The sequence below is a fragment of the Ambystoma mexicanum genome, chromosome 7q (assembly GCF_040938575.1).
Source record: "Ambystoma mexicanum isolate Mex_15411 chromosome 7q, UKY_AmexF1_1, whole genome shotgun sequence".
In the NCBI taxonomy this organism is placed as follows: Eukaryota; Metazoa; Chordata; class Amphibia; order Caudata; family Ambystomatidae; genus Ambystoma; species Ambystoma mexicanum.
In genome coordinates, this window is record NC_090941.1 from 424,001,955 (window position 1) to 424,146,133 (window position 144,179).

The following is a 144,179-nucleotide window of genomic DNA, read 5'->3' on the forward strand; positions in this document are numbered from 1 at the left end:
GTGGGAGACATGAGTGGGGGCCTGGTGGATGCTGCCCCTGCACTGCTGGGGGGTGGGGTGGTGGGAGACATGAGTGGGGGCCTGGTGGAGGCTGCCACTGGTGGCTGGGGGGTGGGGGTGGTGGTGGTGGGAGACATGGGTGGGGGCCTGGTGGGGGCTGCCCCTGGTGGCTGGGGGGTGGGGGTGGTGGGAGACATGAGTGGGGGCCTGGTGGGCGCTGCCCATGGTGGCAGGGGGGTGGGGGTGGTGGGAGACATGAGTGGGGGCCTGGTGGAGGCTGCCCCTGCACTGCTGGGGGGTGGGGGTGGTGGTAGACATGAGTGGGGGCCTGGTGGAGGCTGCCCATGGTGGCAGGGGGGTGGGGGTGGTGGGAGACATGAGTGGGGGCCTGGTGGGGGCTGCCCATGGTGGCAGGGGGGTGGGGGTGGTGGGAGACATGAGTGGGGGCCTGGTGGAGGCTGCCCATGGTGGTAGGGGGTTGGGGGTGGTGGGAGACATGAGTGGGGGCCTGGTGGAGGTTGCCCCTGAACTGCTGGGGGGTGGGGGTGGTGGGAGACATGAGTGGGGGCCTTGTGGAGGCTGCCCATGGTGGCAGGGTGGTGGGGGTGGTGGGGGACATGAGTGGGGGCCTGGTGGGGGCTGCCCATGGTGGCAGGGGGGTGGGGGTGGTGGGAGACATGAGTGGGGGCCTGGTGGAGGCTGCCCCTGCACTGCTGGGGGGTGGGGGTGGTGGGAGACATGAGTGGGGGCCTGGTGGAGGCTGCCCCTGGTGGCAGGGGGATGGGGGTGGTGGGGGACATGAGTGGGGGCCTGGTGGGGGCTGCCCATGGTGGCAGGGGGGTGGGGGTGGTGGGAGACATGAGTGGGGGCCTGGTGGAGGCTGCCCCTGCACTGCCGGGGGGTGGGGGTGGTGGGAGACATTAGTGGGGGCCTGGTGGAGGCTGCCCCTGCACTGCTGGGGGGTGGGGGTGGTGGGAGACATGAGTGGGGCCCGGTGGAGGATGCCCATGGTGGCAGGGGGGTGGGGGTGCAGGGGGACATGAGTGGGGGCCTGCTGGAGGCTGCCCCTGGTGGCTGGGGGGTGGGGGTGGTGGGAGACATGAGTGGGGGCCTGGTGGAGGCTGCCCCTGGTGGCTGGGGGGTGGGGGTGGTGGGTGACATGAGTGGGGGCCTGGTGGAGGTTGCCCCTGCACTGCTGGGGGTGGGGGTGGTGGGAGACATGAGAGGGGGCCTGGTGGAGGCTGCCCCTGCACTACTGTGGGGTGGGGGTGGTGGGAGACATGAGTGGGGGCCTGGTGGGGGCTGCCCATGGTGGCTGGGGGGTGGGGGTGGTGGGAGACATGAGTGGGGGCCTGGTGGGGGCTGCCCATGGTGGCAGGGGGGTGGGGGTGGTGGGAGACATGAGTGGGGGCCTGGTGGAGGCTGCCCATGGTGGCAGGGGGTTGGGGGTGGTGGGAGACATGAGTGGGGGCCTGGTGGAGGATGCCCCTGCACTGCTGGGGGGTGGGGGTGGTGGGAGACATGGGTGGGGGCCTGGTGGGGGCTGCCCCTGGTGGCTGGGGGGTGGGGGTGGTGGGAGACATGAGTGGGGGCCTGGTGGAGGTTGCCCCTGCACTGCTGGGGGGTGGGGGTGGTGGGAGACATGAGTGGGGGCCTGGTGGAGGCTGCCCCTGGTGGCTGGGGGGTGGGGGTGGTGGGAGACATGAGTGGGGGCCTAGTGGGGGCTGCCCCTGCACTGCTGGGGGGTGGGGGTGGTGGGAGACATGAGTGGGAGCCTGGTGGAGGCTGCCCCTGGTGGCTGGGGGGTGGGGGTGGTGGGAGACATGGGTGGGGGCCTGGTGGGGGCTGCCCCTGGTGGCTGGGGGGTGGGGGTGGTGGGAGACATGAGTGGGGGCCTGGTGGGGGCTGCCCATGGTGGCAGGGGGGTGGGGGTGGTGGGAGACATGAGTGGGGGCCTGGTGGAGGCTGCCCCTGCACTGCTGGGGGGTGGGGGTGGTGGTAGACATGAGTTGGGGCCTGGTGGAGGCTGCCCATGGTGGCAGGGGGGTGGGGGTGGTGGGAGACATGAGTGGGGGCCTGGTGGAGGATGCCCATGGTGGCAGGGGGGTGGGGGTGGTGGTAGACATGCATTGTTGATCAGTAGTGCAAGGTGACATGTGGGTTGGCTGGGGGGCATGCCCATGGTGGATGGGCTGCCTGCGGGACATGAGCATGGGTGCAGGGTAGTCCCCCGTGGTGTGGGCTGCCTGCAGCGTCCGTGGAGGTTGTGGAGCGTACACCTGGGAGGGCCCACACGGCCAATTCACGTGTGGTACTCCCCGAACCCCTGAAATACACATACCCTGCTGTATTCGTGTGTGGAACTTCCCGCGCACCCCTGAAATACACATACCTTGCTGAAATTGCGTGTGGAAATTCCCGCGCACCCCTGAAATACACGTACCCTGCTGAAATCACGTGTCGAACTTCCCGCGCACCCCTGAAATACACATACCTTGCTGAAATCGCGTGTGGAACTTCACGCGCACCCCTGAAATACACGTACCCTGCTGAAATCGCGTGTGGAACTTCCCGCGCACCCCTGAAATACACATACCTTGCTGAAATCGCGTGTGGAACTTCACACGCACCCCTGAAATACACGTACCCTGCTCGCACTGGGCCAATTGCGTGTGGAACTTCCCGCGCACCCCTGAAATACACATACCTTGCTGAAATCGCGTGTGGAAATTTCCGCGCACCCCTGAAATACACGTACCCTGCTCGCACTGGGCCAATCGCGTGTGGAACTTCCCGCGCACCCCTGAAATACACATACCTTGCTGAAATCGCGTGTGGAAATTTCCGCGCCCCCCTGTAATACACGTACCCTGCTCGCACTGGGCCAATTGCGTGTGGAACTTCCCGCGCACCCCTGAAATACACATTCCCTGCTGGTATCGCGTGTGAAACTTCCCGCGCACCCCTGAAATACACGTACCCTGCTCGCACTGGGACAATCGCGTGTGGAACTTCCCGCGCACCCCTGAAATACACGTACCCTGCTCGCACTGGGACTATCGCATGTGGAACTTCCCGCGCACCCCTGAAATACACGTACCCTGCTCGCACTGGGCCAATCGCGTGTGGAACTTCCCGCGCACCCCTGAAATACACGTACCCTGCTGAAATCGCGTGTGGAACTTCCCGCGCACCCCTGAAATCCACGTACCCGGCCAAATCGCGTGTGAGACTTCCCGCGCACCCCGGTATACACGCACACGTATTTTTTGTCTGTGGGTGTCCGTGTTTATGGGTACCCCTTTGCACGTCATTTGTCCTGGAGGGCCACAGTATAGGACATTCATCATGGCAGTATATAGGTGCTATTTGTTGGCGCACCTTTTGGCGCACATTTCTTACAGCCGCAGAGACGCTACCGCCTGCTTTCTTGTGGCGGTCGTGTTTGTGCCTGTGCGCTGGTTTGAGCGTGCGCTTTTTTGCCCTTTTCTATTCCATGAATACGTGTTGTAGGCGAGCGTGTGGGCGTTCCGCGCACTTGTGCCCTGTATTTCCCCCGTGACGCCCACGTTTTGGCAAGTTGTTCCCCATTCCGAGTGTTACGCCCGTGTTCCGCCTACTTTTGTTGCATGCAGCGCGCTATGTGCGAATTTCGCTGTGGCCTGTGCGATTTTCGCTGTGACCTGGCGCACGCTGTTAGATGGCCTGTGCGCCAACGTGCGCCGCGCACTTTTTTATCGCACATCCGCTGGTTTTCTCACGCACGGACTTCCATGAATCGATGTGCGCTGCTTTTCGTGCGATTTTCGCACTTGCACTGCGATTTTCGCTATTCCACTGCGATTCGCACGTTTTTGCCCACTTGCGCCGCGCTAATTATTCCATGAATCGGCCTCTTAGCCTTTCACCCATCGGAAGTAAATTGAGTAAAAAATAGTTGGGCAACAATTCAAATGATTAAATGCACACTTAAAAGTAGGAGGAGGCCAGCATTATTATTATTATTATTATTATTATTATTATTATTATTATTATTATTATTATTATTATTATTATTACTGCTATTTATTGAACACAGACAAAGTTTCAAGAAGCAACAGAGCGCTTTTCAGATGTATACAACAATATAGATAGCAACAGAGCACTGTACAGTGCTACACAACAGTACAGATGCATAACGGAGCATTTTTCCGAGGTAACAACAGAACAGATATACAGCGGGGATACAGAGGGGCACAGAGGAGGGGTACAGCTGTACAGGGTGGTGGGGAAGAGAGTAGTGGACAGCGTCTAGTGATTCGGGTGGTGCAGGGGCAACATGATGGATTAGCTGTTGAGGAGGAGAGACTCCTCGAAGAGGTGGGTGTTGAGATCTTTCCTGAATCGCAGGAGTGAGTCTGATGATGACAGGGAGAAGGTTGCATAGTTTTGGGGCCTAGGCAGAGAAGACTTGTTTTCGGTTCCTTTCCTTTTTGCAGCAGCAGATTTCAAGTCTGCGCATGTCTTGGCTTCTGGTTTTGTGCTTTCCGTCAGAGATTCTGAGTTTCTCCTCGAGGTAGCTGGGCGACTTGAGGGCAACTGACTTATAGATGATGCAGCAAGATTTGAAGGTGATTGGTGTGTGCAGTGGGAGCCAATGAAGGTTGATGAGGGCCGGGGTGATGTGGTCATATTTGCCCAGACCCTTGATGAGGTTTGTGGCCATGTGTAGGACACTTCTCAGGGGCCCAAGGGCAGATGATGTGAGACCTTCAGGGAGGGCATTGACCCATCCAGGTGAGATAAGACCAGTGCTTCAACGGTGGACCTAAATGTGGTCAGAAGGAAGATGGGCTTGACTTTCTGCAGGAGGGAGGGCTGATACCAGGTTGTCTGAATTTTTTTAGCTATGTGTTTCTTGACGGCGAGGTATTTGTCGATGCAGGACCCAAGGGACTTGGCGCAGGAGGTGAGCTTGGGTGTGAAGCCCTCAAGGTTCATGGTTGATAGCCAAGTCTGTATGCCTGGGTGTTGTTGGCAAGGAGAAGGAATTTGGTCTTGGAGGGGTTGAGCTTCAAGTATATACTGGACATCCAAGAATGTATCAGCGAGATGCAGGTTTTGAGCCTGTGGATGTCCTTGTTGGAGTAGTTTTTTATGTATAGCTGTATGTCGTTGGCGTATTGGTGGATGTTGTGTCTGGCTTGGATCTCTTCCAGCAGCTCCATATATAGATTCAATATCAATGGGGAGAGGATGGAACACTGTGGGACTTCACAATTGACAGGTAGCAGTGGCTCAAGAGGAGTCCATCTGAACAAACTGCTGGCGGTTGGCAAGGTAGGTTTTGAACCAGCGTAGGACAAGGTTGCTGCTCCCCATGTGCTGATGTAGGGTGTGCATGAGCTCCTGTTGGCGCACTGTGTCGAAAGCGGCTGAGAGGTCATTTAGAACCAGGAGACAAGGGTGGCCATCGTCAAGATGTCTCGGTTTTCCATCCACGTCTGAACCCAGATCAGTAGGTTTGGAGGAGTTTGTTGGTGTTGATGTGTTACTGCAGTTGCTTGGCTACCACTTTCTCGATGATCTTACCCAGGAAGGGAATATGGGTGATGGGGCAAAAGTTACCTAGGTTGTCGGGATCCAGAGTAGGATGCTTTAGAAGAGGGAAGATTTGCCCTGTCTTTAGGGTCGATGGGGAGGTGCCTTGAGTTAGGGAGCTGTTGATGATCTCCAGGTGAGAAAGGTGAGCTTCTGCAGGGAGGGTCTTGAGGAGGTATCAGGTAATATTATCCCCATAAATAATATGCCATATGTATGGTTGCCGGGAAACGGCATAGGCGACATTATTTATGGGGATAATGTATGGGGTAAATGGGAGTGAGGGTTGCAGAGTTCTCCCCGCTCCCTTTAAAGAAATACCGGGTTTGTAGGGGTTTCTCCACAGGATCCATGGGTTAATATAACTGCAAAAAAACAGGGCCATTTATGAAGGGATATTAACACATGGACCCCTTGAGGATGGATGCTGGGAGGATGTGGTCTGTATATGCTGTGGAGTTAAGGGTGGCCAGGGATTCTACAAGTTCCTCTACAGAGAGTGTATTGATGTTGTCCAGGGTGTGGAGATTTTGTGAGGAGTGATGTGAGTTGAGTCTGTGGATGCAGAGCTTGTGTCAAGATGCTTGCAAATCTTGTTTATGTTGTCAATGAAGAAGGTGCTGATGGCTGTGGATTTTTTTATGGAGTGTGGTATGGCTGGGATGGGTAGTGGGTTGACGTAGTGCTATACTGCTTTATAGAGGGCTCTGCTTTTGTTGTTGGCTTCTGCTATGGTGTTCTGATAGTAGGAGGCCTTGTTGATTAATTGGAGGGGTGTTTCTAGGCCTGGAAAAGATTCTGAGCCATGCTAATATCAGGAATGTTGGTACTCAGGGCTACATCGCACTTGAATCCTGAACAAAAGGACAGCCACCTTCAACAAAGCGGTAAAATGGTGTGAGCGCAGGGACAGCTTTATCATTGTTTAATTCATCAGCTCAACACATTTACATGTCTTCATTTCATTTTTGCAGAATTATTTTTCCCCCCTTAATTAAAGGCATGGGACTATAGCCTCCTCAGTCCCACCCGTAGCAACGCCTCTGATTAGTTGTCAGCGAGTTGCTCGGAGTTCCTTGAGGAGCACCAGGTCAGATGTGTTCCTTTAGACGTGCAGGTTTTCTCTTGTTCCCTGATGACCCTTTTGTTGAGGTTGAGTTCTTGTATGAACCAGGATGTTGACGTATCTGGTTTGCAGGTGCGTTGTTTCAAAGGTGCGTGTCAGTCTTTGGCGTCTGAGAGGGTGGCGTTGAGTGCTTTCAGTAGAGAGTCGCAGTTTGGTTGAGGGTGTATGGTCCATGTGGGATGGAGGTTGGCAAGGTCTTCCCTGAAGGCTTCCACCGGGAAGTCCTTGAAGGACCTGAAGGTTTGTCTGAAGGATGTCTGCTGTGAGTGCATGACTGGCATGGTGTGAAGGATGTAGAAAGGCACGGTGAGGTGGTCAGACCGGTCAAGCGGAAAAGTAGAGCTGTAGTGGAGGGAATGCACTAAATTATATGTTGGTGTTATTATAACTATCTTCAAATGTGTCTCACACTAATGAAGATTACTTTAGGTAATTTACACCTGTAAGTTTAGTATGTTTAGAACATATGAAGACATTACATGGCAAGATCTGGGAATACATGTAAAATGCAAAGTGTGATAAAAGAAACATAAATAAAAAGCCTTGCCAATCCAAAAGTAACTACGCTGATGTAGACATCAACTATTGAGTTAAGAGCATAAAACGACCTAATGTCTTTGCATATTCTTCATAAGCTTTAGGAGATGTGCGAACAGAAGTGAGAAGTTTGACAGCTGGTGACTTGGGCCCCAAAGAGAATTGACAATCCAGATAGCGGCCAATATAGTGTCTTGGATGATACAAATCTTTTCTTCAGCTGGCAATGTTACAGTCCTGTTGAGGACATGGCTGGCGTCTGCCTGTTGCACACAGAAGTTGAAAAACCAACACAGTTATCATTCGGCAGCTGCTGTAGCTTGGGTATTCCCAGTGCACGGATCTGATAATGTGCTGACTGTATGCATGGCATGATGGAAGGATACTTTGGGGACGTTACCATGGTTTTCGGCATGAAGGCACACATCAGGAAGAGGATACGCACCTTACGGGGTTGTTGAGTGGGACAGATGTCTCTCACATCTAAAGGAAGTCATGACTGACAAGAAAGAACGTTGCAGACATTAGATATGGAATGAGCTCTCAGGCGCAGCCAGAACTTTGCAGCTGAGCACTGAAGTTCTAAGCCTTTGTTATTGTAAGCATTACAAAGACTGCAAAGAATTGCAAGCATAGTGTGAGAGCACCTTAAGGTATTTCACATGGTTCATCGTTTGAAATGAATGTATCTATTGTATATATGTAGGATTATCTAATTGAGCATCTGTTCATCTATCTAGCAATCTGTCGAACACTGAGATATTAGATTGCTAATTAGATTAGATGTACAACACATTATTAATGGAATTAAAGACGTACTGCATTCTAGTCCCTTTACCCAAGGTAGCATGCCTTTCAAATAGCACATGGGATACGTTTGGCTGTGCCCATGTTTGCCTGGCTCCATATCATGCGGAAAGAGAGCATGTTCAGGCCAGACATTTTCTCCTTTGACATTTATCATCTGTGCGCTGCGCAGCTGTGTTCGATTGCTGTAGGCTTCAGATGGGCGCTTAGCTCTTTGCCCTTTCCGCATCTTGTTCCATATTTAATCGGCATTTCTCTTCTGTCTGAGTTTCAGTTCATTGGCTCAGCAGAGTTTAAATACCGGCGGTCTCTAATGTATAATTCTGAAATCATCAGGCATTATCACCAAACACAGCCTACTGGGTTTTGCACACCTGCGTACACTCTTGCCAAAATAGGAGCCTTCATCCCATCGGTGTACGTTCCTGCTGGCAATTTTTTTAGCAGAGGACGAAAAACATCAAATAACGAGTGCATGTTTTCTTTCGGATTTCATGTTTTGCTGCAAAGCATACAAGTAAATACGTTGATTGCATTGAATTTTATTTTTGCACAGGAATCATGATCAATAAAATTGAAAAACATACTTTTAGCCCTAAATATGTTTTCTAAATACTCGAATTGGAGCAGAATCCTATTATAAAAGCAGCCATGGTTATAGGCTTATGTGCTCCATTTTGTTACAGCAGTGCCCCGTTTAGATAACCTGACCGCAGGTGTGTCACAAGTGGCATGAGATTTACATGCAATAAGACATCGTATGGTTTCGGACTTGCTACTTACGACACAATCTATATGTGCCATTGAAAACACCTCATGTGCCTATTACTATGGAAGTGACCACCTTTCCCTCCCTGGTACGTACCCCTCCCTGTAACCTCTCTCTATCGGCTCTCTATTACCTTCCCGGCGTTCTCTTCTACCTTTCTAATCGCATCCATGCTATTGCAACCTTTCGCTGTATCCACCGGTATGACTCCATTACTTCGCAGCCCGGGTTGCACTATATGAAACCCTGCGAATACACACACAGCACACTTGCTGTTCGTACCTTTCATGCAGGCTATATTTGATTTGAATTAATTAATGGCAAAAAATACAAATGCACGGAGATATAATTGCTTAGTTTGGTTTAAAGCCTCAGAAATATGGCATGCATCATTGCTTTTACATGATCATATTATCAAGTAACAGTGCTGCATGCCACTAGGAATCTCATTTGAAAATGCAGATCAAATGAGGAGACATCTGTATACAATGCAGTGTGTTTTCATCCTTTGGGGGGATTTTCAATAATTTGGTCATCGAATCTTGTTTTCATGTCCTCAAAGACAAAGGATGTAAGCATGTGCCAAATTCGCGAAAGCACCCGCTAACGAAGGGATTGTGTAGCTAAAATTAATTCTGTGTTTTTTGTTGTGTTAAAATGTATTCAAAATCTGAGGTGGCTGGTGAATATTTTAAAGGGAGGGGCATAAATATGTCCCACAAATAAAACTTGCTGCAGCGACAGACCATAGTGAGGGGGAATAAATAAAGCAAGAGTATGAAGGGGGGTTCTCCCCCAAGAAAATGTATGAATAATGGGTTAAAATGGTGCATTCTACAGCACACTTGTTTGTGAAAAATTGGATAACATTAGTTGTATATCATAAACACATAGGAAAGATGCAGAAACAGTGCAGAGGAGCAGTTTCCAAAACATGTTCATAATGCATTTCCCTCAGAATGTAAACCATCATTAAAAACCTTTTCATGCTGGCTCTGCACATACATTTCTATGGTTTATTGGGTTGTTGATGGTACTTTTGTTCAGAGGAGAATTACCTAGCATTTCGGTGCTGGACTGCCCTTGCGGGTGGGACAATGACTGATATGCAAATGGGAATCTCTCCTCTGTGAAGTGTACAGTGAGCTAAAAAGTGGTTGTAGACCCTGCTGAGTGGAAGAAATTCCATAGAACAGGGTATTTGACCCTTGTTCATTCTTAATAGAGGGGCTCTCACATGACTCTCACATGACTTTCAAATTTTGCAACACTTCTGGTTTCACCTTAAGTAACCAAGGGTAATCTAGACATGGACCCTTTGCTCACTGTGCATTAGAGCGACTCTGCTTCACCTCACTGATGAGACACGACTAGGCCGAAACACGTGTCTGGGGTTGCTGATGGTTCTCTTGTTCAGAAGATAGTTGCCTAGAATTTTGGTGCTGGACTGCCCTTGTGGGTGGAACAAAGGCTGATATGCAAATGGGTTTTGCTCCAATGTGAAGGGTGCAGTGCAGACCCTCTTGAGTGCAAGAAATTACATAGAACAGGGTATTTGACCTGTGTGCATTCTCAGTTGAAGGGCTCCCACGCTCCTTTAAAATACATCTCAGAATTCCCTTTAGAACATACTCATATTTGCCTTATGCATAATGCCAGTGAAGCTAATGGTAAATGCAACTAAACTAATGAATAGTTGTCATTGCTGACAATATATTCCAGTATCCCTAAGAACATACTCCTACTGGCTTTGCCATTAAAAATGTCATGCCACTGAACTCTTACTCCCAAGAGCCCTTTAAAACGAGGAAGCAATACCCAGAGACAGATGGGGATGCAGACATTACTCAAACATCAATAATCAAAATGACTCAGGAAGTTGGAAAAGTGCTGTCTGTTTTAATATCAGTTATCTAAAACAGGGAGCACAATGGGCATCATCCGAAGCCGCACAGCTCGATCTCAATGCATTTCATAAAAAAACAGTTATTTTATAACAAAAATGTGCCATTGCAAACGTCATACTACGTGACAAGCTACAAAACATATGATAACTGTGGATGGCTCTCAGTGAATATCTAAGAATACATTCTATATAGCCACTGGTTATGATTGGGTACTTAAGTCAGGTGGCATCAGAACCCACCCCCAATAACTGGTCACTATTGTTGTCACTAAATAGACAATGATTAATTGGGTCTTCATACTATAAGGCTCTTCAGTATATCGCCCTCTATGATTGGTTTCGCACCCTTGCACCCCTCTGGAATATTCCTCACGCTAGCAGAATGCAGGTTACCATCCGAGATGCATGGAGGTTTGAGGTGGTCATGCCTCCCCTCCAATTAACCCACTATCTGTCAACACTCCTTCAGTTTGTCAGACAATTAGCTTTTGAACTTGGCCTTGTAGCTGTGGACTTCGTCTGGGAAACAAAGAGAGGATAGCTTCGCTGTGTCTTTTAGTTTCGGTACAGCCTGACTCAAGCTATTCTAATTTCACCTATGTGACTTGAAGACCACTCTTTTCGAGCCTTTTGCAGCTTTTACTCCTTTTAAATGATGAACTGTAGAAACCTTTAGTGTTTTTTCATGCTACTTCAAACAGGTGCATGTTCCTTTCTCACATTCATTGTAGCCTTCTTCACAAGCATCAGTTACACTGTGGTCTTTTTCCTTGGTTCTGGGCCATCCCCATTATCTATGAAACTTGGCACACCACCAGTCATTTCCAACTGTTCCATTCGTTTGGAAGTCGTTTTTTGTTCATGAATTTTCAGGCCTGCAAATGTGCATTTTTGGAACATCCAGATTATACGCATTCCTATGTATATACATTGGTGCATCGTCACAATCTAATTCACTATGTTGCTAGCCTAATTAATACTTTTCCCTACTTGCTTTTCCAGCAACTGATTTACATATTCTTCAGTGTTTCTGTAGCATGAGCATCTTCATCTCAAGCCCAGAATGTTGCTCATCTGTACCACCTGTTCCTCAGATCTTTAGCGAATACTGTTTATATGTTTTCTCTCCATCCAGCTTTCAGACACATCAACTCACTTTCATGTGACGTCATCATCATGTCTATGTTCAAATGCACATTTCTTCCAGTACTTCATCCAAAATAATACTGTGTCTCTGTGTATTTAGGTATGGTTTCCTTAATGGATATCTTGTCTTGAAGGTTCTCTGCAGTATTGGTACACTGACTGGAGCTGCACATGTCCTCATCTCTGGTTCCCAACATATAGGCAACATAGGGGCGGAGCTTGGAGTGAGGATGTCAGATGGTACCTCTACATTCCCCCACCTCTGGGCGATTCATCAACCACTTCTTTATCAATCTTTACATCTAGACATTGTTGTCTGAAAAATGGTTTCTTTGGCACCCAACTCTTCATGACTCCTTTAAAGCCTTCTGCTGATTCTATGTGCTCATCAACACTCTGGCTCAAAAGTGTGCAGTGTCCAGTAGGGCTACAGTAAATCCATCTTCCCACATACTTCTTCTGATGTCTGGGATACAAGAAGTTTGAACCTTCAGGTGTGTGTATGCTGGCTTTCACTTAATCTCTGATTTCTTCATCTGTTAGTTCCTTATTCATCCATCCTGATTCAACATCAATCACAATCTTCATTCCTACAGCTTTCTTTGCAGTCTTCTTACATTGTGAGATCATTATTCTGATCACACAGAATCCAAGCATGATATTCACCAACAGAGCTCCAAGAAACTTGAACATATCCACCATCCATTGTGGAACCCATGAGAAAACTGCTCCAAACCAACTGTCATCAGCAATGTCTTCTACTTCATCAATCATCTGGAGATGTAGGTCTGCCAACTTGGATATGGTTCTGTAAACGTGCCACTCTCATCATTGTGAGAAGGTAAAAATGTGCAACATGATATTCCAATTTTGGCACAAACACCTCCATCCAAAGCTGTAATCATATCCAAAACATATCTGTTCTGAAGAGTCATCAGTCCTATGGCTCTCAGCTCCTCCTTAATTGCATTGAATCATTTTATAGTAGTGTTGATCATTTGTAGGAGCTCCAATGTGGTTATCTGCAACCATTTAGTGTTTGCATCCATCTGGATCCTGGGCATGAAGAGTATTGTGAATATCAATGAGGTCTTGCTGAACAGTCTGTGTTTATATGGGATAGAAATAAAAGCTTCTATTGATTTTGCTGAGAAATAATTCTCCCTCTTCAGTCAGCTCAAAAGTTCTTCAGACTTCTTTTTATTTAGATGGGCATCTGCTTTCGGGAATTCACCAATGTCCGATCACTTTTTGGAATCACCAGTGTTGGAAAATGGACACTCATTATAGAACATAGTCCTCCCCAATCCTTAGGCTGTTTTATATAAGCTCTGGATCCAGAAGCCCAGTACTGATCCATTATCACTGCTGTCCCAACACTCATTCCTGCCACATCAAATATTCAACCACAGGGGCACTATCTACAAGGGCCCTCCTTTGCATTCAACCTAGGTCAGCAGTTTAGCAAGTCTTGGCCAAAAGGTGTGCATCCTTATTGTACAATATCGACAGTCAGTTTGTAACAACCAATAACTACCCACGCTCTACAGATTACCACACCTTCTTCCCAGCCTTTTGGAGAGAGTACTGACCCCCAGATCTGCATTTGGCCTCTTTCCTTCCATCATCAGATGTCTTCTTTAGTTTTTCCTGGGCTTTCCAGTTTCCGTTTCACTTCCCATCTGATTCCCACTCCTTTCACTCCAGGCTGTTCATACCTTATCACGTTATTCTTAGTGTGGGCTCTTGCTCTGGTCTTTGTGTCTTGCACATAGTCATCTTCATCTGGATCTGTCCATTAACTTGCCCATGCTAAATAAGCTGTTCCGCTCATAAGCTCGCCTTACAGAATTCAATGTGAGATAGGCAGTGTACTGTTTTGATGGCTATTAGGACCTTGGATTTCCCCATTCTAAAAGGCAGGCATGCACAAACATAGCACTCCTCCTCCAATGGCTCTTTCACACCTCTTTCATATGCTGATACCAAACATTGTTTCCTAAGTGTGCCGTGCTGTCTAGATAATTACTCAATTCATAATCATCCTCTGGTGCATATCTCTTAGGTCTCCTCCTTGCCACATGTGGCTCAATGAATATATCATGCATTATATCAGCATAACTCTTTCTTACTGGATGGATCATAGGAATATTAGTCAGTACAACTGGTGTCTTTACATGTACTACTGGTGTAGGGGTGGTTACAGAAGACTTCTTTTGTCTCATTCTAAGAATCTGTATCTGATGCTCAAAAATAATACCCCACACTTCCATTCCTGAATATGGATGCTTATTGACATTTGCCACAGAACCAGGTGCTTTCACATAAGCTACTGGAGTAGGAACAATCACATAAGCCCTAGTATCTCTTGCAATCTGAACTTCTACCTTACCTTCAGGAGTAGCGAGAATAAAAGGAACTCTCCCTTTTTTCAGATCCATAACATGTGCAGCATGTATTACCAGGATTAGAATAATAACAAAAAATATAAGGCAGGCATAGATCATACACCAGTAAAAGATGCCCCAACAACGTGAAGATGCTGATTGTCATCATCTCAATCTTTCTGGAATAGCTAGGTGGTTTATAGACCACATGATTTGCCTGTGATTAACTTTAAGGAAAGAAACATGCTTTATTCAGGCAATCTCACAACCATTCCGATAACTGCTTTATCTTTTCCACAAGTTCCACAAGCAACTGTCTGATTGCTGGATGGTTAATAGGGTTCCTGGTAAAAACAAACAGGTCCTCCTTTCGACAAACGAGCTAGGGATGTGCTTCAACTAGGTAATAGAAGATTAACACCACTAAATTATGGACACCTTCCTGTGACAACACCATTCACTAGTTCACGAAGAAACATCATAAAAACGATGAATCTTTTCCATTATATCTCGTAGCAATTGATTAAGGGCAAGCTGATTCTTTGGATCTCTCAGAAATTTATGAACATGAGTTTGCCTACCAAACAAGATGTGCACATTCTACAATCAGGAAATGGAAGACCATACTGCATAGTTTATGAGCATCATCATTAGACAGGATCATTGATTTGTTGACAAAGATACACTAAGTGATGAACAAGCTTGTTTGCAAAGTTCACGTGTCAGCCAATTTATTGCTGGTTGATTTCTGGGATCCCCACAAATACACAAGTGCTTGTGTGTCGTCCAACAAGATGAGGATGCTTGCAAATAAAAAGGTAAGGAATCAATCCAAGTAGTTTGTGAAAATCTTTATCAAGCAGAACCATCTGTATGTTCAAAGAAACATTCCGGCAACACTCTGGTTTGGTCTAGAATTGCTGCCAAAAGTTGTCTAATCGATGGACCATTCTTATCATCTTGGAAGAAAGTACACATTTCACCAGGGTAGCCAACAAGAGCAGGGTAAGCTCTGAGTATGAAAGTGAAGACAGCAAGAAGTAGTCTGTGCACATCCACATCAGTGTGGACCATATAATGCTTCAAAATAAAACTCTGCTTGGAAAGAGTCTGGGAACTGCTCCCTTTTCCAGTCATCAAACATGAAATCCAAGTCTGGCATTGCTCTACTCCTTCTTTTGCAGTTCAAAGTCAAATGTCACCACCTCTCTGTGGCTCAAGAACAATGATTGTTTCACTCTCCGCTGTAAAAAATGCAAAGAATGCTTTCCAGGAAACCATAGTCCAAAGTTTTCTTTGTCTATCCTTAGACAGTCTCTGCATCCTTCTTCCTCGTCATCAATCTTGTCTGCACATGTTGAACTGCTTCTTCTTGACTTGCTTCCGAATGGGGTGGGGGTGTGTGAGGCTCTAGACTGTAGATTTTCATGTCACCTTGATGAATCTGCACTCTTCTTCCTATAACTTTAATAGTTGACAGTGTAGTAGTTTCCACAATGTATGGGCCCTCCTCAAATCTAGGCTTGTTCCACTACCTAGTGAAATTGTGGATCAGTACCTGGTCTCCTGGAAAGACTTTTGGTACAGGAAGTTCTTGAACTCGAGTTGCTGAATGGTCTCCATATGTCTTCTGAGCATGACACCCAGTCAAGATAATTGTGGTCATGCATGCTAAATATTCTTGCATTCAGTTCCTAATAATTCTGCAGTTCTCTGGGCATCACTCCTAATCCTCGATGGAGGAGTTAAAGGTGTTCTCATTCACCTCACAGTGATTAGTTCACGGGATGTGAGGTGATGATCTGAGCCAGGTTGGTTTCTAAGCGCACATAACGCAAGGGGCAGGCAATGCAGCCACCACTTCTTCAGGATCAATTTGAGCTTGGCTATTCTTTCCTTTAATAGTCCATTGAGCCTCTCACAAATCCCATGGCCTTGCCGATGATAAACTGAAGAAAACGTATGTCTTATGTCTCGCAGTAAGCTGATTTATTCAAACACTTAATTAACAGAATGGGGCCATTTTTTGATCTCAGCACCTCACAAACTCCCCATCTAGGAAAGACTTCTCGAACAAAAAATCTCACAGCACAAGTGGCATCAGGATGTGTGCATGGACAAGCCTCAATCCATCTCGATAACAGGCACACTACCACTATCATATACCTTTAACCATTACAGATTTGCATCATATTCACATAATTTATGTATACATGATAAAAAGGACCATTTGGTCGAGAAATAACTCCTCTGACTGTTCACATTGTGTGCCCTGCAGTGAACTTTTGACATACGATGCAGTTTAATACATAAAATGCAATGTATTCTAACAGGTTTGGCACAAACCAATCCTCTGCAATGGTTGCTGCAAGGCTCACCCTAGTAACAGGCGCAGGGTAATGTATCTGTTCAAACGCAACCCTTAATAAGGCTAGAGTCATTACCGGTTTACCACTATCCTGTCGCCACAGTGCTTCGGTGGTTGATAAAGAACACCCCCTCCATAGCCATAGATCTTTTTCTTTCTGTGAAGCACTACCCTGTATTTCCATAATCTGTGATTTTGACAAATTATTAAAACTTTAATTCACAGTCATCATTACCACAAACTTCTCTTTCACATCAGGCGTATCAAAGGTCATTATATCCAATGAATATGCAACTCTTGTTGCCTCTTCTTCTGCAGCTTGATTTCCAGGCAAGATAAAGGGCCTCGTTACACACCGGTACTGGTAAACCCTTACCGCCTTACTACGAGGTCCCTTTACCAGCCGTTAAGGAATGGGCCCGCAAAGGGACCTTGGTGCTAATTACGGTACCGCAATTTGCGGTACCGTAATTAGCGCCTTCCCCATTCCCATTGAGCCCTATGGGGGCAAAAATGGGAATGGGGAAGTGCCTTGGTGAATGGGGAATTACCGCCCCCGCTCACCTTGGAGTAGGGCGGTAATTCCTCCATCCACCAAGGCGGACACGGTAAAATACCGGCGGCAAACATGGCACTAATAGCGCCATGGTTACCGCCTACCGTGTAATGAGGCACAAAGACTGTTCTCTTAGCATGTGCTGTGCATTTATTATTGCAATGGCTACTGAGATCTGTTGTGCTTTTATGAGCCTATCTAATAGGGCAGAGTGTTGCCGTCTGCTCGGAGGTAGCCCCTCCTTTTCCAATGTGCCATTCCTGCGTGCACGGTCGACGTAACATAGGTGGAGTCACTATACACTGTCACTTCCTGATCTATGTGGTTTTCGAGCCTGACAACAAGCTCCACCAATTCTGCAGCCTATGCTGAGAAATGTGATGGTAGTTTTGCAATTGTCATTACTTCAAACTCCCCATTAGCCTTATGCTTCACTATGGCAGCACCTGTATATCGTGGTCCATCAGTTTGTTCGATTCACGAAGAAAAGTCAATAAAAACAATTTCTCCTGTGGTGAGAGCATTTTCTTTCACTCTCTGAATATCATCATAGAACTCTTCAAAATTCAAACAATGATGTACTTGCTCGCCTTGTGCTAATGGTTCAGCAGCAAACATGGCAGGGTTCACCATTTTACATCTGACTATTTTAATAGTCGGATTTGATATTGCCACTTTGTAAGCAGAAGCTCTTTGAGATATTAAGGTACTCTTAGGTTTTTCCAGGACTGCAAACAGAGCATGCTCAACAAATAACGTCATGGAACATCCCATTACTATACTAGCAGACTTCTCAATAGTGAATGCGGCAGATGCCAGCGACTTTTTGCACAGGAAATGGCCTTTCATAACTGGGTCTAGAATCCCACTGTAATACGCCAGGGGCTTACACCCTAACGCAGTCTTTTGTGTAAGTAATGCTGTGATAACTGATCCATTCATATGCGAAAATAAAATGAATTCCTCTGCATAATTGGGAATTTCTGAAACTGGAGCCGTAAAAATTGTTTTCTTCAATTCATCAAAGCCTTTTTCCATTTCCTCAGCCAATTCAATCTTTCTCTATCTATGTTGTGCTTTTCTCAAGGCTTGCAGAAATGGCTTTGTATATGAACTGTAATCAAACACATGCTCTAACAAAGTTACAGAGTCCTAAAAACTGCTGCATTTGTTTTATTGTGTGCGGTATTGTTGTTTTCAAAATTACCTCAGCCCTTTCTCGTGTAACTTTCTTTCCTTCATGCAAGATTAACTGTCCTATGTACAATACTTCCTCTTGACAATATTGCAATTTCTCTATATCCACTTTAAATCCTTTCTTTGCAGGAATAATCATAAATTGAATCGAGTCACGTTTACACTTTACTTCAGTCGTGCTGCAAACTAAAATGTCATCTATGTACTGAAACACAACACTCAGCAAATCTATATTGCTTAAGTCCATCTGCTGGACTCTATTAAAGACTGATGGAGACTAGCAATACCCTTGGGGCAACCTCGTACTTTTCAATTTAGTCGACGGAACATGAATGACATCAAATCTTGAGAATCTTTGTGTAATGGGATTGTGAAAAACGCATTTTTCAAGTCAATCACCATGAAATATTGTGCTTCAACCGGGATATTACATAAGATTGTCACCGGGTTAGGAACTAAAGGAAATTCTGTCTCTACAATTTGGTTAATCGGGTGCATATCCTGAATTAAACGCCACAACCCACTTTACTTTTTTTAATAGGGTACATTGCAGTATTGCATGGTGACTCTGATGTCACTAGAATGCCTTGATCCAACATAGCTGATATAGGGCCTCATTGCACGGTAGGCGGTGGACCAAGGTGCTATTACCACATTGGTCCATGCCGGTAAAATACTGGCACCGCCTTGGAGGAAAGGGGAATTACCGCCCTATTCCAAGGTTGGCGGGGCGGTAATTCCCCCTTCCCCCATTGCCCTTCCCCATTCCCATTTCTGCCCCATAGGACATAATGGGAATGGGGAAGGTGGTAATTATGGTACTGCAAATTGTGGTACCGTAATTAGCACCCTGGTCCCTTTGCGGGTTGTTTTTTAACGCCTGATAAAAAGCAGGCAATAAAGTACCAACCCGCAAAGGGACCTCGTAGTAAGGCGGTAAGGGTTAACGGTCACCGGTACCATTACCGGTGACCGTTAACCCTTACCGCCTTCCGTGTAATGAGGCCCATAGTCTTAAAAATCCCCTCATATGATTCTCTTGACATAGGATATTGCCTTACACAGGGTACAATTGCTCCTGGTTTCAGCTTAATCTTCACCTCTCTTACTTCTTTCAGTAGTACTAAGTAACAAGGGCCTGTTGTCCATAAAGAAATGGGCACCTTTTCCTCATCAAAATATGTGGGACATTGTTGCATGATTGCCATTCGCTGTGGTATCTCTCTTCTTTCTGTTCTAATCCAATATGTGATGCTTATTTGAAACACCACTTCATCATCTGACAGGTCGTCTTTAAACAGATCCTCATCAGTGACGTCAGTTAATCTGAACCCTTCTTCAATAGCAATCACTGTCCTCCATTGCCTGCCCTCATCATCAAATGCTTCGAGCATGGCCAATTACCCTCGTACTATGACTGCTTGTAATTCTAGGTGGAATATATGCCCCCATGCTCATCCATGGGTATCTGTGGTCTGAATAAAAACTCATCAGGTATTCTCCTTACCTTGCCCACTAATCCAAGTAGCCATGTCAACAAGATGTGTACTCCATATCTACAGGGAGCTTCACGTTCTTTCAGCTTAATGGCGAAGTAAGTTCGATATTAACGGGGCCCCAAAGGTTTACTTAGATCAATAGGACTTTAACCATCACCTCTGCTACCAAGTGAACTCTTACTCCCAAGAGCCCTATAACACGAGGTAGGAATACTCAGAGGAGGATGGGGATGCAGAAGTTACTCAAACATCAATAATCAAAATGACTCAGGAAGTTGGCAAAGGGCTTTCTGTTTTAATATCAATTATCTAAATCAGGGAGTACAATGGGCATCACCCGATGCCGCACAGATCGATCTCAACACATTTCATAAAAAACAGTACTTTTATAAAAGAAAATTCACTGCAAACGTCATACTACGTGGCAAACCACTAAACTTATGAATACCTATGGTTGACTCTCAGTGAACATCTAAGTATACGTTCTATATAGCCAATGGTTATGATTCGGTACTGAAGTCAGGTGGGCATCAGAACCCACCCACAATAACTGGTTACTATTGTCGTCACTAAATACACGATTCATTGGGTCTTCATACTATAGGACTCTTCATTATATGGCCCACTATGATTGGTTTGGCACCTTGTACCCCTCTGAAATATTCCTCACGCTAGCACCATGCAGGCTGCCATCCAGGTGCATGAAAGCATGGCGTGATCAAGCCTCCCCTCCAATTGACCCAGTTTCTGTCAACACTCCTTCAGTTTGTTAGACAATTAGCTTTAGAAATTGGCCTTTTAGCCGTGGACTTCGTCTGGGAAATGAAGGGAGCATAGCTTCACTGTGGGCCTCATTATGAGGATGGCGGTCGCCGTGCCTGTAATACAGGCATGGCTGCCGCCTGTATTACATTTTTTCTGGTGCCCAGAAATGGGCAATTACCGGGTCATTATGGCCTTGCCAGACCCAGTATTTGCCCATTCCTGGGCGCCGGTGAAAATTCTTCCCCATTCCCATTGAGCCCCTGAGGGCTCAATGGGAATGGGGAAGCCGGATGCACTGGCACCGTTATGAACGGTCCCTGTGCATCCGACATACTGTGCTCGCGCGTGCTGCCCTAACCGCCAGGTCCGACCTGACAGGCAGAAAGTCAACCATGTGCACAACTCGTAGTTTGCCGGTCCATTAACTGCAGTACCATCAAGCTTACCGGTAGCGTAGTTCCTGGGCCGGCAAACTTACTATGATGCACTGTGTCTTTTAGTTTCAGTACAGCCTGACCAAAGCTATTCTGTTTTCACCCATGTGACTTGAAGACTACTCTTTTCAAGCCTTTTGCAGCATTTAATCCTTTTAAATGATGAACTGTAGAAACCTTTAGTGCTTTTTCATGCTACTTCAAATAAAAGCATTCCTTTCTCACATTCGTTGTAGCCTTCTTGACATGTATCAGTTACACTGTGGTCTTTTTCCTTGGTTCTGGGCCAACCCCATCATCTCTGAAACTTGCCATGCCATCAGTAATTTCCAACTGTACCATTCGTTTGGAAGTCGTTTTCTTGTTCATGAATTTTCAGGCCTGCTAAAGTACATTGTGGAACATTCAGTTTAGACGCATTCCTATGTATATACATTAGCGCATCACCACAATCTAATTCTCTACATACACAGCCTTATGAATACTTTTCCCTACTTGCGTTTCCAGCAACTGTACACGTGTAAACTGATTTACATATTCTTCAGTGTTTCTGTAGCATGAGCACCTTTATCCCGAGCCCAGAACGTTGCTAATTTGTACCACCTATTCCTCAGATCTTTAGAGACTACTGTTTATATTTCTTCTCTAAATCCAGCTTTCAGACGCCTCAACTCTCTTTCATGTGACATCATCAGGCTCCTTTCTGTGCTCCAATGCACATTTCTTCTGGTACTTCAGCCAAAAGAATACTGTGTCTCTGTGTATTTAGTTAGGTTTTCCTTAATGGATATCTTGTCTCGATGGTTCTCTGAGGTATTGGTGCACTGACAGGAATTGCACATGCCTTCATCTCTGGTTCCCAACATATAGGCAACATAGGGGTGGAGCTTGGACTGAGGATGTCTGACTGTACCTCTACACCACCATAAGAGAACTTGTCCAGACTGGATGCACCAATGTAGACCGGTGTGATGAATTGCCATTTGGCAAGGGTATGAACGCCCTATTTTTTAAATGTTTATTAAATAATACAATTATGTTGGTAATTCCATATTTGAAAGGGTAATCCGCTGTTCAGATACCCCTTGTACAATATGCTGTTAGCATGGAGCTTATGCATCTGTGCCCTGCTCCACCAGTATCTTGATTTGCAGCACATGTTCTACCAGTGGCACAAAGTAGGCTCAGAGGCCTGAGTTACCCATTTCACAGCTGCAGCGACAGTCAAGCCTCTGCAGTGTAGGAGGTGCTTTTGAGATATGTGCCCTGTACCAAAACTATGATGCTCATAAGGAGCCCATGATGGTGGCAGGGTAGCCTCTAAAAGTAGGCTATGCCCGAGTTAAGGCATGGTGCATGGCACTACTTGCAATCATTGCAGTCACATCCAATTTGATATCACCCATGTGTCAGCTCCTGTGTGCCAGCTCAGCTCTGGAAGCTTATGTGCATTGTGCCCAAAGAGTCTGAGCTTCCCAGGTGACATGAGAGGAACCTCTGCAGCCATGGATTATCTTTGATCTCTTTGTGAGGGTAGGTAACACCCTCCTCCAGAGAGAGCCACACAACAGTCAGTTAACTTGGGCCCAAAATTCAAAAGAACACCTCCAAAGGGAGTGGCCTCACACCAGGATGCTGCATTTCTAAAAGGCTTTGTTCCTAGCGAGAAGAGAAGGGGCATGGTTAGTGTAGACACTATTCTCTCTCTGTCTCCCTGCTACTGGTCCCCTCAACTTCTTCTAAAGGAAATCCCTATTCATGTGATGTCAAAGGGACAAAGTCCATTCATTTCAAGAGCAGGGATTGAACCACTAAGTCATTTTAGCTTAAGTCTGAATAACTGTGGGCCTCAGACCACATCTTGGAATCATCTTTGGATCCTCTTTTGGACTCCAGCCTTTTAACGAGACTTCATTTGGACCCAGCTGGGAGAGCAGTCCTTTTCAGAGTCCTCCAGTTGTGGGATGAAGGCAGGTGTTCCATGGCAGAGGTGAGCTTTGTCCCCGGAACATCCCCAGGGACCATGGGGGGGGTGAACATGCTGCTGGAACAACACCTGCCTCTCTGCCTGCCACAGCTGCACTCAGGACCTCACTGTGTTGAAGTACCCCTGCAGCTGGGTGACAACCTCTGCCGTGTTTGGGGGCACAAGAAAGGACTCATCTTGTCCCTGAGCCTCTGCTTTGGGACTCACAGCACATATCATATCCTCACATATCATGTTTAATTTACTGTCCATGGCCAGTATAAAATGCCATGCCATAGTTGAAAAAACCTAGCCATATTGGTTTCAACCAAGTAGGCCAGTCCAACCATTTAATTGCAATTATCATGTGTGCTTTACCATTGATGACAAGAACAAATACCATGTGACAAAAAGTAAATATAGACAGGCTGGCTGCAACAAATCACCTGTCAAAGTCTAGTTACAAAAGAACAATTATTATGTTTACTTTAACAATGATGCACTGTTACGAAAATGCCATTCCACAGTAAGAAAATATAGCCAGATGGACTGCACCAAAGGAGGCCAGTTCAGCAAAGTAATAACGCGTATTATTCTTGTTTTACCAGTGATGTGTAGTAAAAAAAAAAAAAAAAGATGCCACATTAAGAACAATTAGCCAGAAAGGCTGCCAAATGTTCTCCCACCCCAGTACATCAGCCCTGAGTTCAGCACAAACACAAGCAAACCCACTTTCAATTTAAATAAAACGTGTAATTCTATAATGAACCAGCATTTCTTTTGTGTTTTCTCCATATTCTGTCTCTATTTTAATAAGAAAATAAGAAAGATGTCTTTCCGTAATGGAATGCCATGCGCTCAGAATCAGACCCTCCGTCTGGATCATAGAAACAGCAACACAGACGATCAAAAATAACGCATGAAGAGTGCAAGGAAACCTGGACCTGCATTTCTCCTTCCTATTGTGTTATAAGCCAATTTCATATTGTTCCTCAATTCATCTTTCAAAATCAAGGACTTTAACTTTCATTGAACAGACAAAAAAAAATTGCAATGTATTTTTATGGTCATTTACACCATTTTGTAGTGGTCATTTTGGTGGTATTTCACTGAACTGAAAAGACTTTGAGACTTCATACCAGTCCATTTGCCTCGAACTCTACCAATTTTGAGTGTAGCGTTTCAGTGTGAAGATGGTTTTTTTCCGGTCTGTTCAAGGACTGCTGTTAGTAGGGATAAAGGTAGAAAATATCTCTACATCGAACAAAAGAAGTGAAAAAAAGAAAATGCACCTCCGGGTCATGTAAAACTGATACAATTCGTCACTGCATGTTTACAGAAAATGTTTCAGAGCAAAAACACGCACTGACAGCAGTGATACAGAATGTTGGAAAGCTAAAGAGCACACTGACATTTCATCAAAAAAGGTGAGGATGTCGATGCCGCCTTGAAAATAGATCGAGGAATACCACTCTATTTGCAGCTCATTGTTATCTGTAAAAATGTTCTTTCCATCAAAATCCAGCCCTCACATGGTTTTCTGAGCAGACTATCGACCAGCTGTTTGAAAATACGTTGACTGACTGATATGCCAACAGAAACACATCTCACGTGTCTCCCTGTGAAAGGTTTAACAAAAGTAGGATAGTGTTTTTGTAACGTTGTACAGCTAGGCTACCCTATGCAGTTTCTTGTTATTGCATTTTATGGAGTTGAACTTTGAGGAGGTAAGATTTCATCCCATGTACCTGTAATGCAGAACTTCTGATTTTAAGGACTTTGCAGGTGTGCTCAACACTGCAATGGTTCATGACAAGACACAGAGCAGACAAAGCTGTCAGGTGAAACTGGCACACTGCTTCTCTCGTCGTGCTGGGTTCAGTAACCAAGCAACAGTGAAGCTATCAAGCAATCAAGCATTTTCAACCTGAGGGGAAAGTAACAATAGGACTATTCTTAGTGGCATCAATGGCACAAACAAATGAGCCATCTGTACCTCTAAGTTGAAACACTTTGAGATTGTCCATTGTTCATTTCAAGGGTCAGTGTGATGGAGAAGACTTCCGCTCATGTTTTCTACCTCCAATTTGCATGTACCTAGAGGTTTCATGTGTGCTCTGACTAAGCATACAGAACCCTAACCAGTGAAGGTGTTCATTGAATACCTTAACAAAGGTACGAGTTTAGCATTGAGGAAGTCATACTTCAGGCCATATGAAGATGGGGTGCTGTGGTGAAAGGTGAGCATCTCGTCCACAAATCAGAAGGGTGCACTGTCTGTTGCCAACATCTATCCTCACGTGCAGAGAACCATGTTTCTTCAATTCAGAGAAAATCCACAGGAAACACAATCCTGCAGATAAGGATGAGAGACGCTGTGAGTAGTGCTCATGGAAAGATACACGGAAGGAGGGAGCTTGCACGAGAGAAAGCAGTACAGTGACAAGATACAGATCCTGAGAGACCACTAGCAGGTTCCTGAATGAGAACCCTTGGAGAAGCTGTCCTCCAACAAGACCTATGGAAATGCCTTGAGAAACCGGCAGCTTGATGTCCAACACTGAAGTCATGAGCAGTGGCAGTGATAGAGAGCAAGTGGTGGGTAGGAAGAGAAAAGCAGCGATCACGTGCAAGGGGGAGTGTCACAGCACATTATGGGGACTTGGAAGGAAAATATTACTGTTGAGTGATCTCAGTGATCAAAGTGAGCGGGAACGGTCGGGAGCAGTGTTCCACTACTTTTATTTTTTTTACTGTTAATAACTCCACTACTTTTTGCAAGCATTTTCAACATTCTGCGACTTTCGTTTGTGAAATTAAAGTACATGTCTCCATTTTACCACCACATATTAGTTACATATAAACTGAATTTTGTTTAAACTTAATTGGCTGTCAACCAGCATGACTGTGATCCTTGAAAAAATGTGTTGTATGTTGCTCCCTTCCTTCCTACTGGAGCCACAGTTCCACAACTGTTTTGGTGCACTTCTATCACTGGATCAGCTGGTTGAGAGACTGCATGACAGAGACAATGCTCACATACTGGTGAGAGGTACATGCAGACCAGGAAAAAAGGAGGAGGATGAAGGGAGTAGACCAAGGGAACAAAGGAATAATCTGGCTAAAGAGTAAAATGGGGACATTGTGAGCGAGAAAGAAAAGTCGCTAAGCACGCTGGCATCTGGAGAAAAATCTCCCAAGTGTGCAACTGCTCATTTTAAACATTGTGAGAGAGAAAGAGAAAATATACTGCTTTCTGGAACCTGGAGTGAATGTTCCTAAGTGTGCAACAGAAAGCAGTGAACAGGTGAAGCTCCTTTGCATCCTGTAACCTGATGGGGATGTGACAAAGTTGGAAACAGTAACCAGTGAATATTGTGAGCTAGCAAGAAAATCTGTGCTACATCCTGGATCATGAAAGGAAGGGTCCCAAACGTGCAACAGTAAAGAGTGAACATTGCGAGAGATAAAGAGAAGCTATGCTGCATCTTGGAACCTACAGCGAAGGTCTCTAACATCATAACAGCAAAAAGTAAATATTTGTATTTTGTATTGCACTTTTCATTTATAAAAACTGTTATAAAAAAATGACATCATTTTCACATACAACAAACTACATTACATTGCAATTCCTTAACAATTAATTAAAACAGTCTCAATGAAGAGATTATAAATTCAATAATCCATACATTATGGAACAACTGTAAAAAAGATAATGGAAATTCACCTTTCGGGGCCATCCACATTGACTTTGTTTACTAGCTTCCCCTTCCCTAAGGGCCAGCTTTCTCCCACCTATTGCAAATGTCCTTGTTGAAGTGCGTAAGCGCAGTGATTAGCTTTCATGACTGAGGTCCCAGATGAAGTGATACCTTCTTCCCCAAGTACCAGCCAGGGAAGAACAAAGATAATTCCCGGCCAGGACTTGGGACATATAGTGAGACAGGATACATCACCACCAGGCACTCAGCAGCTAGAAGAATACAGGGAGTAAGCTACACAGATCTTTAACTATATATACATGTAACCCCCCCCCCCCCACCCCCAATATACATAACATACCTTATCTAGGAATAAGCAAGCCTTGAAGGGATGAATTCTTGCCAGGCACCATCAACCAATCCAATATGACGTAAACCTAACCTAACAGCACGGGGACACAAGCTAGGCAGGTGACAGTATCCAGTTTTTACAGTCTCACCAAAATAGCAGGTAGAAAACAGTTCCACAGGGTTCCGTGTTCCAAAATGTCCAGGGAAAGTTCAAGAGAGATTCAAAATCAAATCCCAGTGTAATAATCCAGGTTATCCAATATCCAGAAAAATAGCCAGTTCACCGCAACCAACAGGGAAACAACAGCAGCAGTCCAAAAAATGCCAGAGCCAAAAATTCAGAAAGCAGGAGGTCAAAACACGCATACAGAAACAAACGCCACCTGCAACACCAGCTGATAAGCTAAGGTGTTCAAAAGCTGGTTGTTTATCTAATGCTAGAAGGCTTCCGGGTACATCATGTGACATGGCATAATGACATGCCCATGTTGCTGTGCCAGTGACAATCCATGCAATGCCCAGTGTCCCTGAGGCACCATGGCAACCTCCATGTGTGTTGCCATCGGTGACTGGACGAGGGATTCCGCCATTCTCGTTTCTGGTGAAGGACCCTCTGCAGTCCAGGGAAGAGTCACTGCAACAGGCATGAAACCCCTGGTGGTCGAGGGAAGGAGTGGTATATGTGGCACGGGACAACCGGCAGCCTACAGGAGATCTGCCATACATGACCGTCAGGTAGGTTTGTGACATTAACCTAGGTATATTACCTACCTGCAGCAGAAGCCAGAATCCATTTGAAGACACCAATTCATGTACTGAAAAAAGTGTATAGCCTGAAGCAAATCTACCAAATGTTTGATATGACAAAGGACGTGTATGTAGACAGCGTAACATCAAATGTTCCCAAGTCACTAGGGTTCCTTGAACCTGAAAGAGGTGGCATGCCACTCTTTCTGCTCCTCTTTTATATCTCTTCTAGGGCAGAGATAGGGCTTAAGTAAATATTACCTGAGAGAAAGGTCTGACGCTTTGATTCTTGGAACTTGGAGTAAAGGTTTCTCAATATGACAAAGGTGAACCTGGTTTAATGGAAAGAGCAGCTGACCTGCATCCTGGATCATGGTAAAAAGGATGCTAAACTTAAACAGTAAACATTGTGAGAGATGAAGCGAAGTTATGCTGCATCATGAAACTTAAGAGTGACTGTTTCTTCTAAGATCAGAACAGAAAAAAGTAGACATTGGCAAAGAGAAAGGTCAGACGTGTTTCAACTTTGAAACTGGAGTAAAGGTTCCTAAATGTGACAATGGTGAACATTGTTGAATGGAAAGACAAGATCAGCTGCATCCTGGAACATAGGATGAAGGTTCATGCACTGGCCACAGTGCCCTATATACAGTGAGAGAAAGAAAAGCATCACTGCTTCCTGAAACCTGGACTGAAGGTCCCCAAGCATGCATCAATAGGGTCTCAGCGAGGGCTGTGGGCCATTACCGGCCATGTCTGCCCACTCGCCAATGGGGTGAAAGCCATTTGCACCCCAGGGTTTATCTGGGAGATTCCTGTTGCTTACACAGCCAGAGGGGGAAAATCTCCAGCGGGGAGAAAAAAAATGAAAAAAGCATGCCTGCTGTCATAGGGAAAAGGGACTAAGTCCCTTTTCCGTTTCTATTGTCGTAGCTAGCATCAGAACGAGAGTGGGGACTGGAGCTCAAAGCTCCCGCCTTGCAGGTATGTTGGGAGGGGGGAGGAGTGGAGAAGGGGTTTGGTTTGTTTTGGGATGGAGTGAGGTTGCCTCCCCACATAAGAAATAAAAAAGAAAAACAATGGCACCACCCGGCGAAGACCCTTGGTCGGCTGGACAAGTGGGCATAGTATGTATATTCTTGCTCGCTCTTCCAGTCACCTGATTGGCTAATGGCCCTTCCCCGGTTGCGAATAATCAGTGGAATTGGGAGAAAGAAAAAGAAACAGGTCTGCACCATGGATCATGGTGTGAAGGTTCGCAAGAACACAGAAGTGCACTCTGAATATAAGAGAGAGACTGTACTGAATCGTGGAACGTGCAGTGAGGTTTGGCAAGCACATATAAACCAGAAAACGTTGTGAGGATGAGAGCGTACCCAGGTATCATACTGGAACCCAAGAGCATAACATTTCCAGAATCTGCATTCTAGGTTTGATACAGTGATTATTAAACTGGGTGACAAGGAGAATGTACCCAAGAGCTTGAAGTGATGACCGCTACCTAGAACCTGAGATTCCCTAACCTTCTGATTCCAAAGGAAAACCAGCATTAACGTTTTATAATTGCGTAAAACATTCTAAGTCTATTTGTATTTGCATGTAAAGGGCACAACTCCCTTTGGTGGTTTCAAAGAGCATATGGCAAATGAAAGAGGATGCCCATTGGGTCTGCCTATGTATTGTCCAAACACCCGAGACACAATACTACGTACGATGCACTATTAATGAGTCCTGTTTGTTTAACCTCAAGCCCATTAACAGTACAATGTCAAAAAGACGACAGCTAGCTAGGAAGCTGTATGTGTCAATCGAGGAGGTTGCAGAATAATGGGGCTCCTGTTCCATAGAGCTGGGCCTGTGACGGGAATCAGTGAAGTAATTGTTTAAATGGGAAATCACATTTGAATACCTGTGGTCTCTTAATGGCAGGCATTCTGCATACTGTTGCTGTTGGGTGATTCAGTGCAATGAAACTTGGCTTGACGTTAAATGCCACTTAGAGCCAGATATATCAAAGGGCTTTCTCCGCATTATGTCAAAGGTATTTTAATTAAGTTTTCGTGAGTGCTTTAGAACATAGCATAATTCAACTATTAGCTCAGCAAATGTTTAGTATGTTACAGTTAACTTGCAAAATAATAGTACATAAACGGCTACAACAATCCAGAGCAACATTTGACTCCACTCATTTTTTTTTTTTAACTTGAAGTAGCACATGCGTTAGCAAAATGTCTTGAATGTCATGTCTATGCTAGATGTGAGCAGACGAAAGAGTGCAAACAAGTGAGGCCTTGACACATCTATGGGTGTATGAATATTAGGCATGTTTCAAGTCCTGTATAGGTCATCACAAAGCAGCTGGCGATAATACATTCCTTGTATACTGTGAATTGCAACAGAAAGCCGGGTCTGTCATTTGTTTTCATCAAGGTTAGATCATAACCTCCGTCTATGTTATGTTATTGGAGTTTGTACTGTGCACAAATGCCAATTGCATGGTCTCTAGGTGCTCCAACATCATATATTCTGACTTTTTGTATTTTTTTTTGATGGGGTAGAAAAAAAAAGCATGAGAGCGGGGTAACTCAATGCCACTCACCTCACTAGCCTTTGCACAGAGGCCATCCCTTCATGTTAAAATAGCTTTAGTGCCATAAGAACTAAACGAGCAAGTAACAAGACATGGCATCATGTTCTTGCTGCCCTCTTTGTCACAACTTCCTTTGCCACATTGTGTTTCCTTTTCGACGTCATCTCTGCCCTTCTTCCTAGGTTGGGGATGTTAAAGAGTTAATACTGTATATACACACGCTGTAAAATCTATCATGTTAGGACATCACATTCCCGCCTTCCCTCTCCCGAATAACCTACTTCCCTCTTATCCGTTACTGTTACCACTCTGACTTTAGAGTAGAGAAAAAGGAGAGGGACGTTATGTAGCTCACGTTTGCTGTTACATATTTTACACCGCGGATGAGTTTTACGCTTTCACCTGTGTAAATAGCGAGGCATTTAGGCCGAATGTTTGCTATTTTACACCATACGTGGGATTCCAAAGCGGAACAGTAGTACCACCTTGGAATCCTGTGCAAGGTGTAAAAGCATGGTGTGTATGCCTCGCGAGTATGCAGTGTCGTGTCATATCCATTTCTGGATTAGAGAAAATAGCCATGTGTTTCCAGATTGGAAGGATTTAGTGCTGCATACCAAATGCAGTCCGCAGACCATAGCCACTGGTCCAAGCCACTTCACTCTGGGGTCCCACAGTATCCAGGCAAGGCAAATGGACCAAAACTGCGATACTGAGAAATAAAAGTCCCCGGCCCACAGGACTCCCTCATGCCCCATGACCCCCTGTCCCAGTAGCACCTGACCCCTGACACCAGGAAACCCTGACTGCTGTTGACCTCAGGACTCCCGGCATCTGTTGACCCCAGGACACTGACTGCTGTTATTTCCAAGACCACCTGCCCCAGAACTCCTTGACCCCCCACGGCCCTCAGTGCCACCTGGGAGTTGTTGACCTCAGGACCCCATAACCACCCTGCCTTCATGATCCTTGACTACTGTCGTTCCATAAACCCTCTACCCCCTGTTTCAGGCTCCCCAGACTGTTGTTGACCCAAGGACTCTCTGACCCCTTTCTAGCCAAGGGGCCCTCTGATTGCTTTTTTTTCTCCCCAGGAAACCTGATGACTGTGTCCACCAAATCCATGCACAAAGCCTCCTGCTTCTGGCACTACCATCAAAGTACTGCCATCTTCAATCTCCCTTGCTTGCCCCAGAGTCACTGCATCACATCCTATTTCATACCCCAAAACCAAGCTGGTAGTGAAAAACTGCAAGGAATGCTTGGCCACAGGACAACGATCACCATAACCACCCCTGGACCTGCATACATGGAATTAGTAGGTTCTGGCTTTCTTTGATGTCAGCATCCTTGTGGGAAGTGAAGTAGAGACTGAGGCTCAGCGTGAGCCAACTGCATGCATGAGACAAATTCAGTCAATGGGCCTCATTACGAGGCTGGCGGCCGCGGAATGAACTGTGCTGGTAAGGGACTGGCACCGTTCATCCCGGGCCGCCACATTACGAGGTCTGCAACGGGTCCCACTCTGGATGCCTGGCCAGACCAGACGTGCACAGTAGGACCTGCTAGCAGTGCAGGATGCTAACAATGGGCCCGTCATTAACGGGCCCGTTGTTAGCATCCTCCCCATTCCTATTAAGCCCTATGAGGGCTCAAATGGGAATGGGGACGCACTGTGTCCGGGTACCGTGAAAGGGAATTACAGGGCCCCCCAAGGTTGGAATGGCCCGGTAATTCCCTATTTTTCAGACCCGGACCCGGTACCCGGTTTGGAGGTAGCCATGCCAGTAAGAATAGCATGGCTACCTCCAAACTCCTAATGAGGCCCAGTTACTCTTGGGTAAAGAGTATGAAAGCCTGTTAACAATGTATGATCCAGAACAATCACACATGTTCCTAAGACACCCTTTCTCTGAGGGAGCCTCGGTCCACCTACCCCACTTCCACAGAAACCACATCACTGTAAAAGGATGCCCTTGAGAAGCACAACACATTCGCAAACCGTGGTCCAGGCATACGGCATGTGATTATGCTTGCTAATGCACTGTGTACAAATGAAGGTGCATGTGCCTTACCCTGGGATGAAATGCACAATGACCCACGACACCCAATCCAATAAGCTCAGCATGCCCTGTAGGATGTGACCGGATATATGAAGTGAGTGGAAGACCATACAATAATTCAATGACACATTTTTCAGCAACATGCTCACCTTTTTCTTATGTTGCAGGGCAGAGTGACGTGTACGTGCAGCTGTACATCAGATTCCCACACTCATGGCAAGTGCAACATGCTCACAGCACCCACTCAACACCATGCAAACAAACAAAAGAAACGGACTGCTTAATGGCCCAGAGCTGAGGGTGGATGGCGGGGAAGTGGTCATGCCTGCACACGCACATCGGAAAAAAGAACAAGAAAAACCAAATCCCTCCGGTGCACTCATGAGGATCACCTGTGAAAATAGGGTGGAGGGGGCACCATGTGATTGGAGTTACATCACCACCCCCAATTCAGCCACTGTTATTCCTCCACCATAGATGTATGGATTTAAATGCAATGCCCATGCCACGGACACTTGTCAGGTACATTGGAATGCTACAGGATGCCAATCTATATCCCCAGTAATATTACATATGGCATGTGTGCACTACCTGCAACAAACAGCAAAGACAGGGTCCTGCATGCAAGTAATTGCTGTCATAGAATGGAACCTTGTGGCATGTCCACTAAATCACACCACAGCGACCCATATGGCAAACATATGTGGCTTGATGCAGCATGAAAACAGTGGTGCATAGACATCCACACAGTGGAGTCTGGTCAGACAGAACTAGCCATGTCAAACCTTACTATGGCTAATCTGTGGATGCATGTGCTTTAGTAATGTCACAGACAGGAATGAAGAACAAATGAAGACGGTGCTGTGCATATAGCAGAAAATGATCTAAAACTCATATTCAAAATATGGAAGACATACCTCTAAATTCTGTGTGCCACCACACAGCACCCTGTGGCACCTGTCTAATGCTGTGCTGGCACCTTGGACTGTGCTATTTCACATGACCAAAGCACAGGGATACAAATTCACATGTCTGTGGGTACCTATTATTCCAACTAAGGACCATTAAATCAATTATGTATAGCACTCCCTACTCTCTATGTAGCACATTTGCTGTATTTGTGTACAGTGCACTTATTGTCACAAATACCAGCAACACTGAAATTGTCTTCTTGTTCACAGGGGATGGAGATTGCACAGCAGAGGAGAAGGAGCTGGGGGAGGTTCAGGCAGCAAGGCAAGAGGCCAAGATCAAGGATCGGCTTGCTCGAGAGCTGTTGTCTGCAGCTGCAGCTGCTGCTACACTGGCAGAGACCTATATGCATGGGAGATTCTCTGCTTGCCAGGGACCCGTCAGCTGTGCTGGTCTCACAGGTCTATGCTGGGGCCAGTGGTGAAGGCTGATTGACCCTAGAGCAGGTTTAAACTGCCACAGCATCCACTGCAGAGACCTACACTGAGGCCAGGAACGATGACCGATTGAACTGAGAGCAGCCCTCTGGAGTGGCTGGAGCCACTGTAGATGCCTGCGCCTTTAACAGGGAGGACACCTGATTGGCCAAAGAGCAGGCATATGCTGGTTCTTGGTAGTCCTACAGTGGGGCCAGGGAGAATGCCTGACTGGCCCAGGACCAGGTCTCCAGGCACAGCATGCGGCAATGAATGCTACCACTGCCTTCTTGGTAGCAGTGTTCAATTTGGCCTCATGCATGTGTCCTCTCAGCCACTGGATGGTGGAGTCTAGCCTGCAGTATAGCAAGTCACAGTTTGCCATCACTGACATTCTGAGCTGCTAGGAGTAGTACCTTACCCTCATGCATGAGTTAATGGGCACGGATTCCCATTTTCCCAAAATCCGTTCCCATCTTCCCCCTATCAGTACAGTAGTCACCTGCAAGGCATACCCCAGCCCAGTGCATGCTTTGTCAGCGGGATCTACACATCACCACCAACTGTGTAGGGCCTAGTGATGAAGCAGGCAAGTTGGAGAAGGTGATCCTCACCCCCTTGTCCCTTCCTTCTTCTAATTTCCAATTGGACATGTATTTGTGTTATTAATGATGGGCTTATTGTGTTTCCCAATGTTGGATTCTGATGTATGGGCCTCAAACTATACACTCCATCCATGAACTTTGCCTCAAGTTCTTTTTCATGGATTTTAGACTTGTATTGGAAATTGACTAGGACTTTCAGTTCACCCATCTGTTTCTGCAACTCATAAAATGCCACTCTTTCCCAGCCCTAAGTTAAAGTTGAATACAATCTGTTGCACACATCTATTTTGTGGCTTGTCCTTCAGACGTGCTCTGTTGGAAAGGTTGTGATAGTGGGTGCTAGAATGGATTTCTGAACTGTGCTCTGGTGAAAAGATGTTCAGATGTCCACCCTAGTTTAGTGAAACAGGGAACACTTCGGTGACGTTAACCAGGACAATTCAATGTAGTTTGGAGAGCAGTCAAGGCTAAGTCTCAGGAGTAGTGGGGTGATCTGAAGTCCTGGATGAGCACACACTGTGTCAAATGAGAAATTATATCGTGCCTCCTATCGCAATAGATATATGTATATTGGCCTGCGCCAAGCTGCTTATAAGTCGCTTGCGAAGAAATCTGTGTTGCAAGGTCCTGACCTTAAAATCAATGTAAGCCGCCATTTTAGGTCAATCCGCCATTTTAGGTTCGCTTTGTAAAGTCACCCTGTGAGTTAAAATGCTGGACGATGTCATTCCAAAATACAACATGGCCGTCTTGACCTCTGTATGTAGCTAATATGTAACTTGCCTGCAGGCCACTTGGTGAGGTCGTGAACTGAGACCTTGTCCTTCGTTGACGTGTGTGTAAAGGATTACTCGTGCAATGAAACTAATCCACGAGCATACGTTAAGAACAATGTATTCAAATACTGAACGTAGAACACTTGTTTAACTACATTGTATTAATGTTTGAGAAGACCTGCATGGGAAATCCCAGAATACACAGTTGCTGTATAGGCTTGTTGATATATGTATTAAAAGCAAACCAGTTATATGCGGATGTGCGAGAATTGGCATGAACCTAGATCGGTGATGTATTAGCGGAATATTAACCCGAAATGGGGCTGGACATCGTGCTCACAAAGAGTACAAAAAACCAATGCATTCTAATGTACAGCGTCTCTCACTGAACACACTGAACCATGCTGGATTTTGTTGTGTTGCACTGACGGCCGATAGCTATCTGATTTTGCTCTGTTCTTCATAACTGGGTTTAGTATAAAATAAAGTACTTTGTATGTTCCTTTGTAACCCGTGTTCGGTGTATTTCCTTTTGGGGTACTCAGCCTCGATATTTTGATTTTGTTTTCACAGTTGGCGCCCGAATAGGGACCCTCAAGATTGATGCCAGATTGTTGAAGGTTGACGCAGGCTATCGGACCAGGATCAGACGGTGTAACAAAAGGGGGCCCCACTGAACGAGACGCAACACATCAGCAGCGATGCACAACCTGATCCCTGGACGATTAGCTTGTGGTCCGAGATGGCATCTTGACGAGGGTCCACTTATCGAGTCGGGCAGATTTGCCGAAATCACCATACACGAGGTAAGATTAGTTAGGTAAGATTCTTTGAAATCCGAACGGACCTCCTTAGGTTTGTTTAGGTGAGTCGTGACCCAACTCTTAATTCAACCCTGATAATTTGAATTTGGCGCATTGTATCTGCAGACACAATTATTGACCAGGTAACACCAATAATTTGATATGCCTGGGAAATTGTCTACCTGCTTCAGGGCGATGTTCCGCAGCGATAGACAATATTTGGAATTTAGCCGTTCCGCACCACAGGAGGGGACGCCGGCATGTACTATGTACTCTAAGCATGGCATTGGAAGTATAGTATTTAATGACATTTGGCACAGACAAACAAGACATGCCTCCGAACTTCAGTGGCCAATCAATGGTAGTTTTGAAATCCCTCGTATTGAGTATTTAGAGTCAATTCTATTAAAGAAAAAGGCTAGACCTGCAGCATTTGATGTTTTGCAGAATTTGAAAAAAGAAGCATTGCAGCAACTTAAAAGTAGAGAAAAACATGCGCGCCGTCATAAGACGAACGCCGAAAAGGCATTATTGTATGACCAAGATAAACATTCTGAATCGACTAGGAATACGGATAGGGCTTTCTCACTTGGAATTCAGAAAATCTATCCTTCCAAAGACCTCCATGCTTCCGATGAATTCATAGACAAATTGTTAAATGAACGAAGGCCTGGTGCCTCTGTGCCACCTCCGTATGTTCCTCTTCCTGCTGCTTTTCCTCTTCCTCCTGCTATTCCTGCTCTACTTGCTGTTGTTCCTGTTGTTCCTGCTCCTACTAATGTTGCCCTTCCTCCGGCTCCTCCACCTCTTCTTATTGCACCAGTTACAGTACCTCCATTGAATTTGCCTGCTCCCTCTCTTCCAAGTGGTCCTGAGCCGCTTGTAGTCGATCAAGGTGCAGGGTCAAAGGTTGTCACTCGCAATACTGTACCACCAGAGAAGAAAAATGATTTGATTGCATGGGCTAAGCATTGTATGGAGAGGGATGATCAAGCTAATGTTTTTGCCACACTTTGTAATATGGCTAATTTTCCTTAGAAAATTTTTTTTATTGAAGGTTTAGGGATTCATTTATGTGTAATGTGGGGAAAATTAAATAATACAAGGGTTAAGGGATCTAAATACTTTAGCGTTTTCTAGAGACACTGTGGAGAAAGTAAATGAGCATGTCGAGAGATTATTTGGGTATATAAAGGAGTTAGAAAAGTTGCAGAATGAGGATGACGAGGGGGAAAATGTGTATGTGCAGAAACAGTTCCTTCGTTGTCGTATATGAATATCTGAGGAAGCACGAATTTGTATGAAGGACGCGCTTAGATGGATTTCAGATACGTCGATAACTCCAGTTGAAGTATATGACACATATAGTCAGTATATGCCAGAAATGCAGAGGGAACTGATACAGGTAATGATAGAGTACCTACAGGATGATTGTGTTAAAAGAAAGATTAGTTATCCCACAGAGTTATTGAGTATTTACAAGAGAGCTTTTTCACTTGACACTTCTTCGACTGCTTTAGCGCTCGACTTAGCTCTGTTGCTTAATAACCGTTCGGAGCCACCTACTTCTCAGTTGCCTATGAGAGAGGTTGCTCCTACATTTGTCCCAAAGGTTGAGATTGCGGCCGATGCTGCACGGGGTATAGTCGCTGTGGACATTCCTGCACTTTATGTATCACTGTTCGTTCACGTCCCGTTCTCAAGCCAGGAAGTGAATACTATTAGGCAATCTATTCCTGATATTTGGAAAAATCTGACAGGTTTCTATAAAGAAATAGAGTCCATCTTGCAATCCTCAGTGTTCACCTTACGTGATATTGATTTGTTATTCCATGTACTCCTGCCCGTAGATTTGTGGAAACAAGTTAGAACTATAGATGACGTACCAGGGTTGGGAGATACATGGGTGAATATAACTAGACTCGATGGAGAAAGGCCAGCTGGTGAAAGACCGCCTCAGGTAATATTAACTTTGCCTGATAAAATTATTGCAGAATTAAAAACCATAATTCCAGAGAAAATAATTATTTGGGACAAACTTACAGCCTGTATCCAAGGAAAGTCTGAGGGTGCTACCGAGTTCTTTAATCGGTTCAAACAGGTATTCTCGGATTTCAGTGGACAAGACCTAGGCACAGAGTCTGGGAAAAGGTTATTTATGGGCAAATTTGTGCGTGGATTGCTGCCTGACATCCAGTCACAAATTATGTCTTCTGAGAGCGCTTGGCAGGCGAAATCGCAATCAAAAGTACTGCACATGGCTCAGTACTATGAGAACTGTGTCAATAATAAAAAAGATAGAGTTGAAAATTGAAAATGTGATTTGAAGACTAAAGTGCTATTACAGAAAATTGTTAGAGGCCCCACAGGGGGTAGTTCTCAGATTAGAGGTCAGTATGTCCCGCAAGGGAATGTGCCCTTGGGTCCTGTGAACATTAACCACTGTGCCTATTGTCCTCAAGAGGGTCATTGGCATGCACAATGCCCCGTCCTTTGACAAAGGTCGAATAACACATTCAGGAGTATGGGTAGACATTCGAGAGGACACCCGGGTGTAGGGGGCCCTGGTAGAGGTCAGTTTACAGTGGATCCTCAGCAACCTTTTTCACAGGATAATCAGATTTCGAGTGTGGACACCAGGAACATATTTGATCATCCTTCCGCTGCATATTTATCTGAAGAGCTTCCTTTTGATGACATTCTGTTTAGTTAGGATTGCCCGAAGCAGGGTTTGGAACCTACACCTATTCCCGTCAATCAGAAAGGTCCCTACGTTGAAATGGTGGTGGGAAATAGGAAACATCAGTTTTTAATAGACACTGGAGCACAGAAGTGTTCCATTGATCATTCACGGGTTCTAAACATTCCACTGTCAGGGCAAACCAATGTTTCTGTAGGGTTTTCTGCCACACTAGTTATTTTTCCGGTTTCTTCGCCGGTACCCATTTCTTTGGGTCCCTTTACAGACCACTGTCCATTTCTGTTGAGTTTGAATTGTGGAGAGAACTTGCTGGGGTTGAATCTGTTAAAAGAATTAAATGCAGTGATTTATTATTCTTCTGATGGAGTGCGCTTGACGATTTCACCACAGAAATGTTCTGTCTCGCAATTCTTGACTAGGCCTTTGCCGCCAGAATTCATTAATGTACCAGAGAGTTTATGGGCTGTTGACGATAATGATGTCGGTGTTTTACAGATTGAACCTGTTAAGATAGTTTTGAAACATGGAATTGAGCTGCCACGCATTCCCCAGTATAAGATTTCAGTTGAGGGCGAGCGAGCTTTGAAATGCATTGTTTCCGATTTTGTGCATCGCGTGGTGATTGAAGAAATTTCAGGAAGTTTGTGTAATAGTCCGATTTTACCCGTGTACAAGAAAGGCGATAATGCAATTCCATTCCGTTTCATAATTGATTTTCGTGCCATTAATAAAGTCGTCACTCCACAATTTCCAATTGTGCCTGATGTGGCGACAATCTTAACCATGATCTCAGCTACAGCTACTTACTTTTGTGTTGTGGATCTAAAGAATGCTTTCTTTAGTATTCCTATACACAAGGATAGTAGATACTTGTTCACGTTCACACATTTACTCGTGCACCTCAAGGGTACACAGAGAGTCCTAGCATCTATAGTAGGGCTTTGAAAGAACAGCTTGATACCCTTGAATTGACCTCTACTTGTACATTGCTTCAATATGTTGATGACTTGCTATTAGCTGCTGACTGTGAGAGCGCCTGTAAGGAGGGCACTGTGTTATTGCTTATCCATCTAGCTAAGCATGGTCACAAAGCTTCTCTTAAAAAATTTCAATATTGTTGCCAGGAGGTCACCTATTCAGGCTATCTCCTGTCAAAAGAGGGAAGAAGATTGACACCTGAAAGAATAAAACACATTTCTGGCATGTCTGTCCCAAATACACAGAAGGAAGTTAGAGCCTTGATAGATATGGCTTCTTACTGTAGGTTGTGGATCCCTAATTTTTCACTAGTGATCAAACCGATGTTGGCTTTGACAAAGAAGGGCATTTCTTCGCCATTGCCGTGGAACGCGGAACACCAGTAATCGTTTGACTTGCTTAAGACTGCATTATGCTCTGCACCAGTTTTGGGCACACCAAACTATGAAAAGGCCTTTGTGTTGTTTGTGCATGAATGTGATGGATGTGCTTTGTCTGTATTAACGCAGGAACATGGAGGGAAGAATAGGCTGTGCGGTTACTTTTCTTCCGCCCTTGATCATGTAGCATGCGCTTTGCCAAGATGTTTGCGAGCTGTCGCTGCTGCTGCTGCGTCTGTAAAACAGAGTGAGGGAATGGTCCTAGGCCATGATCTAACCCTGATGGTGCCTCACTCTGTAGATGTTCTACTGAACCGAACCCAAACGCAACACCTCACTTCTGCACGGTTGACAAGATATGAATTGATCTTGTTTGCTTCTCACATTCAAATTAAGAGGTGTTGTGTTCTTAATCCGTCTGAACTCCTACCTTTCCCGCAAGATACTACTTGCGGCGATGAAGAGTCACATGACTGTCTGTATACTACCGAACAAGAAACAAAGGGTATAATTGATTTGAAAGACACTCCTTTGGATAATCCGCAAGGAGAGCTGTTCTGTGATGGCTCCTGCTTCAAACTTCCGGATGGTACATCCACAGCTGCTTATGCAATCACCACATTAAGCACGGTTGTGAAAACTAAGAGAATCATGCATAATTCTGCACAGGCCACAGAGATTATAGCATTGACCCAAGCTTGTGAACTTCCGAAGGGCTTGCAGTAAATATATATACTGATAGTCAGTATGCCTTTGGGGTGGTTCACAACTTTGGGAGACTTTGGTCAGAGAGAGGGTTCCTAACTTCACATGGCACTAAAATCCAACATGGCTCCCTACTCAGTAAGCAGTTATGAAATGTGCAGCACATCGAAAGATTACAGATGTCATAGGGAAAGGGAATGCTTTCGCTGATCAGATAGCTAGACAAACTGCTACTGATCCACTTACAGAGATGTATGTTTCAAGGGAGACCGTAAATGCTTATGCAATGGATGAGGGTGTTGGGTCTGTACAGGTTATCTAAGCTGATGCCACGTTAGAAGAATCCAAGAGGTGGGCTGAAGGCTTGGGGAAACTTGATGATGACGGGTGTTGCGTGGACATAGCAGAAGGGAAATGGCTACTCCATGACGCGTATATAATGATGATGGTCATCATGGCCCATAGTCCTACGCATGTATGTGCCCAGAAAAAAAAAATGTTAGAGAAAGTTTGGGCAAATGACAAAATTTCGAAAATTGCCCAGCGCTACGTCCAGGATTGCATGATTTGCCTACAACACAATGTGGGAAAGGGGACAGTAACTCCAAGGGGAAGTTTTGGGCCACCCTCTGTCCCCTTTGAAGTTATCCACTTTGACGTTAGTGAAATGGAACGATGTGACAATAAAAAATATGTGCTGGTGGTCATCTGTGCTTTTAGTAAATGGGTTGAGGCTTTCCCCGTCAAAGATGCTACAGCCATGACTAATGCGAAAACCATGTTAAAGGAGTACTTCCAGCGGTTCGGGCTACCAAGAGTTATCTGGTCGGACAATGGTCCACATTTTGTCGCTGCTGTAATTCTGCAGATATGTACGGCATTACAGATCGACAAATGGTTCCATTCGGCCAGACATGCTCAGAGGGCCGGACTAGTAGAAAGACACAATGGTATCATCAAGAAAAAGCTTGCTAAGACGTGTGCCGGCACCAAACTAAAATGGCCGGATACCTTACCGATGGTGTTATTATCCATGCGTACAACCCCTCAAACTAAGACTGGGCTCTCTCCATTTGAGGTGGTAATGGGGAGACCTGCCAATATCTGGAACCTTCCTAAATGCAATTCATTGAGAAATGTTGAAAATGTATTACTTTCAGATTATTGCAGCCAGTTGACTAAAAACCTGTATTTGATTTATCACCAGGTACGAGAAGCTTTACCTGTGGAATACGAGGGCCCGGGCCACAGTATAAGGCCTGGAAGTTGGGTGCTCATCAAGGCATTTGAGCGCTCTTCCTGCCTTGCGCCTCGCTGGCGTGGCCCGTTCCAGGTCCTGTTGGTCACCCAAACAGCGGTGCGGGTCTCTGGAAGAAAGAACTGGATCCACGCGTCACACGTCAAGAAACTTCCTCACCCAGTGCCACACGTTAAAGAAGAAATAGAACCCCTCGCTAATGCGCAACCAACGATCCCAACGCAGTAAATAGCACTGAGAGTGTGTCGGAGAATCTCTCTGAGCCCGTGAGGCTTGGGGAAGCCACCATTTTGTCTCCACACTCTCCAATAGTTTTGCATCCGGAAACTGCTGTTTCAAATTCGGCATCTTCACTTGTCTCTGATACGTTGCTTCCAACGGGAAGTGACAACACATTGTTTCCGGATCAATCAGTACCAGGAAAAGTAAGGTACAATCTGCGTCCAAGAAAATAGACTTACGGCACGGTTTTGCTGTGCATCTGATAGATTTACAGCACGGTTTTGCTGTGCATCTGATAGACTTACGGCACGGTTCGGCTGTGCATTCGAGGAAGAAAAGGATCATTGAGTGCTTGGTTTTGCCCAAATTTGAGAAAGGGGATTCTGTTGGCTAGGGTTGTGGAAGGATTAAGAAGTCACGCAGCTGGGAGGTCGCCAGCAACGAACATTGGGGGTATCTGTGTGAAGACTACAATGCCTGCTACCGCTACCGCTCGTATAGGTCTTGTAAATGAGGTTGTGACCAACCGGGACAATGGACAATATGCCTGAGCCCCAAACACGTATTGCTGTGTTTTTACAATGATATTTGGGTTTATTATAGTCACTGTTTTAGGATTGAGGTACTTGAGGAAATGCATCCTTTAGAATCCTTGTTGCCCACTGAAAATGTACCTGCTGTTCCTACTCCCTTTGTACATTTGCATACTCTGTCCCCTAGGGACTCTCAACATAGACAAAGGTACCACAATAATACTCTACTACTTATCATGAATGCTACGCATGCCATTTTTAATAAGTCTAACTGTTGGGTCTGCTCACATTTGCCGCAACACGGGGATAAGGGGCTAGTTTGGTATGTTCATCTTTTACCTTTGACAACTACTTGCTATGCTTCTCTTAGAGGACTGTTCTTTGGCCGTTGAAATGATAGCATCTCAGGGAACTTTGATGGCACCAATTTGAATAGTTTTGAGAAACGTGTTTTGACTCCCCAGGGATGGTCGCTTTTCGCAAACAGGAGTAAACCGAACGTTGCTTCTATTAGGCCTTCTGATAGACTGTCTTGTCGTTTTCAATCTTTGATTTCCTTTAAAATGGCTCTGATAGGCAATAAGGATGCCATGCCTCCTTCTTACACTGTTAATCATAGCCCCGATTCAGTTTCTTTTTGCATACAGAGGAATGGAACTCAGTCAATGGGAGATTTTCTAGGTTGTGCCAACGTTGCAAATTTCACTGGGGAAAACAGGCCTCTGTATGTAGGCGAACCTGTCTACTTTATCTGCGGTAATATAGCATTCCCATGGTTGCCCAGGGATTGGCAGGGAACCTGTTATTTAGGGATCTTGTTACCTGGGGTGTTTATAGCTAGTATAAGAGAAGTTTCAAAGGCACGTCCACGGCGGGATGAGAATGGTGACACCCCAGCACAAATCTTGGGAGATATAGCAAAATCAGGTGTGCCATTTTGGGGGCAGATAGCGAATTCCGAAGATATCAGAAGACTAGCGAGAGCACTGGAGAGAACCATCAACCGGACCACGGACATACTCTATAATATGACATTAGAACAAAAGGCGATAAGACTAGTAGCACTTCAAAACCGGATGGCATTAGATGTCATTCTGGCTGAACGTGGTTGAGTGTGTAAATTAGTGGGGTCCACTTGCTGTGTTTTCGCACCAGATTCCTCCCCAACCATCTTCAAGGCAATACAGAATCTGTATGTCCTTAGTTCAGAAGTGCATGTTCCCGAGGGAAACTGAGATCTTAGCGCTTGGTTCTGGGACTTCTTGCGATCTTGGTGTTGGAAGGTACTTTCGGTCTTGCTGATTATTTTGGGAATCCTGTTGTTTCTTTGTTGCTGTATTCAGTGTCTACCTAGTATATGTTCGATGCTAGGGGGATGTTGCGCACAAGCAATAGGTACGATAGGACATAAAGTATATGCCCCAGATAAAACGTCCAAAGAATATGTGTTGAAAGAAATTTTTGCGAATGACCTAATGACAATAGATATTTCCGACAGCGATTCAGAGTGCATGGACGATGATGCATGGAGTTATTTGCAAGGAGATCCAAACTAGTTTTAGCACTTGGCATAGGCCAAAAGGAGGGTTTGTCAAATGAGAAATTATATCGGGTCTCCTATCGCAATAGATATATGTATATTGGCCCACGCCAAGCTGCTTATAGGTCGCTTGCGAAGAAATCCGTGTTGCAAGGTCCTTACCTTAAAATCAATGTATGCCGCCATTTTAGGTCAATCCGCCATTTTAGGTTCGCTTTGTAAAGTCACCCTGTGAGTTAAAATGGTGGACAATGTCATTCCAAAAGACAACATGGCCGTCTTGACCTCTGTATGTAGCTAATATGTAACTTGCCTGCAGGCCACTTGTTGAGGTCGTGAACTGAGACCCTGTCCTTCGTTGACCTGTGTGGAAAGGATTACTCGTGCAATTAAACTAATCCACGAGCATTCGTTAAGAACAATGTATTCAAATACTGAACGTAGAACACTTGTTTAACTACATTGTATTAATGTTTGAGAAGACCTGCATGGGAAATCCCAGAATACACAGTTGCTGTATAGGCTTGTTGATATATGTATTAAAAGCAAACCAGTTATATGCGGATGTGCGAGACTTGGCATGAACCCTAGATCGGTGATGTATTAGCGGAATATTAACCCGAAGTGGGGCTGGGCATCGTGCTCACAAATAGTATAAAAAACCAATGCATTCTAATGTACAGCGTCTCTCACTGAACACACTGAACCACGCTGGAGTTCGTTGTGTTACACTGAGGGTCGATAGCTATCTGATTTTGTTCTGTACTTCGTAACTGGATTCAGTATAAAATAAAGTACTTTGTATGTTCCTTTGTAACCCGTGTTCGGTGTATTTCCTTTTGGGGTACTCAGCCTCGATATTTTGATTTTGTTTTCACAACAGTAGGACAACAATTTGTTAGGCCCAGACCAAAAACAGCTGAATAATGAAGAACCGAGTAATTATACTATTTAAACACACACTATATATAATATATCAACAATCACTTTTCAGTCAATGCGGTAAAGTGCAGATTCCCGCCAAAACCTGCAAGGTAGGAAAGCACACAAACTTTATCACAATGGCCAACGAAGACTGGAGCCTTGTGTTCAATGTTATGTTTGTGAGTAAAAGTGCATGTTGATGCTTCAAGTTCACAAAGGACAATTCAGTGGGAAGGAAAAGTTAGAAGAGGACACTAGAGTGTGAGGAATTCAGTTTCAACAGTCAGAAGTCGGTCTGCTAAAGAGAACAAAGCTGTCCCCAACTTTCAGACGAATATAGGAAGTAAGAGCCACCCTGTGGAATCATAAAATACAATATTAAGGCTTTTACACCATGCAAAGAGAAATACACCAACACAGGCTTGTAAAGATTCCCAGAATCTTTATTGCAACACTGTTCCCAGTTTCCCTCTGGAACATGCACTTCCGAACTAAGAACATGTAGATTTTGGATCGCCCTAAAGATCGTTGGAGATGAGTCTGGTACGTAAACGCAGCAAGCGGACTACACTAATTTACATACTCCTCCACGCTCAGCCAGAATAACTTCTAATGCCATCCGCTTCTGAAGAGCTACTAATCTTATCGCTTTCTGTTCTAACATCATATTATAGAGTATGTCAGTGGTCCGATTAATGGTTCTCTACAGTACTCTCGCTAGTCCCCTGATATCTTCTGAATTCATAATTTGCTCAAAAAATGGCACAAAGGATTTCATTAAGTCTCCTAGACTTTGTGCTGGAGTATCCCCCTTCACATCTCATCGTGGACGAGTCTTCGAAATTTCTGCAGTACTGGCAATAAATGCCCCAGGTAATAGAATCCCTAAATAGCGAGTTCCTTGGCAATCCCTGAGCAACCATGGAAATGCCACATTACCGCAAACAAAATAGAGAGGTTCACCTACATACAGAGGTCTGTTCTCACTAGTCAAATTCGCAACGTTGGCGCAACTTCTAAAATCACCCATTGACCGTGTTCCATTCCTCTGTATGCAGAAGGAAACTGAATCGGGGCTATGGTTAACAGAATAAGATGGAGGCATGGCATCCTTATTGCCTACAGGAGCCATTTTGAAAGAAATCAAAGACTGAAAAGGACGAGACAATCTATCAGAGGGCCTAACAGAAGCAACGTTTGGCTTACTCCTATTTGCAAAAAGCGAGTATCACAGGGGCATCAAAACACGTTTTTCAAAACTATTCAAATTTGTCCCATCAAAGTTCCCTGAGATGCTGTCATTCCAATGGCCAAAGAATAGTGCTCTAAGAGAAGCATAGCAAGCAGTTGTCAAAGGTAAAGGATGAATGTACCAACCTAGCCCCTTATCCCCATGTTGCGGTAAATGCGAGCAGATCCAGCAGTTGGTCCTATTCAAAATTGCATGAGTGGCATTCATTATTAACAAAAGAGTATTATTCTGATAGTTCCGTCTATGCGAAGAATCTCTAGGCGACAAGGTATGCAATTGCACAGAAGGAGTTGGTATAACAGATACATTTTCAACAGGTAAAAAGTCCTCTAGCAGATATGCTTCCTCCAGATACCACAACCCAAAACCAGTAGTTACTAAAAACCCAGTTATTATTACAAAAAAACAACAATACGTTTTCGGGGTCCCCTTAGACGTTTGCTCATTGTCTCTGCTAGTCACATATTTATCTAAAAGTTCGGTATGAGCGGTGGCGGGTGCAGGCATCGTAGTCTTCAATCGAAAAACACCAATTGTTTGTTTGCTGGCGACTCCAGTCGCGCGTCTTCTTAATGTCTTTCCCACAACCCTTAGCCAACAGAATCCTTTCGTATAGTCGGGCCAAAAAGGCAAGCCCTCAAATGATTTCTTCAATCGCACAGAAAAACCGTGCCATACGTCTATTTTCTAGGACGTAAATGATATTTCACTATTTCCGGTGCTGAAGGATCAGAAAGCAAGATGTCGTCACTTCCCACTGGAGGTGGCGAGTGAACGGAAATGGGATCAGAAAATGGATGATCCGGAAGTACCACTGTTGGAGAGTGCAGAGACAAGATGGCTGTTTTGTCTGGCCTTACGAATTCTGAAACGGTCTCCGATACTCTCTTGTCGGTTGTTGCTGTTTCGGGCACATTGGTTACAGCATTGGAAAGGGATTCTGTGTCTTCTGTATCGTATGGCATGGGCTGCGGGATCCGTTTGGTGTGTGTTGCGTGTATCCAGTTCTTCCACCCTGCTACCCGCACCGCAGTCTGGGTGACTAGCAGGACCTGGTAGGGACCCCTCCACCGAGGTGCAAGGCAAGACAACCTTTCGAAAACTTTCGTGAGGATCCAGTCCCCTGGTCGTAGACTGTGACCGGGACCCTCGTACCGTACAGGTAATGCCTCTCGCACCTGGTGATGAATTGAAAATAGATTTTTAGTCAACTGGTTACAGTAATCTGAAAGAAGCACATTCTCTACATCCCACAATGAGCGACTCTTTGGCATACCCCAAATATTAGCAGGCCTCCCCATCACCACCTCAAAGGGAGAGAGACCAGTCCTAGTTTGAGGGGTTGTTCTCATCGACAGCAACACGATCCATAAGGCGTCCGGCCATTTTAACTTGGTGCCAGCACACGTCTTAGCAAGCTTGTTCTTTATAATGCCGTTATGCATTTCCACTAATCCGCCACTTTGGGCATGTCTGGCCGAATGGAACCGTTTATCAATCTGTAATCCTTCACATATTTCTAGGATTACAGCAGCGATAAAGTGTGGCCCATTATCCAACCAGATGACTCTCGGCAGCCCGAACCTAGGAAATAACTCTTTCAACAGAGTCTTTGCTGTGGTTATGGCTGTTGCATCTCTAACAGGGAAGGCCTCAACCCACTTGTTAAATGCACAAATGACAACCAACACGTATTTAAGATTGTTGCCACGTTCCATCTCAATAAAATCAAAGTGGATGACCTCAAACGGAACAGAAGGTGGAGCGAAACTTCCTCTAGGAGTTGAGGTACCTTTTCCTACATTGTGCTGCAAACAGAACATCATGCACCCTTGGACAAAGCGCTCCGCAATTTTGAAAATGTTATTATTGGACCATACACTGTGTAACATTTTAGTCAATTTACGCGCACAGACATAGGTCGGACCATGAGCCATAATGAACATCATTGTAATATAGGCCTCAGGGAGTAACCATTTTCCTTCAGCATTGTCCACCCAAAACCCATCACCACCCAATCTCCCTGCACCCTTGACCCATTTCTTGGTCTCCTCTATTGTAGCATTTACTTGAATGTCTTTTACAGAATCAATACTTTCACCAAAGGTGCAGACATTTACAGTTTCCGTTACAGCATACATTTCTGAACTAAAATCAGTGGCAGTATGTTTAGCTGTCTGATCAGCGAAAGCATTCCCTTTTCCTATATCATCTGTAACCTTCTGATGTGCTGTACATTTTACAATGGCTAACTGAACAGGGAGTGCGAGCGCTGAAAGTAATCGCACTATTAAAGTGACGTGCTATATTTTTGTGCCATGTGAGGTCAAGAAACCTCGTTCTTTCCAGAGTCTACCGAAGTTGTGAACTACCCCAAAGGCATACTGACTGTCAATATATATATTTACTGTGCGCCCTTCAGAAAGTTCACAAGCTCGAGTTAATGCTATAATTTCTGCGGCCTGCGCGGAATTATGCATAATTCTTTTGGTTTCCACAATCGTGCTTAAGGTAGTGACGGCATAAACAGCCGTGGATGTACCATTCAGAAGTTCGAAACAGGAGCCATCACAAAATAGCTCTCCTTGTGGGCTATTCAAAGGCCTATCTTTCAAATCGATTCTACCTTTAGTCTCTTGTTCTGTAGTGTAAAGGCAATCGTGTGGCGTTTCGTCACCATCAACAGTATCTTGCGGGACAGGTAAAAGTTCAGCCGGATTTAATACACAACACCTCTGAATTCGAATGTGGGGAGCAAACGTGCGGAAGTAAGGTGTTGCGTTTGAGTTCTATTTAATAGAGCATCTACAGAGTGAGGTACCATTAGGGTTAACGTGTGACCCAGGACCATTCTCTCGCTCTGTTTTACAGACGCAGCAGCAGCAGCGACAGCTCTCAAACATCTCGGCAAAGCGCATGCAACAGGATCAAGGGCGGATGAGAAATAGCCTCACAGCCTATTCTTCCCTCCATGTTCCTGCGTTAACACAGCCAAAGCACATCCATCACGTTCATGCACATACAACACAAAGGCCTTTTCATAATTTGTAGTTCCTAAAACCGGCGCCGAACACAGCACGGTTTTGAGTAAATCAAATGCTGTCTGGTGTTCTAAAGTCCATGGCAATGGCAAAGAAATGCCCTTTTTTGTCAAAGCCAGCATTGGTTTAATCGTCAACGAAAAGTTAGGGATCCACAATCTACAGTAAGAAGCCATACCTATCAAGACTCTAACTTCCTTCTGCGTAATTGGGACAGACATGCCAGAAATAGTTTTTATTTGTTCAGGTGTCAACTTCTTCCCTCCTTTGACAGGAGATAGCCTAAATAGGCGACCTCCTGACAACAATATTGGAATTTTTTGAGTGAAGCTTCGTGGCCATGTTTTGCTAGATGACAAAGTAACAACATGTTGCCTTCTTTACAGGCACTCTCAGAATCAGCAGCCAAGAGGAGATCATCTACATACTGTAGTAACGTGCAAGTAGTAGGCAACTCGAGAGTATCGAGTTGCTCTTTCAATGCTCTACTATAAATACTTGAACTCTCAGTGTACCCTTGTGGTGCACGAGTGAATGTGAACGAGCGTCCACCTAGGGTAAACGCAAACAAATACCTACTATCCTTGTGAATAGGAATGCTGAAAAACGCATTTTTGAGGTCAACAACGCTAAAGTGAGTGGCAGAAGCCGGAATCATAGTTAGTATCATTGTAACATCAGGTACAATGGGAAATTGAGGAGCCACAATTTTGTTAATAGCACGCAAATCAACTATAAACCGAAAAGGAATCGCATTATCACCTTTTTTGTATACTGGCAAAATCGGGCTGTTACACAAAATATCTGTGATTTCCTCAATTACTCCACGATGTACAAAATCAGAAACTATACATTTCAAAGTCTGTTCGCCTTCAACTGATATCTTATATTGTGGAATGCGAGGCAGTTTTACTCCATGCTTCAGAATAATTTTAACAGGTTCAATTTGAAGAATGCCCACATCATTATCATCAATTGCCCATAAGCATTCCGGAATGTTACTGAATTCTGGTGGTAAAGGTTGAGTCACGAACTGAGAGGTGAGTGATTGCTGAGATGAAATTGTTAACCGAACTCCGTCCAAGGAGCAATGTATCACTGCATTCAATTCCTTCAACAAATTTAACCCCAGCAAATTCTCCCCACAGTTTGTAGTATGTAGAAATGGACACTGCTCCATGAAGGGACCCACTGTTATCGGTACCGGCAAAGAGACTGGACAAACTACAGGTGTGCCTGAAAACCCTACTTAAACATTGGATTGCCCTGACAGGGAAATGTTTGGAACCCTTGAATGGTCAATGGAACACTTTTGTGCTCCTGTATCTACTAAAAATAGATGCTTCCTATTTCCCACTGCCATCTCAACGTAGGGACCTTTCTGATGAACCGGAATAGGCGTTGGTTCCAAATCCTGCTTCGGGCAATCCTAACGAAACAGAATGTCATCAAAAGGAAGTTTTTCAGAGAGGTACGCGGCAGAAGGATGATCAAAAATGTTTCGATTATCCACATTCAAAACTTGTTTATCCTGTGAAGAAGGTTGCTGTGATTCTGGCACAAACTGACCTCTACCAGGGCCCCCTACACCTGGGCGACCTCTGGATCGTCTACCCATGTTCCCAAATGACCTTTGCTGCAAGGTCTGACATTGTGCGCGCCAGTGACCTTCCTGTCAACAATAGGCACACTGTTTAATGGGGCGTACTTCCCAGTGGAACGTATTGACCTCTACATTGCATATTACCCCCTCTAGGGCTTCTAACGATCTGTTGTAATAGTACTTTTGTTTTCAGGTTACCCTTTCTTTTCTCAAGTTTTTCCTTTTCATTATTCACACGATTTTCATAGTACTGAGCCACGTGCAGTACTTCTGATTGAGACTTCGTCTGCCAAGCGCTTTTGGAGGACATAATCTGTAACTGGATGTCAGGCAGCAATCCACGTACAAATTCACAGCCTTTTCCCTGACTCTGTGCCTAAGTCTTGTCCACTGAAATCTGAAAATACCTGTTCGAACCGATTGAAGAACTCGGTAGCACCTTCAGACTTTCCTTGGACACAGGCCGTAAGCTTGTCCAAAATGATTCTTTTTTCAGGAACTATAGTTTTTAATTTTACAATAATCCTATCAGGCAAAGTTAATTTCACTTGAGGCGGTCTCTCGCCAGCTGGTCTTTCTCTGTCGAGCCTAACCATATTATCCCATGTATCTCCTAACCCAGGTACATCATCTACAGTCCTAATCTGTTTCCACAAATCAACTGGAAGGAGTACGGGAAATAATAAATCAATATCACTTAAGGTGAATACTGATGATTGTCAGACCGACTCTATTTCTTCGTAGAACCCCGTTGGATTCTTTCTTATATCAGGAATAGACTGCTTTATGGTGCTCACTTCCTGTCTCGAGAACGGGACGTGAACAAACTGCGTTACGTAATGTGCAGGAATGTCCACAGCGACTATACCTCGTGCAGCATCGGCCGCAATCTCAACTTTTGGGACAAATGTCGGAGGGACCTCTCTCATAGGCAACTGAGAAGTAGGTAGCTCCGAGCGCTTACTAAGCAACAGAGCCAAATCAAGCACTAAGGCAGTCGAAGAAGTATCAATCGAAAAGGCTCTTTTATAAACACCCAATAATTCTGCGGGACAACAAATCTTTCTTTTTACACACTCATCCTGCAGGTATTCTACCATAACCTGTATCACTTTCTTTTGCATTTCTAACGTATACTGACTATATGTGTCATATACTTCGTCTGGAGTTATCGACATATCCGAAATCCATCTTATCGCATCCTTTGTACAAATTCACGCTTCCTCACCTATCAATTCACGGCGAGGAGAAAACCGTTTCTGTAAAAATATAGTACCTAAACTATCACCATTAGTTTCTTCATTCTGTAACTCTTCCAACTCCTTCCTATACACAAAAATCCTCTTGACATGCCCATATACTTTCTCCACAGTATCCCTAGACAACGCTAAGGTATTCAAATCCCGTAACCCTTGTGGGAGATCTACATCGTTTAATCTATTCCACATTATGCTAAAATGAATTCCTAACCCTTCAATAAAAACATTTTTCTCAGGAATACTTTTTAGATTTTCGAGTGTGGAAAAAACATCAGCTTGTTCACCCTTCTCCATACAATGTTTAGCCCAAGCAATTAATTCATTCTTTTTATCTGGGGACACAGTATTACGAGTCACAACCCTTGATCCTGTTCCCTGGTCTACTACAAGCGATGCAGAATCACTTGGAAGAGGGAGAGTAGGCACATTCTGAATATCAATAAGTGGAGGCAAGGGAGCAGGCAAAGGAGCGACGGCTGGAGGAACAACAGGAAGAACAAGAGGAAGGAACGGGGGGACTATAGGAGGAGGAATAATGACAGGAAGAGGCAAAGCACCAGGAGGAGGGACGTATGGGGGTGGCGCAGAGGCATCAGGCCTTCGTTCATGCAAAAGTTTATGAATCAATTCATCGGACGTATGAAAATCTTTCCAAGGATACATTTTCTGAATGCTTAATTGAAACGCTCTGTCCGTGTTCCTAACTGATTCCAATTGTTTATTTTGATCATATAACAGTGCTTTTTTTGCATTCGTCATATGTCGACGCATATGTTTCGCTCTACTCTTTCGTTGCTGCAAAGCTTCTGTTTTCCAACTGTGCAATGCGACAAATGCTGCAGGTCTAGCATATTTCTTTACCAATACAGACTCTAAATATTCTATACGAGGGATTTCAAAGCTACCATTGGTTGGCCACCGAAGATTAGAGTTATGTCTGGTCTGTCTGTGCCAAATATCATTAAATGCTATACTACCAAAGCCTTTCTTACAGTACATAGTACATGCCGGTGACCCCTCCTGTGGTGCGGGACGGCTAGCTTCCAAAAATTGTCTGTCGCTGCGGAATAATGCCCTGAAGCAGGCAGACAATTTCCCAGGCATATCAGAATTCTGGTGTTACTTGGTCAAATAATTGTGCTCGCGAGTACAATGCGCCAAATTCAAATTGTCAGGGTTAAATTAAGAATCGGGTCACGATTCACCTGACCAAAGGACTGGGAGGCCCGATCGGGTTACTAAGAACAATCTAAGGACCCACGTGTCTGGTGATTTCGGCAAATTTACCCACCTCGATATATGGACCCTTGTCAAGACATCGTCTCGGGCTACAGCTCACCGTTCAGGGATTGGATCGTGCTCTTCTGTTGAGGAATTAGCTTCTCGTCCAGAGGGGCCTCTTTGTTGTCACCGTCTGATCCCGGTCCGATAGCTGAGCCTGCCTTCAACGAGACAAAGTCAATCTTGAGGGTCCCTATTCGGGCGCCATCTGTGGAATCATAAAATACAATATTAAGGCTTTTACACCATGCAAAGAGAAATACACCAACACGCGCTTGTAAAGATTCCCAGAATCTTTATTGCAACACTGAACAGTTTACAAAACAAAGCACACAAATGGGTATTTGGCCGTCAGTACTTCACAGAGACCACCAGCAGGTTCAATGTGAGCAGTGAACAGAAATTGCTAGCTGGACATCAGCATATTTATACAGTCTCTTCGTAACGATGTCCAGCCTCTTATGAGTTAATCATGTACTGGGCTAGGGTTCACACCAGGTTCATTCCTAATTTACATATCTTGTGCATGTGGTTTACTTCTTAATACATTTACTAACAAGAACTACTATTCTCTGGATTTGACTTTACACTCTTTACACATTTACTTCAAAGCAGGTCAAACAGATGTTTTGCATATGATGTTTAAATAGCATTATCGTTCTTGTATACTTGTAGGTTAACATCGCCGATTCAAATAATCCCCTGATCCCTAGGTTAACAAAGGACAAGGTCTACATGACCCTAACATGTAGCCTGCAGGCAGGTTGGACATTAACTCGCCTACAGAAGTTCAAGAGGTTAAAGTAAGAACAAGAGAACACAGGTCAGCCATTTTAGGCCACAGGGTGACTTTGCACGACATGCCAAAATGGCGGCTTTAACCTAAAATGGAGGCTTGATTAACTTAAGGTCACGACCTTGCAATACGGATTTCCTCGCAAAGCGACTGGGCATAGGCCAACATATACAATGGAGACGAAACAATATTATATCAGTTTCGACAACCCAAGTCAAGGCACGGACCACAAAGGATCCTTTGTTCATAAAAATGGTACGGATGAACTAGGGGCCACTGGTAGTGGAATGAGTACTCACCGCCTTTAGCTAACTCTGGGCTCAAATTTGGCAGGACTGTATAATCCCCTCCTTGTTAATGCTTCTAAATCCACAGGTGCTGCGGGGGTGGATGTGGTCCGATTTACATCACAAGATGTATCTCTCATCACAAATGCAGGACAAAGAAAGCACTGATGCAGCTGGTCTCAGGATACTTGAAGAAAGGAGGGAAAGTAGTTAGCAGCAACCATCACTGTGCACAATGACGCAGGAGCAACCAAGTCTCGCAAAGCAATAGGGACACTGAGATTTGGCAAGAAAATGCTGTGCAGAGTGAACTAGGGCTCTTTCAAAGCTCGAGCCAAAACTACATTTAGCAACTCTCCAGCATAGGTGCCAAGGCACAAGCTGGTCAGTCCACTGTAGTGTAACGGATTTCAATCAGGCACACACCCAAGTCTCGCCTAGCATGCAGTGCGCAATGAAACCCTTGTTTATTTGTGTCTATAAATTCAATATTCTGAATGATATACCACTCATATCACACCCGTCTCAAAATAACCCCTCGGTCACACTGAACCAGGAATCAGGCTAGTTTCTAAAGGTAAAAATGTATTTATTTATTTAATATTCAAATCACACATAAGTTTAATATATATATATATATATATATATATATATATATATATATATATATATATATATATATATATATATATATATATATATATATATATATATATATATATATATATATATATATATATATATATATATATATATATATATATATATATATATATGGGACAGCATTCACCTAACAGTGACAGCACAATTCAGAAAATAGGCAAAGCAATTGAATTCACTTATACTAATGCGGAATAGAAACACAGTAAAAACACATGAAAAAGAACATTTTTGGTTTGTGAACAGATAGCGTTTAGGTTAATATTCCCCCTGCAAAGTTTTTTAAATACAAATGAGCAATCATACACAGATGTAAGTAATCAGCAGGTATTGAGGAATGAAAGACAAGGTCTAGAGTTTATAGGCATGTTGTCAACATGGTAGGAGCACCCATCCACATAGACAGTGGGCATTCCCTCACACTTATCTTCTTCATAGACTTTGTGTGGGGAATTAAGGTACGCCTCAATGTTGTCTTTGATTTTAAGACTTTCGTCCTCGAGACAGTTTTCTATGGCACAATCATGCAAGTCAGCCAGACCTTGTGTGAGGGGACTATTCTTGTTTTGGCCATATCTGACCTCCACAGGAAAGCCTTGCATTGACAGAATCCAGTAAGTAATTCGGGATTTACTCACATTTCCAGCCCGGATTCTGTCACTTTGAAGATATTGCAGAGGCTGGTGTGTGAGTCTCCACTATTATGTGTTTCCCCCTGGATGAACGGGCAGTAATTTGTTGCCAAGAGTGACTTCTCACAATCGTTGAATTTTTTCTCCACAGAGGATAAAGTCTTAATCGCATAGAAGATGACTTCATTGACCTTGTCATGCTTTTGGTATAATACTGCTGTCAAGCATCTATTTGATTACCCTGTCTCCAAGAAGAACTCTTTGTTTTTGACAGGGTAATCTAGGCAAGGCGCTTGTGAGAGGCTTTTGAGTTGTCTTACTGCCTCAGCTTGTTCTGGACCCATGCCAACTTGACCCCCCGTCAACAGATGGATCAGGGGTCTTGTGATCTCTGCGTAATCCTCAATGAAGTTTCTGCTGTAATTAGTCTGTCCAAGGAGGCCCCTTAGCTCGTGCAGAGTTGTGGGGTGTTTTAGTTTCTGGAGCGCTTCTACTTTCTTTTCCTGGGGACAAAGACCCTCAGGAGTTATCTCATGCCCCAAGAAGTTGACATGGGTCCTGCACCACTGTGCCTTTTGGAAAGATATTTTTGCTCCTCCGCAGTTGAGCTTTTGATTAGAACATATTCTACATAGGCCAGGTTACCCCTTTCACCCAAGTCGGGCATGGCCTTATGGAAGGAGATATTAAATTAATTGCCGGAGTTGATGTATCCGAAGGGAGTCCGGGTCCAAGTGTACTGCTGCCCCCCGAAGGTAAAGGCCAGCTTCTATTGGTCCTCCCTACTGACAGGCACAGTCCAGTACCCATTGGTCAGGTCAATGGCAGGGTATACCTTTGACCCCTGGATCTGCACCAGCCCTTGGTCAATGTATGGAAGAGGCCATCAGGAAGTGTGGACCCGTTTGTTCAGCTCCCTTAGGTCAGCACAGAGTCTCCACTGGCCGTTTGGTTTCAAAATCCCCAGGACCAGATTATTGAAAGTGCTGTGGACTGGGCGAATTATCCCACGGGACTTAAGGTTCTTAATTATTTCAGTAAGGGACTCCATGGATGCGAGAGGCAAGGGATATTGCTTCACAAACACTGGAGTCATGCCAGGGTCCATGGGAATTGTTGTGTGGATTTCAGTGTGACCACAGTCATATGAGTTCACCACAAAGAGATCTTGAAAATCTAAGAAAACTTGTTTCAATTTTTGCTTTTGCTCCAGAGTCTCACTGGCATCAGTTAGATTGACTCTCTCTTCAACCATTTGCCTGAAGCCCGGAAAGAAAATCTGGTTTGGCTATCCCAGCGGCCTCCTCCAGCTGGGTGGAGAAGACCCTGGTTAAAAATACTGACTTTGACTAATGGCTTCAGGTGGGGAAGGCAGTCCTGGTTGACTTGAAAGATCACCTCATCCCTCTTGAAGTCACAGGTCACCTCTTCCTTACCATAAGGACAGGAAGAGTACACCACGAAATTCCCCACATGCCAGGCGAAGATCCCGCCTGGTGTTGTGTCATTGTCGCTATCACAATCAAAACAGTCATTGGGGATTGGTCCAATCAGTTCATTACCTACATCTATGGAAAAATGTTGGTCATCAACCGCCATTCCAATAATGGTGCCTGCGCACAGAGTGATACTCCTACGGTCGCTGTTATGCACCACTATTGGAATGGTGTTGTGTTCTGCATTGACTAGTGGTGTTGGGTTTAACCCCAACCCTTGCTGTTGGAAATAGGCATTGAGGTGAACATATGTGTCAGGAATTTGCAGTTTCTGTCCTCTTTTAATTTTTACTTTAAATGGGAATTGTCGGGTCTGTTCTGGGATGGTGACTTCCTCTCCAATCTGAACTTCAACTGCATATGGCAGCAATTGAGCTGACTGAAATGCTTTCTCTGAGTCATCAAAGTCCATGGGATTACCCGCTAATCGGGACCAGGCTTTGAAGTTTATTAGGTCCAAACTAATGGCAATGCCATTGAAAATGTCACCATGTAGATAAAATGTGGCCGGGACATCTCGCACGACCCAACAATTATGGACCTTTCTCTTGTTGTACATGGAAACTTTGAGCATACACCTGCTAGGCAGGAGATTATTGTAATTTGGTGTTTCCAGGTCCATTTCCCATTTGCCTATCAATTTAAATGTGGGAATGGCTGGATCTTTTGGGACATGGCTTCGCTGATGAATCTCTTACCGTTGTTCACGCACACTCGGGCGAGAACAGAGTCTTTCCCCCCATTTAACTGAATAGGGATGAACAAATGTTCTCCAATTTTCTGAATGTCAGCCAAGCTTTGAGGTGGTTTCTCATCATTTTGGACTATAAAAGTGGGATTTTCTGATTGTGAATTGGTATAGAATTTCAGAGTATTTCGTTCCACTGTGGAATGCCACTTGAGACTGGAAGGAAGGTTGATTTTCAGAAATATAGAGGACTTCCCATCACCAGTTTGTTGTCCTACTGCAATTACTGTCATGTTGGGGTTTTTGTTGTTTTGAAAATGGAATTCAGTTTGGTCAGGTTTTTGTTCAACATGTGGCATGTGCCATTTAGACTAACATGGTTGACGCTATGTTTTAATTTTATTGGTCGGTTAGTCTGGGTCCAGAGGACCTTGTTTACACAATCTATTATGGGAGATAATCTACGCAGGATGTCATTCCCCACTAAACATGGTGTGCCCTCTGGAGTCACAACAATGACCCGGTGTTTCACCTTGTGTCACCCAATTTTAATTTCTAAATCTGCAGTCCCCTCAACAGGAATTTCCTTCCCATCAAAGTTCTGAAGCTGTTCAGGAAGAGGGGTGAGAGGGATCTGCTATCTCTCCCCCCTTCCTGAATTCAGCTGATCAAATCCCTTTTTGACAGAAGGGTGGCTTGAGATCCAGAGTCCACCAGTGCCAAAAATGTACATTGCCCTTGTATTTGTCCCAGGGCATAAAATCTTCCCTCCTTCTCCTTAAGGGGGCAAAGATAATCCGCATTTTGGGCCAATTGGTGGGTTAATTTCTTTACTCTTGATTCTGACAGAGGAGTAGTTTGGGCAGGATTCTGTTTGGGAGCTTGGGAATCTGTAAGACAAAGGTGACAGTTGGATATTGGGGACGTTTTGGGCTGCCCTGGTTCTGATTCTGGGCTGCCCCCCCCCCTTTGGAGGCAGTGACCAGAATTGGTTTGGGCAAGGTGATTTTCTGGCTGGTCATTCTGGGGTTCAATGATGGGCAGTTTTAATTCAGTCCCCACATTTGCCTAGTCTTGATTAGGATGTCTCGGGACCCATTTTTCTTTGGGAGGAGGTCCTCCATCCCTGAAGGAGAAGATCCTTTTCCCAGAGGCCTCTGAGGACCCCTCTCCTTCAAATTGGAAGACTCTAACCTCCTCCACAAAATGGGTCTTTTTAGGCCCTTTATTTCTCCTACCTGCCCTCTGTTCCTTAGGTGGCAGACTTTCGGGGGCAGGAGATTTTGGTTCTGGTTCCTAGGTTTCCAGGAGCTTTTCACATGTGGGGAAGAAAGCTTCCTCTAAGGCTTTACGCCCCTGTTCCCCCTCTGCCTCCTCCCTTGGAACCGGTGAGTTGTTGAAGTTTTCTCCCCATCATTGCTCTGGAGTACCAGATCCTTGCTTTGAGGGGTTCTGGGCTGCCATGCTCATCTGAGGGTTCTTCTGAGCCCTCAACTTGCGACCCAGATCCTTTGACAAGTTCTGGACCTGGCGCTCCAGTTAGAAAACACCCACTCTGGCTGGTATGCGGGTCTATGGGTCATCGTAGGTGGATCACCGGAAGGGTAACTGTCCCTTTTCCCATAATACCCTTGGTTGGGATAGTTCTGTTAACCCTCCACCCTTGGCCTCCCCTCTCGCGGATTGGGTTGTCTGGACTCAGGAAAGTGGGAAAGAAAGAAGGTTTGTTTTGGGAATTGATGTTTGGTGGGTACCGGGGAAAGAAACTCAACCCAGCATTTGGGGGATTACTGCCCTCCTGGGGAAAGTTAGGATGGAAGTTTCCTGCGATTCCAGCTACCTGGGGGAGTCCACACATAGGCCAGGATGGGTCTATTGCACTTGTAACTGGGGTTTATATAATCAGGGGAGTTAGGGGTCCCATTTGTGGGATTACGTCCCTGGCTACCTTTTTGGGATTAGCCTGAGGGCCTTCTGGGTCTTTGGTTAGGAGGATTTTGCACAGGAATATTTTTAGGCCCGCCCCATCTCCAGATATAAAATGGGCGCAACCTTCACCTCCGCCACCTTAGCATCATCAGTGGTCTTGGCTGGTTTGGGGTTTTTATTTGTATTTTTATTCTAAACCGGTTTCTGCACTTCATAAATACGAGTCGCCTGTTCAATGACCCGGTCTAGTGATCTCTTCTCATGAAAGTCCCTCACCAGCTGGATCATGATGTATTTAGGGAGTACATGAAAGAAGGTATTCATGAACTCCCTACTGTCTGTGCGCACCCTCCTGGTGGTCTGCGCAAAGGTACATTTTAATTCTTGCACAAATTCTTGCTGTTCCTGGTCTTCCCCACATTGCAGATTGTAGGCTGCCTTGCAGGCCTCTTGGGGGTACCTATGTACAGAAAAATGTTTTAAGATGGCCGCCCTACAGGTGGACAAACTTGAGTGGTTCTGATCCTCCAGCCCCGCAAAGAAGCTAGAGTATTCAGGGGACAATGTCTATTTGACATATTGAATGCAACTCTGGCTATCTTTCCAATGGAAAGAATCCGTCATTTGCTCGTATAACTCGAGGTGCTCCCAAACTGAATACTTGCCATTTTTATGATAGGGAGTTATGACGGTCCTAATGGCCTTGATCTGTTTCAGGGGATATTTCAGTAGGGCCCTCTTAATTTTGTTGGCCTTTTTAGTCTTAGTCACCCGTGTCCACTCATCCTCTGACTCAGAGGCACTGTTACAGGAGGTGGCTATCTGATCTTCTAGGCTCTCCCGGATTCTGCGAGCTTGGGAATGGCTTTCAGAATGTGGGGGCCTAGTTTCTTGAGATATGTGGTGCTCAGAAAAGTCTTCTGACTCTCCCTTGCTCCCAGGATTGGCTCAGTAGCACCCCCCCAACTGCCCTAGCTGGGAAGATGTCTTTAATATACTCTTTGCGGGCCTAGTTTCATGGAGTACCCCACCAAATTTTACAGACTGATCCTTTGGTAGGCAGTATTTTTGATGTTCCAATTCCCTGATTCTCCCCTCACTGGAGTCTTCCTGATCAGAGATGCTAGTCCTAACATTTGTGAATCTGTACAGAGATGCCCGCCCATTCATTTCTGGTAGGTGCTGATCTGTCAGTCCCATGTGTCCCATTCTGCTGAAGTCTACCATCCCCGTGGCCCTTAGTTCATATGAGCCAGTGGACATGAGGGCAGCAGAGTCCATGGTACTGAAGGGGTTAAAGTCCCTGATGACAGGTGTCCTGATGTTATGCTCAGGGGTTTCTCTGTCCCTTCCTACCTCATCTCTTTCAGCCCCTGTTCGCTGGTGACATGCGAAAATATAACTCTTTTGCTCCTTTATTAAGGCCTTACTGGTCTCAATGATTTGCTCTTGCATGGCTATCTGTTTGTGGAGCCTACCATTCTTTTCACAGAGAGCCTCATTGTCTCTCTGTGCTTCCTGTCTGGATTGGAAATACTGGGCCACTGTTTGCTGCAGGAGACTCATCTCCTGAGTTTTGTCATTATTGTTCTGAGTGTTCTTTTCCAGAGCATCCTCCACCCGCCAGGTGTGTTCTAGTAGCTTCTCATATTCAGTTTTAACTTCACTAAACTCCTGAAGGGCCAAATTTCTTTCCTCTAACTTAGTTTTTAATTGGCTGACTTCCTGGCGTAAGGCGTCCCTCTCCTGACTTAGAGTGCCCCTCTGTGCAGCCAGGTCGTCTCTCTGTGTTTTAAATGCACTAGATTTCTGGCGCTCCTTATCAAATTCTGCTTGAGTTTTTAAATCTTTAAGAATTACTTTATTGTTTTCCTCTTTTAATTTGTCTATCTGGTCCTGTATGATGACCACCTGTTCTGCGCCGACTTTATTAAAAGTTAATTGTTACGCCAGTTTCAGTTGACTCTGTTTTAAAGAATCAACACTTTCCTGATACTCATCTTGCAGTGTCTGTAATTTGGTATCTTGCTCTGCCTTCTCTTGCTGAAGGAGGGCCAGCTCTTCTTTTAGTTTGGTGATACACTGCCTAGCCTCTGTTTCTGATTCTTGGCTCTTCTGGAGCCTTTGCTCTGCAGAGTCGAGTTTAGTTTGGATTAGTGTTTCCCCTTGTTTCTTTGCCAGATCTATGTTGTCTGCATTCTTTTCCTGTATTATTCCTATGTGGAGGTACAGGTAGGCCGCTATTTTGGCAATTTTACACTGTTCCTCTTTTATTTTTGGGGTCATATACAGTTTGCTAAGTGCTTGGTGTAATGGACCCTTCTCCTGCCATTTATCTAGGTCTATTTCAGTGACTTGTTGTTTTGTTTCCTGTAGCCATACCTGTTCATCCTGTTCAGGCCACTCATCCCTGACAAATAGTTTGTGCAGAATGTGTTCCCTAGCAATCTTAATTTCCACTGGGGTCACCATTTCAGAAATATCAATGTCCTTATGGCTTATTTCAGGGTTAATTTATTTTTACAAACAGGCCCAATTTTTAGAGTATTTATTTTGAGAGGTGCTTGTACAGTGTAGCACAGTACCCCAACACAGCAAGGTGTCTGTACCCTGCAGGCTAGTATGCTGTGTTAGACTGTCACTGGTGGTATTTCAAATTAAAAATCACTGGACAAGCCCCCAAGCTGTAAAGGATTTCAATCAGGCACACACCCAAGTCTCGCCAAGCAAGTAGTGCGCAATGAAACCCTTGTTTATTTGTGTCTATAAGTTCAATATTCTGAATGATATACCACTCATATCACACCCGTCTCAAAATACCCCCTAGGTCACACTGAACCAGGAATCAGGCTAGTTTGTAACGGTAAATATGTATTTATTTATTTAATATTCAAATCACACATAAGTTTAATATATATATATATATTCATATGTGGGGCAGCAATCACCTAACTGTGACAGTAGAATTCAGAAAATAATCAAAGCAATTGAATTCACTTATACTAATGCAGAATAGAAACACAGGAAAAAGAACATGTTTAGTTTGTGAACAGATAGCGTGTAGGTTAATATTCCCCCTGCACAGTTTTTAAATACAAATGAACAATCCTACACAGATGTAAGTAATCAGCAGGTATTCATGAATGAAAGACAAGGTCTAGAGTTTATAGGCAATCTTCCCTCCCCAAACAAGAGAGAATCCGGTTTTTGGCAAATTACACTTTTAAACTGACAGGCTTAAATGGATAGAATTTCTGAGGAAAGCAACTCTAAACAAGTCATAACTCACATGAGCTATAATATAAACAACAGTATACACTTTAGATCAGAATGGGATGGAAGAAGCACTTTGAAATGGGACAATGTTTTTATCGGGCCACTTTATTTGAAATTATGTGAGAATGCTTATCGATTCTGTTTTTATGGAAGTATAGATACTTTTTAATGAATTTGCAATTTTTGAATGTGTATAATATTGTCATTTTGTCGTTTGATGGATTTTTACATATCCAAATAAAGTTGTTTGACTGACTGAACGACATGTGTAAACTTTTGAACTTTGCGGCAAACTTTTACTATGCGATATTGGAGAAAGACGGGTCAAATACACTGTTCTGTGATGCTGTTGTGGATGTAGCTAATGGTATTAGGTATCAGTGAGAGTTGAAATGGCGTTTCTATCTTTAAAACTGAAGAAGTTATAGAGGTTTTAGTGAGATGTGTTTTTGCAAAATAGGCATGAAAATGGAAAACAGAAATTCTATTTTAAAAATGACAGATAAACTCGACTCTGATATTTCTTATAATATATTAATGACTATGGAAAAGAGGATGCCACACAGGAATCAGTTATTCACTGCCGCTCATAACCCCTCATGTGTGATACTCTAGTTTCCATTCTGTTTGAGAATTACTTGAATTAAACCAAATCACTAAGGAATTATGGTTTTGTAACACAGATGAGAAAATCAGCGCAAGAAGGATTCTAACAAAACTAGGGTTCTGAATTTAAAGATGGGATGGGTTGAGATTGGGATGATACAATGCAGATATACTATGGGTCACTGTTTTACCTGTTCATACTTACAGTACTTTGTAATTAAATTGGACTGTCAGCTCTGGTCAATGAATCGGGTCAGGTCTACCGGCAGCAGGGCACCTCTGGAGGGATCGGATCAGCGGCGTGGTTCTGGTCAATTTTGGACTGTACCTCAAACTAACTGGATTTTTGATTGGGCCCTTCTGGGGACACGGTAGATAGCAGGATCCAAGTTTCAGCGGGCAAGCCTTAATGTTAGCAAGTCAAGCTGAATCAGAATTGTTCTTTGAAGTTCTGGATGTTTTGGAAATTGGGTCTAGCTAGCAAGAGTTCTGCAATGCTAAAGTCTGGTTTCTGCTAAGATATCTGGATCTTCAAAGAATTCTGGAATCAACTACAAGATGAAGAGTTCTGGACCAAGGTGCTGCGCTGAAATCTGGATGGGTTCTGGTATGTGTTGTGCAGTTCCTATATTTATACTGCCAAATGCCACCCCCCAGTTAATGGTTTGGGCAGAATTTCAAAAACACACCCACACGGCCGTGAGTGACCATGCACATGAGTATGATGCACACATCATACTCATCTGGATCAAGTGCTATACACCAATTTCTGGGGGCACTCGATCCTAGCCTGACTCTAAGATGGCTGCCATATAAAACAGCCTCTCTGTCCTGGCAACGGCGTTACTAACACTTTGCTGCCGGCTCTCCCGAGTGACTCAGCAGCTTGAGGAGACGCTCCCCGCTGTCTTTTTCTGCAGACTACCAGTTCTGCCTGATACACGATCCAAGGTAATTCTACTTCTACGGTCCCCAGCTTAGACTAAAACGAGGATCCTGTAGTTCTGGACTCTCATTGTTACTTTATATTTATCTTTTAGCCGTGCACCCAACGGCGGATTGTTGTTTTTTGAGAGAGCACTCCTTGACCTTCTTACCTGGATTTTGCCGGTGAGAGGTAAGACTCATTTACATTCAACAAAGCATGTACTTTTATAACCATTATGTACATGACACTGGAGGGTTTTTCAACTCCCCACCAATAGTACTTGTTCTGTTTTGTATAACAGGATTACCTAGAGACCAGCCAACGCGGCTAGCGGATCTCTTATACAGTGCCTGTGAATTTACCCCATAGGTAAGCTGTGTGTTTTCTAATCACATTGATTACACAATACCTCTGATTTATAGTTATACAGTGTGTGTATAACAAACCCAATCTGTGTGGGGGTTTGTCAAAAATGCACAATTCAATGGTGTGAAGTTACAAAACAAGGTTCTTAAAACAACATAAAACATTTGCAAGGACACAAAAGAGAAATTTGCATGTGTGGACAGCAATATATGTGCTGTAGTTTCAGGGAAATAGTGCGTCTACACCAGGTGTTTCGGCCATTTGGAGTTGAGCTAGATGAGCCTCATCATTCATATGGCCATCATCAGGACGGGTTCTGTGTGAAATGACGTCTGTGCTGCAGGGGAAGGAGACCACATTCAGACGAGTGTATGAGCAAAATAATTTAAAAAGAATAAATCAGAGGTATTTTCTGATGCAGCTGTCAGACAGGAAGGCCTGGATTCCTCTGACTGCCTGGGGAATCTCTAATTTCAGCACACTTTCCTTTCAATAATTCACTGGGAAAATGACTGGAATTTTAAGGGCATTTTCGGATTTTAGCCCTTCTGTGGCCTTGCTTCAGGTGACAAATGACAGGTGACAGGTGACATTAGTGATTCCTGTTTTTACACCAACTTTGCCTGTGTGTGGCAGGGTGTGCAGCTCTTTTGTGGTTTATGAACCATACGCAGTTTTGCAGATTTGGCGCGCACGGGATTATCGCCTCCATTTTTGGCAGTTTTCTTTCCCCATTGGCAAAGGGGTGCAGTGTGGCTCATTGGCGTGGATAAAATATTCCACAGTAGGGCCAAGGGACACTTCCGAGAAGGCCCATTTGCGGGGCACCAAGGAGGCTTGAGCTTGATTGATCCCACCACTCAAAAGGTTTGAAACATCTTTGCTGTCCTTCAGAGATTGAGCGCAAAGCAGGGCTCTTCTGGGAAAACAGCGGGCTCAGGGTGCCAAACCTTCTCTGCGTGGTTCCGGACAGTCCTTCAATCTGCTTTACTTCTCAGGATACTTGGCTTTGTGTATAGGTCGATTTGGATCTAAGGGTGATCTGCAGTTCTGCACTCGGAGCCCTATCTCTTATCCTAAAATCCAGTGAGTGCTCACACCCAGGTGTCCAATGTGGAGATCTGCTCAAATCAGGCATTCCTGCAGTGGTCCAATAAGGGACCACTGCAACTCTCATGCTCTTGTGCACACCAGACATCCTGGCACCAGTAGTGTGGATTGGGACCAGAAAGTCCCAGCCCACTTCCTGTGTACCCACACACGTGACATGCATTAGCCCGCGAAAAGTGCGGACTTTCGCAGGAGAATGCATGCCCAAACAAGGACTCCCCGGGTCACACAAAGCAAGGAGAAGGCCAACGGACAAAATGGCCAAAGGAGAAGACAAAAGATCTTGTGTCACGGCCATGATGTACACCAGCCACAATCATGACCCACACACGGTGAGCACAGTATGGGTTGTTACAAGTTAATAGCAAGACATGAAAAGGCCTCTGCTGCCACCAGTCTACTCCTATTGACATTGTACAGTTATCAACAAATCCTTAAGGGATATCTAAGGCCCGAAAATGCAAGGAGCCAAGTGCACAGTACCGTAATGTTTTTTGCACACTGGAATACAGTTGCCAAAAGTGGCAACAAAGTCACCAGACTAAGGGAAACAATGTTACCCAGTACTGACTGTCAGAAGGACAAGTCAGTTTCCCCAGAATAATGAGTGAAAACCCAGTGGACTGCAGTTGAAGGCTGTACTCCACTGGTAAAAAGCTAGGACAGAAGCCTGCCACAAAAGTAAAAAAGTTGCTGAGTCCACAATTGTATAAGTAAAATACCAGTATGTGAAATGTTACCTAATAGTGGTAGAGTGGTATGTGTCACCATTTGCAGGTGTACACTCACTTCTACTAAAAGAATTTGTGCACAAGCTTGTCACACACCCCAAGCCCATTGATGCTCTCCTGTTGCTCTCCATGCCCTCATGGATGTCTGTCCAGGCCTTCATCTTCATCTGGAATGGGGATTTTTGTGTCACATGGCCACGTTGTACGAAATGCAGCAAATATAAATTATTTTGCATACCTTTGCTTGGCAGTAAATGAAGGACCTACCAGACCGATGCAGACAGAGGAAGTGATTCTTCAGTGCACTAAAGACACTTTAAATGAAAGTTTGAGCATTGGTGTAGTGGTGCTCTCGCTGATTGTCTTCATTGTGCAGTGGCATCCTCAGTCATGGGTGGATGGGGTATCCAGAATCTTCCGGTTATGGCAATGGATAGATTACACTGTTGTGCCTGCAAGGATATGCTGGTGGAACTGGAGTAACATGCATATTGTTCCCATTGCCCTCATGCTTCAGTGGTTGACATGCAGGAATCAGGAAACAGTGGCTCTTGCCCATATACAGGACTGTGGTATGTGCATGGTGTCTGTCTGTGTTCAGCTTGGGTGTCCATGTGGAATGCATAGCTCCATGTTGTGTTGGATTAACTGGTGCTCCCTGTGACACATTACATTGCAGTGCATTTTCACTGCAACACGTATAGAGAGCTTTTGTGGTCCTATGGCCAGCAATCTAGTTCATGTGGGCATGAAAGTGTTGTTGAAAAGGTCCCATGGATATGTAATGCTGGACATGATAGCTATACCTGTATGGATGTGCACCAAAACCATTGTGTGCATTCCATATCTGTTGTGCATATGTAAATTGTGTTCTAACACAGATTTTGCATTTGGATATGCCGTAGTGTTGGTGAAACTGTGCAGCCAATCAATGGCATGAGGCCCTTCGAATTACGCTGTGTGGTGTGGAATTGGGCAGATGTCAATGGTTTGGAAGCTGGTGGTAGATATCCACTGAAAGTGTGTGTGGGGTTAATAGGCATTACAGGGCATACAACGTCAAACCAGTATTGCTGTGGATTGTCCTTTTTGACTGATATGTGCATGGTTGCAGTGCTGGACAGCCACTTGGGTGCTGATGTCCACAATCAGCCATCACGTATTGTGAATGGCCTGTGTCCCCCTTTCTAGTTTGGCACTCCGAACACACATATTGGGTGGGCTGCGTTCATAATACATGCAGTTGTGAATCTATTTTCATGCACAAGTGTTGTGGTGTGTTGTCGTCTTCATACCGAGCAACCATACCCAGCATTGCGGTAGAACCACCATAATGTAGGACAGGTTACTTGTGGCAGAATCACAGAGTCATTCATGGGCCCTGGAAATCTGACACACAGGTGTTTGAAACGCATCTCTGCATCTACATCCATCTGCCTGTTGATGGTATGATGCATTCATCTGTTAATGTAGACAGGCATTTATTCCTCGAGTGGTGCAACGGCCACATGTGCAGTCCAGGACTCCAACAACATCTGGGAAACCTGCCGTCACATACAACCTTGCCTTTATCTGGGGGACGTCTGTAGGGTATTTGGTGAAGGCTATGCAGTGGTGTATCCATCTCATCATTGTAGGTATGGAAGGTGGAACGTGTGAGAGGGATTGTGAGAAACAGGACATAGTGATGCCATGTGCCAGGGCCACAGTATGCTGAATACTGCCTGTGGTGCAGAAATTGAGCACTGTGAAGAACCTCAATAGTGGGCTGGGGAGTGGAGGGTTGGTGGAGGTGACTGTTTCCCTGTCCATCTCTATGTAGCACACAATTTCTCCCAGGAAGCCGAATATGGTGGACATGTCCATGTGGTAGGCTGTGATGAATTGCTGGTATGTGTGGTCATGTTGGATGACCCTGGGCCTGTACACTCAGAGCGGGTACCTCCATTAGGATCTCCTTTCACTCTTCCTATCCTGTTACTGCTGAGGTGCAAGCTGAAGGACTTCCTAGGCTGGGGCCTGGTATGCAGGCTGATGGGTTGCAAGGGGCTAAGGTGCAGGCTGGTGGGCTGCCTGCGCTAGCAGACTGTGTGCACGCTGACGGGACACTTTGACTGGGGGGGCTGGCATGACGGCTGAAGTTGACACACCTGTGCCTGGGAAATAATTATCTTTAGTTGCTTGCTTTTGTAACGACAATAGCACTTCTGAGTCCATGACGCCTGTGCTTTTTACGCATTTCCTATCCCTCAATTGGTGGCTCATTGTATTTGTTGCTTGTTGTGAGGGTTGCATGGATTGTTGTGATGATTGGTGCCCGCTATGTGCATAGCCAATTTTACTCTGCCAAGTTGCACATGCTCTGAGCAGGTGCACCTCTGGGAGTAAATGTCGAAGGAAAAACCAGTGCAATGTTTCAGTAACATCCCCACCTGTGTAATTTCAAATGGTAAACTTCTGTACACATTCTTGGCGTAATTTATGCTGCGTAAAATGTGCATGGTTTTTATGCTTTGCACACATGGTCTTAGGCCTGTGTTGCTGGTGTAAAGTCAAAGGGTAAAACATGCGCAAAGAGCATGTGGCGGTGCATACATTCAAGGCATAATGCATTTATGCCATGATTGTATGATCCGCGGACATTGCAAATTAGCTCTAATGCATGCAAGTAACATTGTCCCTCCTGATCCCGTAGGCATCTTCATGGCCGATTCACAATGCGTGCTTTATTAGATTGCTTTTTCCTCACCTGCACACGAACCAGGGCTGGAAAGCGTAATTCCTACTGCTTTCAAGAGTTAATTGCCATTCAGAAATAAGATGAACTTTCAAATACATAGAAACGAAGAACATCCCATGCACCCGTTTGCAAGAAGAACATGAGGATGCTGCGCTTAGTGGCTCACTTCTTAATTCGATTATAACTAAGACAGCAACCTATGAACCAATATAGTCCCAGTTACATTTTTATTCCTCAAAGAGGCATAGATTTTCTTTTTTTTTAGTTTTTATATTTCATTGCAGCATCTCTTTGGTGGGCCAGTCCTGGCCAAATGCACCCCCAGCAAGCACGCGGTTCCTGGAAGCCTGTGTTACATTAGAACCCAGATGCACCGTTGACACCACACCAGGGCCACAACAGCACATAACGTACACAGACTCATGACCTAGAACTCCTCATGTCATCTTTGTTAATACATCGAACTACACATTTTTCAAAATCACACCTATGAAGGAAAACTGTGCCTCTTTTTCCACTAAGGTGCCTTGTTTTCATGTGCACGATTCTTTGCGAATTCTCTTCATTCCTTTTTTCTGAAACATCGCTTTTTTCTCACCTCCTTTTTTCAGTTCTACCCCAGACATTAAGGTGCATTAAAGATGCAAAAATGCTGTCAGCAACAAAGAAGTATCATGAGCTGGCACTGCCTAAAGCGTGTGACTACAGCGAGAGGGGTGTGCCTCGTGCCCTCCTGCACAGCGCACTGCCGTGACACGGCGGCTCACACTCCAAGGGAACAAAAACAGCTCTGCTCAAATGATTTCATGTTATGAAAAGGGTTTTGTTTTGGGGGAATTTTGGTAGTAGGTGCAATCATTCCTTTATTCCACAAAGCGCATTTTCCGTAGCGGGAAGCTCAGTTCTGCCACCACAGTTAGTTTAACAGAAAATGTTGCCTCCTGCGCGAGCCTTTGATTTATCACTGCGGATCGATCATTTAACAGCCACTAACTGCTTTAGCCGATCTCCTGCTCCCGTGCTATCACTGCAGTTTCTCTCTGCATTTTGCAGATGCAGTAAAATGGCTCCGTTTCTTATAATGATCGATGGCGAGCTACTGTTTTAAACACTGGGATCATTTGCCAGTCATTAGGTGTTGCAGAGCTTGAGAGAACAGAGAGAAAGCATTGTGGTTCCAAGTGATTTGGGAATTAGCTGAACTTCATGCTCTGACTGCTAGCAGAATATATTGCCTCTTGCTGCGCCTACTTTATACGTGGCTTAGTGCCGGACCACATTATGCCAAATGTTGAAAGGATCATCTTTCCATTTTTCAAGGTAAGGTCTTCTCCTAGTCAAGATCATTGTCCTTTTTTCAGCATTGAATACACAAACTGCTCCTAAAAGACCTCGTTTAAGGATGTACTAAACCCCACTCGGGCAAGTAGATGTCATAAATTACATGTTTAAGAAGGATCCTCAATGCTTAGCCATACATGAAAGGCCTGTAGAAGAGCAAAGTTCATCACTATTTGGGAACTACTATGTAAAGATTCCAACCGCTTGATAAGTGTTTGAGAATTGTTAAGCAAGCAATTATGTGTCTCTATGGTTTCTTTAAACATCCCTCGGAAAATTGAGGCATGGAGAATGTTCTACTTTCTGGAAATGAAACTGTAAGTAAAGACGAATGCCATTGATTACATGAAGACTTATTTGATCCTTATCATCTACCAATAGAATGATGATAATGATATGTTGTTTATATAGTGCCTTTATCCAAAGCGCTTTACAGAGCACATATTTACATACAATATCACCCAACTAAAATTGGTATTCATTTATTGACCTCACTTGCCGGGATTCAAACCTGCGACCTGCAGATCACGCTCAGATCTCAGCAGCGAGCGCTCAACGCGCTGAGCTATCTTACCAGCATCCTATCTAATAGGCAGAATATGCATTGGAAAATTAGATGATCACTTTCTGATGTCTAATATCTATCTGATCTCCTATCTTTGATTGTGGATCTGTTGATGTGTTATGGAAGATTCCAGATTACATTTGATTGGCTCACTTGCCTTAGGCAGTTCCCACATTCCCACACTAGCCTTTCACTGGATTCAACCTTACCTTGACAGGTATAGCGAATACATTTCTGAGTAAGTTGCCTTCTCTGCTCATTTCCATTCCATTCAGCTTCTGCAATGCTATAAAGCCAATCATATGATAAACGGTGGATGCTAACATATTAACTCTTTGCACCACTAAGGCATATAGGATATGCCCCATGCATGACCCAGCCTTCATGCAGAAAATACAACTCGATGAATAGCCATTTGGAGGTAAATGGGCTGCATTGTATTGCAGAACGTTTTTTATGACAAATAATAGGCATGGAGCCTTATGATGGATGCGCCTGCAAGGTATGTCGAAGAACCTTCCAACAGCCTGTTAGCCTGCCAGCTGTCTGTTTTGAGCAGGGTCCATTGCTAATCCAAATGTCAATGCAGACTATCACAAAACTCACCCAACTAGCTGCCTTCCTCCCTGACTAGTCAACCATCCACTCCTGCTTGCTGGCCTATTGGACAGGAAAGGACCACAGCCAAAAGCCGGGGTAGATAAGTGTAGCACAATCAGCAACTGCATATATGGTTCATGATCTTAAAATCAACAGATGAAATTGTGATAGTCCCCACCAAAGGGCAGGTGGGGCAATGGTCAACCCCCCCCCACCTAAAGAAAGGAAACAACATGTGGATACCTCCAAACAATGCGTGATTAAATACACCCACTCCTTATTCTAAAAGATGCTCATCATAGCTTCGGAATAATGATGGGAATGAAAGCCTCAATAGTCCATGCCTAAAATTGCGCACATTTTGCGGAAGAGTAAAAAAACTCTTACTTTTAATAAGGAAGTGTCAGGCGACTTTCACCTGAAAGGCCACAGATTGTATAAGTGGCTGTTGTGGCCACCTGTGCAGTTTGCAGGGTCACCTTCATTGTTACAGTCTTGTTATCTCTCTCCACTGGGGAGTTTTCTTCAACTTTATGCCTTCTGTTGATGCTCAGTATGGCTAAGGGCACCCACTCTCTCTGTTCAGGGAGAATTTGAAAAGCACTGGGTAGTGGAGGAGGGGGGAGGAAGAGGAACTGGCCATTGCAGACATAACATAGATCGCCATAGGTGTGACTGAAGTTACTAGTATTGCAGATTCCATAGAAATCTCAGACAAGCGTGGGTACTTTCCCGAATGGCCACATACCTCTACCCTACCCATATTGCATAAACAATGACAGCCCAAAAAACTAAATCAGATGGCTATGATGTTATGAATGACTTGACTCAATCCATTATTATACCTGAAGTACTTTACATAGATAAGCAATATGCCTACATTGTAATAACTTGTATTTTTTGTTTTATTATTTAATGTGTTAAGTCATTTGGAAACTCTGTGGTGTGATGTATTCTGATACACGGATGGCGTACAACTTCAGGGACTTCAGGTTTTTTGGTAGTCATTGCTAAATGTATCATATGCAAAGCCCGCCCAGAGCCATCCCGATATTTATCCACCTCTGCTACCCTGAACTAATTTATCTCAATGATGCTTGACCTCTAAAGCACCTCTAGAAGAGAAGGGCACAGAAGAGGAGATCTTGTGATTGTACATTTTGTTCACAATTATGAGTTCAAACTGCCAGAACACATAACCTCCACACTGGCTTGTAAGCAGATAATGAGATAATGGCTTCTTAGACATATACTAGTGATGTACACACATTTAGTTAAGGATACAGTGTTCAAGAAGGTAATCTACGATGCCCCAAGAGAATATGCTGTCAGCAATATGGAAAGGTAGATACCTACCTTTATCACATTTTAGATTACTTTAACAGACACACACATTGTACTACCCTTGAAACATCAAGAATTGTGGCAGCACAGTTGTAAATCAAAACCTCACCACCCCACCCTATTTATTTTTCAGTGCCTTAAATAGTAATATATGGAACAGCGAACATACCAATGTTCTCAAGCCCTGCTGTACTGCTCAGGGTGACCTTCATTCCAATGGGAAATTTGGGATCCCAAGAGTCTAATATCTGAGGACTGTGGGTATACGTTTGCACTTGTTGGGCCTCATTACGACCCAGGCGGTAAGTATTGAACATTACCGGCATGCCGTAATGAACGTTTACGCCGTGGTCCGATGGCGTAAAGAGCGGCACATTCCGACCCATCGCGCACGAGCATTATGCCATGCCGGTAATGTAAATTACTCCATGGCGTAAATGAGCCTAAAACGGCCCCTACCGGCATAGTACGCCGCGCAAGGTGGACTACCGCCACCCATCATAGCGGCGACCGTAGTGAGCGGTCACCGTAATTAGCGGTCACCGCAGTTAGCGGTGACCGTAAATAAGCGGAACCGGAAGTAGCGTCATCGCGGCGGAACGGGAAAGAGCACGGCGGCCATCTTTAAAAACACAATCCATTGCCATCCTCCCCAACCATTCCACATCCGACCCTGAGACATGTCCAAACCCATAACCCACCCAATTACCAACCTGAAAATGCCAAAAGTTGTTAAAAAAGCATGCGATCGGCAGCGCCAGGACCACTTCTCCCGGGAGGAACTAACCATGCTTGCTGAGACCCTCGAGGACAATGCTGCGGTGGACTTCTCCATGCAAATGACCAGGCCGGCAATAGCCAAAAAGAAGGCCATATGGCCCCTGGTGGCACAGCGTGTCAGTGTGGTGGGGACGTACCCCGCAACACACAGCAGTGCAGAAAGCGGTGGGACGACCTGAGGCTCCGCGTCAGGAGCATCCTCCCGGCGAATAGGAACCTGGGCACGGTAACCGGGGGTGGATCTGATTCCCCCATCAAATTGCAAGCATGGGAGGAAATCTGTGCATCCACCATTGGAATGGAGAGCATACAAGGAGTCGGAGGGATGGAGAGAGGAGTCCCGACATCAGGAGATGCAGGTAGGTGGCTCCAATCAAGCCTTGCAAAAATCACCAAAGTCCAATCATGTGAAGTACTATGTTGCCCCATAGTGCAAATGCAACACATCAGCAGGAGACTGCCCACAGACACATCCGAACTCCACCCTGTACACATGCAGCATGCACACCCTAACTGCCGGCACCCACATACCACCATGCTACTTCCACACAAAAGGCAGACAACCTGTATGCCCCGGCCTCAAATGTGCTGCATGTAACTACTGATAAGATGTCATTCGTCCCAATGCACGCCCAATGTCTGCAGACCCATCAATAACACTATCCCTCCTTTGCTCCACCACAGATTCAGACCTCCAGGATGAGGACACCACTGCCTCCACAGCCACCAGCCACCAGGAGGGCCAGGACAACTGTGCCTAGGCCGCAAGCCGCAAGCCTCCACCTCTGCCGTCCCGAGGAAAACACCCAGCAGCCACAAACCCTGCCAGGGGAAGAGGACAGGGCACTGACAGCCACCACAACTGTCACCACAGACTCAGCAGCAGCAGCGCACATGACACACATCGTGCCCACCGAAGGGACAGGCTGTGCTGCAAGCAGCACCCTTGGCGAAATTGCTGCCATAGCAGCATCCTCCGACAGTGAGGCAGGGAGCATCGAGGAGATCGATGATGGAAGCCCCACTGCCCACCCACATTCCCCCTACACATCCCTAAGCCCCCTGCATGCGGATGCCACACAGGGGCAGTCAGAGGCCGAGGATTGGCCAGCCACCCCATCCTCGCTGCCGGAGGTGAGCAGCCCAATGGGCATGCCAATGCCATTGGCCATGAGCCAGAGGAACCAGCAGACCCTGGATGAGATTGTCACCCGGCAGCAGCAGCTATCCACCCTCCTCAATGAACATGTTGCAGAGTGTGGGGGGGCAAGGGATGCCATGGAGAAATGTGCAGACAGAGTCACGGCTGCCATTGAGTCCTCCACGAAGGACATCTGCACAGAACTCGCCGCTGTGTGGCATTTCCTCTCAGAACTGGTGCAGACCATTCGGGACAGCCGTCCAAATGTGCAGCCAGGACCCTCCTCGTCAACCAGCTCGGCACAGAGCAGCCCCATCCGCAGATCAGGGAGGAACCTGCACAGCACGGGCAGGGGTGCCCCAGGGGCCAGGGGAGGGGACTGTCATTAGTGCCCGGACAGTGGAGAAGAACTACATCACACACTGCTGCACAGACTGAACCACACCTTCGTAGGGATTCCAGGGGGGAGGGGGAGTGGGTGTGTTGGGGTGTTCAGGTGGGAGGCGGGAGGGGGGAGTGGGTGTGTTGGGGTGTTCAGGGGGAGGTGTCATGATCTCTGCTTCCAAAAGGTCAGGGTTTTCCCAACTCCCTTGGAAGCAGATCCATAACCCAGGTTCCGAGGGTCAACCAGTCCCAATTGGGACCTTTTGGACCCAGTCCTGGCGCCAGTGGCACCAGGCTCATAAATATGCCCAGTCCCAGCGCTGGAAGCGCCGGGCTTATAATGCTTGGGTGGACTTACCTGCAGCAGACCATGCTGCTTACTTGCCTGCCAGTTGAGCCTCTGATCCTCTTCTGTTTGGAACTACTTTTCCTGTTGGGTGGGGCAGGAGCCACTCCCTAGGTTCAGAACACTGGAACTCTTCTGGAAAGCAGGAACTCTTTTCTTACCTAGGCATGGCTGTGGAAGGAGACACCTAAGCACTACAGGAGGCTATTTAAACCACACCCGATGGATGAATCTTGCTTTGCGTAATTCTGAATCCTCTGCAGCAGAACGCTCATCGTGTCTTCTGCATCTGATCCTGGGCCTAAGGAAAAAGGCTTACCATCCTGAATCCAGTCTTCAGCAACACCTATAAAGACAAGAAAGAACAGGTTAGCATTACGGTCTTCAGTGACAGCGCTTCACTTACCTGGTCCATCGGCTGTCATCAACGCCTCGCACTGCATTCCAGCATCTGAAAGACAAAGGCTTACCTACTCTTCGTGCGCTCCGGAGGTCTTCGCACTGCATTCCGGCATCTGAAAGACAAAAGCTTACCAACTCTTCGCACGCTCTGGAGGCCTTCGGCGCTGCATCCCGCATCTGAAAGACAAAACAAGGTGCGTTTAAAGACATTGGGGAACTTTAATACTCACGTGCCATAACTCCTTTCCACATCTAACCCAGTGGGTATTCCGGCACCCTGCAGCTGCTCCGAACTTGTACCTGCAAAATAAAGAGACAGTTAGAGCGCATCGTGAAGCAGGCAACAAGCGCTTACTTACGTGCTTCCAGGCGCTTCTAATTCATCACACGGGCTCCATCTTCAACTCACTTCAGCCCGTCATCCGCCATCGCCGGAACCCTGCAAAACAAGAGACATCATTACTAAAGACTTTTAAAGACATTAGAATTACTCGAAACTTACCGTTCGTGCAGTAAACGACGGACAGCAGTCCTCTGAAGTCAAGAGGCCTGCTCCCCTTATCCAGTGAAGAAACTGGTTACAGCACCCTGCCCCGAGGCAGATGGAGAGCACGGCGTTCACTTACCTAAGGTGAGAGCGTTGACCTTTGGGGTTCTACAGGAGAAGAGAAAGGGAAGAAGAGAGAGACATTCAATAACCCAGTTCATTAATCCCATATTTTCTATCTGCAGACATCTTACCCTTCGAGTCAGACATACAGTGCACAGAGGTCCAGCCCAAAGAGCCAGCCGTGTGTTACACATCACCTTTGAAGATACGGTATATGCCCAGTCAAGACCGGCGCCTCTACTGGAATCAGGTGAGCGTTACAGGAGGGAGGAGTTGGTGTGTCATACCTTTTCACTATTATAATACACTTTATCGTTTAGCACAAATCCAATGTGTGGACATTGCTCATTGCGTATGTGTGCTTTATTGTTGTACAGTCCACAGTGTGCATGTCCCAGACACACACAGTGCCCCAAGTGCCATCTCCATGTTACACACACCCGCCGTGTGTGCTAGAAGCATTGGTCAATGAGATTCTGACGCATTGCACGCCCCTCCTGTGCATCGCTGCCTCCTTGAGGTGCTGCCACATCCTCATCCTCATCGTCATGTGCCCCTGCCACCTGATGCAGAACTGCAACCACCCTCCTCATCCTCATCGTCAGGTGGTTGCAGTTCTGCATCAGGGGGCAGTGGCACATTTCGTCTGACGCACATATTGTGTAGCATGACACATGCCATGAAGATCTTCGCAACCTTCTCATTGCGGTACTGGAGTGCCCCGCCAGACCTGCTGATGCAGCAGAAACGTGCCTTCAGTAGGCCGAAAGCCTGCTCAATCACCACACCGGTACGTGCATGGGCAGGGTTGAAGTCCTCCTCATGCTGGTTCTGTGGGTTCTGGACTGGTGTAAGAAGCCACCTCTTCAGGGGATAGCCTGCATCACCTGTATGTGGGCAACAATGTATGTGTCAGGGATGAGATTGATTTCTGAACATGGCGTGCCACCATGCCTTGCATTCAACTGTAGCTTTGCACCACTTTTAGTTGCGCTAATGGATTCACACTATGGAACCGGTATATGTTCATGGGTCTCATGTACTGTTTTGTATGCCAAAACACAATGTATGCAGGGGGGACAAGTGCCTTGTGAGTGCCCATCCACTGTGTACGTTCAGGCCGTTTCTTTAGGTGACCTGGCACGTGTCCTGTGAGGTTAACGCTCACATGATCGCAACATTGCTGTCTGCCTCATTATGACCCCAGTGAACAAAACTGATGTCAATAGGGACAGTTTGTGGGCCTTGCTGTCTGTGTTGTGGTGCATTGATGTTCCAGTCCATCATGTGCCTCCTTTGGGCACAGTTATGGGGGACAGGCCTTTCATTAGAAGGTGTTTGGTGACGTGCATGTAGGTGCATTTCGTTGGAGTCAATGTGGTCACATTTTGTACAGTGCACTTGCAGATGGTTGTGTCATGGTTGGGACACACCTTCATTCACATGTTAGGGCTGCTTAGGTCAGGCATCACATATACAGGTGTCAGATGATGTAAGTACTGCCTCAGGGTATGATCTGGCTACTGCTAGTCGCAGCCAGGTGAAGTATGCATCATCCCCCCCCCTTTCTGCCAGGTGAAGTATGCATTGGTACGTCGATCACCTACCCACTTCACATTTCCATGCTCATGACATGAGACTCACCGAGTAGCCAGGATCTTGGCCCTGCATGTCGCTCCATGTAGCGTGGTATTGTGGAGTTACGCAGGACCATTGAATCATGGGTTGATCCGGGGAATCGGGCACAACAATCTGTGAAGATCCTGTTGGAGTCACAGGCCATTTGCACGTTGATTGAGTGAAATAGTTTACGGTTGCGGTACGGTACCTCCATGGCACGTGGGACCGACAATTCCACATGGGTGCAGTCGATGGCAGCAATGCAACCAGGTATGCCAGCTAGTGCATGGAAACCCACTTTGGTGTCAGCAATCTCCTGGGCAGACCGTGGCAATGAGATGTGGGCTTGAGGAGGGAATCCAGCACTTGGATAATTGTACGTGAGAATAATTTTTGTGATATGCCATGCAAGTGCTCCACTGTGTGCTGGTAGGTGCCTGTGGCCAGGAAGTGGAGCACGGACACTACCTTCAGTAGGGGGGGATGGCAGTGGGTGTTTCAATCATGCTGACAATGTCGTTGTGTATCATGTCCACAATAGTGGTGATGGTGTCCCGGTCCAGTCGGTATAGGGTGTGGATCTGCTCAGTGGTGAGGTTGAATGGACTGGCTCTGATGCGTGGGATTGGGGGCTGCCTGCGTGATGCCACTGGCTATGCCGGTGGGGCTTGCTGGCCCTGCCTTGACCTCCTTCTCCTCCTGCGTCTCCTCTGTGCAGCCTCTTGTTGTTGTTGTATTTGAAGTTGTAGCACTTGCATTGCTATCAGGTCCTCCACCCCCAACATTGCTAGTCCTATTGATATCATTGTGGAGTGTGACTGGGTGTGGAAAGGGGTTGGGTGTGCTCTTTTTGTACTTCCTGAGTCTGTATTGCCTCCACCTGTGCTGATTCTGTGCACCTGTGGCAGCTGGATTCACTTTACATGGCCCTTTATGGTTGGTTCGCGATGGCATAAATAGCACCATGGCGGTAAGGTACTTAACGGGCTGGGTGATGGCGTTAGGTGCATGTCCGCTTGGGTCGGCATTTGCGTACATTTGCGCCATGCCGGTAATTATGGTGTGGGATGTCGCGTACGCGCGTCCTTGGTGCAGTTAGCGGCAGCGTTAACTACGATGCCGCTAATGGCATCGTAGTTAACGGTCACGGGTCATGATCGGACCTAGCAGAAAACGATGGCGGTAATCATTTACCGCCATCGTTTTTCACTTAGCGCCTGGGTCGTAATGAGGCCCGTTATGTTATGTTTTGATCGGACGACATCTAGTTTGAAGGGATTGTCCACCTACCCCAAATCAGGTAAGCACAATTATAATTTATTAAACAAAGATATTGTTATGAACCTGAGAGGAGCCAGTGTAACAGTTTTGATTCCTAACTGCTTCCCTCCCCTTTCATGAGAAGAGATTTACAGGGATGCACAGAAGTTATATCTATTAATAATAGAAAAAATCAAACCAATTAAACATATAAACAAATTGTACATCTTTTCCATTGCCTACGTAATCTCGCTGTCAAGGATTACTACCATGAAGAAATAATCAGTTACCGGGCAGCCAAATTATCAAAGATGCATTTATCTTGAATGTAGAATGTTTAAAGCACACAAATCACGATATGTAAGTTTGACTTACACTGAGCACATATTAATAATGCATTGAACAGTGAATGGGGATTCAGGGAAAAGCTTTCATTTAATAGAGCACACCATTATATCAGAAAATCACTGCCTATCTAAATATCTCTATTTTTCATGAATTGGCAAATTAACCTCTTCCCTTTAATTACTCAGTAGACATCTCAATGTTTCAAACAGCATTCCATAAAACTCAATTAAAAGAGAGGCTACTTGACATTCCTTCATTTAAATTGCTTGCAAAAAGAAAACCCTCTATTTAACATATATGTTAGCTAGATTCCCTTTAGTGGTGGTTCTATTGAATTACTGTGTAGAAAGTACACATGAGTCAGTTTTCAACTGACTATTTACAGTGTGAAAAACAGGTGGCAGTTAAAGACTCTCTCCATTTTCTTAAAAAGGTTTAAAGCTAAGGTCCTTTACCACAATAACTAAATAACCTACCTCTGTAATAGTTTTGATAATCAATGTGGGCACCATTGTAACTAAGAAGCTTACCTATCTCTGTAACAGCGCCACAATGCCATTGGGCTGTTATGATTGATTGATTGATTATTTATAACGTGCTTAATGCCCAGAGGTTTCTAAGCGCGGACCGTGGGATCGAACTTCTGTTGCTCCATGTCGTCTTGCTTCAAAGGCGAGCACATTGCACCTGAGCTCTCCTCTCGAGACATGTTGGGCCCTATACATATAAAAAAATAAAGAAAATTAACAGAATCCTGCTCAGTGATATAACCAGGGAATTACTTCAATTACATAATTTTTCTAGGCACATGCAAAATCAGAAATTATATGATTCCCGTTCTGTACTTGGTCATTATACAGAAAGGAGCCAGGGATCTCCCAATATACACACCATTTGGGTCTATTTTGATCAAATACAAAAGTTTCCAGTAGCACTTACACTTCTAACATATCCACCAATTTCCCAGATTATATTATCAATTTATATATCACCCACCACCCCCACAAATAAAAGGGGCTGGGATTTAATCTACTTCCCTTGAGAGCATACCCCCCCATAGAATTATATTTCCCCATGGCATTATACTTACATAGTAATTTATTTTGGCTGTCTCACAGACAGGTGGGTACCCTCTCCAGGACTGGTTTAATGCTCCCCTTTTTCTAGCAGGTAAGTATGAATCAGCAAGATGGGTCAACTTCCCTCCAATACCTGGTTTATATCCTTCTCTGTCTATGTGACTCAGTGCTTGAACCCTGCAGTAAATATATCGAAAAAAGTGGTATATGATTTAGCTGAAAAAACAGTAGCCATCAGTTTCTTTGAGGGTTACCATTCGAACATGAGAACGACGACTTGTTCTCCCTTGATATCACTACTCTGTTTAGAAACATTCCACAGAGAGAGGCCCTACATAGCAATGAGCAGAAAATAAACAGTCAATCGACAGCCGATACCATACCCACAGAGTTTATGCTAAGCCTTTCACAATTAGCCCTCTGTAACAACTTTTTTCAATTCCAAGATGCACTATACCTGCAGAAACATGGGACTGCAATGGGTGCCATCATTCGTGCCTAGCCAACATCTAAATGGCAGACTTTGAAGACCAATTTATTTATAACAACAATCCTTTTGGCAATGAGGTCGGCCAGTGGAAAATATGTATAGATGGCATATTTTCCATCTGGCATGGCAGCAGAGATAGTTTAGATTATTTTACAACTTGGCCCAATCATTGCAATAATAACTTAACCTTTACCTGCTATTTACCTTGTAATTCCTGGACTTGCACATCTATAACCATGATGGTCAATTGTATACCACCCTCTACCAGAAGGAAACAGACCGAAATACGCTTCTGTTGTACTCCAGCCAACATCCTCAATCATTGAGAGACAATTTCCCATATGGTGCCAGGAAATAAGCTATCCGAGAGAGGGTAACCTCAAAAACTGATTGTAAAATCAGCTAAGAGGGCACATTTTACCGACAGAGAATATGTGTTGAGTCCCCGCAAAAAAAGATGGAATCAGATCGCATTGTCTGCGTTACCACCTTTTCAAAACAGACTGTACAATTTAGAAAATGGATTGGGCACCGCTGGAATCTGGTGGTTAGTAAAGGATGCACGGTAGGTCATTCATTGTTTGCGCTGAAACGAAGTAAAAACGTCTGAGACAAACTTGTCTGTTCAAGATGACACATCGCCCCACCCAACATTGCACAGCTTGGAACCCGAAAATGACATGCAGTGGGTTATTATTGAGCAATTGAGAAATTATGCCGGTAATTTCTCAATGTTAAAGAGACTATTAAAAATGGAACACCAATGCATACACCACCTTCGTGCCCATATTTGTGGCCTCAATGAGGAACTACAATGGTCTCTTCTACATGAATAAAATAAGACAAGCAGCCTTCGGGGAGTAAAAGAAAAATATCCTCTGACAATACCTATTTATTTTTTACAATAATCTCTTTTTGGTTATATTCACAAAGTTCAAATAGATATAATAGCGAGACTTATAATGACTACAGAATGGCTTATTGTCGAGCAGGCAATAAGGAACATGCGGCAAACCACGCTACCCTGGACTCATGCAAGATGACCCACACTAAGCCCTTGCATAAACAGCAAGAGGTACAGTCTACCTGTCTGTTAGTAGAATGTTGATGCAGCTTTATAAAATGCTAAATGGCCAGCTGAAAAACAATAAGGAAAAAAAGACAGAGAACTGATGTATTCAGTCCGTGACAGGAGTCTCCATTGATGCCACAGGAGGAACTTCAAAACAGTAAGTAGGGGCGGTTGAAATTGGGGATTGCTCCCAGATAGCTTTATGACTCGCCTCTCTGGAATGCAGAACGGCTGATAGTCTGCTATGGTGTAGCTTGCATGATTTTGATTGTCAGGGCACACCAAACGGGGTTCCTAATCGACCCCGCACAGATGAACAGGCATGTTTTGCAATTTGGAAAATAGTCAGACTAATCTATAACATATACTGCAGCTAATATGGACATTGATGTAAGCTCTTTATCTTCAAACCTTGGTGCTCATTAGGAATACAAGGAAACTATTTTGAATTTAATAAACCCTTCCCTCTCTTCCACTTTATCCCCCCTTTCCCTCTCTCGTCCCCCTTTCTCTGTCCCCTCCTTCCTCTTTGACCCCACTTTTTCACTTTCTCCCCTACTTTCCCTCTTTTTTTCTTTTATCCTTCACCTTCCCTTCCATCCCTCAACACACCCACATTAAAGTTCCGAAAAATATCTGTGATACATAGTGGGAGTGCCATATGTGAGAATTGGATATGCCGTCAAGTGACATCTATACCTTGAAGTGGTTTTCCACATTTAACCAACGGTTTTAAGTTCAAAATGTAAAAATACTTATGAATGGTTTCACACATTCATTTAGGTTAAAAATTATATTTTCTTTATCATGTATTTAAAGATTGGGAAATACCCTTGCAGACTGAACTGGTAATGTTCGGAAGATGGCTAGATTATGTAACAAAGACGGATTAACCAGCTGAAATGCGAGTCAACATTATTGGAAGTTAAACGTGGACTCTTAAAATTGGCAAAGGCCAAGTTTGTGTCCGAAATTGAAATGACAAGGGCCAATAAAGAAAAAGAATGGGTCATTAATGTTTTTTACAGCACTTTGCACTTTAGGTCGATTCATTGACCTCCTTATGAGAGTTTGGGTTGAGTATAGAATGTATGTAGATTAGTGAGAATGATTGGTATGATATGACTGTATGGCGTTATGGTCACAGGGTGTGGTATTTATTCATTTTAGGAATTGTTGTAGCCAGTTGTAAAAGAATATTACATTGATGAAATGTTTTGTGTGAAAAAGTGTGATTAATGTACGAATACATGTATTGATAAATTATTATGTAACAATTTCTGTAATTATTTTCTCTCCATGACATATGGTTCTAAAGAAATAATACGGTGTGAAACGAAAAGAAGGTTAGCCATTTTGTTGTGTGGTTTCTATCTTTCTGCATTGGGTCCGTCTGTTTCCTTTTCCAAAGTGGAAGTCCTGGGTTGAGTTCCAAATAAGCCACATTGATATGCTAGCAATCCAAGATATGTACAAAGGAAAATGAGCTGTTCTATTCTACTTCCTGTTTTGTTGTCAATTATTCATGTTGTCCTTCACCAGTCAGCCAGTCTGTCAGTCAGTCAGTCAGTCATTGAGTAGGTTCCCTTCAATCTATGTGTTTGGACTTTTATTTATTAGAACTCACTCCCTTTAGTGGTGTATATCATTTCTCCATTTTGATTGGTCAGTCTTTGTGACTGGGCAGTATTACAAAAGTGATATCACATTAAACCATCCACGTTGTATTCATTGGGCATATTTATTACAGGGGCAGTCTAATGGGAATAATTTCCACACCCAGTTCCCTATCATTTGATGTGATGTCATTCTGGAGATTTCCACATTAAACAATTGTGATTTTCTAACACATTACCTTCCTCAAATGTTGAGCAAGTTACTAATTAGTTTTCCAGATTGTTCTCACTCAGGTGAATCAAATACTGCTAGTCTCATTTCATCACATCTGATGTGTGCCTGAAAGATGTTTTCTTTTTATTCTCTCACACATGTACATTCATGTTCTGTACCTATCTCGAATAATGCTAGGATATATGAATCACTGATGTGCAGAGTCTCTGATAAAAAATATCTAAAGTCATGTGATTTGCATAACTAAAAAATATCCAAACAATGTTGTTTTACATTGAGTTGATAGACTTTGTCACCCCATAAAATGAATCAGTAAGTTGCTACAGCATTCCTATCAAATGATATTCAAGAAAATGTGATCTCATATGTAAAATTTAAAAATGATTGTCCTTCCTGTGCGATGGGTCAACAAAAAATTAACTTTATTTCCACTTCCTGACTTGGCAATAGGTTGTATGGTGACTGTCCCTTTGAGGCTTAGTGCAGGGCTATTTATGACCCATGACAGGGTGGTTGTCATGAAACTCTAATTTAAAACGTTCTTTGAAGTTCAGTTTCTCTGAGTGATTATGCAAGCTAGACGTCACAAATGCCAAACTTCATGTCTGAGTGAGCATGAATTGCATCCTTACTGGAAGACATGTTTGATTACAGTTGCTGATTACTTGGGGGAAGTCTACTGTGAGCCCTGGTTTTGAAAATGTATTCTTTGTTTTATTAGGGAACTGTTGTTTAGACACTGTGACAAATGGAGGTTGTTAATGTGTAGCATGTGTTGTCTTTATAAGGCAGGTATGAAGATTTGGTCCTTTGCTGTATCGGCAGTGCCATGCAGCTTATAGCCCAGGCTCAGAGATCTGGGTTTAATTTCCTTGGGGAAAACATCTTCCCAGTACTATGGCTGGGGTCAGATAAAGCATAAGTTTGTTTTTTAGCCCAAATGTGCCAGTTTCTTTTAAAAATGTGTAATTTAAAACAACTTGATTTTCCATGTTTCCATGTTATAATGAGTTCTTTTACCAGGGGAAACAGTACAACACGCGTGCAGTAACACTCCTGTCAAAGATGTAAACTTCAAGCCTCTGTGGTTTTTTTATTGTAAAATGCTGGTTCTCAGTCCTGTAAAAATGAAAGCAGAAGTAATGCTGCCCTCAATGTGATTTTTACTTTTTTTTAATCAAATTTTGTGTTTTTCCCATTGAATCCAGATTACTGTATTCCTCCATACAACTGAACAGATTTATTTCTGGACCTTGTCATCTACCGTGAACTTTTACACTTTGTTGTAGGCGGTCCGGTGACATCACAGCATTTCCTTGCATGTGCTACTTTCAAATAATTTGCACATGATGCAGTTCATATACTATATTTAAATGTATATTTTTCCTTTTCATCATTTCCGTTTGCTGAGCTGTCCTTACAGCACCAGCATTATCATATATTATGCTTAGTACAAATTGTGGAAACCCACCTTATACTTAGCCTAAAGAAATCCCTTGCTGCACTCTTCTCTGAAAAAACCTTTGTCTTCAGATACATAATGTCCTAAATTTTCAATCACCCATGCAAACTTTTATCTACACTCCAATGTTTGCTCTCTCCTCCCAAGCCAATACCATCACCTCTTCCCCATCTGAATATTACTTTACACATTACTTTTCCTCTAAAATCTCTAAAATGTATGACACTTTGAGCCCTCCTCTCTCTCCCTCCCAAACCCTCTTTCTGGTAACCACTTCAGCACCTAACCTCTTCTACTGACAACTACTTCTTCCCTAGCTCACCTATTGAATTAATAGCCATTCTACCCAGCGTCAACCCATCCTGTGCTCCTATCTACCCCTTTTCTTTTCAAATGATCAAAGACTCAGGATCAATCATTTGCCCTTATCTCTCTTAGTTCTTCAACTTCTCTCTCTCTCTGTTAAAATCTTTCCTACATCCTTCAAATCTGCAACTGCCTTTGCCATAGTGAAGAAACCCTCTGCAGACTGAAACATCCAAGTAAGCTATTGCCCAAGTTTGCTCCTTCCGCATTATTCAAAATTCCTTGAGTGAGTGGTCTTTGACCAGATCACCAAGTAGCTGGAGGATAATGGCTTGTAGATCCACTTCAGTCTGCCTTCCATAGTATACACTCCAATGAGACTGTGACTGAGCTCACACATGTCTCCAGCTTCCCCTCTAATGCTCACCACTCCAAACTCTTCTATAATTATCCTTTTGGACATTAATGACACTTTTCACACTGTCAACCACCCCTCGTTCCTTCTCATTCTGCAGGACCATGGTTTTTTTTCAAATATCCACTTGCCTGGATCACCTACTAACTAATCTCTGGTAGACGTAAATCTCTGACTACACTCCTGTCCCCATCAGTGTCCACCAAATGTCAGTCCTTGGACATCTGCTATTCACTATCTATACATATAACCGAGAAGACGTATCTCATTGTTTGGCTTTCACTATCACCTTTTTGCAGATGACATTGCATTTTTTTGATAACTTCCCTCCTTCACCCAGCCATCTCGGAATGGATTACAAAATGTCTCAAGACAATTAAGCACTCATTGCTGCCTTATGCAGAACTCTTCAAAAATGAAAGCCATCTTTTTTCCAGCTTCCAATGCCATCCCTCCGTTCTCCTATTTCCTTAACACCTGACCGTCTTGCTCCCTTAGATAAGGGTTGGATTCACTGTGCCCTCTTTGATAGCAACCTATGACTCCAACAATTCATCACTATTACTGCCTGTGCTGCTTCTATTAATCTGCCATACATTCAGAATTGTCTAGTTAACCACTCTACAAAAACTCTAATCTCTGCTCTCATGCTCAACAAACCTATCTACTGTCTACTGCTCAAGCCTACTACTTGGACTTCTATCTACTCTTCCCGCCCTCTAAACAAAGTCCTCAACTTTGCTACCCACACTCTCTAAAACCTACCCAGATCCTCCCTCACTCAAACTACTGACAACTTGCTGGTTGGCTCTCCTAGGAGAACTGCTCTCTTTTCATGTTCTTTCAAACTTATACAAAGCTATCAATGGTTTGCTCCTCAGAACCTGTCTGATTGTATCTCAGTTTACTCACCACTTTGTTATCTCTGATCCTCCTGTGCATTCACCCTTACTGTCCTATACACTCCCTGTGCCTTCTCTTGCTTCCAATCATTTTCCCTACTCACACCGCTCCACTGGAACCCACTGCACATAACTATTAAATCCAACCCAACTGTGGATCTCTTCAAAGCTTGGCTTACACTTCAGTTACTTCTTGACCCTACCACCACCTCCAGTAGTACGTAAAAATATAATTGTGTATATTTAAATAGTACTCCTCCTTAGTTTAAAGCACTTGCCACCTTGGGTTAAAGTAAGTCATCTCTTTCTTATATATTTTTCCTTTTTCTTTTGTTTTTTATGTGTCCCACATTTTTAACACCCTCCTTAACTGGATCAACACTTGGGGCCTCATTACAACTAGTGCGGAATGGGTTTAACGGCGCCGGTAATGGTGCCGGAGCCATTAAACCCACTCTGCACTATTACGAGGTTCCTATCGCGGGACCCGGATCAGATGCCTGGTAAAACCAGGCGTGCTTTCCGGCCCCCCGATGGGAAGAAGGAGGTAACAACGGGCCAGTTATAAATGCCTGTTGTTACCTCCATCCCATTCCCATTGAGCTCTATGGGGGCTCAAATGGGAATGGGGAATGGTACCTGCAAGGAGGAATTACCGGGTCCTCCAATGTTGGAATGACCCGGTTATTCCTCATTGCAGGTACCCGGTAAATGAGCCCGGTTTGGTGGCAGCCATGGAGCTAATAGCTCCATGGCTACAGCCGAACTCGTAATGAGGCCCTTAGTCTCATCTTTGTGCTATTCTTCAGGCACCCTTTGTGGAAATTCCTCCACCATCTGTAATGTGTTGTTGTAAGTCATTTGTGTTAGATATTGACATCACTGATCATCAAATAAAAATAAAAATACAAAATATTACATTCAGAAAGTGATTTAAGATGTGTAGGTGACCCAGAGCGAATGCACACATATTGCATGGCCTTCTCAATGGGTCATGGCAAAAAAATGTCTTCGCCTATGGGCAACTCCTGATTTTACATAACGAAGCTCTTACACACCAGTTACCTTAACTTGCATCTGTACTCATTTACAGTATTTATTTATTTATTTATTTGCATTTGTATAGCGCACATGCAGCCCAGAGGTATCGTGGCGCTTGTTACATGAAGTGTATATGCATTTTCAGCTGGCAAGGTTACATCTGACCGAGTGGTCTCTTAGTTGCAGGTAAAAAATTCAGCAGTTTAGTCAGACATGAGAAAGCAATTGAGTGGTATTAGATGAAGAGTTGTGTTTTGATTGCTTTGCGGAAGGCTTGGTGGGACTCAATCATTCTTAGGTTGGGCGGAAGGGCATTCCATTGTGTGGCAGCTATCGTGGGAAAGCTGGATCCGCCTGCACGGGCCTTTTTGGTTTTAGGCACAAGGATGAGGTTAGAGTACCCCTCTCTAAGAGGTCTTGTGGCGGTGTGTTTGACAATCCTCTGGACAAGGTATGGAGGGGCAGCATCATGGAGGCATTTGTGTGCCAGGGAGAGTGTTTTGAAAATGATTCTCTGTTTAACAGGGAGCCAGTGGACCTGCCTCCTGATTTCAGAGATGTGTTCTTTCCTCGAGGTCCCAGTGGCTGCCCTGAGGGCATTGTTTTGAGCCAGTTATAGTTTAGCAAGGTGTTTGCATGACATCCCGGATAGTAGGGCGTTACAATAAGCGAGTCTGGAGCCAATAATGGCTCTGGCGATGCTGGAACAGTTCTGTCGTGATAGGAATGGTCTGGCTGCATTGATGATTTTCGCGTAGTAGGATGAGGAGGAAGAAATAGAATTCACTTGTCTGTCGATGGTGAGGTTTGAGTCTAGGTAGACGCCAAGTGTTTTGACATTGTCAGACACCTTGATGGGTGTGTTGTCGATAGTTAAAGAGGAGTATTCCTGATTGAGGTCACCCAGGGTAGTGGGTGTGCCGATAAGTAGGAGTACCGTTTTTTCGCTATTAAGGCAAAGCCAGTTGTCTGCATTCCAGGATTGGATGGTTGAGTAGATGGCTGTATTGATTTGCTCGCGTGGGTTAACAGCCATGCACAGTAATGAATTCTAGAATGTTGACACCACCATGTTTAGCTACTAGAGTGTTGGTTTGTAATGCCCCTGCAACCATTGGAAATGATTTCACAAGCTGTATGATTGGTTGACAAATGTGTGAAACCTTTTTGTCATAGCAAGAATGTGATGATTGAAGACAATCACTGGCAAAACAGTCACCCTAATACATGGGAAATGCACTATGTTCTTGTGCTCTAGCACCTTGAAGTGTCTATTGTGGTAGATGGATTTGCAAATAATGATCTCAAACCAAAAAATCAGACAGACTCAAGGAATATGGTAAAGCACTACGTTATTCTCGTTTAATAAAGCAGGGAGAACCGACAGGCATCAGACTGATGCATGCACACTCACATAGTAGCTTGATTACATATAGGTCTTATAATCCAATATGCATCATCTATGATGTCACACTATGTGGCAAATTATAAAACCTATTGAAGTAAAGGACTGGTTAAGGGGACATATCTGCATATAGAACATACACAAATTAGTACATCATTGGTTACCCCTTATCTGTAGGGAACGCCTTGAACTAACTCTAAATATTTATGGTACTGATTATAGCAGACAAATGGCAGTGGATTGGTCTATGCAGCGTTGTATGGTAGGCTTCCCCTTAGACCCACCTTTTGGGTGGCATCCTATCCAAAACTTGGACTTTCGGCTCTTTAGCAGCACGTACGTGAAATTAAACTTTGGTGTTTGAATCCCATCAGACGACTCCCTGTTTTCCCAAATAGTCCATCATCACTCATTTGTCAGCCATGAGCTAAAGTCTTCAGTTTGCAGTTGACCTTGCAGCCTGCTCACTGTCCTGGAACATTCAAGGGAGTGTGAGCACACCACTATCTTCGTCTGTGGGTCTAATGAATAGCCCTTGTTTTCAACTTCTAGTTCACATGTGAAGATACCACAAAAGTGTCAATTTCGACTTTCTCTTTACTGCTATTTGATTCTACTATTCATGGTGCTGTTCCATTGCAGATGATTTCTTCTTTAATCTAAGAGAAATGTGCCCTTCGTTCATAGCTTATCTTGGTTAACTCCTCTTGGACTTGTAATCATTCCTTAAAATAGCATCCTTGATCCATGGCCAACATAGTCTTCCTATTGTTCTGCACAGAGAGCTTTCCAGTCTCTCCTGATTCTGCAATCTTAGTCTGTCTCAGAGGTAGCGTGGTTGAAATTGACATGAGCCAGCATCCATTTTCCTATCATGGCCATTCTAGCCACATTATATACTCCTCAATTGCAAGCCTCTATATGTTTCCTTTCTACCTTGCACTACTGAGTATTTACAGTTATTAACCAGTAATTTACTTAATCTTCTTTGGATTTATGATTACTTCAACTTTAGGTACATGTTGCTCTTGGTGCTTCAGTTACAGTGTTATTCTTAAGTATTTTCATATTATTTCAGCATAGGTTCATATATCCTCTTTATTACATCACTCTGCCATCATCAGATTTCTCCTTAACGTTCTATGATCTCCATACATGCGTGCTGAAATTCTTCCATGTCGCATCCTTTCACACTTTCAGTCCAAGGGTGCATTCTGTATGGCTGTCTGAGTATATGGCGTCTCTCATACACTCGATGTGGTATAGGAGTGACAAAGGGGAACCCATACAACACTCTACTTCTACTGTTGCAGTATGAAGGTGATGAGGGGGTGGGAGCTAGGGCAAATGCATCCACCTTCTCCTTTACATTCCCCATCTGGTTGAATTTCCAACCATATTATCTTCTTCTATTGCCTTCATCTTCTCTCCATAATTTGTCTTCATCTTCTCTTCATACTTTTTTCCATTCTCCTTTATCATATCTTCATTCAATCATTTCTTGGGAGCCAACATCTTTGTCAACCCCCTCAGGTGGCCTGCATTCTTTATATGTTCATTCACAGTCAAAGTGGTCTGACAACACTCTCCAGATGGTGGACAGAAGAACCAACGTCCTACTTACTTTTTATGAACCTTGGGGAGTTAAAACTTGGTTCCTGGAGGTGCAAGAGAACTTTTCTTTATATTTTCATGGGTTCTTCCCTCATTCTGCATCTGCTCACCAGTTACAGAGTCTATATCAATCATGATATTCATCCTGATAGCTTTTTTTGGCTGTCTTCTGTCACTGTCCCAAGATGATTCTTATGAGACAGAATCCTAGCAACACCAACACTAGTATTCCTCCAAGTATTTAAAAAGCATTTGCCAGCCAGGTTAGAATCACAACAATAAAGATGAAAAACAATCATCTCCTGCTGTCTCATCAGCTTCATCCTCCATTTTCATATACACGGTCATCAGTTTAGTTATTGCCTCTGTCAACGTTCCATTTCCTCCATCATGAGATGGTGTGAACGTACAGCAAGAAGGCCCAATTTTGGAACATATTCCTCCTTCCATTGCTATAATCAAACCCAAGATATTTCTCTTCTGAAGTGTCATCAGCCTGTTAACTGTCAATTCTTCTATGAAAGCATTACATCTTTTATTGTTGCATTGATCATTTCCAGTAGCTCCCATCTTGTAATCTGCAGCCACTTGGTGTCTACTGCAGCCTGAAGCCCTGGCACAAATATATCTATCATTGTCATCTTACTGAACAGATTTTACTCATCTGGAATATTTTCATAGGCCTCCAGTGATTTTGATAAAAAATAGTTCCCTCTCTTCAGCCGGCAGAGATTGTGTGATCTCTTCTTTCTCTGGTGTTCATTCATTTGTGGAAATTCATCAATTTGGCAGTCACTTTGGGAAATCACCAATGCTGGAACATGTATCATTACTATAGAACATATTCCTCCCCAATTCTTAGGCAACTGCATGTAAGCTCTGGTTCCACAGGCCCAATATCGATCCATTAACAAAGCAGTTCCTTCATTCATTCCTGGAACTTCAATTATCTGTCCACATCCTTTATTTTTTCCCACCAGAATCAGGACATCATTCTTGAAGCATGTTGTTGCCTCTCTTAGTGGCACTATGGATACTTGTCCTGCTTCGTTGTCGACCCATGTAAGTAACTTTGAATATTTAGCCCATGATTTCAGGCATTTGTCAATTACTGTATGCACAATGTTTGTCGATTCTTTCTTTCATAAGTGTGCAGGGAAAGCCAATAGTCCTTCTTCCCATCCAGTACTATTGAAAACACATCAATATATCACTAGCTGTGGTCTTTCTCCACATTTTGGCTTTCCTGTTTTTTAGTTATGTTTGAGTAGTTTAGCTTCTTCATCTTTACAACCTTTATTTGTCCTCCAATCTGAAATGGATACACACGTTTCTTGCTTGTCCATCTGTGATGCTGGAAATGCATCGGAGGGACAGGGCCTCTGTATCCTTGTCCTTTACTGCTTTTTATCATGTGTTATGTCGTGTTTTCCGTGCAGGAGTTCATGTGGGACTCTTGGCTGTGCAGCACTCTCCTTTGGTTTTGGTGAACAGACCCATGGGATACCCTTATGGCACCCATGGGTAGGGGTGCAACCCTGTGGCCCTAGTGTATGTTTTTGGGCACCTGTGGGTGGCCCACAGAGCAGGGTATGGGCTGGTGGCAGCTCTGTGCTGAATTGACTGGTGCCCTGAGCGTCCTCCATTTTGGAATGCCCAGGCCCTGTCATTGGAATCGGTAGATTCCTGATGGGGAAAAAATGGCCCCCATGGCCTCTTGCCTTCCATCGCCTGTTACCTTGATCTTCCCAAAGTCCCGGGAAACCCTGACTCTGTGCCTTCCCCCTGACTGGCTGTTGGGTAGAAATTCCATATATGGTAGTGTGGGGAAGTGCTGACCAGACTGGCTGGAGCCTTCCCAATAACCGTATGTTGATGGTTACAAAGTGAAAACGTTTGTTGAATTGTCCCACCTTTTGATTTTTGAGCATTTTTTCGGAAGCCTGTTCACCAGAGCTGCGTCAGTATGTTGCTGACCAGAACATTTTGGGCCCCTTTAAGCTGGCTAGGTTGGCTGACAAGTGGGTCTCCCACTGGGTGTCCCCTAAGGACTCCAGTGGGAAGGACAAGGACAAAGAAAAGGGAGCCTCTCAGAAAGCTGAGGAGCCCCAAAAGCAGTCACAGTCGGGTAAACCAAAACCTTCCTCTCCAAAGACCCAAAAACCTAGTGGGGATAAGTCTGCTGTCGGTGGGAGTAAGAGTAGTGGTCCGCCTGCTGCAAATCAGGGTCCCAGTGGTTCCAGTACCTTACCCCGCACTCCTGGTACATGTTGGTATTGTGGGGCTCTGGATCACCGAAGGGGTGACCCCAAGTGTAAGGGTAAGGCACTTGGAGTCCAGGCTGTCAGCCTGACCTACCCCTACTCCGTACCTCAGGTTCAGGCCACTGTCCTGCCCTCCTCTACTGGGATCACCTTCGGTGCTCTCATAGAGATTTCCTCGGTGTCCCTTGGGGCCTGGGGCCAGTATGCAGAAGTACTGGCGACTATCCCACAGAACACTAGTAGATTTTTAAGAAGTGTCCTCTTGAATGGCCAGCCTTCTACTGATTTGAAAGACACTGGGGCAAACATGACAGTGGTGGACAGGACCTTGCTCAAGTCAGAGGACTATGTATGTGCTCCTCTGAGAACCACAAGGTTATCTGGTGGGCCTCCCAAATTATTGCCTGTAGCCTTAGTCAACATTACGATTGGAGACAAGACAGCAAAGCTTCCAGTCCTGGTTCAGGACAACGTGCCTGCAAACATTTTGTTGGGAAATGATTTGGTCGAGTTGGGGATGATCACAGATGGTCTACCCATGGCTGCTGTGGCAGTCACCCGATCGCAGGTCACACATGGTCCGGCTTTGAGCCCGGTACCCCCACTGACAGGGAAACCCAAGGCGTGAAGGAAACAGAAGAGTAAGAAGGCCACCTCTGTGGAGGGAGCCCCTGCTCTTCCTGCTGTTCCGACAGCACCCATTGGGATCCATGCTCCGGACGGGCTTGGTTCATTGGTGAATCCCATCTCAACTCCTGTGGGAGAAGAGCCAGAAGACTTTTCCTGTGGGAGAGGCTCTCAACCCAGAGGATCTTCCCGACCTTCAATGCTTGTTAGCTGAAGGGGGACCATCCCGGGTGGACTTCTGTAAGGGACAGAGAGAGTGCCACTCTCTCAAGGGTCTGAGGAAACAGGCCCTCTCCCAGGCACACGGAGAAGTGCCTAGGACATTCCGGATTTTTTGGGAGGGTGAGCTCCTTGTTAGTGAGCCCACTAAGCCTGAACCTGGTGCCCTCAAGAGGTTGTTGGTACCCCATGTTTACAGGCCCTTCCTGCTGCAGTTGGCACATGAGGTGCCCTTAGCTGGTCATCTTGGTACCAAGAAGACTAAGCAGAGGCTCTCTACCCATTTCTACTGGCCCCTGATGGGAGTGGAAGTGGAGTCCCACTGCAGGACCTGCCCAACTTGTCAGGTGTCTGGCAAGACTGGAGGCAGTGTCATGGCACCACTGCAGCTGTTGCCAGTGGTTGGCACACCGTTTGAGAGGGTGGGCATCGACATTGTCGGCCCCCTTGACCCTCCTTTGGTCAGGTGGACATCGGTTCATCCTGGTCTTGGTCGATCATGCCACCAGATACCATGAGGCTATACCCCTTCGGACTATTACTGCCAAGGTGGTTGCCAGGGCTCCCCTGGGCATTTTCACGTGTGTTGGATTCCCTAAGGAGGTTGTCTCTGATAGAGGATCCAACTTCATGTTGAGTTACGTGAAAACCACGTGGAAAGGCTGCAGGGTAACCTATACTTTCTCCACATCTTACCATCCCCAGACCAATGGTCTGGTTGAGAGATTTAACAAAACTCTCAAGGGCATGCTAGGCACTTTGGAAGAGCCCCTAAGGAAGATCATAAGCCCCTGAAGTGGCTTATGCAGAAGAAGGGTGAGAACCGAAACTGCTCAGGTGGTCCATTAGCCTGCAAGGGCTAGACTTCACCATTGAGCATACACCAGAGAAGATTCACGATAATGTAGATGGCCTTTCCAGAAGGTATGTTGACCGTCTGGATGAGGGTGTCTATCTCGTGGGAGATTAGGCACCCTAACCTCAGTCTGGGGGGGGGGCGACTGTGATGCTGGAAATGCATCGGAGGGACAGGGGTTCTGTATCCTTGTCCTTTATTGCTTTTTATCATGTGTTCTGTTGTGTTTTCCGTGCAGGAGTTCAAGTTTGGCGGTGCAGCTCTCTCTTTTGGTTTTGGTGAACAGACCCATGGGATACCCTTATAGCACCCCTGGGTAGGGGTGCAACCCTGTGCCCCTAGCGTATGTTTTTGAGCACCTGTGGGTGGCCCAAAAAGCAGGGTACAGGCTTGTGGCAGCTCCGTGCTGAATTGACTGGTGTCCTGAGCGTCATCCATTTTGGGATGCCCAGGCCCTGTCATTGGAATCGGTAGATTCCTGATGGAGACAAAATGGCCCCCATGGCCTTTTGCCTTCCATCGCCTGTTACCTTGATCTTCCTGAATTCCCGGGAAGCCCTGACTCTGTCCCTTCCCCCTGACTGGCTGTTGTGTGGAAGTTCGATATATGGTAGTGTGGGGAAGTGCTGACCAGACTGGCTGGAGCCTTCCCAACGACCATATGTTGTGGGTACACCTGTGGGTGTGTCCTCTATGAATGGAGTGTGTGACGAATATGCATTCTGTGCTGTGGTTGTCTAGTATCTGGTGGTTGACACAATGACTGAGACAGCCCTGCCTGAAACCAGTATGAATGCAGTGTGGAGTGTTGAATGGCTGGGTACTTGTCCCAATACACATAACTTGTTGTGGGTGTCTGGAGAGAAGTGAATGGCCTGAATGCATTGTGTGCCTGATTGGCTGCATGCCTGCATGAATGCCCTTTGCTGTGATTGGATGCTTGAATATGAACCAGCGGAATGAATGGGAGATCAAAAGTATAACTGGGGACCTCTCACTGCTAGAAATCATGTTCTGAAGCTGAAGTCCACTACAACGAGTTACTGGAGTAACTGAAGCTTGACCTTGAAGCCCTGCTGGAAGAGAAGAATTGTTGATGCTCTCCTGCATCAATCTGAAAGCTGTTGTGTCTGCAATGACTGACCTAGAGAGGACCTGGTAAGATGCCACATTCCCTAGCTACGAGGGACCATCGTGCACCAGCTGATCTTTGCCAAAGCTCCCTGGTAAACAGACCTACGACAGGCTGCTAACTGGAGACGGGGACTGCCACGGAATCCCAAAGAGAAGCGCCCGGACTGTTGTCTGCCACTGTCGCCGACTGGAGCCACTGTGCTCCCGTTTGCCTAAGAAACTTCATTTGATCCAAGGACGCTCTTGTCTGCATCGCCGCCCGCTTTATCCCGCTGGAGAAGGCCAGACCGTCGACGCGCCAAGGAGCATCCGCCGGTGGGTTTCCCGCCACCTAAAGACCACATAGATGCCGACGACTCGACACCCTTGCTGGGCCACAGTTTTTCAAACTCTTTGCAGACCTTAACTACTGTCACTGAGGTGCCCTGCATGCCTCTTCCTTGCAGGACACCAATGCTCCATCATCGACGAGCACTGCTAGGAACGGAGCTGCCACTTCACCGCCGTAGTTCACCCTGTTCTCCATCAGATGTTCGACAACCCGTGACTCCGGCCTTAAAGGGAGGGCACTCAAGAAGGGTTGTCGATTCCCCGACGACGAATGCTACAATTCCAGGTACATTGGGGCTGTAGAACTATTGTAGAGGGAAATAAGACTCGTAGAACAATATATGGACTGGGCTTGTGATACATCTTTGCTTTACAGGTTGCCCAGGTGGCGGGATCTCCACACAGAACTGTGCTTAATGGTAGAGGCCAGTATTTTGCCTATTGTTTCAACCATCTTGCTTTCCAACCTATTTCTATTGCTGGTTTCCTTGTTATTGATCTGTGTGACATTTTGACAGTATAGTTGATGCACTTTAATGAGATCTGATAATAATTGTGGTACCACTTTAGAACTGTATATATTTACCATTATTGATTTTCTGATCACAAAGTGAGTTATTGTGATAGTGTACCTAACCTTGAATATTAATTATATAAATACTGTGTTTTAACTAATACAGTGTGTGGACATTCCTTTGTCGAGGCTTGGGGACTGCACTGTACTTAAGAACCAGCCTGCATCACCTCCTGAGAAGCTAGGCCTTGATTGCTCGACTACGTTACCAATAATAGAGAATCTTGGCTGGGGTCCTCTGTGCCTCTCCTCTACCATATAGAGAGCAGAAGTATAGACACCCCCCTCCAGTCTTTACACCATTCTAGTCCATTTTCGTCCTTCTTGTTTTCACATAGGTGTCTTCATGTGGGAATGCAGATTTTGATTGCTATCATAATACAGCCCATTTTCGTTCAAATTGTCCTCTGGTTGTGCATGCTGCTAGATGACTGAGGCGTTTTGCATCATATGTAGACATTTCTCTTGCAATACATGTTCTTGCCACATTCATGGCATATGCTATTAGGGTAAAAAACATAAGAGCTTTCGTCTGACCTTCTTTCTCCCACCGCTTTCATATACTGAAACAATAGATTATTCTTTAAATTATTGGGAATTCCCTAAATACATCTTTATATTTTCATGGTTCTCCTCAACATCCCTTTTAACTCGAAATAAGCCCCTATTTATATTGTAAAAGAGGCTCTCTGTGCCTCTAGTGTTCACAATAATTGATGTTTCATTGACACCCTCCATATCTGTATCAATTGTTATAACATGTTGAAATGCTATAATAATGAGAAACACAAATCATAATACCAAATAATATCACCATCAATACTCCATGACACCCTATCGAATTTCTTTTATATCAAAAACTGTAATATGATTGTGATTATCACTCTCCAAATAATGCAATTATTCTTGTGATCTCCGAAAAATTCAATAATATTTACTCCTCTTTGTATCAGGGCTGGATAAGACTGTAATATGTAGGAAAAAATAACATACAAATGTGTGTGTATTTTCACTATGATAGGTAGCATACACAATGAACAATACTGTTTTTTCTCTTCAAACTCCGAATTGTTCTCTCATTTCCTGTTGTATTCTATCTAAAAAAGTTCCAGGATAGCTGCAAGTCTATTTTCTGTTTATCAAATTTAGAAAACGTTAATCCCTAATCTAAAAGACTGATGTGCTTGTAATTCTCTTTATCCTTGCTTCTGGCCATTCAACAGCTCAGCATGCACTGAACTACTTATATTCCTTTGCTCTGGGCAGCTGCAGGAGGGGTCAGTGTTTCGTCTTTATAGGGTTTGATGTTGTGGTGCAGCTGCAGCCACGCTCTCGATCCCCTTAATTTCATGTCTGTGGGGCTAACTACTTCCACTTCATGTGGCCCATCAAAGCAAGGTTTACTCCAGATGCATGTGAATTTGCGTGCCAGCACCTGGTGACCTGGATACAAACTTTGGGGCTTTAGCAATTCTTCTGTTTCAAGAAGTTGATTATCTTGGTTGCTTTTTTTTAACCCTTCCTTCGGTTCTTGTTCTGTTGACATGAAATAAATACTTGCATTCAATGTTTTTAGGTAATCAGGCATTCCATCACCTAATGCCTTCGCTGCACTGTGGGCATTTGTCAGATCGCAGAACCATGCACACCCCCCACCAGGGGAATACCTCGGATGCAAGGAACTTGGCGGCACACAAGGCATCAGGGTGCGTGCATGGACCTACCTCAATTCATCTAGAAAAAGGACATACTATGACCAGAATATATCTGTAACCTTTACATGTATGTAACATATCCACATAATCTATATGTAAATGCTGAAATGGGCAATTGGGTCTTGGAATTGCTCCTCTTACTGTTCGCAATGTGTGCCCTGCAGTACATTTCTGGCACACAATGCAATTTACAATGAAATGTGGCACATGCTCTAATAGATTGCATGGAGTGAGTTGCAGAGTGTTTTGCAGCTGTTTGGAGCTAACGGCAGAGCATTTTCCTTGGAATTCCAGACCTGTCTATCACAGACACTGTCCCTTTAACTGCTGTGGACCCTACAATAACATGGAGGCAGCACAACATGTTTTGGTATTCTGGCGCTTCTGGATTACGTTGAAGTAAGGATGCTGAGTTCAAACAGTCAAGAAGTAAGGTAACAATATTTAAACTCTGAGCCCACAGATACCCAACCCCCTTTCTTGTCACCTACAATTTTGACTGGTGCACAAGTGTAGGCTGGTAAATTTGGGCCACAAATACTCTGGTTCCTTACTGTAGCCGTGCGGTACAGTGGAGGATAACCAGCTCTATTCTGCTCATTTGGTTACAATATACACTGGGCCTCATTACACGGAAGGCGGTAATGGTTAACGGCCACCGTTAATGGTAACGGTGACCGTTAACCATTACCGCCTTACTACGAGGTCCCTTAGCGGGTTGGTGCTTTAACGCCTGCTTTTTGCAGGCGTTAAAAACCAACCCGCTAAGGTACCTCAGAGCTAATTACGGCACCGCAAAATTGCGGTGTCGTAATTAGCGCCTTCCCCATTCCCATAGAGCCCTATGGGGCAGAAATGGGAATGGGGAAGGGCAATGGCGGAAGGGGGATTTACCGCCCCTCCAACCTTGGAATGGGGCGGTAAATCCCCTTTCCGCCAAGGCGGTGCCGGTATTTTACCGGCATGAGCCATGGCGCTAATAGTGCCATGGCTCACCGCCTTCCGTGTAATGAGGCCCACTGTGTTTTGCATCAGCCCAAAGAAAACCACTTCAATAAAATGCCAGGAAAGGTTACGAATAAACCCAGAAATTGTAAATTTTGAAAAAGTTTGCTTTATCGCAAACTCTTAACATGTGCTGATGCCGGTTTGAAAGAACTTCCTGGTTGTAGATATGTCCTCCCTGAGCCAGACAAAAGTGGGAATATTGCCAAACTCACACCTCCTTCATTTTCAAAGAGAATTACAGAATATTACCACCCAGACCAAGGGGCTACACTAAATATAGCATAAACTGTAAACATGCGGTTGTGGAAATTCTGAATGGTGCAAACGCAGACTTTGGAGACATTGATAACAATTCTCTCCTGGGTCTTTTTTATTCCTTGCAAAGTGAAATGGGGACCAGTTCTGTGAATGTAGATCCTTTGGCCATAAAAGGGAGCTGGGATTTAAGTAAAGACACAATTCCAAAATCGGAACACATCCATCTTTCTCCCTCCTCCCACAACAGTAATCAGCGCCACTCTACCTCCCCAAATCTGTTTCCTACAACAGACAAAGACGACCATCAAAAGAGAACATGTAGTAGCAGAGAACCAGAGAATACAACCTTAAATAGAATGTCCACAGCTGTGGTGCATTATTCAGTAAACATTATTTTAAAACTACGTGGGGTTATTTTGGACAAAGTCATTGAGTCCCTTGACCTTCGACATCAAGGACAGGAGAATTCCAAGTCGCCTCATAGTAATTATTGGAGGAAAATTGTACTGAAAATATTGTTCACTCAGGTCTGAGCCATCCTTCCTGTTCCCTTCAACCTGACATAAATCCTGTGGCAGAAAATCAGTTGGACCTCTCCATTCATAAGTCTAGAAAGGAAAGACAGCTTGCCAAGCAATCAAAGACTCACAATTCTGCTATCTCCAATGTAGACCTCTCTATGCCCGCTAGAGGGTAATTCATAGAAATTCGCACAAAGGTGGCACACGCGGCTGGCGCACAGCGTGCCCGTGCAAATATCTGCGCCAGCCGCGTGCGCTAAAATCGATTTCCACACACAGCATATTCATGGATTTTCGCATCCAAAACCAGCCGTGGTGCAGCATGGCGCAGCGACCCTGCAGCAGCGCCAGTTACGCCCCCAAGAACGCCCTTGCGCAAGGAAAAGCCTTCAAAATCCCCAAATAATCGCAAAGGGTTGTGCCAACCCTGGACCAGTTCACATGGCTGGCAAACAGCAAACGCCAAGCGGGGAACATGTATTTCAGTGGTTCGCGGGAAGTTCCACACGCGATTGTCCTGTGTACGTGTGCATCAGGGGTGCGTGGGAAGTAGCACACGCAAAAGCAGCAGGGTACGTGTATTCCAGGGGTGCGCGGGAAGTATCACACGCAAAAGCAGCAGGGTACGTGTATTCCAGGGGTGCGCGGGAAGTATCACACGCAAAAGCAGCAGGGTACGTGTATTTCAGGGGTGCGCGGGAAGTATCACACGCAAAAGCAGCATGATACGTGTATCTCAGGGGTGCACGGGAAGTATCACACGAGATTCCATCAGGGTATGTGTATTCCATGGGTGCGCGGGAAGTATCACACGCAAAAGCAGCAGGGTACGTGTATTCCAGGGGTGCACGGGAAGTATCACACGCAAAAGCAGCAGGGTATGTGTATCTCAGGGGTGCGCAGGAAGTATCACACGCAATTCCATCAGGGTACGTGTATTCCAGGGGTGCGCGGGAAGCATCACACGCAAAAACAGCAGGGTACGTGTATTTCAGAGGTGCGCGGGAAGTATCACACGCAAAAACAGCAGGGTACGTGTATTTCAGGGGTGCGCGGGAAGTATCACACGCGATTCCATCAGGGTACGTGTATTACAGGGGTGTGCGGGGAGCACCACACGTGAATTGCACGTGTGGGTCCTCCCAGGTGCTCACTCTACACCCTCCACGGCCCCTGCAGATGGCCCACACCACAGGGGCCTACCCTGCACATGTCCTGCAGGCACCCCATCCACCATGGCCATGCCCCCCAGCCAACCCACATGTCACCTTGCACTGCTGCCGACCAACGCATGTCCCCCTGCACCCACAGCCACCAGGGGCAGCCTCCACCAGGCCCCCACTCATGTCTCCCATCACCCCCACCCCCCAGCAGTGCAGGGGCAGACTCCACCAGGCCCCCACCCATGTCTCCCATCACCCCCACCCCCCTGGTTGGATAAGGGGCAAGAGGTTGTTGACAGTTATGTTCTGTTTCTTGTTAATGTTGGTGGGAACATAGTCTTGGCTGAATTGATTTGTGGGGTGTCTTGTATGGTGAATGCAACCAGATGGTGATCGGTGCAAGCACAGGGTTCAATTGTGGTTATGGAGGTTTTACAGTTTATATCTGCAATCCAATCCAAAATGCCACCTTTTGTGTGCTTGGGGCTTTACTCATAAGGGTAAGGGCTGCTTCCACTATTGTGTTTGCTAGGATGGTTGCGTTGGCATCGTTTGGGTCTTTCAAGCCTACATTGAAGTCCCTGAGTATTATAGTTTGAGACCCATGTTTAGTATCAGTATTAAGGAGGGCCATTACGTCTTCTTCAAATGTCACAATAGGGCCATGAGGTCTATAAACGAGGTGCATAGTAATGGTACGTGAGGCTGACAGGGGTAATTTAACTGAGAGGATTTCACAAGAGTGTAGTGGCATGTGCTATGTAAGTCTCAAGCCCACGTTAGATTTGGAGATGAAGGTGATGCCCTCACCTTTGGAGGTTTCTCTATCTAATCTGAGGATGGTGTAGTTATTTGGGACAGCTAGAGAGAGGGCTGGGCCAGCTGCTCTGTGGAGTCAAGTCTCTGTGACAGCAGAGAAATCTAACTGGTTGGTCGTGATAATGTCAGTGATGTCAGTGGCATGGGCTAGTAGGGATCTGGCATTGATAAGAGCTGCTTTAATTTTGTGTGGTTTATTATCTATGTTCTTATCAGGGCAGTTAAAGTTGAGGGATGGGGTCCCAGGCTCAGCAATAGGTTTAGGTTTAGAGTTTATTATGCGCCGCGGCTTAAGGGGCATCTGAGTGTTACATGTGGTGGATGTGGAAGAGGAGTTGGTGAGTCTAGAGCCTAATCTGGGATTTCTCAGGCTTGTGATACAGGGTTGATTAGGTTTAGGTCTGCTTGTGAAATGCTGAATCCATTGGGCTGGCATTATTAGGCCATTTTTCTATGCAGCATCCTTCTACACTTTCAGTGAGAGGGAACATTCTGTATGGCTCTTTGAGTGCATAACATCTCTCATACACTCGATGCGATATAGGACCAATACAGGGGATCCCATTCACTGCTCTTCTTCTACTGTTCCAGTCAATGGCAGTGAGGGGTGGGAGCTAGGGCAAATGCATCTACCTGCTGCTGTACATTCTCCAGCCATATGGCAAAAATGTTACTAGTCCCATTGTCATTGACCAAGCAGACACTGGCCATCTTAAGAACATGGCAACTCGGCCAACCCCTGCTTAACTTTCTCCCATATGTCTGCTTCTCTGTGGATATTACCATCATGTGTTAGCATGTTCAAAGTATATTGATAGTGGACTGAAAGTACCTGGGGCCTAATTCACAGAAGTGGTTTATAATGGCAAAACCCCATTCTAAAACACTCTGTGAATCACAACCTTTGTTGGATGACCTGTGTACAACATGACATAACACCTTTTGCTTTCTTCTTTTGAGCAGGCTAACATATTGTATTTTTACTAACGTTTAGTTATTCCTTTCCTTCTGGTCTACATGTTCATGATGACAAAAACATTATGACCTTTAGGCTAGACCAATATTGTTCTCTGTGCAACACACTACAAGTTTACAAGTGAGGTATTGCTTTGAGAGGACATTATCTCTGGCTGGGATGTTGCCAGAGAAAATCACGTTCTCCATTGCCTCCCAAAATCTTAGTTTTCAATAAAGAAGTGTTAAAAGGGTCTATTGTTAACACTTGCACCTATTTGCCCATCCATACATACACCTGAGGATGGCCCTGATAATATATTTTCCCACGCTCAAATACATTAACTGTTACTCAGGTGGTGCATTGTGCTTGTTGCACTGCCACTCTTATGTCTTTTGGGGCTAATAGTAATTTTCCCTGTTTCACAACAAAGGGTGCCCATTTTGGTAAATGACAACATGCAAATTAGTATCTTCTGCTTTGCGTGAGATGTTTGTTACATCTTCTGCTCTGAAGCATTTGGATGATGTGATTAAAGCCATTTCCTTCCAAGTCCTGATTGCTCAGAGCATCCTGTACCATCTGAGGGTATTGCCTCAAAATGTATGTGTTCTGGACCTACACCTCAGGTGAGCAATTACATCTAATTTGCAGAAACAATATGCTGAGAAACATCATCTGGTCTGGCGCCCCATAGCAATGCAATACCCCAACATTCTGGGGCAAGAAACGTGTTTATTTTTCTAATCTAAATATTCTATTTTATTTAAAATAATAGATCAACATTACAAGTGGTCCTCCATCTTTCTGATATGGAAATCACCCACATCTTTGCTTACAAACACAGGCAGTTTGCCTAAAGAAAATAAATAACCTGCCTGCTATATTGTTCCTAACATTTTTATTCACATTTCATACAAACACAAATTCATATAAAATGAAATCTGGATAACTGTTCCGGACAAAAACATGCAATCATCTCCAGGATAAACATTCAAATCATGACTATGTATGAGCCTTACATTTCAACACTACAATATTTATATAATCCAATCAAGGATTTAAAATAAATATATCACTTAGTATTCTCTAACACCATCAACAACTGTTGGAAAGAGAGAAACACTTTTATTTGATTTAGACATACCCGCACAATCCCAGCAAGCCTGCCACAGAGCACCTCACCTGTAGCCCATGTGGCAAATGCGTCCCACGCAAAAAAAAACCCTTCCTTTCTTATTCTATGATTAATTGTACTCTAGATGTAGTGTTGTTTTTCTGGTTCAGGGTGTGTTGTCGGACAACTTTCTCTACAGGTGTGGGCTTGGAATGGAAGCATTTATTTTGGATATAACAATTTATTTTGCATATCACAAAAGCCAGGTTAATTTAAAATGTTGTAAAAGATTGAGATTATAACATTTTGATAGAACAGTGTCATGATCCCTGCCCCCAGCCCTCTGAGACACCAGGCTCGAGCCAGGCCACGATCCCCTACATGGCCCTTAAGGGCCTGTCCATCTTACTAGAGACCCACTTGGAGTCAGACCTGTCGCCTCTGGCGCCAGGCTCACACATAACTCTGAAAACAACTTGGCATTGGACTTGTAATGTAGTGTGGGCAAGATGGATGCCCCCACATAACCCAGTTCCTTGAACTGAGTGTGCAGTCTAGCCTTTTGGGTGTGGTTCAACCCAGGGATACCTGGGATACCTGGAAGCTATTTAAACCATGCCTGGGCAGAGAAACACGCTTTGCGTTTCTCTGCACCTGCAGTGTGACTCTCACCGTGCTCCGATTGGTCTCCTGAAGGCCTTCGCCTTTCCTCTGCATCCTGCGCACCTGCAAGAACAAGAACAGCATTAATATTATACTTACTTCGGGGAGTATCCAGCTTCCATCCATCGCTCCTCCAGTCCTGTGGGCATCTTTACAGCAGTGTCACCTCCATCTCGGCACGCTGCATCCTAGGGGAAGATAAACGAACAAAAGAAAAGACATTAGTCAGCATTCTTCATATCCCAGCTTACTTGAAAACTGCAAGAAGAGTCAAACACTTACCTGAACTCGAGCGGCTCAGGGTAACTTCAGCTCCGGAGCATCCCAAAGACTTGCAAGGGGAAAAGACATTACAGGTTAGCACGGAAAGCATAAGAAGGCGCCGCACATCGTGCTTACTCACCGCACCTTATTCTCTCAGCCGGCAGCCACGCTGGGACATTGCAGCGTCTGTAAGGGACACAGAGAGAGACATTGGTCAATACAAGATAGAGTGAACAGCGCTGTGCATCGCGCTCTCACTCACTGCCTAGTGCTCACTTCTGTATGCAGCACAATGACATCTCCGACCCCTCCAACACCTAACGGAGAAGAGACACGTTACAAAGTGGACAAGTCACAAGAAAAGGACAGTTCACTAAAAATCATCCAACTACTGGTTGGGCTGAAGTTCCAACAAGCCCAGTCCATTGGGCCCACACCAGTGAAGCAACTAGGCTGCCTAGAGCCCACATCATTCCACGCACCCTTCCACCGAAGGGCAGGACGGAGGGCACACCACTCACGAAAACAAGGTGAAGAGAGGACATAGGGGAAGGTTTGGTCCCCAAGGGAAGAAGGGGGTCAAGCAACTAGAGACAATAGAGTTAAACTCTGGAAATCCTGTGTTTCAGGCCCATTCTCCAGTCGAAGATATTCCAGGGAAGGGTTTGAGGTTGTAGGAGGTCCGAACAGGCTGAGTGGCATCCCCATGGATACCAGCTGAGAGTTACAAACAGGAATCGGTCATTTATTTCTACTTGGCATTATGAGCATGCTTAAAGCAGAATCTTTCCTTTTCTGTACAATATTATTTTTTTTAATGCTGTTTGTTATTCAAATTTATATTATTTTTGGGTCAATAACATGAACAAACTATTCTCCTTTTTATTCCACTTTAAGAGGTATATATCTATTCAAGATTTCTTCTTTTGGTAAACTATGGCTTCTACTACTCCTTCAAATCTGTGAAATGTAGCACATCTCACAAATGGGGCATACATTATCCCTGTGAAAACTCATGAATGTATTTATTTAACTAGAGTCAAAGAATATGATCTGCCCTGTGCAATCATCAGTTATGCGGTTCACACATTTAAAACACACTTCCACAAAGTTTCCCTTAGAGACATGTCCCCATTTAATGGCCTAGCTGTTCACATTTTTTCACAAAAGACTTTCAATTAGACTTTAAATATCAAGAGTTTCAACTAATTCCTGAGGCAATTATTTAAATATATTGTGGTTCTTATAAACATTTGTGGCTTGTCTTTTAAAGGAACTGGTCCAAGTCCATCCCCCGACTTCAAAATCCTTGGTAGGCAATCTGGTTCTGCCTTGGGCTAGGTATCTGCATCAAGTTACCTTAGGATAAGTCCTTCTTGAGAGATATTTCCATCAGGTACATCAAAGGTAGATCCCCAAGTACCCCTTATCCTGGGGGGCAAGCTCTTTTCTCTACAGATATCTCAATAATTATCTTTATGTCCTATGTGTTTGGCTTTCAATATTAGATACACTTAACAAACTCAGTAAAATGTCACACAACATGTTCTCATTGGACAATGATGACCATTGTTTCTATTCAGATACTAACACTTCCAAGTATCCTCCCCTTTATTTCCATTTTTCCCATGTATTTTGCCATGTGACAATGGGAGGTTACCCCACACCCCTTGCATCTGGAACTCTGAATACATTGGAGATCTATTTCCCCTTGTATATTCAAAATCAAGGGAGGATTCCAAATCTAGAAATATGCTACATTTTCCAAACATTGGTAATATGAAAGAGTGTTTTAAATATGTAAATGTATTAGTAATATTTCCATATCAACATATCATGTCTGTGCCTATATAATTGGGAATTATTTGCTGTACTAAAATCTGTTTTCAGTTTCAAAACTGAGCAGTGTCCCAAGTTAGGACCAATAATATAAATTCATTTTGATGCAGCCAAATCAATTCATTTATTGTAACTTGTTCTCTTTCATTTACTTGCAATGCATGGATCCATCAAAGTTTAATATTACATTCATTGGCTGCTTCAGTCTTTTGGGATGCAAGACCATGAAACAGAAAAATACACAGATTGTCATTTAGGCCCATGTCATAGTTCAAAATTATTGGGGTTTGCTTGGAAAACTAGATGTATAATGCATTGTGTATTATGTCCATTCCTTATGACCTGACTTTGCGCATAACATGTTTTTGACACCCTAAAATTTGAGAATTGCGAAGTGCAAACAGACCCATTTTTTCTGTATTTATTAGAGTGCACATATGTTCTGAATACCCCATTTCCGTATATTTGGCTAACCTAAGAAACTAGTTACTGATGATGTGGCTTCAAAAAGTAAAGGCCTGATTATAACTGTTCTTAAACATGGTTCTTATGACATGCAAAAAGAAAGCAAGGCTATGGTACATTTGCCCTCTATTTCAGCAGTTTGTGATATTTGGCTTTATCATCAAATTAAATACAACCGGTATGTTGTACAGTGTGTACCGAAATATAGTTTTGGATTATTTGTGTAACATATCTGTGCAAAAGACAAACTGTATCACACAATTTTCCTCTATCCAGTTCAGTGACATTTACATTGTAGCGATGTAAAAGCCATGCACAATACAATTTATTTAATAAACATGTTTCAGTTTAATTAAATTAACTTTACACAAACAGCACACTGCCTGCATTCTGGTAGCAAGTCTGGAAACCATCGTGATCACTCTAAATGGATCCCAGGGGGTCATGTGACCACATCATGGAGTGGATTTTCATTTTATAGTACATTTCTTGCCACATACTGCATTTGCAGTGGATCATGTGCACCTGAAGGTTTTGTCCAAAGAAAAGCTCCCAAGGCCTACAAAATCCAGGATCAATCCTTTATTCTGCCTGCAGGTCTGTAAGCAAACTTGAGCAATCTGATTGGCTTACTTCTGCTCAGGTGAAACACGTCCTAAAATGTTATTGAGTCTCACCTGGGCCTCCCGCCGGGCTGTCTGCAGCTAAGAGCAAAAAACAGCAATGGGGAATGCCCTGTTTGGTCCATTAGGCCTGGGAAGAGACTAGGACTTTGGTCCTTCTTCATTCTTGCCCTTTGCCAATCACTTCCTTCCATGCAAGAACCCTGTGACTCTCTTTTTTCTGTGAAGCTCCTGTTACTTGTAAGAACCAAGGAACATCCCTGTGTTGGGCCAATTTACTGACTTGTGTTACCAATAGCCCCATTCTGCCTCAATACAAAGCTCACATCTAGCCTTTACAGCAAACCTTTCCACTCACCCACCCACAGTCTCCTTTTTGGGCTGCACACTTCCTTCACTGTCTTCACTTGGGTACTTCTTCTATCCTCCAATATGCACCTTGATTTTGCTCCAATACCTGTACTCATTCTTCTCCTTTCCTTGACTCATACCCCAGCTACAACACTGTCTAATTTCTACTGCATTCTCTCCCCTCTCCACTCTCTACCTGCCTCCTATCTCCCTTGACCCACATTCCTCAAAGCAAACATCCCGTTCTCCATGGATCTCCAAACTCATCTATACCCCTCCATTATCACTCAATACCTATGCCTCTTCCTCACCTTATATCACTATAGTGTGTGTCTTCTGGAATGTACATTCCCTCTGCTACAAGGATTCCTACATCACTAATTACTTTAACTCTCATCACCCTCAAGGTTCACTTCTTGCTATTGTGGTAAAGATGCAAGTTCAGCATGGTAAAAAGGCATAAACCTATCAGCTGTGATATTAGCCCATTAAGATATGAGGGAGCTTTGTTGCTAGCCACACAATTCTATGTACTAGGCTCGAGAATACCTTAAATAATTGTGTTTTAACAAACAACATGTAGGCAATAAAGATGGGTTACAGGTATGTATACAGGGCTTAACATTAGACCGAGGCACTGTAAACAGGCCTCAGAGCATGTCTTTCACGAGAAACAAATTCATATTTTACTGACTTGCTTTGTTGACACAGAGCCTGGCAGGATATTGCAAATTACACCTTCCCAGGATCATATGGCAAGAAATTAACAGCCTTCGATACGTTCATGTACAAGAAGCTCAGCTCATGGTTGCTGGAGAAAGGCAGTGAGTGCACAATCATTTTATTGTTCACCATATTAGTTTATGAAACTGGCCTACTGACAGTTTCAAGATGTCCCACTGCAGTTTCAAATTGCCCCTTGCAAATGTGAGCATGGGAAGTGGATCGAAGAGTTCCTAAAATGCAACATTAAAACAATAACTTGTCAATGGTTCAAGGTTCCTCCAGTGTCACAATCGGTTGTATTCCCATGAAATGCGGATGGAGATGACCATCGGCAGATGAATAAAGATATCTGCTGGTCAATGTTTTGGCACTATGATGTGGGAATTAGAGGTTGGACTGTGATGTCACAGAGGTGGTTGTGGGTTGTGTGGCAAGCTTTGCAGGACCAAACCATTTCAGGATAATATATGTCCCACTATAGGGGAATGACGTAGCTATAATAATTGGCCTCACATGGAGGACTAACTTAATGTTGCAATGTGGCTTGGTGCTAATTAGTTTGTATAATTATACAAGCTCTTGTCTTAGGGGCGTATCTTTGACAGTACCTTTCATGCAGTTGTTCCTTATTCTGTGTGAATTTTGCTTTCCCAACTGTGCCTGGACACAGAATAAATTGTGTTACTTCTTGGTTGGTGTGCACTCCTTTTTGGATTACTTTTGTAATTTCTATTCGTGAGTCTTTGAGGAAACCCGCTGGTCATTTTGGTGGCCCATGCAGGGATTTGAGCTTTCCCTACCAGACGTCAGGATTCCACCCTATCCCCCGGTGGAGTGCAGAACAGCGTTTGCAGACCAGTTCCAAGAATTCAACACTGAGGAGGCCATGCAAACGCTGAGTTTGCAAAAGTCAAAATGCTCCCTGCAATCGGAAGGAGTGCTGGCCTTTAAAGGAAGACCCTGTGGTTGAGAAGACTCGAGAATCTCCGAAGAAGGTAACATGAGTGCACCATGCATAAATACACAGGGGGGGAATATTTTTACGGTGTATAAGATGCACCGTCAAGGGGTGGAAGGCTATTGGCTGCATTAATCATAGATTGTAGGTCAACTTACCCATTAGGGAGTGAGTGGGCGGTGGCACATCTGCGTTGGAGCAGAGGATTGCATAGTAAGTGGCGGACCTTGTTAGACGCGCTGCGCATAGTGCAATCAATGGACATAGTTGCATATGTTTTTTATTTTTATTAAGAAGTATTGAAATTGTGAAGAGAAAGAGAAAGGGCATACACATTTGTGTTGAGTTGAAACATAGTAGTTAGTTGTGATAAAGAGAAGTTAGTTTGTTTTATGTTTAATGTGGCTGTGGAAATTGTGAATGGGACAGAGCCAAACTAATACATAAATAATGAAACAGCTGTGTAGCACATGCAGGGGGCATGGTTGAACGAAGGGAGGAGCAACTGAATCCTAGGCACATTAATATATGGCATAATTGTTAAGGTGGTGGGCCTGAGGAGAGTGTTATTTGTGTATTAACTGAAATTAACAGGACAGGCCCGTGGAGAGGGCCAATTTTTGTGAGAGGTGTGAAAGGGCTGGCCTGAGGAGAAGGGCAGTGTGAACGAAATAGGGTGAAAGTTAAACGGTAAGTACAAGAGTGAGTGAGTGGGTATGGGTGAGAAATGGGGTAAATGTTTTTTGGGGCCAGGAAAAGATGGGGGAAGAAAGAATACTCTAAAAAGGGCACACTAATTTCATCCTATTATATGGTCTCGCCCCTTGATCATATGTGCAGAAAACTGCCTCAATATCGCAAGTGTTATCAGGAAGGAAAGTGTTATCATTTCAAAAGGATATAATTGACAGTATGTATTCATTTTTTCTTAGCAACATATAAAGGTTTGAAGCTTAAAAAGAGAAAGGACATGTTAGGTCTCTGGAAACTTTACAAAGAAACTCAAGTAGAGAAAAATAAGGTAGAGGAGGAAGAGGAAAAAGCTAGTGCTCCACCCCCTTCATATGGAACATTTCCATTACTAAAGCAGGCTAGAGAATATGCAAATCCTAGGCGGGCATATCCAGACAGGAAGAAGACAAAACAAAACAAGGAAAAACCAGAACCTCATTCAAAGGATAAGAAACAGAAAGGGAATACAACATATTTAGCAGACATTAAAGACAACACACAACAGCTATCAGACTTAATGTTTAGAGAAGAAGAAAAGGTAATGGGGAGGGTGATACGGAAAAAGGGGAAGGAACAAGGAAAAGGATCAGACCAGCAGGGATTCAACAGCAGGGCATATGAAGTAAAAAATTGATAACAGGGAACGGGACATGGAAGAGGACGAGCCAGACATGACAGAAGGTGATAATACTATATCAGTCTGGGAGGACCGTAGTGACAATGACAGTCGGGATGACAAATTCAACCCTTGTGATTTAACATGTGTGGGTAGAAGAAGGAGGTGAAAAGAAGGTGAAGAAGAGGAAAGAGAGGAATTAACAGGGAACTGTAGTAGGAAAGCAAGGATGGCAGTAGCAAACAGACCTCAATGAGGGATTAAGCCCAGAACACAAACTCAGTCGCCCCTTCTACAGAAGGCAAAAGGGGAAGTACATTACAGACCCTGGCAGATGGTGGATAGGGATAATTTGGTCTACAGTTCACCTTCACTTATGGCAGGGGGCAGCAAGTGGATATATGTATTTGAGAAGGAGACAGCAGGGATACCACTAGCCATAGGGGACATCAAGCGTTTATTAGCAGTTTTGGTAGCAGAACAAAGTGACAAGATTTGGCAGCAAGCAGGGTGTCCAGGGGTAAAATGAACCACTAACATACATGACAGAGAACCTTTTAACAATTATCATTGCACAGCTGTGGAAAGCTCTGAGAGAGCTGTATCCAGATATGTCAGATATGGTATCAATATTAGCACATAAAATGAAGCCAGATGAGGACCCTGTAGAATATATACGATAAATACAAGAAATGTGGACGCAAGAGAATTAACAGTCATGGCACTATAAAATTATTCTATCAGTTTATATCAGTTATTCTACCACATTCTAGTGAGGGGAGCTCCCCACAGATATGCAGGCTTCCCTAGAAAAAATAGTTGGGATAGAAGCAAAAGGATGACCAGAGATACAAGCAACAATTGTACATTATTGTAAAAGAGAACAGGAAAAAGACAAGGAAACATCAGGCAACGTGGTAAAAGCGGAAATAAACTAGTGCAGAAAAAACTGGCCAAAATAAGTATGGAAGGGGCAGTAGTCATGGGACCAGTTAGCGCTCGACCCGCCCAATGGGGGGCTCCCAGTAAAAATGGTAGCACAGAAAGGGGGATAACACAAGCACCACGTAACCTACAATGGGGAAAGCAACAGATTCAATTGCAACCCAGATTTATAAATGCAAAGCAGCCTGGATTTGCACATGTATGGGGAGTAAACCCATACATGAGACAATATCAGACAGAAAGGGGATATTATGCAAGGGGAAGGGGATTTGGATAAAGGGGTATGGGGCCCAGGGTTTGGAGGACAGTGGGCCTCAATACAAGCGTGGTGGTCTGGAAACAAGGGTGCCAGTAAGCTTACCAGCACCATTGTTTCCGGAGATGGGATTGCTGTGCCCGACAGGTCTGGCCTTGCCGGGTGCAGCAGCCCCGGTAGACAGATCCTAGCAATGGTGCCAGCACTTCTGTCTTTGGGACTCTATGGGAATGTGGAGTTACAAAATCCAGCACCTGTCTTCCCACCCTGCTGGGACTTGTAATGTCCCGGTGGCACTCGGAAGTCACGTGCCAGATTCAGTGTTACGGGGTTGGCGGCAACCCGCCGGTCACACCATAGATTTACCGCCAACCTCGTAATGAGGCCAGGTATTTTGTTTGTGGACATTTTGGTCACTATGTCCAAACATACCCACTCATTCAACAAACAGGACAGCGAGGAGGAGATTGATACAAGATCCCCCCTCTTAACAATGTAATCTAAGCAGAATTTCCACTACTTCCAAATCTGACCACAATTTTCTGCGGCATCCCAGTAGAGGCAAGCTACTTCACAGTAGTGGATTTGAAGAATGCTTTCTTCTCCATTGCCCTGCATGCATTCTCCCGGTATCTCACCGCATTTATGTATCACAGGACGAGATTCAAACACACGAGAATGCCCCAGGGGTAGTGTGAGGGATCCAGCATATTCAACATAGCAATGCAAATGGCCTTGAGCAATTTGCACATAGGAAGTACAGTGATACAATATGTAGATTACATTTTAGTGTGTAGCACAACAGAAGATGAGTACAAGGAGGATTCGTGACACTACTAACATTGCTGGCTGACAAGGGATACAAAGTGGACAAAGAAAAATTGCAGCATTGTCAAACAGAGGTGGTTTACCTGGGGCAGATTGTTTCTGCAGATGGGAGAAGAATAACACCAGAAAGGGTTGAAGCAAAGCATAAATCACCTTGACCTAAGACAGTGAAAAAATGCAGCAGTTCATGGGTCTATACGATTACTACAGAACATGGGACTTTGATTACTCCACATATACCAGGCAACTCCTCCAGGCACCTAGGGAATCTCAGAAAATGAAAAGCAACATAGAATGGACAGCTGAGATGAATGAAAGTTTTGATGAGCTCAAAATTGAGCTCGCACAGGCACCAGTATTGACCATACGAATTACAAAGAAAAGTTTCATTTGTTTTCTCACTCAGATGGTAAAGTAATGACAGCCGTTCTGACTCAAAAGAAGGTACAAGGACACAATCCACTGGCATACTAAAATCACTAGACCCAGTGATGCAGGGACACTTTCTTTGTGAGCAGGCACTGGCTGCCACTGCATTTGCAATTGAGAAGGCATCAACAATAATATGGGATTCCCAGTAATTTTGCACATTGAACATGCATTGTTTGCAGTGTCAGAGAGGTCCAAATCAACAATGACAATTCAGAGAGCATCAGGTTATGAAATTACACTGACAAACTCTGCAATAGAAATTGTAAGATGCAGGATGGTAAATCCAGTGGAATTGATTGCAGAACCAATAGAGGAAGGAGATTATATACATGATTGCATGGCATGTATAGATAGAAACAAAGGGGACCCTGTGGGGCATGGCCTTTATTGATGGGTCTTCAAGTATTAACCCATATTCAGGACAGAGGCATTCTGGTTCAGCAGTAGTAGGACACAGAATGGAATACACAAGAAAGTAGACTTGACAGTTTTCTCCAAAACACAACTTCCAGCACACTACTCTGAGCAGCAGAATTGGTGGCATTTATTGAGGCCCTAAACATGTCAGAAGGACAGTTGGTAAATATATGTTCAGATTCTGTGTATGTACATCTACAGTAAATTCAGGACAAGCAAGATGGTCAAAGAGAGGTTTCATGAGAAGTGATGGCACACAGGTACAACATGCAGGACCACTGAGAAAATGATTAGACATGCTACCACTCCCAGTAGAATTGGCAATAATAAAGTGCAAAGCCCATACTGGGGGCAAGATTTTATTTCATTGGGTGACTAAAGAGCTGACAGAGCAGTAAAAGAATCAGCATATTTGCCAGAGGGACACATGTACTCTTCCCTGTTGAGAAGGATCAAAGGCCACTTATGGCATTGATGAAAACAAGTAAAGAACAAAATACACTGCTGGTTGGCTTGAATGCAACACCTATAGTGCAGATAATAGAATTACAGGGAAAGGACCAAATGATGAAAAAGAGCTTTGGAAGAAAAGGGGGTGTGCTCTGCTCTGTCTCCAACAGATTTGATTTGGTGGCAAGACAGCACTGGCAAGGTGGCAATGCCAATAAAGCTGTTGAATGTGGCCCTGGAACAGCTTATCTACCCTGCCCATGTATCAAAAGAGCATGTGCCTGCAGGGATAAGTGAGGATAGGTTAATGCCAAATTTACATGAATGTGTCTGAGTGTGTGAACAATTGTATAATTTGTCAAGAAATGTTATCTGGTCACACTTTGAGAGTGATACAAGGAACATTACCATGGCTGGAAGGGCCCTTACAGCACAATGAACCTCTAATAGATGCATGCTTACTTTAATAGGTCCATTTTCAAATTGGCTTGAGGCTGGTCCCTGTACCCGTAATGATGCCTGCTCAGCTGAAACACTTTTAATGAGGGAAGTATTTACGAGGTAGGGGATCCCAGATGATATTCACATTGACGATGGTCAGCATTTTGCAAATGATTTGATTGAGGAAATAACTGCCCTTCTGGTAATACGGCCCAATCTATGTACCATTTACCAGCCAAAGGCCAACGGTGTGGCTGACAGAATGAATGGCTTACTAAAAGAGTGCTTGGCTAAGCTAACACTGATGCTTGGTAAGACATGGTTGTACTGCTTACCTCTTCCTCTCTTTGCTTTGTGACATTCGCCTAAAAGAGACCATCACTTCACTCCTCATGAAATTGTTAGTGGTTGGAGAATGCTTGCGCCTATTTCACTAGCACGTACAATTTCTGAAGCCAATTCTTCTAACATCTTGGGGGAGGAGTTTCATAAGTACCTCACAGAACATACAAGATCGCTTGCCTATATATCCAAAACAGACAAATTCAAGAATAAGGACAGAGCAAGCAGGTGAAATTAACAGTGGTTAGGGTTAGCAGGCAAGGACATTTCTACAAGCAGCACTTCTTTATCCAGGAGACACAATTATTATAAATAAAACATGACAGAAAGTGGAAAGAAGAACGTTTTACTAGTCTGCATACACTCAACACCAACAGCGGTCAAGGTTGAAGGTCGCCAAGGATGGGTTCATCTCACCAAGTGCGCCGGGAAAAGAGAACTAGCTCCCCCTGGAGAAGAGGGGCAGGGAGTAACATGAGGGAGAGTATACAACAGCTCTCACCCAGGCTGCATGGTAAGAGGAAACAGGATGCCTAATGCACCTATCCCTCAACAAAACTAGCAGTTTATTTCAAGGAACAAGAGTTTCTGTCCAGTGGGTGGATGAAGGAGAAGAGGATTACCCAGATAATTATGTGCAACTTGACAGGATGGCCAAAAAAAAAAACAAAAAAACAAAATGATGATAGTGGAATATGTAACAGAAGGCTCTAAAAGGGGGAGCATATGATTAGTGAACACAAATGACTGCAGTGGGTAGATAAAGAGAGACTCAGCATTCCCAGGTGTCACACAAGACCATTAATGAGAATAATAGGGGCAGTGTGGTATGGTGGCCAATGGCAGGGTGGAATAATGCAATGTTGTGCTGAAGGTTTGGTGGGATTTGAACAAAATGTGGTGTCCAAAGTCAACAATAGCTGCAAAGCAGTTTGGGGAAGTATGTACATGCATTGCCTTGGATAGGTGAAATTCATCACCCAGTTTACATAAGGAGCTTTACACGATTCCCTCTATGTTTCAGGACCAGTGGGTCCATCCATTTGTGAACTAACACTGTCTCCCGCAGGGAACAGCTGTCATAATGGATCTGTGGTGGGCTTGTGGATCTAAGGCCTACGCCCAACTTCCTCCTGATTAGAGTGGGGTTTGCTGGGATTGTTAAACTGCACTGCCCTGCCCTGGTGGTGTCCCAAAGCAACAACAATATGGGGCTTTCGTTAAAGGAGCAGTCAGTTATTCTGAAGGAAAAAGTTGGGCAGCAAGACAAGGAACAAACACTGCAAGGGGTGTGTGAGAAACCAGAGGGAGTCTCACCTGCCCGTCCCCAGGGATCTCTCTCACAGTTGGCCAGGGCATGGAATTGCCTTTGGGTCCAGACCCTGGGATGGACCAGTGAGGGAGGATCACCTGGTTGAGGGTGTTCGGTGAGTGGGGTAAGATAGCCGATGGTGAGATGCAGTATTCCCCCCTCTTTTGTTCATCCATCCCATTTAAAAAAATAAAAGTCCCATGGTCCAAGGAAGAGGGTGATTAAGAGTAACCAGACTAACTCTTCCAAATCATACTAGACATGTCCCGTTAATCAGGTCAGGTAAAGGCAGGTTTTACCCCAAGTGCATATAGATAATACCAGTTAGCTCTCCTCACATGAATAAAAGGTAACAGCTACAGACACAGTCTGACTAAGGTGGAATATGAGAATAAGCAGAACTTCTGGGACAAAGGCACATCTACTGGAGCAGAGCAATGGACAAAGGGATGAGCGCAGTGGGCCAGGAAAACCCTAGGCTTCCCTACAGGAGGTTGTTGTCTCTGACAGACCACGAAAGACACATGGAGAAGGCTAGGTCCCACAAGTGAAGATTGTGTTGTGTTTCAAGGAGGCTAGTGACCCTCACGGGTGAATGGCAGAGTTGGGGAGGCAAGGCCAAGCCTGGGGTACTAACCTTGACTCAAAAATTGGAAACCGCAAATAAGAAAGAAACACCCACAGCCAGTGAGTTGGCAAGCAACCTGAGAGACTGGTGTGTGTTAAAGTGAATGAAGTAGCAACATCATATCACAAGGGAATGCACAGGTCTAGATGAGAGAAGAAGAAAGAAAGACCTTTGAATGAACTTTAAAGTGAAATGCAGCTGCGAGATTAGCAATACTAAGTAACGGAGTGGTCCAGTGAAAAGAAGTAGCCCATTCGAAAGATAAAGGGAGGATAAATGGCAAGAGTGAAAGTAAAATAGTAAACGTTGAGTCGAAGTGGTCCTGCGGTGGTCTATAAGAAAACCATGCACATTCTAAAGATTTGGACATTTGAAAGGGGTCCGAGCCTGGCAGAGGGAGACCCAAAGTATAGTAAGCTTGGGGAAGGTAGCCCCCCATGCAACTATGCGTTGAACTGAGAGGTCTGAGCCCGGCAGAGGGGGACCTAGGAGAACTCTGTGGTGAAAGGTATGAGCCCGGCAGAGGGGGACTTTTGTGAACGTTTTTGTTGAACCATATGTTTTAAAGTCAGAGAAAGAGACTTTAATGTGGAAGGCCAGGTGAGCCTCGATCCACTGTGTTCTGTGTTGGAAGGCGAGTCAGAGTGTGTTATCCTGCTTACAAGGATTGCCTTACCTCGTGAGGCCTAATGTGGGAAGGAGACCTGGTCCAGCTACATTAACATTTAAACACTGATTTTTCCTTTTGCATAGATTTCTTCTTTTTAAATGATAACAGATAGGGTAGTCATTAGATTTTGTTATCATATGCCATTTTGATTTGACAGACTTCACTCCTACTCCCATCTTAGTTATAGGCCAACATAGGAGTTTCAATAAATGTTTTACAAATTGTATCCATTGTGTCAGCGTCAATACTTGTGATACCATGCCTTCCCTAAAGGTGCTAAACAGAAAAAGGAGTGCAAATAACTATTGGTCCGAGAAGAGTGCAGAAAATCTGGCAGCAATCCTGCTGAGTTTCTACTGTTTTTCAAGGCAAACTCTTTTTTCATGTATTTACTGCTTACAGTTGTGAAAACTGCTGCTAATGCCAATTGACTACAGCTCACTGGGTACAAGTAAAAGCAAGTGGCCTAAACGTGGTAAAAGAAGAGATAAGGGCACTATGTTTGTTGGCACTCCAGAATAGGTATATGTTGGACGTTCTCACTGCCATAAAGGGAGGAGTTTGTGCCAAGTTCTTGAGCAGCTTTTGTGCCATAGTGCCCGATGGAGAAGCATCAAATGGAACATTGAGTGCAGCCATCAATGAACTACAGACACTCCATGAGAAGATGGAATACAAAGCTAATGGAGTGCAACCAAACAATTGGCTGGACACATTTTTGCTTGGGTGCCTGCTGGGTTGTCAGGAGTATTTCAAGTGGCTGACCCCACGCTGGTCCTCATGCTCACCACCTTCTGCATTGGCAAACTATTTTGAGACTATATACTGGGTAAATGATAAAAATAAGCCAGTTAATAAACTAACCAAGGGTGAAAAAGTCGATGATGAAGTTGACTGGGTTACAATACGACCAGGAGATATAGATGCCTGTTGGATTTCATGTGACGAGGATGTGTAGGGGTGTGTGCTGATAGAGGGATCATTGGTAGACTGGTAAGAAGATGGAGGTGACATGAGCAGACTAAAAAGAGTATGGATCCCTAAAAAGAGAGCTGCAGGTTGGGGAGTGGAAGAAGGAAAAGAGTTTGCTTTGGATGGATCAATAACATGGTGTTCAGCACAGTAAAAAGGTGCACACATTTCAGTTGTGGGATTAGCCCACTAACATGAGAGGGGGCTTTGTTGATAGCCACACACTTCTATGTACTAGGCTGGAAAATAAATGATTGTGTTTTAAGCAAATAACATACAGGCAATACAGGCAATAAAGATGGGTTACAGGTAAGTATACAGGGCTTAATATTAGACTGAGGCACTGTAAACCGGCCTCGCAGCATGCTTTTCACTAGAAACAAACTCACATGTTATTGACTTGCTTAGAATCCACAGAGGCTGGCAGTATATTGTAAATTACACCTGCCCAGCATCATACAGTAAGAAATTAACAGCATTTGATACTTGCAAGGTCAGGAAGCTCAGCTCATGGGTGGTGGAGAATGGCAGTATGTGCACAATCATTTTATAATTCAGCATATATAACCAGTTTATATAACTGGTCTACTTGTTACACTCGCTGTGAATAAATCCACTAATAGATCATTTAGCCAGATAGGTCAGAAATACACAGAATGCAACTAACCTGATCAGGTGCAGAATGGTGAATAGTAAAGACCCCCAAAAGCCCCTGCACTCCCTTTCTCTGTATAAGAATGAAGTAGGAGATACAGTGGCCTGGGTGTTTTGCATTGCTGCTGTGTTTGAAAATGAGTTTTTTTTCCCCCTTTGTAGGAAAGTTGAATCAGGGTGTTTTGCATTGCTGCCTTGTTTGAAAACTAGGCCTTTTTTCCTCTTTTTAAGAAAGTTGAATCTGGGTGTTTTGCTTTGATGCTATGTTTGAAAACTGAGGACCTCATTACGACCCGGGTGGTAAGGGATTACCGGTACCAGTAAGGGTACCAGTACCGGTAATCTCTTACCGCCCAATTACGAGGTCCTTTGCGGGTCCCTACCATAGCGGCTGGTTTCACCAGCCGTTCAGAAAGGGACCCGCAAAGGGACCTTGGAGGTAATTACGGTACCGCAATTTGCGGTACGGTAATTACTGCCTTCCCCATTCCCATTGAGCCCTATGGGGCAAAAATGGGAATGGGGAAGGGCCAATGGTGAATGGGGAATTACCGCCCCGCCAACCTTGGCATGGGGCGGTAATTCCGCCATTCACCATGGCAGATTCCGGCCTCAACCCTGGCGCTAATAGCGACATGGTTAACGCCTGGGTCGTAATGACACCTGGGTCTTTTTTCCCCTTTTTGGGAAAGTTGATTCTGGGTGGTTTGAATTGCTGCTGTGCTTGAAAACTAGGCCTCTTTCCCCTTGTGAGTAACTTTTTTCTCCTCCTGTGTCTTCCCTAATCTAAGTCCCATGTGAACTTAAATGTCTGTTGTCTATCGTTTCTTCTGAATTGTCATGCTCTTTCTGCTTATCAACTTCCTTTCTTTTTCTGCTGTCCCTTCTTTCCCTTCTCCGGCTCATCTGCCTCATCCATCCTCTGCAACCTCGGTGGCATCCTCTAATGCTTCTCTGGCTGCCTTGTTGTCTCCCTCTTCTGCCACCCCTCTGGCATCCTTCTCCTCCTTAGCTACCTTGCCCTCTCCTTCTTCCTCCTGTGCCCATCATCAGGTTCTTTCTACACTTCCTCAGGGCATACCTCAGACCTTTAGCAAACCATGGAAGTCCTTCAAAGATGGCAGCCTGCCACTCTCAACTCTTGCTCAGCTGTCAAGCACTTCTCTGACATCTTCCATCTCCTTGAAGAACTTGACCTGGATGTTCACGGTCCGACCGAGATGTGCTTCACGGCCAGATGTCATGAGTTTTGACACTCACCTCCCTGATGGCTACAAGATCCTCTCTGCATGCAGATCCTGCCATCCTGGTGGGGGTGTAGCCTTGATCTTCCCAGAGTGGATCCCTGCCTCTTTCATTCCTATAAAGGACTACTCCTTCTTTGAATGCCTGGTCTGAAGGCTCTCTCTTTCTCCTGGCCTCTCTCTCACTGTTGCCACTATCTATCGGCCAGCTGGCCAGGTAATCTCCTTCCTCTCTGAGTGGGCGGACCTCCCCTCTTCTTTCATTGTCTCTATCTCTCAACCTCTTCTACTCAGAGATCTCAACATCCACCTGGATGCTTTATGTCCATCTTCCTGACTTTTTCTCAACCTATGTGATTCTCTCACTCTTTCTCTCTCTCTCTCTCTCTCTCTCTCTCTCTCTCTCTCTCTCTCTCTCTCTCTCTCTATTCACCCCTCTGGCCTGACTCACTCTGCAGTACACATCTTGGATGTTCTGATCTCCTAACACCTCCCCCTCTCTAACCCTCTCACCACTCCTCTCTACTGTAGTGATCACTTTCTCCATTCCTCTCATCACTCTCTCTCTACCCATCAGGCCAAGCCTACTCCAGCCCTGCCACCCACCTTCTCCGTCATCCGACCCATGAAGCGTGTGTCATTTCAGGCTTTCACCACCACTTTCTCTCCTTCCTTTGCACCTTTGGCTGACTCACACACTGGCACAGCCCTCTCTAAAATTCACTGCTCTATCTTTGACACTCTCGATGTACTTGCCCTTGTCATGAGTCTCCGTCTGAAACCCAAATCCAAGTGCAACTCTTGGTACGACTCAGACCTCGTCACCCTTAACCGCAATTGTAGGGTGACTGAGAGAACGTGGAGGGCAACAGGTTCTCCCTCTGACAAACTGGCCTGCCTCCTTCTCCAAAGGCAATACAGACTCCCTGTCCTTACCAGGAAGAGAGTGCACATCCAAGCATGTGTCTCTGCAGCATCTAATAACTCAGCTGATCTCTTTAAAATCTACAAGGAGCTGGATGTTCTTGCTGCAGTCTATACTTCTCCTCTCTCCCCCCAGGCCCTCTGCATGGACCTGGCTTCTCATGTCATCACTAAAGCTCAGGACATTCTGTCCACCCTCTCCTCCTCCTCTCCTGGCCCTCCTGCGGCCGGCTCTCCTCCTCCCTTTTCCTCCTTTCCTTTGTTCACCCCTGACAATGTTTCTAGACAGGTCTGATCTATGAAAGTCTCATCAAAACCGGTTCTTCCCTGTTCTTCCAAAACCATCATAGACCACATTAACACCATCGCTCGGTTCCATGTGTTAATATCCCCACAAAAATATCAACATACAAAAATATCGCCCTGCAACCCCTGCATTCTTTTTAAAGGAGCGGGGGACACCCCTGCAACCCCTGCTCCCAAAAACCCCAAAAATTATCCCCGCAAAAATATCGCCTATGGCCGTTCCAGACAACCATATATACAGCAATATTGTTGGTGGGGATATTATGTAGTAATACCCATCACTCCAGCCTTGGCTGATTTCTGAAATCACTCTTTTGCCACTGGAACCTTACTGTACCCTCTGAAAGCACTCCCTTGTGCACCTGTCACGCTTACCTGGGTCTTTGGAGGAGCAATGGAGTCCCCCGGTCCTTCACCTGTTTTACACCTCCCTTCTGATAATGGAAGTTTGGCCTGCCAAAAGAGTGAATTGTTAGGGGTGAACTCAAAGGGATTACTACCCTCCTTCTCCTCCCCAGCCCACCTAGGATGTCTAAGTGCCCTGGTGCGTGCCTCACCTGTGTGTTTAATTTGGTGCGCCCTCCATCCGGCTCTTGCAGGGGAGCTATTTCCTGTAAGCTGCTGTTCAATGCAGTGCCTTAGCTCCAAGAGTTTGTGTTAGCCAGTTTATGTCCGCACTGGGCCTCCAGTTCAGGTAAGTTTGCAGGTAAGTTCAGGTAAGTAAAAGTCTCAATGTTCGTAACTGCCCAGTTACCTCACTAAGCAATTCTGGTGTTTCCGTTCTGCCGCGGTACTATGAGTCAGTTCACAGCACTGGCCTGTAGCTACTGCGGTAAACGGAGATGGCGGAAGAAACTAATGTCTTTTCTCTTTCTTTGCAGGTTTCCCACGGTGGGTCGTAGATGCTCGAAGTGAAGATCCGAGGTTTCTGCTGCAGCGACTAATGTCTTTTCTCTTTCCTTGCAGGATACCCGAGGCGGGCCATAGGTGCATGGGCTGAAGAACAGCGGTTCCTGATGCCAGCGATGTTCGAGGTGAGTATGAAATGTTCTGCTTCCGAGCGCGTGGTGCGGCAATTTGCAGGCGCGGGTAACTCACTGTAAACTGACTGTTTTCTTTCTCTCCTTTTTCTCATTGCAGTGCTGACTCCGGTCACTGGATGAAACAAATTGGGAAGGCTGAAGACTGAGAACCAGGCGGTGGCGGTAAGCATGTGCTCGCTAGCTTACAGGAAGCACACGAAGCACGAGCTGCTCTTCGGGTGTGGCTTTTATAGCCGGTAGACATGCCCAACACTAGAATGCCTTGTAACTTCCTGGATGCCAGGATGTTCTCCGGTGTCCATATTGGAGTGGTAGGAAGTGATGCAACAACCAGGAATCTAGTATGCTGTTGCTCTGAGAGATAGGGGTGTCTATTCAGAGTGATTGCTGTTAGTGTCTTGAAAGCCAGGCTCATACCCAATTGGCCCCTACCTGATCTCTCCATGTACCTCCACTTGTCCCTAAAGAGCGTAAGGGTTTGAAGGAGACCCTCTGGCCAGTAATCATGACAGTTCTCCCCCTCAAGGCCCCCCTTAATGATGTGTTCCCAGGCCCTGGTTTAACCAGGAAGTATGGATGTTTGTACTAGGTTCCCATGATCTGTCCTGGGGCCCACATCCTTTCCAATCCACCAGATAGTATAGGACCTTTTTTACTACCTTGGATTCTAGAATGATTTTGACTTCGAATTCTGGTTCATCACTATCTATTGCTATCGGATCTGGTGCTTTTGGTAAGCGAGTTCTTGGGTGTACCAACTTGAGTAATGACACATGGAACACTGGGTGAATTTGCATGTGTTGTGCTAAGGTTAACTTCACGGCCACTGGGGAGATTATGGCCTCTATAGTAAATGGACCCAGATATTTGCGGTGAAATTTATTTGCCCTTTTAATGAGATGTATTTTGACGCTAACCATACTAAGTCCCCTACTTGATAACTTGGGGCTTGTTTTCGATAGTAGTCGGCATACTTCTTCGGCGTGTCTTTAGCTGGTAGTAGGTGTTTAGCTGCATCCTTAGCGGCTTGCGTAATCCGTGCATGCATGGTTTTAAACGCAGGCATTTCAATTTCTTCTGGTGGGTCATAGACGGATGTCCACGGATTTTATCCAAACAATGTGTAGAAGGGAGTTTGTTGTGTGGAAGAGTGTGTTGCGTTATTATATGCATATTCCGCCATCCATAAGATCTCAACCCAGTTGCTATATGTTTGGTGTAGGAGACAGCGGAGGTATTGTTCCATGATTTGGTTTGTGCGTTCTGTTTGTCCATCTTGTAAAAGCAAAAGAGAAATATCGAGGCTGAGTACCACCAAAAGGAAATACACCAAACACAGGCTTATAAAGATTCACAACTCTTTATTCTAAAACTGTACAGTTTACAAAGGAACAAAGTATCAGATAGCTATCTGGCACTCAGTACATCACAACGAATACCAGCCCTTTCGTGTGAGAAGTGAGAGGTACTGAACGTCTACATATTCACATCTTTTATACAATTCTCATTCGCAATGTCCAGCCCCTCTGCAAGTTAATTATTCTCGGTCTAGGGTTTGTGCCGAGTTCACCTCTAGCTAGTCCAACTATATGCATGTGGATTACGTCTAGTTTATAAAACAAGTCACAAAGGCAACAGTGTATCTTAGAATTTGACATTATGCCTTAGTACATGTTTTATACAATTTAGTTCAACAAGTGCTCCCATTCAGTATTTAAACAACATTGTATTCAAAGTATGCCCGCGTACCGGAATTTGTTGGTGCGAGAAATCCTTTGATTTTCAGGTCAAACATAGGACATGGTCTTATTACACGACCCAAACATTTAGCCTACAGGCAGTTTAGGCATTAACCTGTGTAAAGGTCAGGACGGCTAAGGTTACGAGCAGGAGAACACTGTCCACCATTTTAGAATACAGAGTGACTTTCAGATGGAAATCAAAATGGAGGACAGACCTAAAATGGCGACTAAGTCAATCTAAGGTCAGAACTTTGTAATGCGGCTTTCTTCGCAGAGCGACTGGGCTTAGGCCAATATATACAATAAAGGAGGCACAATACCTCATTTTGGCATACGCCAAGCTCTGAACTACTTCTAGTCACTTTACGAGTAACTTCACGTCTCAATGTCCATACATCCTGAATCACTATCGGAAATAAACATTTCCATGAGGTCGGATACTAAGATTTCTTTCAGCACAAATTCATTGGATTTCTTCTCCGGGGTGTATACTTTATGCCCTAATGCACCCATCGCTTGTGTACAACATCCTCCCAACACCGAACATATACCAGGAAGACATTGTATGCAGCAGCAAAGAAACAACAGAATACCTAAAATAATCATCAAGACCGAAAGTACCTTCCATCCCCAAGATCGTAGGAGGTCCCAGAACCAAGCACTAAGATCTCAGTTTTCCTCGGGAACATGTACTTCTGAACTGTGAACATGCAGATTTTGGATCGCCCTAAAGATTGTTGGGGAGGAATCTGGCACGAAAACACAGCAAGCGGACCCCACTAATTTACATACCCCACCACGTAGTGCCACTAATCTTATTGCTTTCTGTTCTAATGTCATATTATAGTATGTCCGTGGTCCGGTTGATGGTCCTCTCCATTACTCTTGCTAGTCTCCTCATATCTTCTAAGTTCAGTATTTGCCCCCAAAATGGCACAAAGGATTTAGCTACATCGCCCAGAACTTGTGCTGAAGTATCGTCATTCTCGTCCTGACGTGGACGAGCCTTTGAAATGTCTACAGTGCTGGCAATGAATACCCCGGGTAACAGAATCCCTAGATAACAAGTTCCAGGCTAATCACTGGGTAACCATGGAAATGCTACATTACCGCAAACAAAGTAGACAGGTTCGCCTACATACAAAGGTCTGTTCTCACTAGTCAAATTCGCAACATTGGTGCAACCTTTAAAATCACCGATTGACTGAGTACCATTCCTCTGTATGCAGAAAGAAACTGAATTGGGGCTGTGGTTAACAGTATAAGAAGTTGGTGTGGCATCCCTATTGTCATAGGAGCCATCTTAAAAGAGATCAAAGATTGGAAAAGACGGGACAGTCTGTCAGAAGGCCTAATAGAAGCAACATTTGGCTTGCTCCTATACACGAAGAGTGAGCATCCCAGGGGCGTCAGAACACGTTTTTCAAACTCGTTCAAGTTCGTCCCATCAAAGTTCCCTGAGATGCTATCGTTCCATCGGCCAAAGAATAATGCTCTAAGAGAAGCATAGCAAGCACTTGTCAACGGTAAAGGATGAATATACCAACCCAGCCCCTTATCCCCGTGTTGCGGCAAATGCGAACAACAAACCCAACAGTTAGACCTATTAAGAATGGTATGTGTAGCGTTCATGATGAGTAATAGAGTATTGTTGTGATAACTCTGTCTGTGCTGATAGTCTCTCGGAGATAAAGTATGCAGATGTACAAAAGGAGTAGGAACAGTGGGTACATTTTCAGCGGGTAACACATTTTCGAGCAGATGTACTTCTTCCAGATACCAAAATCCTAAGGCAATGACTATTGTAAAACCAATCAACATTATCACTAAGCAACAATACGTTTTCGGGGCCCACGCATTTGAATATTCATTTCCATAGCTGGTCACACAGTCTCTTTTCTTTTCCGTACGAGCGGGAGCGGTTGCAGGCATTGTTCTTCAAACGATTTACACCAATGTTTTTTTTTGCTGCCGACCTCCAGGCTGAGCGTCTTCTTAGTCCTTTCACAAACCCTAGCCAACAGAATCCCTTTTTACACAAATGATCGGGCCAAAAAGGCAAGCCCTTGATGACTCTTTCTTCTTCGAAGGCACAGCCGAACCGTGCAGTAGGTCTATTTCCTCGGATGCAGATCGTACCTTGTGATATCTGGTACTGAGTGATCTGTGAACAATGTGTCGTCACTTCCCGATGGAAGCAGCAAATCAAAAGCGAGATCTGATGCAAGATCCGGAACAAGTTTTAAAGATGACATTGTTGGAGAGTGTGGAGGTGAAATGGCTGTTTCCCCAGGCCCCACGGGCTTAGGAAGAGTCTCCGAAGCACTTTTGATTCTGTTTACTGCTTCGTGATCGTTGGTTGCAGTACTGGTGAGGGGTTCTGTATCTTTTGTAGCGTGTGGCACAGGGTGTGGAATCCTCCTGATATGTGACGCGTGGATCCAATTCTTCTTTCCTAGAACTCGCACTTCCGTCTGTGCGACCAGGAGGACCTGATGGGGACCCAGCCAATGAGGTGCAAGGCAAGAGGATTGATCGAATGCTTTCGTAAGGACCCAGACACCTGGCCGTATGCTGTGGGCCCTCGTATTTCACAGGTAAAGCCTTTTGCACCTGGTGATAAATCAAATACAGATTTTTAGTTAACTGGCCACAATAGTCAGAAAGAAGTACATTTTCGACCTCACGCAAAGAACAGGGCCTGGAGACATTCCAAATATTAGCTGGCCTACCCATGACCACCTCAAAGGGAGAGAGCCCAGTCTCAGTTTAAGGGGGTCGTCGTCATGGACAATAATACGATCGGTAAGGCTTCCGGCCATTTTAGTTTGGTGCCGGCACATGTCTTAGCGAGCTTGTTCTTGATGATGCCGTTGTGTCTTTCTACTAGTCCAGCACTCTGTGCGTGTCTGGCCAAATGGAACCGTTTATCGATCTGTAGTCCTGCGCATATCTGCAGTATTACAGCAGCGATAAAGTGTGGACCATTGTCCGACCAGATAACTCTTGGCAAACCAAATCTTGGAAAATATTCCTTCAGCATGGTCTTTGCTGTAGTCATGGCTGTGGCATCTTTGACGGGAAAAGCTTCAACCCATTTGCTAAAGGCACAGATGACAACTAATACATACTTGAAATTATGACAACGCTCCATTTCGATAAAGTCAAAATGAATCACCTCAAAGGGGACAGAAGGTGGACCAAAACTACCCCTAGGAGTTGATGTGCCCTTTCCCACATTGTGCTGCAAACAAATCATACATCCCTGAACGAATTGTTCAGCTACTTTGGGGATTTTGTCATTTACCCACACATTTTGCAACATTTTGGTGACCCTACAAGCACAAATATGGGTGGGACCATGAGCCATAACAACCATCATCATAACATACGCATCAGGCAATAGCCATTTCCCTTCAACCTTGTCCACCTAGCACCCATCATCATCCAGTTTTCTCAAGCCCTCAGCTCATTTCTTAGATTCTTCTAACGTGGCATTGGCTTGAATATTCTTTACAGAATCAATACCCTCATCCAAAGTACAGGCATTTGTGGCTTCCCTTGAAGTATACATTTCTGAAGAGGGGTCAGTGGCAGTCTATTTGGCTATGTGCTCAGCGAAAACATTACCTTTTCCTACATTGTCCGTGACCTTCTGATGCGCTGCGCATGTTATGATAGCTAGCTGAGTGGGAGTGCAAGCGCTGAGAGTAACCGTACTATCAAGGAGCCATGTTGGATTTTAGTTGCATGTGAAGTCAAGAAACCTCTTTCTTCCCAAAGTCTGCCGAAGTTGTGAACCACCCCAAAGGCATACTGAGTGTCAGTATATATATTTACTGTAAGCTCTTTGGAAAGTTCACAAACTCGGGTCAATGCTATAATCTCTGTGGCCTGCACGGAGTTATGCGTGATTCTTTTGGTCTCCACGACCGTGCTCAATGTGGTGATTGCATAAGCAGCTGTGGATGAACCATCCAGAAGTTTGAAACAGGAGCTGTCACAAAACAGCTCCCCTAGCGGATTGTTCAAAGGAGTGTCCTTTAGGTCAATTCTGCCTTTAGTCTCTTGTTCTGTGGTGTAAAGCCAGTCATGTGACTCTTCGTCACTGCATGCAGTACCTTGTGGGAAAGGTAGAAGTTCACCCGGATTAAGGACACAACACCTCTTAATTTGGATGTGCGGTGCAAACAAGATCAATTCGTATCTTGTTAATCGTGCGGAGGTGAGGTGTTGCGTTTGTGTTCTGTTTAATAGAATATCTACAGAGTGAGGTACCATCAGGGTTAGAGCATGGCCTATTCCCTTGCTGTGTTTAACGGACGCAGCAGCAGCAGCGACAGCTCTCAAACATTTTGGCAAAGTGCATGCAACAGGATCAAGGGCGGAAGAAAAGTAGCCACACGGCCTATTCTTCCCTCCATGTTCCTGTGTTAATACAGCCAAAGCACATCCATCACATTCATGCACATACAACAGGAAGGCCTTTTCATAGTTCGGTGTGCCCAAAACTGGTGCCGAAGACAATGCAGTCTTGAGCAGATCAAATGCTCGCTGGTGTTCCAAGTTCCATGGCAATGGCGAAGAAATGCCCTTCTTCGTCAATGCCATCATTGGTTTAATCACTAAGGAGAAATGTGGGATCCACTGCCTACAGTAAGAAGCCATTCCTATCAAGGCTCTAACTTCCTTCTGTGTATTTGGGACAGACATGCTAGAAATTATTTTTATCCGTTCAGGTGTCAACCTGCTTCCCTCCTTTGATAGGAGATAACCTAAATAGGCGACCTCCTGTCGACAATATTGACATTTTTTTAAGCAAAGCTTTATGTCCATGTTGAGCTAGATGAATAAGCAGCAACACATTGCCCTCCTTACAAGCGCTCTCTGAGTCAGCAGCTAAAAGCAGGTCATCAACATATTGAAGCAGTGTACAAGTAGAGGGCAACTCAAGGGTATCGAGCTGCTCTTTTAAAGCCCTACTATAGATGCTAGGACTTTCCGTGTAACCTTGCAGTGCACGTGTAAGGGTAAAAGAGCGTCCCCCTAAGGTGAACGCAAACAAGTATATACTGTAGGGATACTAAAGAAGGCATTGTTTAAGTCCACAACACTAAAGTAAGTAGCTGAAGCCGGAATCATGGTCAATATTGTTGTCACATCAGGCACAGTAGGGAATTGTGGAGCAACAATCTTATTAATGGCACGTAGATCAATAATGAAACAGAAGGGAATTGCATTATCGCCTTTTTTGTACACTGCCAAAATAGGACTATTGCACAAACTACCTGCAATTTCCTCAATCACCCCTCAATGCACAAAATTGGAGACAATGCTTTTCAAGGCTTGCTCACCATCGGCCGAGATCTTATACTGGGGAATACTTGGCAACTTCACTCCATGTTTCAAAACAATCTTAACGGGCTCAATTTTCAAAACACCGACATCATTGTCGTCATTCGCCCACAAACACTCTGGAACATCTCTAAATTCCAGCGGCAAAGGTCTGGTCAAGAATTGAAAGACAGAAATTTGCTGTGGTGAAATCGTCAAACACACTCCGTCAGAAGAACAATGAATTACCGCATTTAATTCCTTCAACAGATTCAACCCCAACAAATTCTCTCCACAATTTGTGGTCAAAAGGAATGGACAGTGGTCCGTAAATGGACCCAAAGAAATAGGTACCGGCGAAGAAACCGGACAGACGACAGGTGTGCCAGAAAACCCTACAGAAACATTGGTTTCCCCTGACAGTGGAATGTTTGGAACCCGTGAATGGTCAATGTAACACTTCTGTGCCCCCGTATCTATCAAGAATAGATGTTTCCTATTACCCACTAACATTTCAATGTAGGGACCTTTCTAATTAACGGGAATAGGCGTTAGTTCCAAACCTTGCTTCAGGCAATCCTAGCGAAACAGAATGTTGTCGAAAGGAAGTTCTTCGGAGAAGTAAGCAGCAGAAGGATGGTCAAAAATGTTTCTATTATCCACACTTGATGCCTGATTGTCCTGCGAAAAAGGTTAATGTGAATCTTGTGAAAACTGACCTCTACCAGGGCCACCTACCCCCGGTGGGCCTCTGGAATGTCTACCCATATTCACAAATGTGTTATTTGACCTCGGCTGGAGGATCAGGCATTGTGCGCGCCAATGACCCTCTTGTCTACAATAAACACACTGGTTAATGTTTACAGGACCCAAGGGCACATTTCCTTGTGGAACGTACTGACCACTAAATTGCGAATTCCCCCCTCTAGGGCCTCTAACAAGAGTTCCTAAAATGGAACATTAAAATGGTAACTTGTCAATGGTTCAAGGCTCCTCCAGTGTCATGATCGGTTGTGTTCCCATGAGAAACAAATGGGGATGATTGGTGGCAGATGAATTAAGATCCGCTGGTCTTCTCAAATATCTCCATGTTTTGGCACTATGATGTGGGAATTAGGGGTTTGACTATGACATAACAGAGGTGGTTGGGTTTTGCGGCAAGGTTTGCAGGACCCAATCATTTCAGGATAATGTATGTCCCACTATAGGGGAATGACATAGCTCTACCAATTAGTCTCAAATGGAGGACTGACCTAATGTTATAATATGGCTTAATGCTAATTAGTTTGAATGATTATAAAAGCTTGTGTCTTAGGGGCATATCTTTGACAGCACCTTTCATATAGTTCTGTTCAGCATTCTGTGTGAATTTTGCTTTCCCAGGAGCACATGGGCCCAGAATAAATTGGGTTACCTCTTGCTTGGTGTACACACCTTTTTGGATTAAATTTGTAATTTGTATTGGTGAGTTCTGAGGCAACCCGCTGTAAACTACCACATAAACATGGATATACCCTCATGAATCTGCTACACTAGTGGCTATCCACATTGATGCTGCAACCTTCTACCCCTCTTATTGTTCTGTTCCGTAGGATGGTTAAGTGGGGTTCCCTATCAATAAGGTCCTCAGCACTGTCCCCTACCCACTTCTGACAGCACCTCTTCCTCTTTTGAATATGCCACTTTTCAAAACCCTCCTATCCCTCTCACTGTTCTCTCTGTCAACCACTTGATCTACTCAGCTTGTTTACTGCCATGTACCATCTCCTTTAGTCACAGCCCACCAACATCCCAACTGTAATGCAGGGGGACTTTAACTTTTCAAAGCCCTCCATCCACCTTAAACCTAACTCCCTCTCCTCTAACCACATGTTCTACTCCTTCCATGACCAGAATATGCATTCTGGTTTTAACTCTGTTGGCTTTGTCTTTCTCTTTTCAGATCTCATGCTCTGACCTTTTCATTGACTTCATTGACTCATCCCCCTCTGATCACTCCTCATTTCCCATCTTCAACGACCAAGAGAAAATTCCAACAGGACTCTGGACTCTCTTGTCCCCTGACCTTGATGATGGGATGACCTCTCTCTCCCCTGTCTCTAACCCCAGGGAATGGACAATGCGGGATGTTTTTGGGGGATATGATGAAATGGGATGGATATTTTGGGTTGTCCTTTTAGTTCTGTCTCTCATTTAACCAGAGATTAACCTAACAAAATACCAATGGTAGGGACTATGTCCAGTACAATGTCTGTGTACTGGTTAAGATAACGGTGTGGGGAAAGGATAATGCCCACAACCAAATAGGCACATGGGGATTATTGGGTAATGAGAGTTCTTATACCTGTAAGGTACATTCTGTGGTGTCACTGATTGTTAAATGTAAGCCCCTTCCCTCTCTGAACCATAAAGGAGTGGTAAATAGATTGTGTAGAGCTGAGGCGCCTGGGTAACGGGGCAAGTGATGGGTGAATGCAGATTTGAACAGGGAAATAAAAATGGGAAATGGCAATCAAAACTGTTGGAGGAAACCCGAAAAGCAGTGGCCCACTCGTTATATGTTTTGGCAGTTTAACAGTTCATCTTGTTATTATTTGGACTCATGGCACTATTTGACTCAACGTAACAGACACTCAATTTCTAATTAAGAGAACGTTAGAAGGGCTCCTGAAATGGAAGTTACTAAGCTACCAGCAGTAGAGTGGGGAGCATTTGCCACATGGCAAGAAGAGGCTAAAGCCAGGAGAAATGATGGGAAAGTTAGAGGACTGAGGGAGATTAATGATTGATTGAGGGGAAACATAACAGTTTATAGAGGAAGGAGGGGAATGGAAGGGGCTCGACTGTGCCCCCAAGATAGGAGGGGGCAATGAATACAGACAAGGCAGAGGTGTAAGGAATCCCCCGACCTTGCACACGTAGTGTAGCCGAGGAATTCCTCAAGGCAATAGAACTCCTGTGTGCAGTCAAGGATAAACACACTGGGAGAGATATTGACCAGAAGATGAATACCACTGGAGCTCATAGAGACAGGAAGTTTCAAGATGAACCCACAAGATGTTCCGATATAACACAAGGACTGTATCCCTGGGATCTGCAGGATAATATAAAAATAACCACCAACAATAGTTTCAGAATACAACTCTCCTCAATACACATAAAGGAAAGAGACACTAACCTGGACCTGAATCTGACGATCTATGGATATCACTAGGAGGTAACCTCAGGAAACCAATAGCCTCCTACAATACAATATTTGCCAAATCAAAGTCCAGACCAAAAACAACAATGTAGGAATACTTGCAAAACAGAGCCTTGCTAATGATGTGGGGTTAATACTCACCAATGTCCAGAAGATGAGGGTTGAAGCACTTCTTGTCCATAGGAGGAAAGAAATAGTCCCAAGAAATGACACTAATCGTGACCAGTCTCTAGTTCCCTTAGGGTCACAGAAACCGACAGCACAAGGACACCTAGCCCTGAGGTGGTCAGTCTCTAGTCCTCACTGGACCACCGGACACAACAGCATGAGGACGCCTAATACAGGTAGGTACTCCTTTAGTGGACCAGCAGCTAGAATGTAACTTAATCTTCCTTACAAGTGCGTGAAATTTGGTTTCCAATATTAACATGATGGATTGTGAGAATAGTCGTGAGACTGTGGGAGGATAGAATATTGGTAACCTACTACTCCAAAAATCCAAAGAACGTGTAGCAGGTCAGCAGTATTCCAGGTAAGAAGCAAGGCAATAAAGGTAGGAAGCAATCATAACAAAGTGGAAGCAAAAAACAAAGGTTGTGCTGGAGATGTCTCCCTTGATACCCTGGTCCCAGGGCACATGAGCAGAGTGGGCTGGGTTCCACTGGGGCACAGGCACACAAGGGCCACTACCCTCATATGCCCCCTTGGTGATGAGGGGAGCTACAATATGGAAGGGATTCACAACCCTTTCAAGCTCCCCTCAGGGAAGTACCATCTGGTCATGAGGATGGAGATCAACAGAAGGGTTTGGTTATACTGCACATACCCTGGATACCCAGGACATTAGGACTTGGCTAAGGAGTTCTTCAATATAAGGGAATACCCCCAGCCATCTGTGGAGAAATTGTAAACAGTACTGTAGTGTAACATCATGGGCTGACATTAATCAACTTATGAGAATAGTGATGCCACCTGAGGGTTCTACGTGATTTCGCCGACCTATTTTTGGTCGTGGTACTTTTCATCGCCGACCCTTTCATCGCCAACATTTTTATTGATTTTTTTAATTTATGGGGGGCGCAGCCCCCCCAAACCTCCCCTTACTTAAATAATCATACCCCAACCCGCACAAACACCCCCCCTAAAAAATATTTTAAAAATAAAAATGTTGGCGATGAAAGGGTCGGCGATGAAAAGTCCCACAACCAAAAATAGGTCGGCGAAATGCTTGTATACCGACCTGAGGTAAGCTAGCCATTAGTGGAATGGGTGGCCTGGCCAGCAGCCATCCCAGGCAAAAGAGATGCCCTGGTGCAGATAATGGAAAGAATAGTGATGGCAGTTGCAGAGGTGTTCCCCAGAAAGATGGCTTGGGAAAAAATATTGAACTGCAAACAGAACAAGGGCAACTCTTCTGCCGATTATGTAGACAGGTTTGGTGGTGTTCACTCTGCACTCCGGTGTTACGAAGCTGGAAGAGACAGCTCAAGAGGCTATAGCTATTTTTTTGATTTTCGGGTCTTTTCTCAAAGGTACAGATAAAGCTTAAAAATGTGTTTATAGGCTGGCAGACAATGCTGTTAGTGAAGCTGGAGGCTGTGGCGAATCATTGCATCGCTTGACAAGAGAAGAAGGGAGAAATGTTTTTGAATACACTAATGACATTGCATATGCAGGGTCTGCAGGAAGAGCTCCAGGGAACAAAACATTACCCATGGAATCAGGCCCAATGAGGGTGGGAGGCAAAAAAGTAAATAAGGTAGAGGCAGCGCCAGAGGTCGTTTGGGTCTGCAGGCATATCACACTCAGCAAGGGGATATATGAGATAGCTGGAGCAACCAAGACAATGGGGACAGTTTGATCAACAGCAAGGGTGGGGTGTGTACGTTCAGTAGGTTCAAGGAAATTGGAATAACTAGCAGTCTTCTAGAGCCATGGCACACAGATCTTTGATTTGTAATTATTGTAAGCAGGAGGGCCATTGGAAAGATGTGTGACTACTTAAGCCACAGAGACCACAGTCGCCCGGTAACCCTATTCTGTATAATGTCCAGATGCCACAGTAAGGAGGACATGTGAAAAGACAGACAGTTCCAATGGGGCCAATGCCCCAGTTTCCAAACCCAAACACTAATCAGTTCTTCCCCTGAGAGCCACAAGGGTCGGGAGTGGATTCAAATGGCCTCTGACAACCAGAAGGGGAAGGGACTCTGGAACCACTTATGATCCCAGAATCCCAGGAGGGTCCTTATGTGCAATGCCAGGTGCAAGGGGTACCACTGCCATGTTTGGTGTACACAGGGGCAAACAGAACCAGTCTACAAATGGACATTTTTCCTCATGTTCCTATATCATGAGAGACAGAGAAAGCAGCAAGAATAATGAATTGCACTATTGTACATCTGGTGACAGAGCCACTTGCTGTTACTTTGAGGCCCATCACAGATGAACATGCTTTTCTTTTAACTCCCACAACACCTATAAATCTGCTGGGGAGAGATGTGCTGTGAAAAATCAGGTGCACTATCTATTGCACTCTAGATGGGGTGTTTCTAAATGTGCCTTCGTATAACACAGTGAAGTGATGGCTGCATAAAAGGAAGACACAGGAGAAAGGTTTTGGAGAGGGAGGAGCAATCTTCAGGGGGATATACGTGAGTTGATAGTGTATATACCAGAGTGTTTTTGGGCCACCCATGATGAAGAGGTGGTATATATACACATTGCAGAACCAGTAAAGTTAAAAGAATATCTATTTAAAAGACTGCCCAACACCCCCCAATACCCCTTGAAGCATGAAGCAGAGCTAGGTATGACCCCAGTCATTGTTTTTTTGCTGAGTCAGGGGATTTAATGCCCTGACCAGTAAGTTATGCAGTATTTCTGTTTTCCCTGTAATGAAGTCAGGGAAGGAGGTTTACCATTGTGTAAAGGGCTCGTGAGCTATCAATGCTGTGGTGATACTTTCCTTTCACATGGTGCCAAACCCAGCTAACATATTGTCCTGTATTCCACCAGAGGTCAGGCATTTTATGGTGGTTGATTTGTTTTCAGTTTTTTTCTCTGTTCCTATACATAAGGATAGTAAGTACCTGTTCACATTCCCCCATGCAGGAATCCAGTAGATGTGGACCTGTTTCCCTAAAGGTACACAGATTCCCCAAACCTCTTTGCACAACAGTTAAAATAGGTCTGGATGATATAAAGTTGCCAGGGAAGTTAGTGCTAATAAAATATGTTGATGATTTGTTGATTGCCTCACCCTCATATGAGGCTTGTAAAGAAGATACCAGGATCCTGCTGACAGCATTGGCTGAGAAAGGTCATAAGGCTTTGGAGAAGGTGCTACAGTTATCTGCAACCAGGGTACATTATCTGGGACATTAAATTACAAAGGATGTCGGCTGATATTCTCTTCTTGGAAAGAGACTGTTTTTAACATAAGAAATCCTCAGACTATAACTCAAATGCAAGCTTTCCTAGGGGTAGTCAATTACTGCTGGCAATGGATTCCAGAATTTTGCATAAATAGTAAAGACACTTTAGGAATATATCCAATTGAACACTGTTGAGCCACTGCATTGGGCCTATATGATTATAAAAATGTATTTACCTTGTACTGTCATGAGAGTAAAGGGTTTGCTCTGGCTGTTCTCAGCTGGGCACCATTACAGACCCATAACCTATTACAGTAAAGAGTTGGATACGGATGTGGCAGGAATGCTGCCCTGTTTATGGCCAGTGGCTGCTGCACCTTTGGCAGTGAAAAAGTGAGAATATCATGTTGGGATCACCTTTGGGGGTGGCTTTCGCACATGCGGTGGTGTCAATTTTGTTAAAAACAAAGATGCAGCATATGTCTGTCTCCAGCGCTAGCAAGTATCAGGTACATTTACTGGACTCGTACATTACCTTCACTAAATGCTTAATTCTGAATCTGGCATCCTTGTTGCCTACCCCAGAGGAGGGGGAACCACACGATTCCACATCAAATTACTGTGTGTTAGTGACTGATTGTCTGGTAAGGCCCCATACTACAAGCCAACCCAGATCACAAGTTTTTCATAGATGCGCCATGTTTTAAAATCAGAATGGGCAGGTGGCCGTATGGTATGCAGTATGCGCCCTCAAGGAGGTGGTGGAGAGAGGCAAAGTGCCCCAGGTGATGTCAGCCCAGGTGACAGAGATAGTATCCCGTACATGAGCGATATCCAGTAAAAAAGTTGCCGAAATATGGCCATTCCTACAAAAAATGGGGGGAATAAGGACATGGTGTGACCTGGTAAAAGTGTCTCTATTATACCGTACAGCGGGAGCTGGGGTGTCCCATGCTTCCATTGAATGGTATAATGGGTCTTGGAGTTCAAGGGGTGTCCTCCGCATCCATCACAGCCTTTTTGCTGTGATTCTTTGTAAAAACTGCCTTTTTGCTGGCAAGATTTTCACATGGAACCACATGGGCCTGTCGACTAGCGGCTGGGAAGTCTGTTAATATTTATAGCCATTCATGATACATATTTGTCTTAGCCCACGCCCCTCCTATCAGGCATTGGAGGACACTATCAGCTGTGGACATGGTTTTCTTGATCGAACTACCAAATTGGCTACCACATTAGAGGACAGCAATGTTTATTGTGACAAATCAAGGACATTTTCCACTTCTCCGCACAGAGGAGTCCCCCCTGTGAAGCTAGCGAGTTGAGCTTGCTCCGCAACATCCTCCCTGGGGGTCGAGTCCCATTCCCGTGAGGAACTCCCTAGAGAAAGCCACATCATCGCCTACATTATGTCTTCCACAACCACAGAAACTCTTAACAACTGGGATGAAGAAACACTGAATAGATGCCAGAATCTTACAGGCAAGGATCACGTCCCTTTACATTTTTACATCCCATACACTTGAAGTAGTAGGTTAAATAATGGACACCCGATATACAGAAATGAGAGAGGCAGAGTCAACAAATGTTGACAAGACTGTTAGTTTGAAAAGGGACCACCAAGAAGGAACACAAAGATAGACGCTGGGATGCCAGAGCCAGGGCGCCAGCTGAGTATGACAAACCAAGAGGAGGGACAGAGGGAGGGACTCTGGGACCACCAGAACCAGGGCACCAGGCAAGCACCAGATACTTAGAGAGAAGAGACACACAGAGAGATGATGGGACACCAGAGCCAGGATGCCAGCCAAGCAAGAAGAATCTGTGGGGCATAATAGAAGGTAACGGGGAGATTGAATATAACAGGTTGCCAAGAAGAAATCAGTATGTTAAGCAAATATCTTGTCTCAGTAGAAGTCAAGATATAAAGTTCCCATTTGAGGAAATTACTTTATACTATGGGTATACAATAGAAAATAAAAATATAAGAGAAAAGAATAATAAACAGAGAAACAAATACGGGTAACTGTACCCTGGGAAACATGGAGAGTCACAAGACAATTTATATAAGAAGAAGAGAATATACAAAGCAGACATTACAGTGAATCTAAGTTTAGAAAAATCAAACAAGAGGTGAATAGACCAAAGTAAAGGAAGTCACTATTGAACATGAGAGAAAAGTTGTTCTGATATAAGGAACCCAAAAAGGAGTTCTGAAGATAAGGGAAAACGGCAAACCTCACCTGAAGAATTACAGACTGACGCAAGACATCAGAAGAGAATAGTTGAGGATTTCCTATTAGCGAAGAATCGTACAGACTAATACTAGAAATTCCCTCAGGAGAAAGGAGTCATTCATCACCTATACTTTGATTTACATAGTGGCAAGGTCAGGTAGGGTTGTTTTTGCACAGCAGACTTTTTCCTTTGGACATTCATGATTGACGGATGAGCACATTAGTTAGAAATATAGGCCGGGATGAATATCGTGAACCATGTGCTTGAAGTGTCCATGTCCTTCGGACCCACTACATCATATTTTCCCAGTTCAAACACTGCAGGAGGTCTGAATAAATCATTAGAAGACATTGTTCACATGCAAGAAAACATGCCATCTAATGAAAAGGATAATTGGATCAGAAAGGGTTTCCAGTTGCAGGAGGACTCTCTGTGGTGAGATGAGCAGGGTGAGTTAGTTGCTCTGAAAATACTGGTGTTGCATCTAATGCAGATGTATTATGGGCAGGAACCTGTTGGTAGGAATGGAATGACAATGCTGGTAGGATGCTCAAAGTTTGCACCAGAGTTTACAATTATGGCTCAAGAGTACTGTCAAAGATTTGTAATATGTCAATAGAATAACGTGGGGAAAATTGTGCAGATCAGACCAGGGTGATTCCCCCCGCCCCTTTATGGCCCATTCCTGGGTTTACAAATTGATTTTCTCCAACTACCAAAGTATAATCAGTGGTAAAACCTGCTAGTGATGGTGGGCATTTTTTCAGGGCGGTTGGAAGTCTACCCCTGTAGAAAGGTAAATGCAGAATCAGAAGGTTTCGAGGGGAAGGTGCCCTGATATAGGGAACTGTTGATTATTATCACGTACGGGAGGAGTGCTTTAGTCAAAATGGGCTTGAGCATGGATGCAGGGACAATGTTTTCCACATACAATGAGGGTTATTTGCCTTAATAATGTAACAACAATGTTTAAAGAAGGCGAAGCCTTGCCTTATACAGTTATGGATTGTGAGTTTTTTCCTAGTTTTTACATCATTGATATTCTATCCCAAAGTATAACTTTATTTTTTATTTCTTTAAAAGATAAACCTAAATTAATCAGTGTTTCCAATTTAAAACCAATGGCTCTATGAAAGGCATCGACTGTTCCTTTAATATAGCCGTAGGAAGAGTGCTTACATCGAGCATATCCGAAAAAAGGCTGTACAAAAATGTGTATTATCTTTCACAGTCAGCATTTTCAGGTATAATGAGTCACGAGCTACATTCCAAGAAGTAAATAAGGACGTTAGGCCTAGTTCATAACAGATAGCTTCATTTGGTGCAGAATTATAAAGCCCCAGAGTAGAACACCAAACATTGCTTCCAGTAAGCCAAGCCAAGAAACTTGTTTTTAGGAAAGGCTACAGGCCTTATAGTGCTCCAGGGAACACACTCTATTTATAAATCTTTAGGATTACTTCCAAAGAGTAACCACCACATGACAAAATGTAAGCCTTAATTAACTGCCCGAAATCTTTTTCCACTAAAAATACTTTATTTCAATGTATGTATACTCAATAACAACTGGACTCAGATTGCTTTCAATTTTCCATGTATAGTTAGTTACAGACACTTCTTTCCCAAGAATAAACTCGCATGATTTTCGTGTTTTTAAAATTAATTGACAGATTAATTTCCAAGGAGTATTTATTAATGGGGATGCAGGCTACGTTGAGGGCATATAGTAGTGCGGACTATAACAACCGTATCATCCGCATATGAAAGCCAAGTGACCAGATGTCTAGGAATACACGGAGGAAAGTTGTTGCAGTACTGCAAGGTTTTGTGGTATCTGAAACATATAGATTAGATAACAGGGAGGCTAATGCGCACCCTTGTTTTAGTCCATGAATGGTTTCTATAGGTGCAGATAAAAGGGCGTCATGATTCAGTCTAACCAAAGCAGATGTGCCTTGATAAAGCTTCTTAATTAGATTTAGAATAGATGGGTCGAGTTCCCCAATTCCACATTTTTGCCAAAACCTGTTACGTTCAACTGTTTCAAATGCTCCTACGTATTCAATGAAGTATATGCACGATCTTAAACCTTTAATTTTCAAAGTAGAGTGAATGAGGTAAACTAAACACCTCAATGGAAGGCTGTTTCGTGGCTTTTTAGAAGCTGTTTTTCAAATGCGCAGCCTTTCAGTTTGTCACGTAAGAGGTTGAAATATATTTTAGTAAAGGAATCCATCATGGCAATAAATGATAATTTCAGGGATTATTTTACAACCCTTTTTTATGTATAGGTATACGCTTTGATATTTTTCAAGTTTTCAGGGACCATTTTAGTATTTACAACATCAAGAAAGATTTTATAAAAGAGGTTAGCCCAAAATGTAGATGCCCTCTTGATTACAATATTGGCATTGTCATAGGGGCCAGAAGCATGAGAGGGTTTGAGTTTATTTGTGATGTTCAAAATGTATTCATTAGAAAAGTGGACCAATTTTGATTGTCGTAGAAGAAAGGTCCCTTGCATCAAAATGGATGGTTTTGCAGCAAAGGGTACATACATATTCTACCCATCTCGTTTTGGGAATAGGATTCATTTCCTTGTCATTATTCTGCATCATGTGCTTATGGTATAATTGCCAAAACTTGATTCTCATTAGATCAGAGGACATTAAAGATAAGATTATTTGCCTTTGAGTTTTCTGGGTAGATTTTTTGCAGCTTGTTAGCCAATTTTTTAACCAAATCTGTAAATTACTTATCAAAGCATTACCTCTAGTGGCGTAAAAACAAGATTCACAATCTTTTTGATTGCTGAATATGTAGAATATTGTTGGGAAGGGGTCAGGCCCGTCCCACCACCCAAGTGCTTTAGAGTAAGACGAGAGGCATTTGAAGCCCTATGATGGGCCAGTGGAGAGGGGGACGGTGAGAGGACCACCTCCCAATACATATAGTCAAATAGAATCAATCCACATAGTGTAGCGTAGGGTGCAAGCAGCAATCCTATTTTACATAGATATTAGTAACCATAAGTAGAAGGACAGGCCTGTGGGGCGAATGCAGCATTATATGGACTAGGCCCAAATTGAGAGAGGAGGGAAATCTCCAGCCATGCCCAAGCTCCCCTGAGGACAGCCTACACCCCCAAACGCCACAATACCTATTCATTGTTCTAACAGTGTTGCAAAGATGTGTCTTTTACTCTAGAGGAATGTCCCTTACAAGGCCATGATAACAGACCGACGTCTGGTGTGCACG